Raw genomic sequence first — 114434 nt, 5'->3', positions numbered from 1 at the left:
TTCAGCATATGTTTATTGGTCGATTAATAATTTCTTCTCAAACAGCACCCCGATTGCAAATTTATTTCTAAGTATCATTAACCTAATCAAATTGACAGTTATTATTGTAGATAGAGTAAAGTGGGGCAAAAGTTTCTTTGTGGGATTTCTGACTCAATTCAAAACGAAACATATAAATGTCATGATGGTTTGAATGCTATTCAAGTAAGAGACTTTCACTCCAAATATCACAAAAATCGGGTCTGAGTTATTAGGCATGAAGCCATTCGGCATAAGGTCATTTAGCATAAAAATTTTTCATCAAGCACAGCCATATTTTGAAAGAAGTGATATAATTTTAGTTATTCCAAATCGTTATTATGCTAAATGGTGTTATGCCAAATGGCTCGCTCCCATAAAAATCTTATGAGATTTGGAAAAGTTATGTCAGGTAAATATTGTAATTTTTGGTCATACTTTCGCTGCATCGAACCGAGTAGCAATAAAATCTTTTTCAATATTTTTGTAATGGCGTTTCTATGCCTATCATAGGGATGCTTGAATTTTAATAGTTTTTGCATAAATGCTTGGTAACAATTTTTAACCCACAGTGGGGCAAAAGTTCTACCCATGTATAAACTTACGGAAAAAATTGCAAATTGCCTAAAATCCACACATTATCTTCACCAGTAGGGCACCACCAGTAGGGCAAAAGTTCGCTTAAGACAATCAATTTCTAAACTGTTTTAACTGAAAATGGGTAAATATTTTGACACAAGCTTGTTCAGCAAAATTATAGCCAATATGTTGAAGATTCACTGAGTGGTAGCTGTTTTGTTTTAACAGCTATTGTTTTTCTGGAAATTTTGATTATACCACTAAGGTCCGAACTTTTGCCCCAACTTACTGAATGCCAAATATTGAAAGGAAAGCTTCTTTATACCGTACAAATCACTCCAGACACTCCCCAACTAGATTTCCTGCCCAAAAGCGCTTTCAAGACTAATGAATCGATTGCAGAATGTTTCTCTTGATAAAGGTTGTCTAAACATTATTTTTTTGAAAAAGTTCAGATCCTTAAAACGTATGAAAAAAAAGCAATTTTCTTGGGAACCAAAAAAATTATCACGTCTTGTTTTGAGATAATGGCCACTGAAAATGCAAAATTTCACTATTTCAGTGAACTTGCACACAAGTTTACCAGCTTATATGGTAATTTATTAACTTAATTCGCTACAGGTACTCCATGTGAGTAACTATACTTATCAACGTTGTTCGTGATAGTTTCAATGCTCAAAAGTTATTTTATGATGATTTAAAAAAATATTATATTTTTCCATACCGTTAAGTCACCAGTCACCGTGCGGCCTCCATTCACCGTGCACATATGCAAATTCCTACAGAATATTCATTCAATTTTCAAAAATTATTCTTTTCTCAGCAAAATAAGATAAAACTGATGAAATGAAGAATTTTTTTTCACAAAGCATTTTGAAAAACCTAGTTTATGTAGTCAAAATCATGTGAATTCTGTTTGATAATAAGATTTTTCAATACTCTTAGTAAAAACGCCAAAAATTCAAATTTTCCATTTTAACGATAGTGTATGAAATTTTTCAAAATTTCAACAAGTTTTCACTGTGGATACTATTAGTAAGATGTATTACGTCGTATGAGCAATGAGATTTTATGCAAATTTGAATTTTTTTATTGTGTTTCAGTCGAAACCCAAATGCACGGTGAATGGATCCTGTTCAATATATAGAGTTCTTATCACCGTGCATTAGAGTAAAATGCATGAAATTATTCGGAAATATTAGATTTATTATTATGTCGTCATTAAACTACTTCATATTTAGTTTTTGAGTGAATATGGAATGGTTTGGATAATATAGTAAAACCTCCTATAACGATTTTGATGAAAAAATAATAATTTGACCAATTTTTAAACTTTTTATGGTTTTTATTGTAAATGAAGAAGTGAATACTCTTAAAAATGAGTGCGCACACTACTAGCAACATAGTTGCTCCATCAACAACGTTTTTTCAAGATACAAAATTTTCCAAAATTTAATCATGACGAAAACTATACGCACGGTGAATGGTGCACTAGTGTGCACGGTAAATGGTGACATAGAACGGTACGAGGCGACCTTAACATGACATTTTCAAACATAAGTTTTGAGTATTTTTTGTTATTCATCACTAATTTTAGATTTTTTTTTAGAAAAGTCATACAATTTTTTGAAGTGCATTTTTTTTTAAATGCACGGAGAATGGTAACTTGACGGTACAAGAGAAATGATGATTTTTGCATAAAGACTGCAAGCATGTTGAAAAAATCGATGTAATCTAAATTTAATCGTGCAATTTCAAGCTAAATTTTATCTGAAATTTAGGGTAATGTCCTGCTTGGTGGATAAGATTACTAATTAGTAACTTAAGCAACTTTGGCGACCTGTTGTTAAAAATTGTGAAGTGCTGGAACATTTCTGAGAACGGCATCAGATTCACCAGCACCAAATATTAAGACACATAATTTGATTCTTGTGACACGCAAAAATTTTATTTTTTTTACGCTGTATAATTTCTCCATTGGGTTGTTCCAGAGTTTCTAGGAGCGTTAAGGTGATTATAGAACGATGCCACACCTCATATTTTCAAGAGCACAAGACTTGAGAACCCAACAGCGATCCGCGTTGAAAATTTATCCCATTGGTCATCACCAGCAAGCAAGCAATTTGATTGATTTTCAACGCGAATTGTTGTCAGATTCTCCAGTCATGAGCACTTGAAAACTTAAAGTTTGGCTTCGTTTTATAATCACCTTAAGAGATTCTTTCATGAATCCTTTTTGAATTCCTATATCTATTGCTCCTGGGATTCTGCCACATATATTTCTTACAATTTGGAAGGCGTGGATTTTTCCCCGGGATTCTTTCAATAATTATTTCATGAATGCTACTAAAAATGTCTTCATAAATGATTCCAAAGATTCCATCAGTATTTCTTCCTACGATTCTTCTCATAGTTCTTAAAGGAAATAATCAAGAGATCCTTCCGTGAGTTTGTACAGAGATTCCTATACAAAAGAGATTCCTCGAGATAATTTTTCAAAGGGTTCCATGATTTTCTTCATCTGTTCTTCCAAGAAATTGTTCAAGTATTCGAATAGGAGATTCTCCATGAATTACACCAGAATTTTTCTAAAAAAAACAACTAATTGTTTCTAAGGGGTTCTTTTAAACGATTGCTTAAGGATTTGTTTAGTGATTTCCCAGGAGCACAAAAACAACCTTAAGCATTTTTTCACGATTTATAAAAAGTTAAATAATTTCAAAGACTTCTACGGGAATTTCTCCTGGTATTCATGCTAGATTTATTAAAATTCTAATATAATTGTCTTTATGTTGAAGCAAATCATCCAGATACTCCTTTTCAGTTTTCTACATCAAACTATCATGGATCCTATCAGGAAATTTTACAAGGATTTTAAATATAATCTCCCTCCAAGGGCTGATTCAGACTGCAATATTTTCTTCATAGATCCCTTCACCTTCCAAATGCATTGGAAAAATATTCCCTCTAATACCAAATTTAAAATAGACCAAATAAGAGTCCCTTAAGAAATTTACACAAAAATTTCGTTTATAATTATAAAGATATTTCATGAATTTTTCCAAGTTTTTTTTTCAGTAATATCTTGACGAGTTTCTTTCACGCGAAATCCTATTTAAATTCCATTGAATACTTCACCACTTATTTTTCGAAGAATTTTTCCAGAGGTTGCTGCAAAAATAACAAAAAAGAATGTTTACCAATTGCAGAAAGAATGGTTCAAGTTATCCTAACATAAAAGTCTCCACGCATTCCTTCAGCAACTATTCCAATGTAAAAAATTAAAAATATAGGACAGCCTTTTTAACCACTGCTTTTTATCTAAATATCAATTCATATCTTTTAAATCGCCACTGTTCGGAATATAAGTCTTATTCGAAATTCGAGACAAAGCGGTATGTATAGGTCTTTCCATTTCTATTACCTTCTCGGTTGGGTGACAAAACATCGAATGTCAAACCGTCGCAAGCACCAGAGATCGAAAGGAGAGAATTGTAAGAAAACCAAAATTTCTTGGAAGAATGATTCATTTTCGAAAGAAAAACTGTATTCATTATTAGCCAAATGTTTTTCAAAGCATATTGAATCAAGCACGATGTGAAAAAAGAGATCTGGAAAACAATGGAACATTGAAGGTTAATCTTTCGGCACTCATCACATGAAAACAGCGGCACGACCGTATATGGGATTTAACATTGTCACATCGTTGATGTTCTTTTAAACACACAAGACTACGGTGGCTCTATCTGTGCTTTGGTTATTTTAATGATCCATTCTAAGCCGCTGTTGGAAATTGATCGATTCCGACGTTTTGGGATCAGACGTTTTGTCATTCGACGTTTTGTCTTTCGACATTTTGTTTCTGTTCTTCTGTGTATAAAATTTAATTATGTTGCTTCTTCTTTTTCTTGGCATTAAGGACATATAGGAAGGCATCCCTGTAATGGCAGTGAAAATGGCTTCCTCACATATACAAACACATTTCTGAAGTCCACATTATTTCTCAAAATATGTCACTTACCTACACTAAGTTCACTCCCAAATTGCTAACGAGACATCAGAACACTATTACCTTACGATTTCTGTAGTTTTAACACTAGTAGCTGGTGGAAATTTCTTGAACCGTGCTAATTTTCAACACGGACGTTTAACTCTGCTACAATTGTTTACACTTATCCGCCTGCGAACGAAGAACACTTTTCGCAGAATTTCACCACTTTCGCCGAACGTAGAACCTTCAACACAGTTTACTTTCACTACTTGTTAATTAAAGATCAATTACTGGTTGATTTCTGATGAAAACAACTTAAAATTTCACCAAACCGTGCTTAAAACAATCACTTGATCACAGCATTTCGCTTTTTTTATTTTTCTAATTTTTCGCCGGCTGTTTGCTTTCAGGGCTGTCAGATACGTTGATGGGTACGTACGACATCAAGCAATCCTATTTAGTCAAAGGGGAAAAGTCTCAAATTGAAGTAGCGATTACTGGCAACACCGCTTATCAATTATAATTTCACTATTACCAACAAATAGGAGAATATTTTTTGTGGAACACTACTTTTATACAGTTATTAGTGGATTCAAAGGAGTTTCACCTTAACGTCCTCACTGGGACAGAGCCTGCTTCTCAACTTAGCGTTCTTATGAGCATTTCCACTGTTATTAACTGAGAGATTTTCTTGCCAATGTTGCCATTTTCGCATTCTTATATCGTGTGCCAGGTGCGATGATACTCTTTGCCCAAGAAAATCAATGAAATTTCCATTACAAAAAGATCCTGGACCGACCGGAATTCAAGCTCAGACACCTTCAGCATGGCTTTGCTTTGTAGCCGCGAGTTCTAACCACTCGGCTAAGGAAGGTAATAGTGTTTGTATGGCACGAATTGGCTCGAGAATGCGTCAATGAATTTGAATACGACAAAGACAAGACGAAGGTTACTGTGACCATTAGTATTTTATGGATTTATTCCTTCTTAGGCTGCCCAATACCGTTGCTCCTACCCTTGTTTTTGTTCAAACTTATACACACGGGAACGCTGCACTCGACGGGTGACTGACGGATAGAGAGATGTGTCGACATACAAATTCTTGAAACTTCTTTCTGTCTTGCTCTATACTTTCATTAAACACAAGCTCGGTTCAGACAAACGATTCTCCGCCGGAACAAAAACTGCACCGAAAGCTTCATTGAATTAGTCAGGAAACGGAAACAAGCACCAGTGAAATTCGATTTGTGTCGTTGCGTTCCGTTTGTAGCTGTATCTATAGGCAGATGACCTGCAGCTGTAGATGATAGTTAAACCGTACGTATCGTCTCGCGTCGTCGATGCACATTCCGAAGTTTTCAAGTTTATCCCTCTTGGTCTCTTGGTGTGGCATATTTTAGTCACTCTCCAGTTGTGGACTTTCCACAGAGCTTTTCATTCGCTTATTCCCGCGTGAATCATCCGTCTATCAAAAGAGTCACTCAACCTGATATCCGTCCTTTTGGTCCGATGTGACACCAACAATAGAAATAGAATTGTCCGATCAGGTGTGAGCTTTTGTTTCCAGCGGTAGACACAGAGGTTTTCAATTTTTGGAAAAAAAAAACACTTATACCTGATAGTGATATCCATTGGAAAACTTTGATTGGAAATTTACTCTGAAGATGCACTTTTTCATACTGTCCCTGGGCCCTGAGGTAAGTGAGATGTGAAAATATTGTACAATATTGGTTCTATAATGCTGTCTTGAGAAACACCAATTCCCTACAGGAAGTCTGTCAGATTTAAAGTTCTGATAATCAATCTCTGGTGTACGATTTGCCAGATAGAATTATTCTTACAGTGTATATTAGCAAATTCAAGTTTTTTTTTTTATTTTACGATAAAACTTTCAGCAGTGTTTGGTACTGCTGAATACTTTTTCTAGAAGAGAAAGATCCGAATAGCCTTTAGATTTGTTGGCTTGGAACGAATCAAATTTGTCACATGTAAAAGTTGATGAGTGATCGAACGCCCATGACGAAATTGTATTCAATTTATCATGAGACTGTACAATCTTCTGATAACTCGGAAAAATAAAATCTTGAATCATTTCAACATTTCGGCTCAGAAATAATGATCAGAGATTTCTGTTTCAGCGTATGGTCTTTGCATTAAATTACTTTATTGTGTAACTATAAACTTTCATGATGTGATCGGAATCGGAATTTAGATCAATTCATAAATTCAGCAAAGATTACACTGCTTCAACAACCAAGATTTTCGGCAAGAGAAATCATCTTAGCGGAGATGAGCTGAAAACTCAGAGATAAATTAGTTTGAAAGGTCCATCACTTTTCAGCAATCCATCTGACTGAAGTATCGCACGCACATCCTCAAGTTCAAAGCAAGATTCATCATCCACCAAGCAAAATGCAGTTTTCAATACCAGTAGAGAATCCCTGATAGCAATTGGATCCCAATGGGATGGCAAAGGTAAAAGTGCAACTGACGACGTGTTGCTTAGAGACCTTCCAATACTGCAATCTTTGGGAATGTATCTGGAGTACCCGAGGGACTTCTTAAATAAAGCCATCACTCGCAAACCAGCTTTGCTCCATGCAACCATCCGATTCAGAGTACACCTAGAAAGATTTTGGTTAGTGGAGGGAAAAGCAAACGAGCTGCATCGTGTCGTCCGGATACCATCACCACCCGAATAAAAACATAGCAGTGAATACAATAAATAATTAATGTACAATATATTCAGTGCGCATCGTACCTTCGTGCTCTGCTCTTGGAAGTTTTTTTAAAGCTACCTAGAGCAATAAAACAGTACTTTTCAGGACTACAAAAACAGTACTTTTCAGTGCTAAAATTAAAAACGGTACTTTTCAGTGCTACTAAAACAGTACTTTTCAGTACTATTTTTTCTACTATTGATCCCTTTACGATCCTTGTTTGGACCCGTGCCTTCGATTTTTCGTTGGACCCTTCGGCGAAAGCTAGCGGTGGTAATCCTTCTTGGACACCGTCTTGAGAAAAAACCTCTCGAAGGTCACGTCTTCTTTCGTTTATTAATTAAACATGGTATCAACAACAAACAAAATGAAAAGTGAATCTCAGAATTCACAACTTCCTTCCAAAAAAAGTGGGATTTAAAACTGTCACTACACGTGACATGAATGGAAGAAAGGACGTTTCTCCGGAATGCGTACTTTCTTCCAAGGATTAACTGGATAATGTTGATAATTGCATCGAAATGAGCAATCAGTTCGATGCTCTAGACAAAATTTCCAAACACCAAATCGAAGTAGTCTCTAACCAGGCTCTTTAATTCAAGGGAGGAAGCAAAGAGTGCCGCCTATCATGGTCAGTTGTTCCGAATTTGTGGAATTTAGGCAGGAGATCTTCAATTCCATTAGGGGAATCAAGGTATCCTTCCAAATCCTTTACTTGGATTTTCCCCAGTCCAAGTAATCATTATGAAAAAGAGAACCCAATCTGGCATTGTTCGGAAAGGACTTTCTCAAGAATTTTATTCAGTTCACTTTAACAAAAAAGATCTAAATAATATTAAAGCTTTAGAAAAAGCTAGACTTATGTTCGATGTCCGTGTGAGATGGGAACATTTCCAGAAACCTGTAGAATATTTCCAGAACCCCACTTAGTGCCGTCGGTGCCAAAAGTGGGGTCATGGAACAAAAAATTGTCGCATGGATGCTAAATGCATGATTTGCGAAGGTTCTTCTCACGCTAAGGACGTCTGTCAAGTGAATGAAGATACCGATAAGTTCAAATGCGCTAATTGCGGAGACAATCATAAGTCAAATTTTTGGGCTTGGCCTCCGCGTAGACGAGTCGTCGAGGCTCGTGCCTAGCGGATGAGCGGTAATATCCGTTACGATTACGGTCGTTTCCGGAATTATCCTGGTCTCTACCAGTTAACGATCGCTTGATAAAGAATCATACCCATCAGGAAGATAATAAACATGCTCATTCAGAAACTAATTTCAAGCCGTCGGATAGCCGTTCGAATCTTTCAATTTCGAATGTATCTCCCCAAGGAAAATCCTTTGCCGATATCGTAGCATGTAATTTGAACTCCTCTCCTATTCATACTATGGCTGCTTGGGCACGTCAGGAGTTAATCATCAATATTAACCTCCTTTTCCCGAGCAGCCTAGATAGCCGCGTAGTGTCGGTAGCGGTTGTTTCAACTGGCTAAGAATTAACACTACGGATTGCCTGTTCCGGTGGTAAAAGTCCACCTCACAGGTGACCCCTAATTTATGGTGTGATGCGTACCGTGCCTAAGAATGAATGGTTAGGGGGGTCTAAATAAAACCTAACCGCAAACGGAGCCTGTGGGGTACCAGGGCGCCCTCCACAGTATTGAGTCCTTCCTGTGCTACCCGGAGCAATGGTGCAGGTGACCTTGTGTTTCTCCGAGATAATCGGCTGCCCTTCTTCAGTCTCTATCTTGAGGCTTAATAAGGGTGGGATTATGAATATGTTGACATTTAATTTAAATTATCACCTATATGGATTCGCATTATGCGTTTTACACAGTGTATTCTGTGCTCTTTCGCCTTTGGCGACTTTAAATAGATACCGATCTGGTTTTTTCGTTGCTGGTCTTTTTCGTGCTGAGATTGCAAAAAGCTTAATCCTGCCTAGTTTGGGTAGTGGCTACGGTTAGGTCAGCTCAGATCAATCTTCAGCATAAAAGAACAGCAACGATCAATCTTTGCAGACTCATGCAAAATGGTGCAGCCCAAGTGGCGCTAGTTCAAGAACCCTACTTTCGTAGAGGGAACTTCTATCTAGGTAACCTTGTGGACCCAGTTTTTGCTACTTTTAGCAAGCTTGCCATTTCGCGCTCCATGCCCCGCGCATGCGTGCTCGTTAATAAAGCAATCGTTGCTACACTCATTTCTGAGTTAACTACCAGAGATGTATGTGCTATCACAATCGATGTTTCTGTTGGTGACCTCAACAGGAAATACGTCTATTGTTCGGTATATTTACCACATGATGAACCATCCCCAACGGATGACTTCAAACGAGTTGTCGTACACTGCGTAACAAAAGGCCTTCCGCTGATTGTGGGCAGTGATGCCAATGCTCATCACATCATCTGGGGCAGCTCGGATATCAATTTGAGAGGCTCCAGTCTGATGGAATACTTAAGTAGTACAGACCTTGGATTACTTAACATAGGCAATCGCCCAACCTTCATGGTTTCTAATAGAGAAGAAGTGTTAGACATAACGCTCTGCTCGAATAGAATCAGTCACGAGTTGACGAATTGGCATGTATCAGATGAGGAATCATTATCTGATCATCGCTACATCTTCTTTGAACATTCAAATGTAACTGCGCAGACTTTGCGTTTTAGGAATCCCCGGTCAACAAACTGGGAACTCTACATTGAATTGGTTGCGACCAAATTTCATGGATATTCTCCGTCCATTGAAAATCCAAGTGATCTGGATGATGCCGTTGATACTACAACATCCTACATTATGGAAGCTTTTGAAGAAGCATGTCCTCTGCGGTCTGTAAAGACTACAAGAGGGACCCCATGGTGGAATTCCGATCTGACTAGACTCAGGAAACAATGTAGAAGGAGTTGGAACAGACGCCGTTCAGCTGGATCAGAGTCGTTCAAGTCAGCTCGCAAGGCTTACAAGAAGGCTCTTCGTTCTGCTGAACGATCCGGCTGGAAAAACCTTTGTACAAATGTTTCCAGTTTAAGTGAAGTCAGTCGGTTGAACAAAATTCTTGCAAAATCTAAGGATTTCCAAGTGAACGAAATTCGCTTACCTAATGGTGACTTTACTTCTTCCGATGAAGAAGTTTTAGAATGTTTATTCAATACACACTTCCCCGGATGTGTGGACATAGCATCTACGGATGAATCAAATGTCTTTTCATGTAGTTACGAGTCTCTGGCCTCGGCTCGCAGTATCGTAACTACTGAATCGATTCAATGGGCACTTAATAGTTTTGCTCCTTTCAAATCTCCAGGAGCGGATGGGATTTATCCTGTTCTGCTCCAAAAGGGATTTGAGTTTATCAAACATGTTTTGAAAAAGCTACTTGTAAGCAGTTTTGCTACCGGGTACATTCCCAAATCCTGGCGTGATATTACTGTAAAGTTTATCCCAAAAGGAGGACGTGCGTCGTATGAGGAAGCGAAGAGTTTTAGACCAATCAGTCTGACCTCTTTTCTTCTGAAATGTCTGGAACGGATTATCGATCATCACATCCGTGATGTTTATTTGGCAAACATGCCTCTTCATGTGAATCAACATGCTTACCAATCTGGAAAGTCCACTGTGACTCTTTTACACAAAGTTGTATACGATATCGAGAAAGCATTCGCTCAGAAGCAATCGTGCTTGGGTGTTTTCTTGGATATTGAGGGTGCCTTTGATAACGTGTCTTTCGATGCCATATTGGAAGCCGCACGAAACCATGGGCTACCTACAATGATTACCAATTGGATTCATCAAATGCTCAAAAACCGACATCTCTTCTCGACATTGCGTCAATCAGCGATTCGAAAATTGAGTGTTTGCGGATGCCCCCAAGGGGGAGTCTTGTCACCACTTTTGTGGAATCTCGTAGCAGATACGCTATTGAGGCAACTCAATAATTGCGGTTTTCCAACTTATGGATTTGCCGACGACTATCTAGCTCTGATAGTTGGTATGTGCATAAGCACCCTATTCGACCTGATGCAAAGTGCTCTTCAGGTAGTCGAGAGTTGGTGTCGCCAATATGGCCTTTCGGTTAACCCGAATAAAACATCTATTGTTCTTTTTACGGAAAGACGAAACCGCGATGGAATTCGACCTTTACGTCTTTTTGGCACTGAGATTAATGTGACTGATCAAGTAAAGTATGTCGGAGTCATTCTAGATTCCAAACTTTCATGGACACCTCACATTGATTTCAGAGTCAAAAAAGCTTGCATGGCCTTCGGTCAATGCCGGCGAACCTTTGGTAAAACTTGGGGCCTCAAACCCAAATATATCAAATGGATTTACACAACAGTTGTTCGACCAATATTGGCATATGGATGTCTTGTGTGGTGGCAAAAGGGCGAAGTGAGAACAATCCAATCAAAATTGGGCCATCTCCAAAGGATGTGCTTGATGGCGATGTCTGGTGCGTTCTCTACAACTCCCACAGCAGCGCTCGAGGCCCTTTTCGACGTTGCGCCACTACACATATATCTTAAACAAGAAGCACTTTCTTGCTCTTACCGTTTATGGGTACTGGATCTACTGGAGAAAAATCCAGTGAATCGTAGATCTACACACACTTCGTTGTTTCCACTTTTGGTGAATTGGGACAAAATTGTCCTTGCTCCAAGTGATCTCACAATTGCTTGTAACTTTCCTTACAGGACATTTACCACACAATTCCCTTCACGGGAAGAGTGGACGTCTGGCTATTTGGAAAGAAGTATATCAAACAATATAGTATGTTACACTGATGGCTCCCTTCTTGAAGGTAGAGCTGGTGCAGGAGTATATTCTCGTGAGCTAAGGCTGAATCAGTTTTACTCACTTGGTAGAAACTGCACCGTTTTTCAGGCGGAAATATTTGCTCTTATGTGTGGAGTGCAATCAGCACTTCAACAGCGCGTAATGGGTAAAGTCATATACTTCTGTTCAGATAGTCAGGCTGCTATAAAAGCTCTCGCTTCGGCCAACTCAAGGTCGAAGCTTGTTATCGCATGTCGAACTCAAATTGAGGAACTGAATTCAGTCAACTCTGTAAACCTTGTATGGGTACCTGGCCATTCTTCCATCGCTGGAAATGAATTGGCTGATGAGCTAGCTCGCGATGGAGCATCGCATGACTTCATTGGCCCTGAGCCGGCTATTCCAATTTCGAAGTGCTGGGTGAAGCTTCAGATAAACTCTTGGGCGGCAACTCAGCACAAGCAATATTGGAATAGTTTGGAGTCGTGTCGTCAAACAAAATTGTATATTACTGAGCCATCTCCAAAGGTGGCGAAGTATTTAACAAATCTGTCAAAGCAGAATTGCAGTCTCTTGGTCAGAGCGTTGACAGGCCACTGCCGACTCAACTATCACATGGCAAATATTCAGCGTGCTGACTCATTTGTGTGTGATAGTTGTGACTCCGATTATGGAACTTCGTATCACCTGATATGTAACTGTCCAGTTTTTGCGCAAATGCGATTCCAATTACTTGGTAAACACTTATTAAGTGAAACTGAATACAGAAGCCTGAATCTTCAGGACATCCTGTTATTCTTAACCCGCTGTGGTAATGAGCTATAGGCTCTCTTTACGCTCACGCGTTTTGCAGTGCCCTTTTTAGGGCGCTGTTCGAACCCATTGTGGTATGGAGCTACATGCTCTCATTTCGCTTATGCGATCTTCCCTCTTCAAGGGACCCACTCCTATTTCCTCCCATCTTTCCCTTCCCTTTCCTCTCCCATCGGGTAGATGATGAAATAGGCTCAAATATGGCGATGGCACAAATCTCCCAACTGGTGGGGAACGTGCCTTTGGAGCCGGCCTTCTGATACCTGATACCCATTCTAATTGTTTCAAATCAAATGGAAAAAAACCTGCAGCACAGGAAACTTCTACTCCGTCTACCAAAAGTTCTAACAGAAAATCATCGGATAATGTACCCACTTCAAGTGATATGTTTGCCTCTGATTTTAATTTTCTAACTGAACAATTGAATCTAATGATTGATGCAATGTTTAAAGCCACCACTATGACTGAAGCAGTCCAAGGTGGTGTGAAATTTACTAATCAAATTGTTATTGGATTACGTTTTTCTAATGGATCCAATAAATAATAATTTAAATATTTTAAATTGGAATGCTCATTCATGACTGGTAAAGAAAAGAGGACGAGCTGTTTAATTTTCTTACAAATAAAAACGTGCATATAGCAGTTATTACTGAAACATATTTAAAACCTGGATCCAAAATTAAAAAAGATCCTAACTTTTTTGTTTATTGTAATGATCGACTTGATGGGGCATGTGGGGGAGTTGCAATCATCATTCATAGGCGTATAATATCAACGGTTTTCGTCATTTGAAACTAAAGGTTTTGAAACTTTAGGTGTTTCTGTTGAAACTCAGCTTGGTAAATATACTTTCATAGCTGCCTACATGCCTTTTCAATGCTCTAGACAGCAAGTTAATTTGCTCCAAACTGACTTGCGAAAATTGACTCGTCAATTTTTTTGTCATTGATGACTTTAATGCCAAACATCGGTCATGGAATAATTCTCAAAGTAATTCCAACGGCAGAATTTTATTTGATGAGTGCTCTTCAGGATATTTCTCAATTCAATACCCTGATAGCCCTACATGTTTTCCTCTTCTAGAAATCCATCTACAATTGATTTGGTCTTAACCGACTCTAGTCATATTTGCAGCCAATTAGTTACTCATGCTGATTTTGATTCTGATCATGCCCATGTAACAGATTCAAATATCCCATGGAGCGATTCTCAATCCTATCAGCTCCACTCTCAATTATTTTCGAGCCGACTGGAATATATATGAAACATTTATTGACTCTAATCTTGATGTTAACATTTCTTTACAAACAAAACTTGATATTGACAATGCTCTTGAAACTTTAACAAATTCCATTGTTGAAGTCAGGCACATTGAAATTTGAATCCGTGATTATAGACGATGATCTTAAACTCTTTATCCGTCTTAAAAACGTGAGGAGAAGGCAATTTCAGCGCACTCGCGATCCTGCTATGAAAATTATATGGCAGGATTTGCAGAAAGAAATCAAGAAACCTTTTGCTCAATTAAGAAACAAAAAAATTGAAAATAAAATTTTTCAATTGGACCCTGGCTCTAAGCCCTTTTGGAAATTATCTAAAATCTTAAAAAAAAACCTCAGAAGCCAATACCAGCATTGAAAGAGGAAAACAAATTATTACTAACTAATTGTGAAAAAGCTCAAAAACTTGCTATGCAGTTTGAAAGTGCGCACAATTTTAATTTAGGACTTACTAGTCCAATTGAAAATCAAGTTACTCAGGAGTTCGAAAATATTCTCAATCAAGAGAACGTTTTCGAAAATGCCTGGGAGACTGATTTGGAAGAAGTGAGAACTATTATTAAAAAAATCAAAAATATGAAAGCTCCTGGCGATGATGGAATATTCTACATCCTCATCAAGAAACTTCCAGAAAGAAGGTTATCATTTTTAGTTGATATATTTAACAAATGTTTTCAATTAGCATATTTTCGTGACAAATGGAAAAATGCTAAGGTTGTTCCAATTTTAAAACCAGACAAAAATCCTGCAGAAGCTTCTAGCTATCGTCCAATCAGTTTGCTTTCTTCAATCAGTAATTTTTTTGAAAAGGTCATTTTGAACAGAATGATGGCCCACATTGACGAAAATTCAATTTTTGCCAATGAACAGTTCGGATTCCGCCATGGACATTCGACCACTCATCAACTTTTACGTGTAACAAATTTGATCCGTTCCAACAAATCTGAAGGCTATTCTACTGGTCTTGCTCTTCTAGACATAGAAAAAGCATTCGACAGTGTTTGGCATGAAGGTTTGATTATAAAATTAAAAAAACTTTAATTTTCCAACATACATTGTTAGAATAACACTGCGGAACACGTTTTTGTCTCCAGCATCAAAATACCTCTATTTACTTAATTGAGGATTGCTGAATCCATTGCCGTTTACAGAAATATCATAGCACGTCTAGTTTTTGAGATATTGGTCGTTGAAAATGACAGAAATTTACTATTTCAGCCAACTTGCATGCAAGTTTGCCAGCTTGTAAGGCAATTTATTTGCTTAATTTGCCACAGAATTCAAACTTTATGTGTATAACAATACTTATCATCAAAGTTTATAATATTTTTGAAGCGAAAAAGTTATTTTTTGATGGTTTAGAAAAGTATTGTATTTTGCCATATAAGAGAAATGAAGAATTTTATATGAAGACTGCAAGCATGTTGAAAAAGATCGGTTTAATCTAAATTTAATCGTGAAATTTTAACCAACATATATCTAAAACGGGAGTTTTAATCCTCTTTTGCATGCTTGGTGGATAAGATCACAAAAAAGTTCGATAAAATATACTCCAAAGGTTAATTATCAGAACTCCAGATCTGAAAGACTTCCTGTAAGAGCTGGTGTTCCCCAGGGCATCATTTTTGAACCAATATTATACAATTACAATATTTTCACATCTTACTTACCTGAGTTACCTCAGGGATGTCAAAAATCCTTGTTTGTGGATGACACAGGCCTCTCCGCCAAAGGACGTAGCCTGCGTGTCATCTGTAGTCGATTGCGAAAAGGCAAAAAGGTTTGGATATTTTTTCTTCATACTTGCAAAAATGGAAAATTCCTCCTTATGCTTCCAAAACTCAACTAATAATATTCCCACATAAACCAAAAGCTCTTTATTTGAAACCATCAAGTAGACATGTTGTCACGATGAGAGGGGTTCCAATTAATTGGTCAGATGAAGTTAAGTATCTAGGGCTCATGCTAGATAAGAATTTAACTTTCAAAAATCTTTTTGAGGGCATTGAAGCCAAATGTAATAAATATGTAAAATGTCTCTATCTCCTTATTAATAGAAAATCAAAACTTTGTCTTAAGAACAAGCTTTTGATATTCAAACAAATTTTCAGGCCAGCCATGTTGTATGCTGTACCAATATGGACTAGGTGTTGTAATACCAGGAAGAAAGCTCTGCAGAGAATTCAAAATAAAATTTTGAAAATGATTCTGAGGCTTACTCCCTGGTATAGTACTAATGAGTTACATAGAATATCCAATGTTGAAACATTGGAACAAATGTCAAATAAAATAATTAATAATTTCAGGCAAAAATCGTAACAATCTTCTATTACCACGATTAATGCGTTATATGTTTAGGTTAAGTAAATTCAAAGCGTTTTTTTCTCTTATAAGCAGGTGAAATCAACTCACCTGTAAAAAATCTGAACTGCTACGGCAAATGAAATGTAATATGTTGTTAACAAAATGTTAATAAAATCTTTAATTTGTTTTACCAATATAGGATTATAGTGTTGTCTAATAACACAGAACACCTAGATATAAGAAATAAATGTAATGTTTGAAATGATACTAATAAAGAAATTAAAAAATAAATAAATAAATAGTTCCTAATACTATGTTTGTCTAAATTTCAACCTGATAAATTGGATGAAAGAAAGCATGATTTGATAGTACTGCTGCAATACGTTATATTGTTTCTGCATAATATTTTCAACCCGGGCACCCATAGTAGATGGAAAATGTATTTGCTTTCACGGCGGCAAAGATTGCCGCCGCAGTCCAATGCATTTGCCGGGGAACAGGTTCATCAAATATTCTCCGCTGCTGAAACGTGGAGACAAAAGGCAAACAACTCATCAACTTATAGCCATCAGCCAAAAAGAAGCTATGAATGCGGATCCTGAAAAATGGTACTTCTATGCTTCTGTGCTTCTGATGGTATAGCTTACTTAGCCAGAACAAGTGCACAAATTCCCGAGTGTATAACAAAGCTCCCCCGGGGTAAACAGCGAATTTTTGTATTTGCAACGGCAAATTGTCTGGATTTGTTAGCACGTGGGTGACAACTGCCAAGTTGCCATCCAGCCGTCGCTCGTCAGCCATGGAAGCAAGGTGCAGGGCTGAGGGATTCTCCGACACGTGTTTAAATTAGCATGAGCATTTTGCTGATGAAATGGTGACACTTGAGGGAAATGTGGCAGACAGTGACGAAATGGTAGCAGAAACAATTTGGGAGTATTTGACGTGTGCAAACATATAGGTAAGAGGTCACCTGTGAGAATATTTGAGTTTTGAAAATGTAAGATTTTTTTATCATCAAACTAATGGTCTGGCATTGAGATCTTGATAGCCGTAGCGGTAAACGCGTAGCTATTCAGCATGAACAAGCTGAGGGACATGGATTGAAATCCCACCGGTCGAGGATATTTTAAGGCTGGAAATCTTCTCGGGTTTCCAGGGGCACTGAGAGCAGCTATTCCTTAAGACATTCTTTATAGAATTCTTTCAAGAATTAATCCCAGAATTTATACAATAATTGTGCGATAATAGCCTGATATTTTGTTCAGGAAGGGGATTCCTTCAAGAAGTTGTCAGTTTTTGTTAGTAATATTTGCTGCATATTTTTTCCAAACATCCGTTTTCAGTTATTCCAAAACTACCTTCAAAAATACCTACAGTGAATTCTTCTGGAGCTTCATCCACGATTTTTTTTTCTAGAATTCCATAAGACGATCCGCATAAAAATTTCGTTGACATTTTGGAAATTTTCACAATTTTCGATGAAAGATCATCAATTTACCCAGATGTTCCTCTGCAAATTTTCTTCCAAGTTTTGTATCCTGATTGTTTCTTCAAGAATTAAAACAAATTTAGTCAAAAAAATGTAGAATTCGTGAATTAGGACGACTTTATGAATTAATCCATGAATTAGGAATAATTATAATAATTTTAGGAATCATTGGAGAGAGAACCTTTTAGGAATTTATTCAGCATTTCTTTAAGATGTTGCTGAAATTCATCCACGAATGACTTAAAGAATACTACCAAGAATCATGTACAAAAATAATAGAAATTCCTCAAATCTCGGTTTATATCTCGGAGGAGTTCTGGAATATAATCCTGAACAAACTCCTGGATGGATTATCGAGAAATTTGCTAGAAGATTTATGTAGATATACTTTCGCTGAATCTCGTTATTTACCGTGCAAACTTTTTACCGAGATTGACACCGCCGAATATGCAACAAACAACTGTATTGATAAGTATTCTTTAGCAAATAAAAATTTAGTTCTGTAAAAAATTATCAAATAAACCTTCGGGCTGTCACGCTGATGTACTTTGAACAACAGTTGTTAACAAAGATATCTATCGACATCAGACCAAATGTATTCCTCAAGAATCTTCATAAGAACTATACCTATAGGGGATTGCACGCCGCGATTGATAAGGTAAACATTTCTAAGTAGGGAAGGTGTACCGGTATTCGCCATGTACTAGTTATTCGCCACCCCAGATTTTATACCGTTTTACTACATATATGGTTGCCAATTGTTTAGTGTTCGCTAAATTGCTCTAAGATGATACGAAAACATTCTTGGAAACCGCAAAAATTTTTTAGAAAATAATAGAAAAAAAATCATTTTCCTTAAAAATTTTGCACTTTTGAAATACAAAAAAATCATAGGTCATGGAGCATCGTTTCCATTCATGTAGCACGGCGAAAGGTTTATCACAAAAAATAGGCAACGCTAAATTTTTCACCATTCGAAAATATAGGTTTTTAGCTTTCATTTGACGTGTTCCCCAAAAAAATCCACCGAGGGGTTCCGGAAAATTTTTTTTTAATTAAAATTTTTGTTTCTTAGAGTACATTATTTTTAAATGTAATCTTTGCAAAAGACAACTTCGTTGGAGAAAAGTTTTATTTCCATATAAAAATTCATAAAATAAATATATATACATATCTATTGAGTTTCATTTTGTAAAAAACAAAACTGTCCTATGTGATTTTGAGGATTTATTGAGCTATAGGACATTTATTCGATTAGATATGTTGTAAGTTCGACTGTTCACTTATTCATACTGTGGAAGTATATCTAACCGAGCACTGTTTCTTTTCATGGTTAGAATACATTAAATTTATTCTTCTTCTGTCTGGCATTATATCTCTGCTGGGACATAACCTGCTTCCCAGCTTAGAGTTCGTTGAGTACTTAGTTATTGATTGAGAATTTTCTTTGCCAATCAACCGTTAAAGATTAAAAATACAGTCATCTCTCCCTTACTCGATATTGAAGGGACCATCGAGTTAGGGAGGTATCGAGTTACAGAACACAAAATCAATGCAACTGCGATTCAAGGGACCATCGAGGTAGCCATGAAAACCAACTTTTCCTATGGTTCTCTAACTCGATATCGAGATACAACAAATCGAGTAAGGGAGAGATGACTGTAGAATGAATCAAGATTACAAAGGCCTACGAATGTAAATGGAATATGCTTAAACGCCCTGTTACCCAAGCCTTAGCAAAAAGCTTAAAAAATCCTCATTGAGAATATTTTCCCAGCACCCGGAGTAAGTGACACTGCACAGTCTTTTTTAATAGTATTGAAGTTATTTTGATGTTTTTAGCTTGGATTTTCAAAATTTAATAAGAATATAGTGGAAGATATTTCCTGTTAAATCAAATCATAAAAATAATTCCACCGTGAAAGTGGTTTTCTGACAAGCAGAACAACAATAATACAATTTTCATAATTACTGCAGTAATTAAAACACGTAAGTAGCTTACAAACAAGAAAGTTTTACCATTTTATACTCCTTCTAGATTGATATCATATTAATATAATATATGTTTTCGACATGATATATGGTTAATTATGTGATTATTGGCAACGGTAAGTATTATGAGGAAGAAGAATCTCGAAAAGATACCTTCCCATTCGTGCGGACATCAGCGAATGCAGGGTGCAACTTTTGCAATTTTTTGGGCTTTTTCATGAAAGCAGCATGAATCAAGTGGCAGCATTTATTGGTCGTAGCAAAATGAACTCCATACATTTTACATTACCATGCATTTTACATTACCTTTTGGAGCTTTTTGGGGGGTTTGTCGATGATAGCGACTCAAGAGTCTGCCTTGAGCTCTGCCTCTGTTTTTACAGTAGCTCCATAAACTTAAGTCAGGAGGAGTCAAATTAGGATCACCAAATTCAAATCATGTGTCCCTTTTTTATGTCAGATGTCCATGGAATTTCCGTTGCAGATATATAATGAACAAATTTCCAAAGATATCGAATGTATCGACTGTTTCGTACGGTTTGAAAAAGAAATTGACTCAATGATTCTTTTGGTCTGGTCCAAACTGTTAGTACTTATTTGGTCATGGAATGGCGTTTCTTGAATTTAGAATAGATTTTCTGTTCCTCAAATGTGGCATTTTTGCTTATTTATAAAGCCAGATTTTGCCTGTTGACCACGATATTTTCAAGGATATAACAGTTGAGTTAACACAACTGCAAGACTATTTTCAATTCAAAGAGTCACTATTTTGGCATGTTGTTTTTTATATCATACTAGTGGTCCCGGCAAACTTCGTCTTGCCATCAAGTAGGCTGTTGAAAACCGCTACGAATCGTCCCATACAAAATGACAGTTCCGTCCACTCTCGTTTTTCCGACTTTCCCGAAGAATATCCTGGAACTTTTATACACACAAACACGTCGAAACCCTTGACGAACAAAATGGAGGAAGAATCATCCAAATCCGCTGACCCGTTCGTAAGCCATTTCGTGACATACAAACACCATTCCATTTTTATTTATATAGATTAATTGTGGAAAATGTGACAATATTAACCCAGCAGCAAGTGGTATTGATTTGTAAAAATGGTTCAAAAGAGCTCTATTTCGTATCAATCGTTTGGCAGCGTCCATTTATTACGTAACGCTAACATCGGAAATGTTTGACCCCCTCACCCCATCCCCCTCCATAACGTTTTATGTATGGACAAATTAAACGCTATGCCCCCCCCCCCCCCTCCTAGTTTGTGGAATTTTTCAGGATGGTTGAATAGATCTCATCGGTCGAATATATTTTTCTTACACACAATATAAAAAAACAATCATGATAGGCGAATCAAATTCTCAGTTAATGAGTATCCGAAGAACTCTTATTTGAGAGCCTGGCTTTGTCTCAATAGAGGTGTTATTCCAGAAAGAAGGAAAAGAAAATTAATCTTTTCTAAATATGAACAGAAACAGTTATACACTAGAATCAAATACACACTTAAATCCGAATGCCGATCTCAGCTGTGCAAATCTCGGTAAAAGGTCGTTTGTTGACATCTTAGTAAAAGTGACGTTTGGTAACGGCACCCAAAGGTGCTGTTTTAAGTAAACTTGATGTTAGGCTGACATATCAGTTAAAATTAATTTGCTTACCGCTCAGCTGTGCGGATCTTAGTTAAAGAATGAAAATTAGTTGAACTCAACTGAGTGTGTCCTCCACTGTACGAGTAAGTGTCGTATCCCCAAGATCACAAAGGACAGTTATTTCTATTACAATATGTAATCTTATATATCTATGTTATATCAACTTTAATTTGAAATTTGGGCTACCATCGTACTTGAGCGAAAAAAAAACTGTCTTTTACCATGATTATATTTGAAAATATTGTACTTCAAGGAACAAAAATTTAAAATAAAAAAAAATGTTCGGGATCTCTCGGTGGTTTTTTTTGGGGAAACCTTCAAATGAAAGCTGAAAACCTATGTTTTCGAATGTTGAAAGATTTAGCGATGGTTATTTTTTGTGATAATATTGTTCTACCAGACACGCCGTGGTAGCCGAGTTTTTCACGTGCGTAATGTGCCACTATATGATCGCCATAAAATACTAGAATCCTCAGTAAAGACTGATGAGTCAAGCATTCACGAGTTCTGCCATCTAGATTTAATGATTGTTTAACTACGCTTCCTGCCATCATCTTCCAAATAAACAAGCTCCAGAAGCATATAAATCCACAAATCAAATGTTCACTAGGCCCGCTCAGTAACAAAATTAAAAATCAAGCAATGTCATGCAGATTCTTGAAATACATGGTTTCAGTTCACCCCCGGATATAATTAACGTTGTCTGAGGTAGTGTTCTTATAAACATATTGCAAAATAATTGAAAGTAAACAACTGATTCATAAATTGTGTTCACATTGATTCATATTTGTAGACAACTTTTTTGTCGATCCATAAATTGTGGTTTTAGACAATGTTCAAATAAGTGAAAATTTCAAATGTTTTCAACAATTTAAATGACAACATTGTGCATTAGGGTGCGGCTTATTTTTCAAAAGTTCTCAAAACCGAAAATTCGTGTGCTCTACTGAATTCAAATCACATTAAAAGAGAAACCTCAAAATCTTAGACAAAAATATTAACATTTAGAGGTGGCGCAAGCGTCTTGAAGGTGAATTTTCAAGTTATAAAAAATTACCTTTAGTGAAGTAAACATAACTTTGTTATTTTTCAACCGATTTTGAATCTTTAAGCACCATTATCTTCCAAATTAAATTTATGGAAACTTTGCTGAACATCAAATTTATCTAAAATCAAAACTTGACTAAGTTAAAAATACTTTTATCCAAATTTGTTCTCATTTTACTAAAAAAAAAGTTTTTTTTTGACCATATCTTCATTAATACTCAATCAATTCTGAATATTTTTACATGTTTTTGAAGCAAATTTAGTTGTTTTCAAACTGTCTATACAACATAGTTCTCTAAAAATGGTTTTTAATTAGTTATTTAACAAAAACTACCCAAAAACGTGATTTTTTTAATAAAAAAAATCAAACTTTTTAGGATTATTTAAGTTTTTTTCGCCGGAAATAGCATTTTTTTTTCTATTAAACTTTAATTTATAAAGCATCTATTACGTCATTACACATCTAAAGCCTTAATGACTAGTTGAATAGTGCACATATTTTTAACATATGCAATCATATTGTTGTTTCAAAATTATTTAAAAACTGTTGCAAAATCCTTCCCAAAGGTAACACAAAGGAGAAAAACCAGTTTCAGCTTTAGAGAATTATTAATTTAACTGGCAAAAATTTGAAAAAAAAAAAACTGGAATTTTTCGTTAAAAACTAATGCTTTGGTGCAGTTTTTGCTGAATAACTTGGTCAAGCCATTTGTTTTGTGAAATGTGATGTATGAAAACAATTGAATAAGCTTCAAAAACATGTTAAAAGATTTGGAATTGGATGAGTAATCATGAAGTTATGGTCAAACAAAGTTGAAATTTTTAGTATAATGAGGAAACATTTGAAGTAAATTAGTCTTAACAAAAACTTGTTTTGATTATAGACAAATTTGGTGTTCAACAATGTTTCCATAAATTAAATTTTGAAGATATTGATGCGAAAAGTTTTAAAATCGGTTGAAAAATAACAATGTTATATGTACTTCACTGAAGGTCATTTTTTAAAACCAGAAAATTCATCTCTAAGACGCTTGCGCCACCTCTAAATGTTAATATTTTAAGCTAAGATTTTAAGGTTTCTCTTTTAATGTGATTTGAATTCAGTATAGCACACGAATTTTTGGTTTTGAGAACTTTTGAAAAATAAGCCGCACCCTATTGTGCATGAACTGCAGGTATATACCCCACTTTACCATTCGGCATTGATTTCATAAAAAATATTGTTTATTTTGCTTTCTTTAATTTTTCAAATTTAAACAGAGCCTTCAATGATTCATAACTGTGGGACCAGTATACAACAAAGCTACTGAACAACTCTGCTGAAGACGTCATCTTTCAAAGTGGTCAGGCGTATTTGCAAATCAAAACTTTCATGCACACTAGCGCCGCATAGTGGCGGAATTCCGTAACTAAAATACCACATGGAAAACCAAGGATGTTGTACAAAGTACAACACGCGACTATTCGAATTGCAAAAAGTCGAGCGACAACCGAAAAGTAAATAGCCTAGCTTGCAAACTTGCATGCAAGTTCACTGAGCTCGACCAATAGTTAATTTTTGAACCTTTTTCTTCTCACGAATTCAATCAACTATTTCGTTATGAAATAAGAGTTTTTCTGAAAAGCTCTTAACCAAAAAAAATTAAAACTGGCTAAATTTTCCGAAATCAGGTTAATTTTTTAGTTGTTTTTTTATTAGTAAATTGTAATTTATTTATGTATTGGTCATTAGGCTGGAGGATGTTAGGTTGAAGTTTTTTAGGCCGAATGTATCATTAGGCCTAATGAGTTTAAAAATGATGGTAGATATCTGCTTTCATTATTGATCATTTAATGTCTCATTCTCTACAATTATCTTGAGATTATAGAGGGTTGTAAGGAAAAGCTTTACTGGACTTTTTGATTTATAGTACGACAAGTGTCAATAGTCAATATAATAATGTAATTTCAAAGAACTACATATATTTTAAAGGAAGAAAAAAATCAAATAAAATTACAGCAACTTTGACACCAGTAGTCATGGCAGCCGGTAGTGATGAAAATGGCATTTGAAAATCATGAAGTTTGATGCTCATATTGATATGGTTCCAGGTATGTTCCTAATTGGCCACTTCCCCCAGGGCACCTGGAACCTACTATAAAGTGGTTCTGAATATGCTGCTGGTAGCATATATACATGATTTTAAATACAAACATGACTGACCGAAAATATGGAACCAATTTTTCGGAAAAAGTCATATTTCTGAAGATTTTCAACGAATCTTAATGCGTCCACAGGCTTTAAATAATTATTTGGTTCTAGTTTGTTGTAAAAATGTTAACATCTATAGAATTTCACACCACACAAAATTACGAGGTACAGAAAAAATGTGATTTGGACATGGCCTCGGAAAATCCGGGATATCCCCGGTGTCTGGTGACCAATATCCATGGCCAAGTTCCTGAAACTAGACCAAATTATAAAAACAGCAAAAACAAAACAGCATTTGTCGATGCCAATCTATCAATTATGATTCCGCCATATTAATTTCACTCCGGTTGCTACAGTTTCATTTTTTTTAATCATATTATCTCCATGAATACGCCCATAAGAAGCTATGGTGTGATGATTTAACTGACTGAATATAATTTAAAGCACAATTACTGCTCAATCAAACCAGGAAATGTTGAATTGCGATTTATTTTAGCAATTGCTAAATAACTAGAAATATGCTACTTTCAGAGAAGACACAGACAAATTTACTTCTTTCTCATCACATTTCACAGTAAATCTCACTCGGCACTAAAGATTTGAGCACTATATCCAAATAAATCACTTTCAATAAAAAACACTACGAAATAAATTATCACAGACTTGTTTTCAATCTTATTTTGTTTTGTTTACGTTGGAATAAATCCGGCAAGATCGACGGTATGATAAAATCGTTTTCAAGATGAAACGACATTCGTTTAGAACAGGCGGCTTCAAAATAGCTACCAGCTATTTTGCTTTATTTGTGTGACATAAATATGCACTTCATAGTCTCTTTTAGAGTGGGCCAACTGGTCACGTTCTAGCCTACAAGAGGTTTTGGGGGATGCGATGAAGGAGAAAGATCCTTGACCATGATTTTATGTGCGTTTATTTATAACATTTCGCATTTTCGAAAAATAATAATAGGCATCTCTAAATCATTCACTACTCGAAAATATAGGTTTTTAGCTTTCATTTGACATGTTCTCCAAAAAATCCACCGAGGAATCCCGAATATTTTTTAAATTTTAAATTTTGGTTCCTTAAAGTACATTATTTGCAAGTGTAATCATGGTAAAAAGCAGTTTTATTTTCTCTCAAGCTCGATGGTAGCCTAAATTACAAATGAAAGTTTATAGATCAAAGATATAGAAGGTTATAGGGCTCTGCACAAAACTCAACCTCTCTCTTTCACTCTTCTATTAATTGTGTAAACAACAAGGCCAGTAAACGTCAGAATCCCATACAAAATCAAAACAGTGCAGAGGCCTATATGTTGTAACGAACAAAACTGCCTGCTATGCGATCTTGTGGATTTTATAAATCATGCCTACTGGTCCCGGCAAACTTCTTCTTGCCATCAAGTAGGCTGTTGGAAAACGTAAAAAATTCCTCCATACAAAATGACACCTTAGTCTTCTCCCATTTTTCCGATTATTCCGGAGACATCCCCGAACTTTTTCTTCACACGAACACGTCGCATCCCTTGCGGAGTGCAACAGTGAAAACCTTGCGTTAATCAATTGACCCGTTCTCAAGCCATTTCGTGACATACAAACACCACTCAATTGTTATTGATAAATCATAGGACACCTATTCGTTCAGTGTGTACTTACACTCAGTTGAGATCAACTCAACTTTCATTCTTTACCGAGATCTGTAAAAGCGATCAGACAATGAATTTCAAAAGGACATATCACAGCAAAAAATCAAGTTTATTTAAAGCAGCACCTTTCGGTGCCGCTGACAGTAAACGTCACTTTTACTGAGATGTCAGCAAACGACCTTTAATCGAGATTTGCACACACTTTTAAGAATAATGAGAATTACAAGTGATGTAAAGAGAATTGCATTTAATTATTCTGCGACTGAATCCAAAATTTGACTAAATTTTATATCTCTTTTGATGCAATATAAAATTTCAATGTCTATTACCTCATTTCACATCATCATAAGAAGTAGGTGACATGATTTTAAACATAGTTATTGAAAGCTATAAAACTCTATTGCAATACTTGATTTTGTATTTATCTAAACGTAGATCTACTTTGTTGACAGCATCATGCAAACCGCCAAGATGTTTCTGAAAAAATGGACGAAAAAAGGTATCACAAGTGATTTGTTTTGCCAAAGTGAAATTATGTTTGTGTTAAATTGTTGATTAGCTGATTGATTGTTAATTAGTGATCGTTATTGAGTAGTGCAAAAGATGTGATATCGCACTTCTGGGTTTTGCTACAGTTGCCACATAGTTTCTCCCCTAGACACCGTAGTGATTTAACGTCGAAATAATTTAAGTGTACTTGTTATGTCCAACCTCAGACTGGGTTCAAAACTGATTTTTAAAATGCTATTTGCGGTCGGAACTCTAAAGAATTTGTTATTGTTGGTTCTGGTCTTTACATGGGAAGAAATAAGCTGTGTTTCAAAGATCTTTTACCATAATTTACCTTTCCCATATACACGCCGTGACCAGCTTACATTGGAGACGCATACAAGAATGGTCAGTGTTTTACAGTCGACTCTCCACATCTCGATGTTCTACATCTCGATATCTCTCCCTATGTCAATGATTTCAAAAGTCCCTTCAGTCTGCATACATTTTCACTCTCCATATTTCGATATCCTCCTTATCTCGATATCTCCATATCTCGATGTGTTTCTGTTGAGTGTTTGTTCTCAATTTTCTCTCCGTATGTCGATATTACCAATATCGAAGGTTACTAGACCAAAGTTTTGGGATTCAAAACAAATTGGGAGCGCAAAATGACGTCTGTTTGTGTATTACTTTCTTGGCAACGGAGTGTTTTTCAATCTAGTATTCATCAAAAATTTGTTCTTTATCTCGATCTCTCCCTATCTCGATGGTCCCTTCGATATCGAGATGTGGAGAGGCAACTGTATTACAGTATCGTCAACATTGTTTGCCCACAAAACAAGATACTGCACTATAGCTCATACTAATTGTATACTGCGGAATGGCTCATATGGGGTTATGGCTTTGGGGGTAGTGGCGTTCGGGGTCATGGGGTAGAGCCATTTTCATCATAAGGGTTCATTCAAATATTACGTAACGCAAAATTTGTCAACTTTAAACTCCCTCCCTCCCCCACGTAATAGCTTTCGTATGGAAAATTTCAAATTTTTGTATGGACCGTAACACTATGTAAGACCCCCTCCCTCCCCCTGTTGTGTTACGTAGTATTTGAACGGTCCCTAAGGATTTCAAAATGATGTGGAAAGTGGGATTTTTAAACTTTTTTTTGTTTTTTAAACCACCCTACTCTAGACATGTTCAGTGAATTTAGTGTTTCAGGATTGCTTGATTTTTTGATATTTTCCACTCCATTTTTATTGATAATTTCCACTCCAGGCTTTAGAAATCACTATCTCTCACTGCTGTTTCATAGTTTCCTCAATCCAGGGTACGAAGAAAGGCACAAAAGCATATCCATCCGTACGGATCGATCCACACTTTCCCAGCACAAAGTTGGCCACTCCAACTTGCTTTCCATTGAACACGGCAGGTCCTCCGGAATCTCCCGTGCAAATACCGTTATTATCCGCAGGCTTCTTCAGACACATGATTTTCTTCCACCCGGAATGAATTATTTGGTTAAAACATTCTGTCTCGTCCATCACGGTCAATGTGTTGCACTTGAGCATCTCGGAGATCGGCTCATTACTTCCGGTTTTTCCATGGCCGGAGATTGTAACTGTGACATTTACTGGTAATTCCCCTCGATAGAGCTCAATTTTTTGGATGGTTTTATCATAAACGAGGGCCTCTTCTAGCTCAATCAATCCGATGTCGTAATTGATCTTGGGGTAGTCAGCGTGAGGAATAATCCTTGAAGGTTTCACCTTTTTCCCTCCTTTTTTTAGGTGAGGTGAACCGACATGAACCTTTAAAACATCAGTTGATGTAGGACTGTGGAATTAATTATATAGAAATTAAAATTTACCCTATATTACAGCGCAATTGTAGAACTTTTTCTTACCTTCCATCAAGCTGCACGATGCAATGGGCAGCCGTTAGAATCCACTTTTCGGCGATAATCGATCCTCCGCACTTGAACTCATCCTTCTCGAAAAGGGCCACCTGGTAGGGAAACTGTTTCTCATTCTGTGCAAATTGGCCTCCGACGATTCTCCTGGCAGGTGATGGTGCAACTGCGCCGAAAAAGGCGGTGGCCAATAGCGAAACAAGAACCAATTGCATTACCCGGTACAGAACTTTGGATGTAACGATGAGAACTGAGAGCCCGTTCGATTTGATGCCAAGCGTTTTATAGTTCCTAGAGTTGATGGTGCTATTGGACTCAAGAGTAAACACGTGTTCGGTGAATACGATATCGACTGATAAGACGGTAGCCTAATATAATCCTCTTAGAAATCGTTTTGAAAATAAAAACTCATTATTGTTTTTCTTCTAACTCATTTCAAGTGGGTAACTGATTAAATTGTTGCATCAAATCTTTCCCGTTTCCGTTGGTAAAGTAGAGGAAAGCTAAATTATTTTTTAAGCTATTTATGAAGCTTATCCTGAAAGCTTGCAAAAGTACAAATCTCTTGTATTGAAATGCTTTGGTGAAAGTTTATCACAAGCTCACGATTCACAGTGCGCAAACTCAACATTCATTGGTGGTTTTTCAAAGCTAAAAAAAGTAACTGTACAAGTTTACAAGAAGTACAAAAAGAACTTGGAATGGTGATTCTATATTCAGCATTTTTCCAGCACCAAAGTCGAGCGACGTTTGCAGCTTCATTATGCAGGTGTCTAGATGGTCTACATTCGATTCTCATTGAAAAATGTTATCATCGCTTCAATAATTATGCTGACTTTCAAACAGCACATGTTACAGAGCGCATGAGACCACATTGAGACACATCTCAAGAAAAATGAGGCGCACCAAAACGGGTCTCACAATATACAGCGTTGCGCCTGCAAGAAATGTGGCTCCTGCACAGTAACTCTAGTTAAGGGTATGCGAAATATCGAATGATTCCATCAAACAGGCTTCGAAACGAAATTCCGCGGAATTCCACGGAACTCAAACAGGCGGAATATTTATCATACGAATTCGTTTCGTTTCGCCAAATTGTTAAAATATTTCCGCGGAAAATTGGAAGCCAACGGAATAAAACGGAATTTCGCGAAATTTTGAGTTTAATTTCGAACAAAAATGGCATAGCACACGCTTCTACTCCTATGTAGTTTCAGCCACACACATGTAAAAAAAAGTATTTTCACAATATTCTCAGGGAGCAAAAGTCCTCAATGTTGAGCATGACCACAGATGACTGAACGGTTCGTACACACTTGAATTTGGAAATCGACCTCGGTAAACGGATTCGCCGAGAGCCCAACAACTGATATCTCGGTAATTATTTAAAAAATGTCGGTAAAACTTTTACCGAGATATCGGTAAACGTCTACCGAATCACGGTAAAGTTCGCCGAGATCTCGGTAAAAAATTAGGCTTGCAAAATAGGTACCGAGATTCAGTATTGAAAATTACCAAAATCTCAGCTGTTGGGTTTTCGGCGAAACGTTTTACTGAGGTCGGTGAAATAATTTAAGTGTGTAGTTGCTACTCTGTGATTGACCAAAACAGTCGAAGTTGCACAGAGATTTAATGAATGGGGCTTGGGATTAGTAATGGTTAGCTCAATGTGCACTATCGACAGCTTACATTTTAAAAGTCAATAACGGCGCTGGCCACGTCCTTACGACCATCGGGGAAGGGTAGGATTGTTGGTAATGTGTAAAGTCATATACTTCTGTTCAGATAGTCAGGTTGCTATAAAAGCTCTTGCTTCGGTCAACTCGATGTCGAAGCTTGTTATCGCATGTCGAACTCAAATTGAGGAACTGAATTCAGTCAACTCTGTAAACCTTGTATGGGTACCTGGCCATTCTTCCATCGCTGGAAATAAATTGGCTGATGAGCTAGCTCGCGATGGAGCATCGCATGACTTCGTTGGCCCTGAGCCGGCTATTCCAATTTCGAAGTGCTGGGTGAAGCTTCAGATAAACTCTTGGGCGGCAACTCAGCACAAGCAATATTGGAATAGTTTGGAGTCGTATCGTCAAACAAAATTGTACATTACTGAGCCACCTCCAAGGGTGGCAAAGTATTTAACAAATCTGTCAAAGCAGAATTGCAGTCTCATGGTCAGAGCGTTGACAGGCCACTGCCGACTCAACTATCACATGGCAAATATTCAGCGTGCTGACTCATTTGTGTGTGACAGATGTGAAAGAAATTTCTTGACTAAATTGGTCAAGAAATTTCTCACAGAGAGCCTCATTTGAAATAACAATCTTTTCCAACAGCGTACTGCGATCAAAGAAATGTGACTTTCTTGAGCATTTCTGGGTAGAAATTTACCACGCATCGAGATAGGCGATTACTTTTCTTGTCAGCAGCAAACCAGCCTTTATCAGGAAAATCAAACACAAGCAGACATCATTTTGTCTTCGTCTAGTTATTTATCTATGATAATGGCCATATATATTTTAGGCATCCCCATAAACTTTGACGCTTCCTTATTTAGAAAAGAAGTTAATGATGTCTGTCATTATCACATTGAATATTATTATGGTATTTTACATTTTTTTATAAGAATAAACATGATTAGACACAAAATAATTCCAACACACAATTCCACAAAAGTTGAGACCTACAATGGTCATTTACCACTGATTACTTGAGTATTGGTTTTCTATTAGAGAGATTTTTTTTTTAATTTTTGGAATTATTTCGGATTTATCCAAAAACTTCAGAAGAAAAGTATGCAGAGAACCCTTAAAAAAATCATGTAGGAACAGAACATTTTTTTTAAAGGCAATAAAATTATTTCATAACATCTGCGATACCTTCCAAAATTTTACTTCAAACTTTTCTGAGATTCTGCCTTGCATAATTTTTTGATTTTTCCCTTAAATTCCTCCAAAGAAACCTTCCCGAAAGATTTAATAACAAAAGAAATGAGAAGAAATGTAATCAGTAACTCATTAAATTCGTTCGCTCACAGATAACAACAAGGAAACCTATTGACTCATTTACTCAGTGATAACTCCGAGAAAATTGAATATTCTCAAATAAAAAGTCTATCATCATTGCACTTTTGTTGCCTCTCAATCTCATGGAATCTCCTATATAAAATAACATATTAATACACCCCCGAGGGATTCCACGGAGGCATGCAAGTCGATTCTGATCGACCATTTCAAAAATATCTGAAACTTTGCACAGTTTTTTCAGTTCCATCTAAATCGTCATTTTCCATTATCAAATCTTCAAGTTGAGTCACGACTAACTTTTCAAAAGGGTGTATGTGAAAATGGTTCAAAAATATTCAAAAAGCTGCACAGCATAAACGGTTCGTTCGATTGTTAGACAACTAAAGAAACAAAGTTAGACAACTAAATAAAGATTCCAAAAAATATACACACAGTAAAAAAAGTGTTTTTTTTTGCATTAAAAAACATCATTTTTGTCACAAAAACTCAAATATCTCAAAATCCTATCGGAATACCAACGTAATTTTTTGAGGGAAAACGGTCCATTATATTAACTATCTACCATAAAAATAAACAAAAAAGTTATGACATTTCAAATATTTCACAAATTTGACACTTAGTGAAATTTTTTTTTTTTTTCATTGTTAATTTTTTTTTGGACCGCAGTTTGTTGCTGAATTTTTTGTTATGTGTCATGTGGTACCCAGGTTAACAAGTTGTTTTCATGATATTTTATTTAATGGTTCATAACTATTATAGCATCTATTAGAAAGTTAGACGCGATCCAGTGTTGTGATCTAAAGTCTTGATAGTGTCATATTTTTTATTGTACGTAACTGAAGAAAAATTCTCTCAATAGTGTTGAAACCTTTTGATAAAAGAAACCTATAAGAAATCTAATATTGAAGACAAAAGCTACAAAAAAAGTTTTCTATACAGGTATACTAGTTTACCTGCAAAAAGTTTACCTCGTAGAGAACAAGGCGGGTCTATACCCAGGTGATCTAGTATACGTAAAGCAGGTCGGTTTTTTCGGCGCTGGTTTTCTCCACAAAGTTAAAATCTGATTACACCTGGGTATAGACCCGCCTTGGTTTTTTCTGTTCGGAACATAAACCACTGCGACCAATATTTGATCTATTGTAGTATATCCCGCGTCCTTTGTGTAGTGCATGTCGTTTTACTTTATCACTATCGAGAAGTGATAAAGCATTCGGTTTTCTTACAGTTGTAATTCCTAACTTGATCACAGGAAAGGATTCTAACTGAAAGGTTCCTACCCTTCGAAGAGTGTGGTGCATGGACTCTCCACAGGCGCGCCTCTTTATCAGGCAAAATCGGATCCCTCGATAAAGCCAAGAAATTACACCGATATTGTCCATGCATCAGAATCCTAGTCCTTACTTCTTCAAACTAGAAAACAAAATAAATAAAAGATTAGAAAACAAATTGTTGAATTCAACTCATTTTTTTCCTTGTCTTAAGATCATTCTCGGCAACTGGGAAAACCGAGACTTGTCACTTTCAACAAAGTTTAAAATGTAACAAGGACTAAAAGTGTTCCTTTGATTACTATAACATCCTGTTCTCTTCGTTTGAAGCAGTCAGGACTAGGGTTCACTGGTAGATCTTTACCCCATAACGCACCACGAAAAGGTGATCTACCCGCGTTATGGGTTGGTAGAGAATAGACTTTGTTAATCATATTTGGGAGAAAGCGAGTAACTTCAACAACATCAAAAACATGATAGGTACATACCATGAACATACTCACGAAAAAGCTAAAAATATACTACCACTATGGTTATAAAAGATTTAATTGTAAAATTTTTCTTCAGTCAAGCAAACGACACCAAACTAGTCAGTAAAAACTTAAAAGTGATTTTGTTTATTAAATTCTAACGAGCAACATGAGTAGTCGCTTTCTCAACTGTTGCAGGCCGTTTGCAGAAAAAAAGTGTTCGAAAGAGCTACGAAATCTCACCGAAAGCACCATAGATAAACTGAAAGCGGCTGGTTATGCTCCAATGTCTACATTGAATACAAATTTACGCATTTGTACGTCCTGCCGTTTAAACGTTGACAAACGGGCAATCTGTACATCATCGGTGGATCAGGTTGCAGGAAGTTCGAAAACAACAACAACTGAGGAATTACTAGATGCACCGACAACAACTGAGGAGTTACCAGAAGTACCAAGTGCAGATAGTCTTGCCACGGTACCATCAGCGACATCTGTTTCAACAAATCAATCAGAAGATGAGTGCATCCAGAAGGTCAACATCGAACGCTTCAACGAAGGGATAGCTGGAATAAAAGTGACTCCGATTAAATATACGAAGATGGGTTACGTCAATTATCCCGAGAAAAAATACCGTGAAATCAACGAAGCTGTACGAAGAAACCTCTTCAAATTAGGACCTGAGGATGTGGAAAATACAGACTACGATGAGGTAATTATGACTATGAAGGAAAGGTTCTCGAATCTAGCCACGACAAGGAAAGAAAAATTATTGATTTTGTCGATGCTGCCAAGCTCGTGGTCTATTCAAGACGCCATTGATGAGTTCAAAACCAATAGAAATACAGCAAAAGAGGCAAAACAATTCAAAAATAACTGTCTTGCAACCAAAAATGGTAGGTCGAGTAGTTCATTAACAGATGAGACAAAAGAAAAAATAATTCAATATTTTTGAAGACGATGAAGTAAGTAGAGCTATGCCTGGCCAAAAAGATTATGTATCTGTAAAAAAGATGGAAAGCGTCAAGCAATCCAAAAACGATTGATGATGACTACTTTGAAAGAAGCGTATACACGCTTCAAGGAAATTAACGAAAATATTAAGGTAGGTTTTTCCTCATTTGCAAGCCTTCGTCCAAGGCAATGCAAGCTTCTATCCAATTCAGGAACACATAATGTTTGTGTGTGCACAACACACGAAAATATTAACCTAATCTTACATAGTTTGAAAAGAATCAATTTATCAAAGGATATTAAAATGTTAACTGGTAGTCTTTTGTGTGAAAATACAACATCAAATTGCTATCTACGATCTTATTCGCTGAGTTTGAAGAAAATTATATTGATCAGTTATCATTTGAGCAATGGGTGACCACGGATAGGTGTGACCTAGAAACTATTGTAAAACCTGTAGATGAGTTTGTGTCATTTTTTTGCTTGAAATTAGAAAGTTTAATTCCTCACGACTTTATTAAAACAGAGCAATCCCGCTTTTTAAAAAATACGATAAATACATTACAAGATGGTGAATTTTTAGTCATTTGTGATTTTTCTGAAAACTATAGCTTTGTATTACAAGATGAAGTGCAGTCCCATCACTGGAACGTACAGCAAGCTACAATTCATCCATTTGTTATTTATTTCAATGGAAGTACGCAAATTGAACATTTTAGTTTTATTGTAATTTCCGAAGATTTAAGACACGACTCAGTATCTGTAAATTTGTTCATTGCCAAAATGATTAACTTTTTACGCGTTGATAAGGATAAAGAAATCAGAAAGATATATTTCATGTCTGATGGAGCAGCATCGCAGTACAAAAACCGTAAGAATTTTTCGAGCCTATGTCAATTTAAATCAAAGTACGGAATTGATGCAGAATGGCATTTCTTTGCTACGTCACATGGCAAAGGTCCTTGTGATGCTATTGGAGGAACCATAAAGCGCATGGCCACAAGAGCAAGTTTAGCCAAAGAACGTGAGCATCCAATTAAAACTGCAAAAGAACTATTTGATTGGGCGAATCGCAGAAAAGAAGAAGATTTAACAAAATTATCATTTTGTTTTACTACTACTGAAGAGTACGAATTAACGGCATCAGAGCTCAGCGAGCAATATAATAACGCGAAAACGATCCAAGGAACCCAAAATTTTCACTGTTTCATTCCATTGTCAGAAAATTAAATTAAAGCAAAACTATACTCGAACTGTACTGATAATGATGCAAAAGTGTTCGATATTGTAAAAAAATTGAATAACAATAAATAAATAAATAAGTATTAATAAAATGTTTTCATGATCTCATAACGCATACCCAAATCCAAAACTTTTAAAGTTTATATATAACATTTAGAAACTCATCAATCATACTCTAAAAAAAATATCCTGGTAAAAAAAAATCATTTTCGTGTAATCTGTTAATTCATTTTAATTTATACATATATACATATACATATAATATTTATACATATACATAATATGTATACATATAATATACATAATACTAATGAATACATGAAAACGACTTGTTTAATTCACGCAAGGCCCTTAACAATAAAATCAGCAACAAACTGCGGTTCCCGTAAAAATTTACACCGAAAAAAAAAATTTTTTTCTACTAAATGTGAAAATTGTGACATGTTTGAAATGTCATAACTTTTTTGTTTATTGGTTTACCATCACCAAATTTTTATGGTAGATAGCTAATATAATGGACCGTTTTCCCTCAAAAAATTACGTTGGTATTCCGATAAGGTTTTGAGATATTTGAGTTTTTGTGTCAAAAATTATGTTTTTTAGTGCAAAAAAAAATTTTTTTTACTGTGTGTATTTTTTTTTTGAATCTTTATTTAGTTGTCTAACTTTGTTTCTTTAGTTGTCTAACAATCGAGCGAACCGTTTTTGCTGTGCAGCTTTTTGAATATTTTTGAACCATTTTCACATACACCCTTTTGAAAAGTTAGTCGTGACTCAACTTGAAGATTTGATATCGGAAAATGACGATTTAGATAGAACTGGAAAACTGTGCAAAGTTTCAGCTCAATAGAAAAAAATGAATTAAAAAATTTTCCAAATTTTGGTGCTGTTGCTTGGAATCACTCCCCCGTTTTACCAAATTTTCCGACAACTTCCCTAAACTAAAAAGACGAGTTTCCATTGTCCCTATGATGTCAAATCTGATAACATTAAAGAAGTTCTGCAAAAAAAAAAAAAAACCGTTTTTTTGTTATTTATTTGTACTTTTTTATCTTATTATGTTCTGGTCAGCCTACGTGCTCGTCATCCTTTTCAGTCTCGTTCCACTTTTTGATGAGAACATTAATTCTCTCTTCATTTTCTGCATCCATAATTGCCTAATTATCAATACAGTGATACCTCCATGAGTCGATGTTCCATGACTCGATATCGACTCGTGGAACCATACTAAAAACAAAATTTCATGGTTACTATGATGGTCCCTAGAACCAGCTTTCCAAAGAATTGCTGTTGCATGACTCGATATTTCCATGAGTCGATGGTCCCTTCAATATCGACTCATGGAGGTTTCACTGTAGTTTCCTCAAATTGAAAGAATTAGTAATTGTACACAGAAGTACGAAATAATTTGGTTTACGAGAACGACTTTAATGCATTATACGATGAGTGGAAAGATGGAAATAACCAAAACATTCCACTTTGCCGTTTTTAAGAGCGGAGCTTATCGATAATTCCACTTGGAATAAACCATCAATTACATCAGTTTCATCCACTCGTGGACTATAAAAACTATGCCGAAGAGTAGAAACTGCAAACACTCCAGTATCCCATTCACCAAAGCTAAGCCATGGTTATCAAATCAGTTTTTCTCATTCTTTCGGTGGCATTAGCTGCCATGGGTTTCCCATCGGACAAAATCGTCGGTGGTCATTTCGCGGAGGACAATCAGTTCCCGCACCAGATTGGACTTTTCTATACGGGCAACTTTCGCTGCGGTGGCTCAATAATCGATCAGCAATGGGTGCTCACTGCCGCACACTGCGTTTTGGACGGAATCAATAAGTAAGTCAACGGAACATACCTACAAGTATGAAATGAAATAATGATCTATATAAATAAATTCTACAGGATTCCTCCGAGCCAGCTCGCGGTGTACGCCGGATCGTCAAACCTAGCCGGAGATGGACACTTTTTCGAAGTTGAGGACACCTTTGCTCATGAATTGTATGGTGAATTCCAACATGATATCGCGCTCATCAAGCTGAAGGAGAAAATCGAGTTTGACGAAAGCATGCAAAAGATTGAATTGAACACTGAAGAACTGGAGGAATCGGATGCGGTTACCATTTCCGGCTTTGGACGCATCGGTACGGGCATGGACATTTCGGAACAGTTGAAATATGCCACTATGTACGTGTTGCGAGAAAAGGATTGCTACCAAGCCGCCGGTTTCGTGAGCAAGGGGTTGATCTGTTTCAACAACGCCGTTGACAATGGAGCCTGCAATGGCGATTCTGGCGGTCCCGCTGTTCATGACGGGAAACTAGTTGGTGTAGCCAACTTTGTAATCTCCGCATGTGGAACTCAATATCCGGATGGGTACGCGAAGGTTGCTTACTATGTCGACTGGATCAAGCAAACCATTGAAAGCTATTGATTCTACAGTTTCTATCGATATCCATACAAAACTCAATGATACGTTCATTACATGAAACAGGTGCACATGATTTATTCAGGTTTTGGAAGATGATAAAATGGAATCAAATACATAAATGTCGAGTGTAATGCTGTTCGCCTGAATTTTTCCGAACTTGCGCCTAATCTATCAGCCTATGTACACAGCATAACCTTAAACTAGTAATTAACTTTTCTCCTCAACGAGGGAAACATATATTTAAAGTCTTTTGAATCCTATGCTGCGTGATACCTAAACTTAACCAATAACTAAGGAATTGATCGATAATCAGGGAATGGGGAAAAACATACTGTCTTCTCAGGACTAAAAGTAATACATAAATAGTTCGTATATTCATAACTAAATCCTACTGAGTTCAGCTCTTGTTCATGTTAAACACCAATTAGCTATTATTTTTTCAGTATACCAGAGTACAATTTGTTGCTATCAAAAGAGGTTTCTTAGGTACTAAAACTACGCATCGAGATCGATCACTTCGTCCTTGATGCTCACATAGGGATGCAGCATGTGGGGCGGAATTTCATGTTCCTCGTCATCCTCGTCCTCGAGCCTCGCTCGTTTGATGCTGAACTCTTCGTACGGATAGTTGCTGCTGTCGGAGTTTTCCCCGCCGAAAAATCCAGAATTCTCCAAACTAGACCGACTGCTTTCGTTTAACTGTTGCTGGGATTGCGAGAGCTGTTGCTGCTGCTGCTGAGAGAAGTGCATCTTGATGACGTGTTTGGAAAAGTTTGAGATCACGAAACGATCGCCCTTTTTGGTGGGAAGCTTGGACACTTTGATTTGTACCGCACACATGGGGCATTTAATGAAGGCATTGTAGCCATTGAGTTCATATGTGACATTGATCATTTCTTCGGTAAGAGTGAGCTTGATCGGTTGCTTGTCGCTCCACATTTCGATCAGTTTGATGATGATATTCTGAATCTTCTTGACTCGGGCTTCGTCGCTCAGCGGAGGATAGACCGTGGCTTGCTCGAAGGCGAACGGTGGATTTTTGGTGGAAGCGATCTTGATGTCTGGTATGTGTTCTTGGAGCATTTCGCTGGCTTGATTGACCAGTTCTTGTTGCTGTTGGTGCTGTTGCAATTGAAGTTGTTGCATCATGGCGCGTTGCTCCCTTATTTCCCGTACCAGATTGATGTCTGCAATTCGTTCCGGCTTCACTGGCCGCTCAACGACACGCTCAGCTCGTTCCATTCTCTCTTGGACAGGTACGGGTCGTTCCGATCGGTGGTTCACCATTGGATCCGCGCGCTGCAGTTCGTTGGCGGCGTTTGTGTAATTCAGATAGGCACTCATCTGCAGCAGTAGTTTGCGATGCCCTGGGACCAGTCGAAACTCCCGTGCGGGATCAGTGCAAAATATGTGGAAGTAGAACTGCGTCTGCGGGACCAAGTGAATCAACTCTTCGCGGGCAAAACGTTCCATATCAACGAAGTCGTCATCGTTGAGATTTCGCAAGCTACTCTCCTGCTCATAGCCACACATTTTCAGCAGGTTCTTGAGGTAGGTTGGTACTGAGCCACACACTCGCTCGATTCGACTCCAGTTGATGTTGGAAGGCTTCTGCAAGGCGTTGGCGTTCTTATCCTAAAATAAAATAATAATTGTTAGAATTGTCGTGAAAATCTCTTACGCTGTAAATTAAAGTTTAAACTACAAGACTGGTAATAGGTCTCTTTTAAAAAACTTAATCGCTAATACAATGCAAGTCTTTAAATAGTTTCTATTTTTAGGGAAGGTCTCTTTTTTGACTGAAATGATCTCCAAAATTACATGTCACGCTAAATTTCAACTTTTTCGACCAGACGAAGAAACTTTTGGCAAACACCTGAATTAATTCCTGATGAAATTCTTGTAGAAAATTATGAAAAAATACTATACGAGCAGTGAAACTTGTCGAAATGGAATTTAAAAAAAAACTGTTGGAAATATACTTAGTGAATTTCTTAGTCGTTCTCCCAGATGAATCCTTATGAAAACTATTTGGACTCTTTTTGAGATCTCTAAGTTCCAGCATGAGGTCCCTAAAGTTCCTTTTTTGTGACACTTAGTCACTACCAGCCCTGAATATATTCTCCGACAGAGAATAATATTAGCAAACCGCAAACCGTTCTTTCTCTTACGTAACAATAATTTATTCCCTACCGCATTGATAGTATTCACATGGAACCACTAGTCCAATAGTAGCATTCGAATAGTTCCCCCTTCATATTTTGCGGCCAGCGTTCCAACGTCATCATTATTTCCATCGCTTCTCCGACCACTTCCATTGCATAATTCAGTGAATACTAATTTCCGCGAGTGTGAATCGCCCGAGAAAACCACGCGTCAGCTGGCGTTGCCGGCCGACGAACAAAACCAACCCACAGAGCTAACGTGAATACGCTAAGCCGATGAAAAAGTCATAAAGCTAGACGCGCACCACCCAATAGTATGGCGCACTGCACTGTTATATTTCTGGTAAAAAGAGTCTTGCAAAATTTATTTACTTGCTCCATTGTAGATATTTCGTTGGAAACAATGCAACAACACCCAGCATTGGAGGAAGTCGATTCGTTGGAACTGTTTTTTCCGCTCTCGAAAACAGTTTTGCGAAGAAACCCGATGAAATACGAAATATGCGCCGTCAGCACAAGCCAATTTGAAGAGGGTATTAGAGATTGTTATAAAAATACGGCTCGAAAAGCGAACAACAATACCGCAGAAACCACCACTCCATGGTGCCAACGAATTCCTAATTATGGAAGAAATAATAACGGATAAAAGTCGGATGAAATGAGCACAAGCGATAGGCTTAGGTGCGGGAAAAAGTGTAGCAGCTTATTTTTTTTAGGAAACACGAATATCGAAGTACAGAAAGTATGGATGAGCGAGAGTATCTGGTTAAGCGATAAGCACCGCTGAGCAACCATTGAATGTCGGCTAGCCCGTATATTCTGCTGCCCTTTTCTCTCGTGCGGTTCCGAAGGAAAGTGCGCTGTAAAAAGTGCTGAGCTATGTTAACACTACTAGGGATGTGCGAAAAGGGGCTATTTTCTGCTGAGTATTGTTGAGGTATAATTGCAATTAATGCCCTTGTTTAGCTTATATCGTTGATAGATATTTAGGTACAAGCTGACCAAATAATCTTCTCGATGTTCTTAACATAAAATATACACCTTAAAATTTATTATTAATAATTATTACATAAAATATATTAAAGGCTGGCTTTTCATTGTTAGGTATGATTTCATACCGAGCCGAGGTTTTATTTCGAATCATATGTACCGTAAAACGGGATAACTTTGATACTTTTTTGAAAGCAAATCTGATTATTTCTGTATTTTTTAAAACAGAATTTTCAATTTTATGTTTTAAAAACAATTACTAGCTAAGATACCAGTTATTTATTGCAGAACGATTCATTCTGAATGAACATATGATTTTTCATATAATTGAAAGTAAATTTTCGGTTTTGGAGTAACTTTGATAGTGGTTATGTAAACACATAGAAATCCATAATCAATGTACTGATTGACATTATTGCCGTAGGGAAATGGATGAGAGACTACTACTAATAGAGAACGTGGGTTAGATTTTATGCATTAAAGCACAGAATTTATCACAAAATATTACCTTCAAGAGAGTTTTAGTTGACACAAACATGGTAACACCACTGTAAAGCTACAACAATTTGTATAAATTTATATTTCTGAATGAATATCGATTGATTCTCATGTTCCCACATTGAATTCTACATAAGAAAATTACTTTTTGATATCTAACAAGTGTATTTCGAACAAAATCGAATAAATTTCGTAAAGTAAATAGGGCGTTGCATGCCCCTAGGCGTTTGACTTTTTATACGATAACTTCTCGCAAAAACTTTGTTCCGAGCACTTTTAGAAGTTTTGATTGCGCAACTTTTTGCCGAAGAAACTACTGTTCTATATTTTATGGTTACAGAGTTATCAGAAATTTTCTTAGGAAAAATGGTTGTTTTCAAATGCCAATATCACCGAAAGGCGCAAACGGATTTGCAATGGTGATTCTTGGTAATGCCTAACAATATATTTGAAACAAGAAAGCAAAACTTTTGTTAAGATCTTCGTGAACTGCTGGTGAAGTTTTTGGTGATACCCGTCCAAGCAGAGCTCGGACTTTACTTAAGGAGTTAACTAAAAAGTTCACTTCTAGTAGATTTTGACTTCCAATGAAACTGTTTCGCTATATAATAGAACATAACGGATACTAACAGAACTTGATTTTCGAAAAATTGACTCATGCACTAATCAACAACTAGATATTTCAGAACAAGATCGAACCGAACTTTTTCTCTGCTTTATGGTAAACATTATTCTATTAAAGCAACTTAAATGAACATTATGTGAACTGATATTCAGTTGATTACTTAAAAGTGAGCTGCATAAGCCAAAACATTCCCTTTTATCTGAACTTTTGGTTGCTTGGGCTAATCTTTTAAATATTGCAAAAATCTTTTAGGAAATTTCAAGAAAACCGTTAACGTATACCTGTGGATATCTTTGAAATATTGATAAGGTAAAGCGGGATAAGTGGGTAAATGGGGTAAGTGAAAATAATTAGCATATTTTACTAAATATGTGAATTAACGTTTTAAACTCATGCGTAAACCTTCAAGGCCATTCAGAACATTACGATACGTAAAAGATTCCTGAGATTTTTCAACCATTATTGCACAATAGAGCGAAAGATTGTTAACCTGTCAAATATAACTCCGTAACAAGTTGGCGGCGTGCAATCTTATTTTCAGTGGAAAAAAGTTGCGGAAAATAATGTCCTGTACCACTTCTAAGTTGTCCCCTCTGACAGTTTTAAACTGCAATGAAAAAAGTTTTAGAATTAATTCGACATAGACCTAAAACTATCTAAATTGAAACACCGTCAATTTTCTAATCACGTGGGGCAAGTGAAAAGTTTCTCATTAGATATTGAATTTGTTTTCTCTTTAGGTAGCTATAAGTATATAAGGTGCGCAATTATCATAGAATAACAGAACGTGCAGATAATTCAAGAAACACTTTACTCAAAGCGTTAAAAGCTATTATCATAGCCAAATCATGGAACTTCTCTAAAACAAAGGTTGCCAAATATTGCAATATTTAAATGTTTACTTCGGACAACCGATTAAAAGGAAGACATTGATTGAAAAGTTCCAATATAAGAGAACGCAAGGAAATCTCGTGGAATGTCTATGTAAAGCTAGTTCAAAACATAAAAATGGGGTATAGGTCTATCCACATAAAAAAGTTTCTAAATACTTCATTAAAGAATTGCGTTTGATTTCTCCCGAAGAGTTATCCGCCGTTATATTCGATTTTCTTAAAAACAAATAACGAGCGGTGGAAATTCTACAGAGTAGAAATGCAATTGCTGTTCCATGATTTAAGAACTATCATTGGAAATGTTGCAGTTATAATGTTGTCGAATCATTTCAACAAACATAACCAAACAGAAGATAATTCAAGAAACAAACAAAAAAATTTCTTTGTTTACATGTACATTGGGACGCCTAAACAAATGTTAAAGGTAATAGAAATCGTGAATATAACTGTTAGTTTTTGAATTTATTGTTCAAAACGATAAACTTTTCACTTGCCCCACTTGTGGGGCAAGTGAAAAGTAAATAGGTGGTTGTCAAAAACTTTTTCTGTACTGTTTTCTTAAATTTTACATAAAAATACATTTCAGCATACTGCTTATATTTTGTGGGAGTCAAGCTAAAAAATATACACGACCTCATTTGTTTTAATTTAAAGTCTCTAGAGTTTGAAGAATCCCAACTATGCGAAATCCATTACCCACTTGCCCCACGGTACCTTAGTGGGTTTTTTGGTTGTAATCTTCCTAAGAATATGACCTGCAAAATCTATTTTGTAATTTGTGGATGCACCTTCCAAGTATACCTGTTGATTCATTCTGAGAACTTTTGCAGGTTTTCCTAACCATGTATTAAAAAAAACGGTACTAGATGTTTTTGAGTGCTTGGTGAGATCTTAGACGAATGTCTATAGAAGTGCAGTTATATCAGTCAATTCAGTTTGATTCTACCCGACCAGTGTAATAAAAGAAAATTGTTGCACAATCTGTTCCATTCCATTGGTCGGGTAATTTAAGCTGTATTTGTCGTAATTTCCGGAATCCGGTCTCCGGAATTATGGGACTCCATTTTTTTCCGAACAAATCTCTTAACGCGCCCAACTTTTAGTTTACATTTTCATAAACTTCAGGAATATCCATTTTCGAGGTCCGTGAGATGATTGTAGAACTTCAGAGGGGGTCGTATCTCCAAAAAAATTGGGAACCATCGTTCTAGTGATTTGTAACTTCTAAGCGGATTTCTACTATAGTTAATCATGTTTAAAAGTTGTTAACTATTAATACACTTTGCAGAGTTGTCCACAATTAATTCATTTACCATTGGCTCAATTGCTGTAAAATATTACGGAGCCAATTAAATTTTACCTACAATGAACCGTGGAACAATTTTTATAGCAGAATTATCCATATAACTAGATAAACTTAAACTTGAAGACATGTATGTATTTTTTTAAATTTTAGCCTCGGAAGTGGCCATTTGTCCTTTAAAATTTTATTCCGTAACAATAATTCATGTCTTCGTTTTCTACTTAGATATTTAAAGTATTACTTAATAATAATAATCAATTTTATTTCAAAGTAAGGCGTGTGTGAACGAAAACTGAATGAAGAGAAGTTAGCAAAACTTGAAAAAATCTTTTGAAAACTAGAGGTAATCCAATATTATATTTTGACTTTTATTTCTTGTATTTTTCATTATCCATTTGTCAAAATTGTAACACTCGCAGAGCTGGGGTTTTCATACTTTATTAGTTCACACAAGACGTTTCAAGTTCAGCATAGACTATAGCCAGATATTGGAATGTTCGAGATTCAACAGCAACAATAGTGTAAAAAAAAGTTTGCTCTGATATCTGTTCAACTTTCATTTATCGGTCCTGGAAAATCGTAAATTGATCTGTGGCATAGTGATTATAATGCTGGTCCACCATAAACTAATTTAAATCACACACACGCTGAATATTTCTTTGTAAGTTTTCATTACAATCTGTCTGTGCCACTATAATCGGTAAAAAAAAACTAAAATTAAAAATTCATACTATTTGAGCTACATTTAAAAATTTTCCCAAGCTAGGGCCTGATGTAGTTGTTGAAACAAACGCATCTCATGCCGAGTACCTGGGATCGAATCCCATACCCGTGATAGTCACTTGTTACTTCAAAAGTTATAGTGACGATTTCCTTTGGAAGGGAAGAAAATTTTTTGAAAAAATCTAGGACAAAATCAAGTAAGAGAAAATTAATTACAATCAGAAAAATCGGATGCGAGCTCTACATTTTTGGTTTCCCAAACAAACGATTTGTTTTAAGAGTTCCTTTAGTGATTATTAAAATAATTCTGGCAGTTCCTGATAGAAGTACCTTGAGAGTAAGCTGTGCAGCTTTTTAAAGAAATTCTTAAAGATTACCTTGGTGGAATCGTAGTACAGATTCTTGGAGAAAATCTTTAAAGAAAATAAAGGGAATAATCAAAGATCAGAAAAAATAGATGCAAGCTCTACATTTTTTGTTTCTTATTTCTCTTTTTGGTTGGTTAATGGAAAAAAATAGATCTGGCTAAAACCTACAACTTTGCAGATGCCGAAACCTTTAAAATTTAGGAAAAATTCTAGTTTTAACTGAAATTTCTCAATCTTCAAAAAAAATAAGTTGTTTAAGACTCTAGCAAGAATTGATCATTCAGAATTCATTTCAGTCAGAACTGAAAAATCAGTTTATTCCCGATTAATCAACAAATCAAGAAAAACAACAACATTCCGCAACCCAATAATACAGGCGAATACTAGGCACTATCGATCCAATTCCTGTTCTGGGTCATCTAAAATAAGCTGGGCTCATATTTAGCCACACAATGTTTCTTATTGCCTAGTTCCTGTCAAGGAAAACCGTCATGTAAAAGTGAAGTTCTTTATACTGCAAAAAATAATTCTCAATGTTCTATTTAGAAGCGATCATTTGTCAAAATTGAAACAGAAGTTTTCTCCCGAACCGACAGAACTTCTAGAAAAATGAAAGTTTCCGTTTCTTCTTTTTACCGTTTTGTCTCAAATTCCGAACAGACTTTTCAGAAATTTCAGAATGGACTAATTGTAAAACACAATTCCAATGTTCTATAAATCTAGGAAGATACATGAGGTTAGAAGAAAATGGGTGTGCATGACGGAACCTAGTTTAAAGAAAATCGACTTAGAAGTTTTTTCAACAATGTTTAATTTCATGTATAGGAGCCGAAAAACAAGCATTTATTTTTGTTTTTCTGTTGCACGGAAAATCGCCTGAAAATTCAATTGAGAAGCTTGGAAGCCTGCCGAGCAAAATGTCACATACACCCCTTATCGTTTGGACCCATCAACCTGCTAGATACCTGAAGAAACATTTCGTAATGGAAATTTCCTTGATTACCCTGGGCAAACAGTATCATCGCACTTGCCACACGATATACGAATGCGAAAATGGCAACTTTGACAAAGAATGCTCCCAGTTAATAACTGTGGAAGTGATCATAAGAACACTAAGCTGAGAAGCAGGCTCTGTCCCAGTGAGGAAGTAATGCCAAAAAGAAGAAGAAGCTATCCAATAAGATTTCAAATGACGCCAACTTTCTGTGGAGAGGAATTCCAAACACAATGTTTAAACAAAGGTATTTCAGATTTTCATCCAGGTATATAACATGTAGCTTTCGCGATGATACTTTCTGTCCAGAGAAGTACGATTATTTCCAGCTCGTAAAGATCGTGGACCATTCTTAGAGTCGATGCCACACTTAGTTTTTGTTGTATAGCAGCAGACGTTACTCCAATACAGGTAATAAAAAAAATACGCCCCTCTTTTTGCAACATAAAAGATCTTGTAATGACAAAGATATTCGATTTATGTTTATTGCACTTCCCATGCATCAAATCAAGTTTCAAAAACTAAATTCTCATTCCCATTCAGGCATCCCTGCCTGCTTGTAGGGGCTTCAGTTCGCCTAGCAGCGTCATCGTGAACAGCGGCAAAACAACAATGTGAATAACATATATATTCAAGTCTAATGAACTTGGAATACCGTCGTCATTGTATGTTTCATGAGAAATCCAACCGGGGGCATAAGGAATTTCAGTTTTTCCATTTCCTTCATTCTATTCCAAAGACTCGCTCGCTCTATCTCTCACGCTCGAGCACTCAGTGCCAGCGTTTATCTTCGTTCTCCCTATCTCGTACCCACTTATTTTCCTTCGCCCAAGCACCGCACTTCAAGATATTCATCGTTTCAGTACTACTATCTCATATTATGTATTCTTCGAAGTTTCTCCGGTTTCTGCGCGCGCTCTTTCTCGGCGCCCTTTTTGCCATCAGCTAGCAACCACCTCCAGGCAGGGGCATCAGCAGCGGAGAAATAGAGGGCTCAACACTGCCATTCACTTTTACCATCTTCCGCTTGCTCCCTACGGTTAGCCCAACGAGCAAAATTTCTTCGCCTAGCTACGGCCAGCGAGCTCCGGACACAGTACGAGATTGAAGTGCAACTTTGGATAACAGCATTCACAGTATATGTTTAAATGTAATGGCACAAACGAGAAACGAGATTGAAGATCGTAAAAAGTTAGATACCTTCTCATCTAGTTGAAGCTCGCCAAACGCAGGCCGATCCGTTAGACTCTCTTTGTATTCCTCGTACTTTTGTACAAACTTGGCCCGTTTGCCCACCTTCGGGATTAGCTCCTTAATCATGTCGTATTTCAAACACCTGAATGCGCCTTCATCGATTTCTTCCTCTGAAAAACAGAATGAGAACACAACAAATAATGAGAATACGGGTTGAGGGGGCGTTGGGTGGCTAAATGGGCAATATTCCAAACCATAGTCTGGAAAGTTCGTTTGGTATTCGAGTCGATTTCAATGCGAAATTTAATGTTTGGTCGTAAGCCCGTACTTTATGTGTTTGCTACATTAGTTGGACTATGTACTTCCACAGAAGCTTGTTTCCTAAGGTCTTCCCTTGTGGCGTCGCCCCTCTTCGGTTGTGAGGGCATTATCTAGGGATTCCTTTTTATGTGGACCATCGATCAACATGAAAAGTTTGTAAATGTGTATACATAAGCTTTCGCTCCATAGTTCGAAATAGCAAAAACAACTCCCAACATCGAAGCGAGAGCGATATTACGCAAGACCGAAAATTACCGAGAAGAGTGAAATACGAGCCAACGGTATTTTATAATCAATGATAATAGCGGTAATTTTATAGCAGAGCGATTGCGCAGCAGTTGTTCCCGACTTGTTGTAAGACGGGGGAATGGGAGTCATGACATCGAAAAAGTTTTTCTTCGCACGTACGGGTACATACAACGGGAAAGTTCGATATGTTGATAAATTTCTGTCGAATTGAAAAATGTTTTCCAGCGAACGACAACAAGCGATATTGGCGTGTGTTATCAGCAAGCCAAAATGAAATAATGTGGTAATGCTTCGGTATTTTCAATGATAAAGACCTACATATTACATCAGATTCTATGATACCACCTGAGTCGACATTGATAAGAGAAGTTAAAATGTTAACAAATCATTAAAATACCACCGTTTGACTAGTTCCTTCGAAATATGACTGTGTTGGTACTAAATATGATCTGAATCAAAATTACTTAGAAGATATTTTTACCAAATAATCTAATCTAAAGTAGATCTTACTAAAACTCTACAGTACATTAAGAGATTTGATTTAAGTAATTCAATGCATGGTAATTGCCATTCAACAGCAACTGATTGATCAGACATAATAAATTCTTCATCACCATTACACATTACAGCGAAAGTAAGAGCAATGAAACATTACTTCTCAGTGCTACGAAAATCTTGGATACACTTTTTATACCTGGACTACTTAGAAGGTCTCGTCCTCTGAATATGGTTGCTACCGTTTTGTCTCAAATTCCGAACAGACTCATATTCCGAACACTCGGTATTTGTATGGCGATTTGGTTGAAATGTTTCGCTGATATATGTCATCAAATAACAAGGAAATGGCAGTCAATTGCAATTCAATTTTAACGTCATCAATATAATTTATATCGCGGGAGTAGTGATGATTCTCTAGTTTGAGGCCAGTAGAACAAGTTCAGATAGATTTATTTGCGAAATTATTCATTTTAATATGATTTATTCGTGCTGTTCGGAATTTGATTCAAGGTGTTCGGAATATGAGACAGAATGAACACAGTGTTCGGCATTTGAATGAAAATGTTGTTTCATACTTTTACGTAAAAACAAAACTAAAACTAATTCTATCAACATTATTATTGGTACACCCAACAGCCAACATTTAGACTTTGCAAAGAAATTAAAATTTACACATATATCAGCCAATTTATACCAATCAGATGCATTTGAAGTCACTGTTGGCCTTAAGTGTTCGGAATATGAGTCAAAACGGTACTACGACATAAAAAGAAGGATAAATACCGTTTTGATTCATATTCCGAACACTTAAGGCCAACAGAGACTTCAAAAATGCATCGGATAGTCATAAATTAGCTGATATTTGTGAAAATTTCCATTTCTTTGCAAGGTCTAACTGTTAGATGTTGGGTGTGCTGATTAAAATATTTATTTAAACTTGTTTAGTATTATTTTTACGTAAAAGCATGGAGCATAATTTTGATTCAAATGCCGAACACTGAGTTCATTCTGTCTCATATTCCGAACACCATGATTTAAAATCCGAACAGCACAAATGAATCGCATTCAAATGAATTATTTCGCATTCACATTTATCGGAACCAGATTTACTGACCTCGATCTAGAGATTCAACACTACTCCCGAGGTATAAAAAATATACTGGAAGACGTAAAATTGAATTGCAATCGACTGCCATTTTCAGGTTTGGATGGCATACTTCAGCAAAATATTTCAACCAAATCGCCATACAAAAACCGAGTGTTTCAAATATCAGTCTGTTCGGAATTTGAGACAAAACGGTGTCTGAATTCACAATTTGCTTCCAAGAAAGTGGGTTTTAATACTGTCGCTAAGCGAGGCAAGATAAAATGAATAATATTGGAATGTATATCAATATGAATTATATATTCAATGTATTAAGGTGAAGATGAATCGAAGCCAAAGTTAAAATTTTCAAGAGCACGGATCTGGAGAACCAAACAACCATTTATACTGAAAACTTAATCGATTGGTCACTAGCTGGTGGTGATCAATCGATTAGGTTTTCAGCTCAAACGGATGTGTGTCAGCTCTCCAGATGTGTGCTCTAGAAAATTTGAACCTTGGCTTCGATTCATCTTCCCCTTAAGCAACATCACATACAAGTAGATTTAAAATAAGAAGATTTTATGAAAAATTTCAAAACTTTTTGTAAAACTCCGGTTTTTGAACTAGCAACACGGCTGGGATACCAACAAAGTGCCCGGTTGCAATTCAACTCAACGATGTGGCAGTAGGCTTTTGTCAAAACGACCAATGGAGAGTGGTATTTTTTGATAGGCAATTGGTTTCATTTTTGCACTTTGACCTGGCAGATTTTGTCTTATTTAGTCATAAACCAAATGCTTCTCATTTGAAACCTTCAAGCAGATTTGTTCCCGCGATCTATTCAAGACTCATACACTTGAACCTCAAATTACGAAGCCTTTTTTTACGTAAATTCAATTTACCTAACTTTTTTACGAAGTGTGTAAATTGAGTTTCGACAATTACATAAATGGAATTTTATGTGTTGGAATGATGAGTGACGCGGAAATAATCTGATTTGTTTTATAGCTTAGTTCAGACGTGTTTGATATTTGATTTATTATAACATATTATTGGTAATACCTGCCATAAACTTTGGAATACTCCGGAATCAACAAGCGTGATCTATGAAGCTTTGAAATCTTTGCATATGCAAAGCAGTTCAGAGCAATATGCTGCTTTGATTTTGTTGTTGTATTGTTGTGCTGCATTTAAAAGATGTTGTAAGTCATCCAAGGTCTTCTGGGAATATAGCTCTTAGAATCTACAAACGTGATAAGGTGCATAGTGGGCGTTTGTTGATGCAGTTGATGCACTATTAGTAATTCAATGAAGTATGTTTCATTAAATCTAAATAAAGTTCTTATCAAAAAATGATTTTGGACATACATGCATACATCCAAGAACTTCCTGAAATGTAGTACCGTAAAACGGAATAGCTTTGACAGTTTTTGGGAAGAAAATCTGAAAATATCTGCACTCAGTTTAAAAGATTTTTATTTTGTATTTTTAAAACAAGTACTGGTATCTAAGTTATCGATTACAGTTGAAGGATTACATAACGATTCATTTTGAATGGACCCATAATTTTTCATATAATTGAAAGTCTCTTTTTGGATTTGGGGTAACTTTGATAATGGGTATTGAAACACATGAAAATCGAGAACTAAACTACTGTTCGGCATCATTGCAGTTAGGATTCAATTAGGGAATATGAAAAGAGAAGGTGGGTTAGACTTTGCTCATAGAATAACAGGATTTATAAAAATGTTTACGTACAAAAGTGTTTTAAGTTCAAATTTGCATGATAAACACCATTATAAGTCTCTATGAGTTGTTATTAAATTATGGGGCCTATTTTGTAAATCGAGCAGATTCATGTGACTCGTCTGTATTCATTGTCGATCAAAGCAAGCATGCATATTTCAGATGTCACCCGTCGACTCCCATAGTAATCCAGTCACATAGAGTGACAACTGTCGAAAATCTCGAGTGACAGAGCTGAGTCGAGTGATTTTTTCAGTCGACAGTGACTCTAGTCGAGTCATTTTGATCGACTTGACTTATAAAATAGACCCCTATATTTCAGAAAAGATATCAACTGATATTTTGGACATTGAATTAAACATATATCAAACGTGTTTGATTATAGCTTATAGTTTCTAACGAAAATAGTTTTGACATGACATGTCGAGCTATTACTTTTTATTTTTCAATTCCGTTTGCTTAACTGATTAACAGAAATTACGTTATTTCGTTCAGTATGTTGTGAGTCCCACACTATCAAAGTTACCCGCGTTATCAAAGATACCCCGTTTTACGGTATTTCAAATCAACATGCATAATGTGTCACATATTGAAGAATTTGAAGGGGTTAATTCGAGCAGTTTTATGTGACTCGTCTGTAGTCACTGTCGGTCAAAGTAAGCATGCCTATTTCAGATGTCATGTCCGTCGACTCCTATAGTAATCCAGTCACATAAAATGACAACTGTCGATAAACTCGAGTGACAGAGCCGGGTCGAGCGAAATGTTTGATCGACAGTGACTCCCGTCGAGACTTTTCGATCGACTCGACTTATGAAATAGGGCCCCAAATTTGATAAATGTTTAGAAATATTAGAAGAATTTTACTGTGAATCTTGATGACAATAACGGAAGTTCTTAGTCATCCAAGATCTTACGGAAAGACAGTCTATAAGACCTACAAGATCTACCAGCATAATAACTGACTGTTTGATAAGCAGCACACGTCTTGTAAACTCATGTTATTAAGAGCTCTAAATTGTTGTGTTGTGTTGGATTTTTTTTTATTTACTAGCATCTTAAAATACACATCATGAGATCTACATCCGTAAGAAGTGACATTTTGGGGTCTATTTTGTAATTCGAGCGAAATCACGTGACTCGGCTTTAGTCATTGTCGATCAAAGTAAGCATGCATATGTCAGATGTCACCCGTCGACACCCATAGTAATCCAGTCACATAGAGTCGATCAAATCGACTCGACTGGAGTCACTGTCGACCGAAAAAATCGTATGAATAAAAATTTGCGTTTTGTTAGGTTCAAAAAGTCGTCCTTAGACTACTTTGACGAGAAATCTGAAATAAGAAAGACTGGGCTATACAACTATTTTGAAGATTTTCATCGTACGTATTTTTTTTATTATTTTGCATTTTAAGCATGAAAATGAAATTTTAGACAAAAACAATTTTCTGGATTCTTGGACCACTGTGCATTGGGACAGAGCCTGCTTCTCAGCTTAGTGTTCAATGAGCACTTCCACAGTTGTTAACTGAGAGCTTTCTTTGCCAAAGTTGCCATTTCTCGCATTCGTATATTGTGTGGCAGGTACGATGATACTCTATGCCCAGGGAATTCAAGGAAATTTCCATTACAAAAAGATCCTGGACTGATCGGGGGTTCGAACCCAGATACCTTCAACATGACTTTGCTTCGCGGACTTTAACCACTCGTCACTTAGGAAAGTCCCAAATGACTAAGGGTTTGTGCCATAATCAAAACCTATCAATAGACCATCGGTTACGCTTAGATCCTGAGGCCTATATTTGATAGAGTCCTTAGAGGACCAAGAACATCCGTACAAATCAATGCAACTCTCATCATCAATATGCAACTGTTTATGTTTGTAGATCCTTAGGCCTGCATTCCATTGAATCCTAAGAGAACTAAGGACATCGACACTTATCCATACAATGCTCTGTTCACTTAAATTAATGGTAAGGGGTTTGTACCATAAACTCATCAAAAGATAGCTATAGATAGATCACATCAGTGATTGAAGGTAATTATTCCAAAAAGGTTTGGGTGAATCAGAACACCAGTTGTACTCATTTAGTTACCAAAACTGGGATCTTGGCTGCGATTCAAACGGATTTCCAAAATAAAATAATCTTCAATCTTCTTGGGTCCAGTATTGTGAGATATGCTTCTACTTAGAAAAGATAAATCGATCTCCATTGACTCACGTAGAATCATATGCCCACACTCCAAGGAGTTCCTGGAAAACCTGAACATGAACACGTTTTAGCCTGATTAAGAACTAATTAAATTAATAAAACTCGATTTACGAACTGATTCAATTTTCGAACCCCCGATCTGGTTCGTAAATTGAGGTTACAGTGTACTATATTGGTCGGCGTTAAGTCAGAGTGGACCAAGTGACATTTTTGGTATTTTGAGAAAAATGGGTTTAAAGTCTAACGTTCTGTAATTTTTGAACTCGTTTAAATTTCGGTTCAATATTTTTACACGTCTTTATGTTACTTTCAAACAATATAATGTGAAGTGATAATCATGAAAAATCATAATCCAAACCTCTGATAAAACGATTTTTTGATGAACTATGTGTACTTGGTCCACTCTGACTGAACTAAAGACCACCGTTCAGTGAGTTGGTTCACTCTGACTGAACAATTTCTTGAAAAATAACAATCATTTAATGCTTGCATGGTCAAATTGGGTGCATATCTCTAAGATAAACAGATTATCAAGACCCTTCTACACCAGTATCGTAAATTCTTAAATAACCCATATAGTAAATACCAAAATCAGTGGCATTATGATAGCTTGAAAATTAAGGTTTCGCAGGGTCAGGGCGTTGATGACCAGAAATATTCAAATATGCGTTCAGTCAGAGTGGACCAAGTGAAAATCTTGAGTACCGACCAAAATAAGCTGGTCTAATAAGCGGATCGTAGGACATGCCATACATACACCATACAACTACCGTAAACTTCTATCGGACTCTGAAATTGACTCAAAAAATGCAGTAATCAATCATTTTATTGCTTGTCAACACTTGGTCCGCTCGGTCTGCACAATTGCAATTTTTGATCACCCATCCGAATGTGGTAAATTGTCAAAAATCAAAATCAAATGCATCGAATCATGTAATATTTATAAATTTCTATTGATGGATAAGTAGAAGAATGATTCGATGTCGAAAAATCTGACAAATCTCCTGAAATGTCTTTCATTTCCTCGCATTCCTAAGCGCGCTGATCATTTTCGCTGTTATGGTAATAAGCACTTGGTCCATTCCGACTGCACACTTTTATCGATTTTTGTTGATCATCCAAAGTAAATTTATTACATATCTCTCGTAGTTTACAGCATTCTTCAAATCTGATCAAAGTGTAACAAAGGTAAAGTTATTTTGCATCTAATGAGAGAATAATCCAATTTTCTCAAGTTTTGTACTTGGTCCCCTCTGACTTAACGGCGACCATATATAAATTAAACTTTCAAAAATCAGATTGAGGGCATTCAAGTCAAACGTATCAAATATTCAAAATGTGTACATGCACTCACAACAAATTCAAAACGATGTTTTAAGAGCATGCTTCTGATCTTCAAACCATGTTTTAGTTCAGTTTCACCGATATAGATTATCTTTTCAAATACCGAAAAGATGATTCTGAGGCTGCCTACCCGGTATAGAATTACGAAGAATATACGATGTTGGGCCATTGGAACGAATGTCGACATAAATAGTTTCAATCATCTTTTGTCACAATAGGGAGCCGAATCCTATTGTTGGCACTTTTTATTCACTTCGGCATTGGGGTCATGTTTGGCAACAATATGCGTCATACTGAAGCACTTCTCATCAGTGTTGTGAAAAATTCAATTTCTCATAACTCACGCTTGATATTATTCATGCGTGAGTTGTCCATCACGCAACTCAGCAGTCAAAAATCATGGATGAGTTTTTACTCAGTTTTACAGAGTTTTTATTCATTAATTCTTTCTAACGTATACAACAACATTCGGGTTTCACGAGGTTTAGACGGGTTTTGCAACTGAATCATTTTTTTACGGTTTGAGTTGATTGAGTGATTTTGCATCAAAATCCCAACCGTGAGATTTGCGAAGCAGATCTATAATGAGTTTGCTCACACGGGAGAGCGTATTGATTGAGATTTGAGTGTGAGTCTATCAACACTGCTTCTTATTGCAAAACTTCAGACAATTCAGCTGAGAAAAAAAAACCATGACAAAGTGAATCATGGAAGTGCTCAAGTAGATCTGCACTCTAGTGCTTTATAGGGACCTTCCTGAGCCTAATGATAACGTCCGCGGTTATAAAGCAAAGCCATGCTGAAAATGTCTATGTGTGTGATAATTCATGAATTGTTTTATTTTGCTTGGTCAGAATTTCAATAAATGGAATATGAAATATTGAAACGATACTCACATAAATGTGTTTTGCATCATCAGATCGGTCAGATTAGATTGGTATTTGTAAAAATAACTACAAGGAAGTGGATCAAGCTGATCATTGTTGTTTTTTTTTCCAGAAAGAGTCCACAAGGAACACCTTTATTTTCATGTCTTCATCCTAATCCTTCTGCTTCTTCTTCTTTCTCATGGCATTACATCTCAACTGATAAAGAGCCTTCTTCTCAGCTTGGTGGTCTTCAATTGAGAGCTTTTTTGTCAAGTTACATTTTTGGAATATTTGGCCATATCCGATTGGCGATTAAATGTGAGTTAAAAGTTTTGCAAACTCAAATTAATAATTACGGTTTCCTGTGCTTTGAACTGCTAAAACCATTCAGTAAAATGATTGTGGGGATTTTCCTTCTAAAGTTATCAGTAATAAGAAGCATGGGCATAGACCGAAGCCGTATGCTTCGGTAGGGCTATTCTACTAGGCAAACATAACTGCATAAAAGTACTCCTAGTAAGCGCATGTGACGAGCCTCAGAGATGTCTCATGAGACTCGCTCACTAACATATATTTTGCACGTATCTGCATCTCGTGTCTCATATAATCTGTGAGCTGCGATATGAAATATCGCATGGCACACTAGCTCATTTAGGTATACATGAGAAATACGACACTCTGGTTATCACTACTACTTCGACTGGAATTGCTCCAAACGCCATTCTATTACAGCGCCACCATCGCCTTTTAGCTTTGCGTTAGATCACAAATAGGCTGCAAACTGAAGTTAAAGTTTTTTTTAAGTAACACAAATATTAAATAAGTTTATCAAAATCATAAAACTGTAAAAACTATAGAACAAGCATCAATATATTAGAACTTTTTGGTCAGAAACTCTTGTTAAGTTTCATGACTTGTTGTTATATATGGCATTTGGTATAAGACTCTTATTTAACCCTTTGGTATGGGGAGAAGAGGTACGTGTCTGCCCAAAGATCAAGATCTCAGCAAATTTGGGATGGGAACATGCGTGACGTGGGAACGTCCAGCATCAACAGTTTCTCGAATTGTGAGGTATTTCAGCCCACTTCTCTCTTCTTCGATGCATTCTTATTGTATGTAGATTGCAAAATTTTCAGATCGATTGCTAAGTTTTGCTGAACCTCTTCCCCTAACTCTTAGAACAGGACCTGATCATTAGCTGTTTGCTATAATCTGTATTTACAATGCTATTGAGTTTGAGAGATAAAAGATAATCACCCTTATTCTTGTTTACGTTCGAATGCGCTTTGGATCGAAAACCGTTTTGCATTTCCGTTTACGCCAACAAAATCAAGTGAGCCATGGATTGGGACGAATAGGATTCGATCGAAAGTTGGATCCGCCGTAAAGAAGAATGAAGGTGAACGTCCAAAATATAATAGGGTCGACAGTCTTGCTATCACATTCAAATCGAAAATTCTATGATGTCATGATATAAGAAAAAGGAGAGATCTCTGCAACTCTCTTAAGTTCGTCACAAATTCCAGTTGTTGCTAGGACGTGGCCAGAGCAACTCTCGACTGTTGAAGTATGCGTCAGGTTTGTCCAACTGCTAAGTTTGAAAGCTCTTATTTATTAGCGGGTATGAAGGTGTCAAGCCTAATTGAATCGCTTATGACTTGACACCTACCATGTATCGTAGGTGATCAACACTTACATAATGCCGAAAATTCAACCCTGAAGCTATAGAAAAATATTTGTCTTGTTTCAAAATAAGTTTTAAGTTTATGTTCTAAGCCAGTGGTTCTCAACCTTTCTGCAGCTACGACCCCTTTGAAGTTCTACAAACATCCCGCGGACCCCTAAAATAATGGTACCGAAATGAAAGTTTATGGAAGCCTTCCAAAGATCTCATTATGAACCAGCAGATACACTTGGCAGGCACACCAAAAAATCACGTCTGTAATTCATTAAAAATAACATTAAAATTTGTATAAATTTGTAAGTTTGTGCAGTTTTAGACTGATGTATGAAAGTTGCCCCTCCCCTTCCGTTACTTAAGTCAGCGATTGGAGACTAACCTCTGATTATCAAACAAGATTGATACATCAACTGGCTACGTCCTTGCACAAGCTGATGAATAGAAAGATGTGAGTAAATGATCACCTACTTAAATAAGATGCAGAGAACTAAACAAATTCTCATACGTGTGTACAAACAGATAATGCAATACTTCTGCTGAAACTATCTGGAGTCCACTAAATTTACTAAGAATCTTGCCAAGAGTTTACTAAACATCTTTCTAAGAGTCTGATAATAAACTTCTGAAAAGGAACTTGCCAAAATTAACATAAAATCAGGTAGCTGAGATAATTATAATAAAAGTTTCCGCCATAATCTTCGAAACTTTCGCCAAGAAATTTCCTTTAGAACGATTAAGTGTCCTCCATGCAAGCTGCTTGGAATCATTTCATAAACTTGCAATAGGCTTTCGAGGAGTCAACTGAAGGCAGATTAAGAATATTTGCAGAAATCTTCCAAAAACACTCACTTATGTAATGATAATAAATTCGAGAAGATTGGTTTGATTATTTAGAAACAAAGAAGAATTTCAAAATTCTTCAATTTCTAGTTTGCTAAGAAACTTTCAAGATATTTTCAGGGGGCTCGCCAGGAAGTTGGTAAATTTCTGCCAATGATTAAGCCAAAATTAAGTCACGAGTCAGTTTTTTATGGATATCTCTAGGAACATTGCCAGACATGAAAAAAAAATCATGGCTTTGTGTCCATAAAAATTGAAAAACACAGCTAAATATATGTTGTAAATTTCAGTTCATTTTCATGCACATATTTGAAGCATCAAATGTTAACGACAAATCGCTTATTTTTCAATCGAATACACTTTTAATTTACACGATCATGTAACATTCAAGGATATCTAGTTGAAAATCAAACGCGATGGTGTAACAATAAATGAATTTGATTGATTTTTACTTTCTTCATCTGTTTACGCTACATTGAAATTTAAATATTTTTATCTGAGAAGTCCATTTTTTAATATTTGAAATATAAAAACCTGAACATCGCAACGAATGTTCTATGCAAAACAAACGATGTAGAAATTCTTTGCATTTATTTATCAATCATAAAAAAGACACATTTACAATTGCTTCGCGGACCCCCTGAGAAGTCTTCACGACCCCCCTAGGGGTCCGCGGACCACCGGTTGAGAAACCCTGTTCTAAGCAATCTAAAAAATAAAAAAAAAATTTGTATGTTGAAAAAAACGGAATAATTTGTTGACGAAATCGGAACGTGACAAAATCGGAACGTGATAAAAACGGAACATAGCTGTAGTACTAATTTCCCGTTTTCATTTACTAACGGGTATTTCACTAAACAGTTCAAAGTTTCATTAAAAAAGGAACTTTAGAGATCAATTTATTTTTAAAAAAGACTTTAAAGACTCTTCATTAAAACAGACTTGTTTTGGCTTTCATTACAGTAACAATAGTGATTAAGTCTGTAAAAAACCTTCTATCAGCCTTGCAAATAAGTATGATAGTATTGCTAGTAGAATACCTAGAATTCATATGAACACATGTTCTACATATGTTCAAAGTACAACACAATATATATTCACGACTAGTACTTGTTTTAGAAAAATAAAATCTACAGAGATCATCTGTGCCAAACAAGTATTAAAGAGGGATTGAATATAATCAATCTTACCTTGGATTACGGTGCATAGGAACGACAGCTTATCACAATGAGTAAGTTGTTAATCGATCTGTAATCTTTCCAAACCAATAAAAACGTCTATATCCCTATGGTAATTTCCAGCGTCAGTCTATTCCTACGTATCATTACAGAAAGTATGGAAATTATATGCGATCATGGAGCAGAAAACTGAATCACAACCCTGCTCTAATGAATCACCACCACTACGCAGGGAAGAGCAATAAACTTATTCAAACGGCGAATACTGAATTTTTCCGTCACGTTCCACTCATCACCCCATTGGCTGGAATATGGCCACAGAGCAAACTAGACAATATAATGTAGTAACCAGCAGACTATAGCGTGCCACCGAGAGTCGTTGCGATCGTGGCTCCAAGGTGCAGTAATAAGAAAACGTAATCATTTTCCAAGCCTTGTGGCCACGAAGCACAAGAGAAACTTTTCTTGTTGCTAGCAAAGCGAGCATATTTCCTATACAATCGCTGTTGATTCGGTAGAAATATTACGGTACATGCCAACACGGTTGGCGAATAAGCTCCAGTATAAAACCATAATATTTATACTCTGTACAACACAACATAGGCACTGGAGCATTTACCAAGAGTTTCTAACACACATACACTGAACACCGCATGGAGGAAAAGCTGGTATGCTGGTGGTACGAAACAATTGGGCTCAGCCAACCCAGCTAGCTACCCGAACCAATCCAACCGACCATTAAGCCAATCAAGGGAATTCGTAATAACTTACGACGAAATGTAGACGCCTCACGTCTCAGACCCCTCTTGAACACAATAGATACTGACTCTAGGTAAAACACCATTTTTTACTTTGAACTAGGTCTTAAAAAAAACAACATAATTACATTATCCATGAATGCTTCCCTAAAAGTTTCGTCAACCATGCTTCAAAGGCATATTTTCAGAATTATATAAAAAAACCCATACCCAACTTCTTAGAAAACCCTGGAACCAAAAACAGAATACCTGGAAAGTTCAGCAAAGTTTTTTTTCGCATACCTTGAAATATTTTGATGAGCTCCGGCATATTCCAACCGTTCAGTAAATTCTTCACGTACGTATCCATTTCGATGAAACAGCTTTATGAAACTGCTTCTGTGTGATGATTTCGATTTCCGCCACCAAAGGGGGAAATTTCCGTAATACCTCCCGGATTAGATACCGTATTTCGCAGTCCAAAGAGATAACGAACAACACAAAAACAGAACTCACACTACAATCCCGCACCAGTACCTTATGCACCAACAAATACACGCAAACCGAGCACAAAGCGAAGGAACATAAAAAATACAACCGTAATAACACTACACTTCACAGCACTCCATCTGGCGAAAGCGTTCAACATGCGGCAAGATCTCGATATACACTGAAATAAGTGCCCGACAATTTGAAAGACAATACAGAAGAGAGAGCACGAGCTAAAATTACGCGCGAGAGCCTCTCTCTGCTCAGAATAATAGATACAAAACCTGTGATTTGTTTATATTGCTTTCTCTTTCATTCGCCAACCCTTGCAAACGCGTAGAACAAAGAAAGCAAAACGCAGCATGCACGCGGTGACGATCGTTTACTCTTCTCTTTCAGGGTTTCTCTCCCGAGAGCAAAAACAGAGCGATACGATTGGTTCTCTCTTGGCTACATTTGCCGCTGCTCAGAAAAACGGCACATAATCTGTTTGGTAATACTTGGCGTGTAGAAATGGTGCAAGACAGAAGAAAAAGTTCAACTGGAATAAAAATAATGAAAGCAAATGGAAGCGAACATAAAAACTCCACGAATGGCGAACCGAAGGGGAATGTGAATAATCTCGGATTACAGTTAGTATTTCCAAGCATCGGAGATACTGCTTGTGCCGTCTGGCTTTTCACCAGATACTCCCGAGCTCGTTTCGGACCAGTGTGTTAACCTGAATCCGGAAAAGACAGCTGTCATCGATTTAATGTGCTTCGAATACGAGTTGGTAATTTTCCACTCGTTTGACGGAGAATCGATAAGACTGACTTTGAAATGAGGCACTTGAAATTACGGTTTGGAAGATTTTTGTTGGTTCCGTATTACATAAAAATATATCTGGTAACGGAATCTTCTCAAACAGATAGTTATTTATTTCAGGGACATGCAATGCACACAAGCAGAGTTTCAATAATATGTCATGTAATCCAGCAGCAAAAAAATACATTGCTTTTTCTTAGAATTTTTTAACGTTCTGGGGTAGTTAGACTTTATCTCACATAGAACATTGCTAGATCAGGAGCATATCACCACCCTGTAGAAAATCAATTGAAATTGACTAGCTATATAAACGCCCTGTAGTAGTTTGATTTAATCCAATGCAGATCAGGTGCATCTTACCGCCCTTCTTCTTCTTCTTCTTCTTTCTGGCATTACGTCTCTACTGGGACAGAGCCTGCTTCTCAGCTTAGTGTTCGTATAAGCACTTCCACAGTTATTATCTGAGAGCTTACTGTGCCAATGACCATTTTTGCATGCGTATATCGTGTGGCAGGTACGAAGATACTCTATGCCCTGGGAAGTCGAGAAAATTTCCAACCCGAAAAGATCCTCGACCGGTGGGATTCGAACCCACGACCCTCAGCTTGGTCTTGCTGAATAGCTGCGCGTTTACCGCTACGGCTATCTGGGCCCCATCTTACCGCCCTATAGAACATCAATTGAAAATTTCAACACAGATAAAAAATATTTAAATTCCAATGTAGTGTAAACTGAGGCATAGGGTATAAATAAACCAAATTCATCTATTGTTACGGCATTTTGTTTAGTTTTCAATCAAAGATGCTTGAATGCTACATGATCGTGTAAATTTAAAATACATTTGATTGAAAGATAAGCGATTTATCGTTGACATTTCAGTTTATTTTGATGCTCCAAATATTTGCATGAAAATAAATTTAAATTTACAACATACTTTTGGCTGTGAAGCTTTGTCAACACTCTGGAGTAATTTGATCAGGTGCATCTTAACGTCATGTACATATGACTTCAATCGATATTGTCGTCTTTAACATAACTTAACGTTGTAGTACATCAACTGAAATTTCCAATCTGTATCAGTGCTCTGGAATAATATGATCTTATATTGGTGGATTTTTGGAAAATAAAGTGCATTTAAACGCCCTGTAAAACATCAACCGAAATTTTCAAGCTGTATCAGCGCCTTAGAGTAATTTGACCATATTTCTTGTGAGATCATGATCGTTAGGTCTTTCTTGTGAAGTCATGAGCGACCTGATACTACTTTGGTTTTGGATGGATTTGAGGTCATATTATTCCAAGTGCTGATGAGTTCGGAATTTTCGATTGTTCTACAGGGCTAAAAGTATGCACCTGATCCCTTAATATTCATTTTTAATAAGGAAGTTTTTGGGTAATTTATCTGGAGAGTTTACTAGATAACAATACGTGGTCAAATACGTCCCAAATTGCTTGGAAATGATAACCTACTACTTTTTTCAATATCTGGTATTATCCCGTTGAAAATAAACGTCAAAATGAAAATTCGATTTTCTAGTGAAATTATATAAAATTTGATCATAATACGAAAATTTGAACATAAACCTAAACTAGAGCTGCAAATTCAACATCTTTAAGTAATAAGAGTTGAATTTCAAACGAGTTTTGAAACAGAATGCAGACACGCAGACTTCGTCCTTTGGCGGAGAGGCCTATGTCATTCGCAAACAAGGATTTTTGACATTTGAGTTCTGGAATTCTGATAATTAACCTGAAGTGTACGATTTGACAGATAACTTTGAATTATTCTAACAATGTATGTTGGAAAATTAAAGTTTTTTAATTTTACGACAAACCTTCATGCCAAACACTGTCGAATGCTTTTTCTATGTCTAGAAGAGCAAGACCAGTAGAATAGCCTTCAGATTTGTTGGAATGGATCAAATTTGTTACGCGTAAAAGTTGATGAGTGGTCGAATGTCCATGGCGGAATCCGAACTGTTCATTGACAAAAATTGAATTTTCGTTGATGTTTGGCCATCATTCTGTTCAAAATGACCTTTTCAAAAAGTTTACTGATGGAGGAAAGCAGACTACCCAAAAATTAAGTTCTTTTTACGCAAATTTGAGTAAACTGCATTTAATTTTTACCCACGGTTGGGTTGTTTTGCCTCTCTCGCATAGGCTTACCAGATGGTATCCTTAGGGAGGACATGTCCTCCTTTTTGATCATGTGTCCTCCCGTCCTCCTTTGGGCAGAAAATGTCCTCCTTTTCAAAATTTATCGAATACTGAATATCATATCTACTTATTCATTAGACTCTCTAATGATGATGAAGTAGTTTTGCTACAAACTAACGTTAGTTTTAGCAAGTGTTATACATTTTTAATACATGTTTGTGAATTTTCAGTTTTGAAATTTTCAGACATTCGGTTTGCATATTTGTTTAAACTTTTGAATCAATATTGAACAGTATAATTGGTTTCTTTTCTAGATAATGTTCGATTGGCCCTAAATAAGATAGAGGATACCTTCATGGCCTCGGTTTCGCCACCATGCAACGTCAACGACCTTTTGCATGCTGTCTGGGACCATTTATGGGTTGAATTGCTTTTGGGATTATCAATAACAATAATTATTATATCGCACAAATTATATATTACGACTGTAGTTTTGGGTATAAATTAAAACAAATTTATCAACCAAACTTACACCCTTCAATTTAACTTGAGAAAATATTCAAACGTTCAATATAATTGAGAATATTTTTCTAAGAGACATGAGTCTATTTATTCATCAAGATGAGAAAACTATATACAAATATAGAATTCTTAGAAAAAAACTTGTTGAATCAATTTGACTTTCTTTCAAGAAGGTAGATATAGATAAAAAAAATAATTTGTTTGATTATTTTTTTTCGTTCGTTCAAGATACCGTAGATCAAAATTCTTTGCACTTCTATGAACAAAACAGTTCAATACGAACCAGTGAATACGAAAATATCCTGAAGCATCTATGGTTGCTTTTAACCTATGTCAAAAATTACGTTTATTTTAATTGTTATTATTATCTTTATTAAAGTGGCTTTTCGTTCTTCACTATCAAGCATTTTTGTTGCTTCCCCTAAACTTTTCTCATTGATTTACCGTTTTGATTCATATTGCGGACAGCTTCAAATTCCGGACACTCTCGTTTGTATGGGAAACATTTCACACGAAATGTTTCAATTTTCGCCGTCCAAAAGTTCTCATTTTCGAGGCTCATTTTATTAGGTTTTTCCATAAATATCATTGCAAATTTTCAATGCCCAACTACCTTAGACGTCTCTTAAGTGGTTGAACGATTTCAATTGATGATTTGACTATTCCATTAATGATTATCATGAGCTGTCCGTAATTCGAATCAAAGCGTCCGGAATATGAGGCAAAAGTGAGGGAGCGTCCGGAATAAGAATCATGAAAAGGCCACACGTTTTGATTTATTTAAAATTATTCAAGTTGCGGACGCGTATTCTTTACCCACCATCCGAAAGTTAAGGGCTTCCGACGCTCGATAACGCTTGAAAATCATACAGAATGATTTATTTTGTATGGTCCAAGCTGGGTTATACTTCACTGAGACCTTAAGTGTCCGTAATATGAATCAAAACGGTATATAGTTTTTAACAAATCGACACTGTTTCGTTCCATAGGCTAATCTGAAATGATCGATTTCTCTTCATCAATCGTCTAGTTTGAATAAACTTCAACAAAATAATTGAGTCCACAATGTGTTTTTTGGCTTATGGAACAAGATTTGATGACTATGCTTTGGAACGTGAAACGGTTTTCTATAATAATGCAAAGAGTGGAACGATAAAGAAAAGTCGAATATTGCAAGCCATTATGAGAAATCAATGTCAAATTGATTCAAATATCAAGCCTAATTTGCTGCTAAAAAGGAATCACTAAAGAAATTTCTCTTCGATTCCTTGCAGAAATTTTCTACAGCGAACTGACATTTCTTTTCAACTGCGTACTGCGATCAGAAAAATGTGCTTTCTTGATCGTTTCCTTGCAGGAATTTCCCATGCATCAAGATAGGCCAAAAAATTACTTGTCAGCAGCGAATCAGGCTTCAGTATTTAAAAAAATCTTGTTTACTTGATAAACCTTGATTTTTTTGGGCATGGCAAAACTTTGAAATGTCCTCCTTTTTTAAAACCAGTAAAGCAAAATGTCCTCCTTTCTGAAATATTTATCTGGTAAGCCTACTCTCGCAACAGTAATGCAGTCAAAAACAGAGAGAGACGCACCGACCCAGCGTCAAAGTTCAATGGAATAAGCCAAATTTGGGTTCTTTCGAGTTTACCTAACGTTAGGTTGTTTTAACTCATCACGGAGACTTCGAAAGCTAACGCAGGGTAGATTTTTTTTTTTGCACTGGGTTGTTTTTTTTTGCCGTTGTCAAATAAAAACAACCTAACGATAGGTATATATCAGTTAACCCAAATTTGGGTTATCCCACAGAAGAGCCGAATTGCGTCAAAAGAAGTCAAAGTTGGGTTGATTAGCGGCTCCGTGTAGTTCTCTTTTCTTCCAAATCAGTCTTCCAGGCATTTTCGAAAACGTTCTCTTGATTGAGAATATTTTCGAAGTCCTGAGTAACTTGATTGAATTGGACTAGTAAGTCCTAAATTAATTCTTACGACGCTTTCAAAACTTGAAAACTAAACTGATCAGTTTCAAATTTTTGGGAAATCGTCACTTGTTCCATTATGTGACGATTTTCCAAAATTTGAAACTGATCAGAAGCCTATAAAAAAATACTAACAGATGATTTTGAGAACAGAAAAATTTGGAGCTTTTGTCCGGCCATGCACCACTGTGCCATGGTTCATATAAATTTAAAAACAAATGTGTTGATAAAGAAACACGATTTGGAAGGATGGGATCGTAAAACTCAAAAATTAAATAACGTGGTTTGTGGATAGCCCCTAATTGTTTTATTGAAACTCCATTCCATTCGAAAGTTAATAAACGAGTTGTTGAAAGAAAATTGAAATACTGAAAGATATGTTTTGCAAAATTGTCAATCCAAAGTCAATTTATGTAGATTTTTTAAAAGTTTACAAAGGCAAATCCACACAGGTAGCAGTGAAATCTACAAAATTGAACATTACTTAAATTTGCATGAGAATGCAGTTAACCAGTGTTCTCCCCACTTTTTTGGACTAATGCCCTAACCAAGTAACAATTATGTATCATATAATTCAGCTGCATTGCCTAAGCACAATTCCTGTGATATTAATTAACCGTTGGAACCGTTGTTTTATACAATTTTTTGATATAAAAATATCTGTGATCTATCCACCTAGCAGTGCAACGTGAAAATATTTTTTTCTATATTTGCCCAAATCGAGTGGCTGTCTTCAGCAAAGTTGAAGATAATGATAATTGAACATTTTTCTTCTCAGACACCAACTTTGTACAAACGTTTGTTTAAGAGTTACAGAGCATGTTGTATCAAATACTCCTAGAACCAATTATTTTAGAATAACTTTTACTTAATCGATATTAGCAAAATATTTTTTTTAGAAAGTTGTCTACAATCGAAAATTACCAAGGCTCCAACTTTCTTTCTCATCTTCCAATGCTAATTAGTAAGTACTGTTTATCGACCCATTAAGGGATGGTACACAAATTATGTCACGCTAAATTTCAACTTTTTTGACCCCCTTTCCTCTCCCTTTCCTATATCAGACCTCCGAAATTTTTGTAAGGCTTGTTACGCTTGGCTTGACCCCCCCCCCCCCCGAGGCGTGACGTTATTTGTGCATGACCCCTTAGGGAAATTTTAAAAAAAAATAATAATAATGAAATGACATGAGAAAATGCCTCATTCAATCAGCTTCCACACTTACACACAGTAACATGTTATAAAAATACGTTTCTATTATACACGATATACCGTAAAATGGGATGAAGTTGATCACTTTTGACCGATTTTGTTCCATAATTCCAAGTAGGATGCATATACAGGGTGTCTACTCAATTACAGAAATGAAATTCCCTGATATTTCCAGGTTTTCCAGGTTTAAAAAATAATTCAAGATTAAAAAAAATCCCATAATATACGAATGATTAATTTTGGAACATTAAAAACTTTTGTTTTAAATGATAGGTATGCTTGAAAATAAATTGATCTAACAACAAATTCACAGTATTTTTTACTTCAATAAAAAAAAATCTGTTTTGTTCTTAATGTGAAACAAAATCAACAAAATTGGTTATTTATAATAAATTGCTACGAAAATCAAGAATGTTTATCATAATTAAACATTCAAAATTTGATTTGATATAATGATCTGAAAGTGCCTTTAATCATCAAAGTTAGATATGGAAAAAATAATCTATTGGATCTTAAGGAGAAAATAGATCATATATTAGGGAAATCAGGGCTGGTAGCGAATGGTTGAATTAGAAATAAGAAGTTTAGATACCTCTAGCTTGAAATAAAAAAAAATGTTGACTACTAAAAGAAACCTAACAGGAATCACGAGATGAGAGTTTAATGCCAATGTTGAACATACCGAAGTATATTTCTAAGGCTTTTTTGGAATTTCTCGTGACATCTCTTTAAGAGTATGTTTTGGGATTTTTCACTAGCTTTCTAAGTAATTTATTCTTCGAAGAATTTCGCCTTAGATACCTTTAACAGTTCAGTCAAGTTTTTTCTATGGATAACCACATCAGGAATCATCTATCCAAAAATGATTTCATGAATTTCCCTAGGACTTCCTACAGCATTCCCATTTGGAGCATCTTTAAGAATTTGAAATTTCTTCAGGAATTCTTTCATTTTTTTTTCTCAATGAAATTTTTAAATATTTTTGCGGCCATTCAAGGAAATTTTAAGGAAATCTTTCAGATTGTTTTGAAGATTTTTTTTATATCTGGAATTCGGAAATAAAACCCTAGAGTAACCTCAGATGAAATTTGTGTAAGTTCTAAGTACGCCTTGATGAACTCATACGAGGATCACTGAAAGACCTCCCAATTTTTTATTACACTTCCTAGAATATTCTTGATAAATTGCTAAGATAACTGAAAAAAAAAAACATTAGAATCTCTGAATAATGCCCTACAAGACGTTTAGAAGAAATTACTTGAAATAATTCGAACAAAAACTCTGATTTTTTATTAAAGATTTGAAGAATTCATGAAGATTAGGCAATTTTATTTGAAAGTTCATTAGAGATATGATCGAAACGCTACAAAAATATTTTGATGGAATGCTAGAGAAATTTCAGGAGGAACTTATTGAGGAATACTATAGGTCAAATTTATCGAGGAATTCTTAGAAACGTTTATAACAGATATCATCGAGTAGTGCCTGAAGGGTTTTTGGAACAATTCCTAAGAGAATAAATAGTTGAAAAAAATCTTAGAAAAATGCCTGGAATAAATTAAAAAATCGGCTTAGGAATTATTGTAGGGTTTCGTGGAAAAATAACGATACGATTTTTTTTTTCAAAAACTTTGAAATTAGCAAATAAAAAAGTGACTTTAACGATAATTTTTATTAAAATAGGTACTTCAAAGACCTTTACCAAAAATACAGACTTGCATTAAGTGATCAAGACTCTAAACAAATTTGCTAACATGAGAAATGTTCTATTTTTCGTGCCTGTTATATTTGTTGCTCTTTTTCTACGAAGTTTATTATTCTTGCATAACGGGCAAAACAAAGATTTTTAATAAATAAATTTGAATATTTTCAACGAATCAATTGCTCATGCATGAACGACACCCAACTGAAACTTGCCTTTAGCAATATTACAATCTAAAGTTCTAATTCCTTGTCCAAACATGTTTAATGCTGATTAACTAAGGACTGAACATGTCAACTGGCAATTTGATAGCGGCGCAGCCGCTGGTTGAGGAGATTTTGTGTCCCAAAAACGACATAGTCTACCATGTATTACTGTTTAAAAAAAAATTCCCTGAGTGTATCTGGAATTCCCTGAGAATTCCAGGTTTTTTCCAGGTTAAACAAAATTCCCTGATAATTCCAGGTTTTCCAGGTAGTAGACACCCTGATATATCATCATCCAAATATTTTTTTAAACCTGTACTGGTTGGATGATTATTAAAGTATACAAACGTAATATTGAAAAAAATGATATCATAATATCAAAAAAAAAAAATTGAAATTAAAACAGTGGAGTTTTTTATTCCGGGGTGAAATTGATCAGTAACTGCGATAGGTTTCATAAACTAAAGTTATGTGCTATTTACTACATTTACGGCTTGATTAAGGGTCACTGAATCTGAAATAAGTGTTTAAAATTTTACAGCTTGTTGATAAATCGGTCAATTTTAAATTTAATGTTGTGAATTATAGAATACACCACTTTATACGCCTACAGGTATGCAATTTCATTTGAAATTAGTAACTCGCTCCCTAAAACATGTTTTTTCTCTGTAACTGAATTTTTTATCCTCAATGCAAATTCAAAACTGGGTTTATAGAGCATATATGGAATTTATGAAACAGTTTAATTAAATGGTATTTTTATATAGCCTTGGCAATAGTCGATTGTTTGGAGAAGAAGCCTTCAACACACAGTTCGAACGAAACGTGTAAATTTCTGAGATATATGATGCATACAATTGGAGCGTGGAATATCATGGATATTTACATAATATGTCATGTAAACTTCAATTATATGTCATGTTATCAAACAGGATTCTGTGTGGTTACATGAAATATAACACATTTTTACATGATTTCAGACTTAAATTTACATGACGTTATGTTTACATCGCATAAATGAAGTTTACATGACGTGTAATCTTCATTATTTTTAACTGTGCAGTTCATCAAACATTTCCTAAAATATCTGTTTTTCCATGGCATTATTATCTTAAATATCAAACTCAATTTAGGAACATCAAGAACAGCTATCAGGTAATGCGATATCACATAAATTGCGATAATTGAAATCGGATCATAGCTCTTTTGACAGTTTATGCATGAGGATACGGGAATGATCAACTTCTCCCCACTGATCAAATACACCCCGAATTACGGTACCTATATATTATAATTAGGACCTTTTTACTTTTCTACTATCAGAGAAGAAAATACGATTTTTCCGTATGCGAGCCACTTCAATAATACTCAAATTACGCCAAGCGCTCGAGATATTCACTAGATCTTAAAAGTCATTAGTGTTCAGTCCTGTACCTACATGCAACAGAGATCATGCGAATACTAAATACCGAACCGAATGATAATTTACATGTGCAATGTACACAAGTCCCAGTGTGGACCATTCTCTTCAACATGAATATCATAATAATAATCAAGCATGACTGTCTGTCGTCAGTCTGCATGGAGTCAGCCTAAAGAAAGTAACGCGGCTTATTCGCCAGTACCTAAAGCCTCAGTGTAAGATCTTCGCACTTCACGCAAGCATCGTCACCTTTCGTGAGTAGGGAAGAAGGGCACCACATAAGTAAATTCTCACAAAGAATATTATTCAGACAAGCTGGAAACTATGATTATTGTTATTTAACTTGTTAGTCTCCTCTGAACCGAGCAGGTAGAGCAATTATATATACGAATGACGCCGGACTTGGTGCATATTGAAGGTAGCTACGGACATTTGCGATTTCACATGCAAGCTTGGATAAGTTATAAGCGCTTTGAAAAGCCCTCATTTTTCTAGCACAACATTGAAATGCGTGTTCCACTCTATTGATTCCCCACTGTGCTGGTTGGTGGACTATACGTGGTTGAGTCTTGAGTGTCTGTGAATTGCCGATATGAAACTCACCTGATGAAGTTACCTGTACGAAACTTCATCGATGTGAAGAATAAAAATACACACTCATAGTCGCTGGTCTTCAAGCGGTGCAGCGCAAGAAGGGCGCAGCACGGAAGAGGTAATCCACATTGGCCTAAAGGGGCACCATCCGACGATGAAAGTACGACAGGCAGTTCAATTTATTCCGTGTATTATATTTCAGAATATTCATGGACTCATACATATTAATGGGTTGAAATAAGCACGTTTGAAGTTTTTTGTCCGTTGCCTTCTCTAGGTACTATTGAATAGACTGCTATCGTAAGCACGTTGTTGTTCAGCTCAACAACGAGAAAGAGAGAATCGAGAATACGGGCCTTTGAACCGCTTCTGAGAGAAGAACGGATTATTGAGCGCTGAGCAGTGCATATGACTAATCGAATATATTGCTATCCCCCGATCGGGGATTCTTGGAAGGATTCGAATAATGACGTCTATGATTTGCAATAGCGTAATTTTGCTGCGCTGAAACTCGTAACGTCACCGATGATCTGACTCAATATAGGATACTGCAGCGGGGATTTTTTGTGACTATTGGTAGTTTCCTACAATGGAGGTATTCGTAGTTCCGAAAAAGACGGATTCATAATTTATGTTATGAGATACCAGTGATCCTCAGCCCTGTTTTTTCGATCCTATAACATTTCCCCGAATACCATTACCCCGAAAACCATTACCCCGAAAACCAATACCCCGAACGGTCCACTACCCCGAAAACATGTACCCCGAAAACAATTACCCCGAATAGCCCGTTACCCCGAAAACAATTACCCCGAATAGTCCTTTACCCCGAATTCAGTTTCCCCGAATAGACTTTTACCCCGAAATGATGATTCAAAAATTGACATCAAATTGTTCATACAAGCAATGGTAAAACACTACCCTTCACCCTCATAAACCTGATCGCCATGGAATGGATGTTATCGTTGCAAAAATTGTCTTAAATTCAAAGCAAAGTAAATCAAAAGTAACAGGAATTGATTTCGCCTTTCTATAGTTATCAGGGACAGTTTATTTAAATAATTTTATTTCTCTGTAGACCCAAAAAGCACAAGTCCGTATGTTATAATAAACATATGTTTTTTTTTCTTATTTTTTTATTCATTGATGTTTTTTCCTTCTTTTAAACATAGGATTTTCTTTCATCTAATTGATGCTGAAATAATAGGCTTTGCTTGAAAAACAAACAGAAATCTAAACGACGACTCTGAAGAACAGCCTATGAAGAAAGAAGGAAAAATTAATGATTTAATTTAAATATTACACAGTTACAATGCTGAAAATCAATTTGAACAGTGCAAGCTTGAAATAACAGCCTATATATCTTTGAAGGGATCATCCGATTTGCACTGCGTCTGTTTCGTATGCTTAGTTTTCATGCAAGGAAGGTTTATGAGATAAAAATCATGATGAATTCTACATAAATATAGGTGATTCGGGAATGCTCGAATTCCAACACATTAAATCATATTAAAACATCTAAGCAAGAATAACTATGTTGGCCGGGTGATAACTAGTTATGTATAACTATCGAAAGAACAGCCTATGATCAAAAGAAGGAAAAACACTGATGAAAATTAGTCCATCAATCGTAAAACCACAAACTTGAAAAGTAGTCCGATGTTCGAAAATAGCATATTTAGTGTAAATACTGTGTGCCGCAACAACCAGTTGTAATTGATTATTTAAATCATAAATAAATAAGAATTATTTAAATTATTTAAAGCATAAATTTGTTTTTCTAAAAAAATAAAAGTTATATTTATTTCAATTCCAATTCATTTTTATTTGTTTTCAATTTGAATTCATTTTACATTTTACATTAAAAATACAACCAAATTATGTGTTAATCAATACTAAAGCAATTCCAGTGATGAAATCCATCTTATTGGCACTATCATAATTAGTAACCATATTAGCCAACTTCTCATCTCTTTCTACATTAGTTCTTACTTTTTTAGGAGCTGGCTGTCCCTGTATAGTACGTAGGATTTCTGTACTTGCGTTTCTCTCTTCTAGCTGAAACTGTTGAAGGACGGAATAAAACGGTGGATTGCCGCATTTCAAGAGCGAATTCCATTTCGAATGCCAGCCTTCGATATTATTCGAAGTACGAGGCAGATTATTTTTGACATTGTCAAACACAGACCACAGCTTTGGCGGAAATATGGGTGCACGGTTCGAGTTTTTGTTCTGCACTCTACGTCCGATCACGTAGAATTCAGAAACGTAGTCCATGAATTCGTTCATGGACTCTGGACTGTTTTTCCTGAGCTCTTGAAAAGCTTCCGGGATATCATTAGCCGGAAGAAATGCCATTGCAACAACTTTCTTGTAAAATAGTTGCAATCGATAGCTATTTCCATACTCGGCCTGTAGCCCAATTTGCTTCACTTTTTTAAACCAATTCTGCGTTAAGTGGAAATAGCAACCATGGAAACTAGCATCTGGAAACACTCTTTGAGCAGCGTTCATGGAAGCTAATTCGAAATCAATCAAAATCATGTCTGGATCAAGCTGGCAGTTAAGTTTTTCTGCTATTGTAGTGAGGCTACTGAACGCAGACTCGTAAGTGGCTTCGGTTTTCTTAGGAAGCAACATATACACCAGTGGAACGTATCGTCGAACAGCACCATCGCCAATATTCCCATGGATAGAAAATATTTGGGCAAAGTGTTTTGGCGCTGTCGAAAACGTCCCATCCATGATCCACATTTTTGCCATCGACAAAACCTTGATATGTGCGTTTGTCGTGAACAACATGATGCGACCATTTTCGGTTGCATAGTTTTGTTGAAGAAAACACTCTCCGTCCAACGTTTGCTTGAATTTTTCTTCAACAGCATCAAAGTCCTCACAGTCCTGAGGCTCTTTTGGCATATCGCCTTTCCGAGATCGCTGTACAGTTCTTCGCTGCGCGTTTTTTGAAATTGTAGATTGCACCTAGAAGTAGTGTAAAAACATTCTAGTTAGTTCAGAAGAACAGTTGCTATGGCAACGCTTCCACATCATTTTTCACAGCGGTGAATAGTAGGCTGTAATCGAAAAACTACATAAAACCAACTTACCTCTGCTGATGTTCCTGCGGATACTGCTCGGATAACCTTTTCCGGCTTTTCGTTGCTCTCAGCTGCTCTTGTGTGTAGCTTAGACCGAAACTCCGAGACTTCTGCCTTCAGAGCGTTTGGCTCATGGTTGTGAGTGCCTTTCACGCTAAGTTTGTCAGCTCTGAGCATGGCACGTCCTTTGCATGGTCCTGCTGCTGTCGGGGTTCTCCGGAATTCACAGTCCCAATAGGTTACACCTTCACTCTGAAATTAAAAATTTAATTTTGTAATCCTATCAAATATCTATATTTGCAATGACGTTACCTTTTTATTCAAGTGGTAAAAATATCCTTGGTAGAGCAGTTTTTCTTTACCACGTGCCGTTCGGATGAATTTGAAATCCTTCGTTTCCGCTGCTTTCGAGCTTGGTCCAGGGCTTGCGGAGTAGCCGAAAAACTCCTCGGATTCACTCGAAGACATGACTTGAAATTGAACTTGTCGCACTGAATGACTTATAGGTAATGGTTTTTTTTTCACATTTAAAAGTGCTAGTCTACTATGATTATTTTTGCATACAGCAAAACCGTTACTATGGAAACAGTTTTGTTTATGATTAGAACCGAAGCATTTAATGATAAAAAAGCATTCATCTACTCGAATGTCATCAATTGCATACTTTAATTTCGCCGTTGTGTTTGGTACAACGCATGAGAACAAAATCCTTGCTATTCGTAGACAGGCTAACGAAAAGTTATTAGAACTGAGAAGATTCAGAAATGGTCCGTTCATGGCACTCGTGTTCATGGGAAGATTGCTGATGTATTGATGCTTCCAAAATCTTTTTTATCATCTACTTAGTAGCTATATATAACATGTTGATATGCTGTGCGAGTACGGAGATTCGTCTAAATTGTATGAAATACATTTGAAATAAAAGATATATTTGTATGCTTTTCCTTTTCATTCATCAATGTGAAGTTTCGATTTGCAAATGTTAGAAGCTTTAAATATTTGATAGCATCAATGGGGAAATGTTTCTTCCGAGGAACAGGTTTTCGGGGTAACGTGACATTCGGGGCAGTGGTTTTCGGGGTAATGTGTCATTCGGGGAACTGGTTTTCGGGGTAATGTGCCATTCGGGGAATCGTTTCATTCGGGGTAATGGTTTTCGGGGTAATAGTTTTCGGGGTAATGGTTTTCGGGGTTATGGTATTCGGGGAAGTGTTATAGGACCGTTTTTTCAACCAATTTTATTTATTATAGTGGATAGTTTTCGTAATAGTTTTGTTTCATGATCTTGATAACTTTGGGAGTGGAACAGCTTCCTTAAGAAAAAAATTGCAAAACTTATCTGATTTAAGAGATACAGACATGACGTGCGGCCCGCGGGCCGCACTTTGGTGACCACGGAGATAAACACTGCATAAATACGATCTTAGATGGTGTTTAGCTGAATGAATATTAGAGAACATATCTCGCATAATTTGTGATCTCGCTCTTTTTCAACTTTCTCGATAAGGTACTGTGGTACTTACTTTTACTTTTGCTGGCTCTACGTCCTTCAAGACATGACCTGCGCCACAATGTTACGCCAACTAACTCGGTCCATGGCTGCTAACCTCCAATTCCTCGATCGCCCCACACTTCCAAGATCCTGCTCCACTTGGTCAAACCACCTAGCTCGTTGCGCTCCCCTTCGTCTTGTACCGGCCGGATTTGAGCTGAACATTATTTTTGCGGGATTGTTGTCCGGCATTCTCACAACGCGTCCCGCCCATCGTACCCTTCCAGCTTTGGCGACTTTCGTGATACTGGGTTCACCGTAGAGTTGCGCAAGCTCGTGGTTCATTCTTCTCCTCTATACGCCGTTCTCACATACTCCGCCGAAGATCGTCCTAAGCACACGTCGTTCAAAAACTCCTAGCGCTTGCAGGTCCTCTTCGAGCATTGTCCACGTCTCATGCCCGTAGAGGACTACCGGTCTTATTAGCGTCTTGTACATGGTACACTTAGTACGGAAGTGAAGTTTACCAGACCGCAAGGTCTAGTGGAGTCCATAATAAGCACGACTTCCGGCAATGATACGTCTTCGAATTTCTCTGCTGCAGTTGTTATCCGACGTTATCAATGATCCGAGGTAGACAAATTCGTCCACCACCTCGAACTCATCCCCGTCGATCGTCACGCGTCTGCCTATGCGAGCTCTATCGCGCTCGGTTCCTCCAGCCAGCAGATATTTCGTCTTCGACGTATTTACCTTCAATCCAACCCGATCTGCTTCATGTTTCAGCTTGGTATACTGTTCAGCAACCACCTGGAACGTTCTTCCGACAATGTCCACGTCGTCAGCGAAACAAATGAACTGGCTGGATTTATTGAAGATCGTGCCCCGCATGTTGAAGCCCGCCCGTTTCATAACACCTTCTAGCGCAATATTGAACAGGAGGCAGGAAAGACCATCGCCTTGTCGAAGTCCTTTGCGTGTTTTAAACGGGTCCGATAATGCACCCGATATCTTCACACAGCACTGTACACTATCCATCGTTGCTTTGATCAGTCTAGTCAGTTTCCCCGGAAAACCATTCTCGTCTAGGTACTGTGGTACGAGTGGGTAATAAAAATTGTATAGTTAAGGATTTCGACATCATAAATACTTTCAGTTAAAATGAGTAATGACGTGTATATTTTTTTTTTTTGAATGACTACTAGGGCTAATATATCAATAATGGTGCTTCTTCTTCTTGGCATTGACGTACCACCGAGACAGAGCCTGCTTCTCAGCTTAGTGTTCTTATGAGCACTTCCAAAGTTCTATGAGCTTTCTATGTCAAAGTTGCCATTTTCGCATTCGTACCGTTTTGATTCATATTACAGACAGCTTCAAATTCCGGACACTCTACTTTGTATGGGAAACATTTCACACGAAATGTTTCAATTTTTGTCGTTCAAAAGTTTTCATTTTCGAGGCTCGTTTTAGTAAGCCTTTTCCATAAATATCTTCGAAAATTTATAATGCCCAACTACCTTAGATGTCTCTTTAGCGGTTTGACGATTTCAATTGATGATTTGACTGTTCCATTAATGATTATCATGAGCTGTCCGGAATTCGATTCAAATCGTCCGGAATATGAGGCAAAAGTGAGGAAGCGTCCGGAATAAGAATCATGAAAACGCCACACATTTTGATTTATTTAAAATGATTCAAGTTGCGGAAGGGTATACTTTACCCACCATTCGAAAGATAAGGGCTTCCTATGCTCGATAGTGCTAAGGAATCAAACAGAATGATTTATTTTGTATGCTCTATGCTGGGATATGCTTTACTGAGTCCTTAGGTGTCCGTAATATGAATCAAAACGGTATATCGTGTGGCAGGTACGATGATAATTTATGCCCAGGGAAATCAAGGAAACGGCAATTACGAAAAGATCCTGGACCAACCGATTCGAACCCAGACACCTTAAGCATGGCTTTGCTTTGTAGCCGCGGACTCTAACCACTCGGCTAAGGAAGGTCCTTTAGTGGTGCACTTAAGGTAAAATAGCTAAAAGATGCTGATTAAACCATAAAATATGTGATTTCAACGTATCAGACGATAGATTCCAAATCCTTCTATCATTCAAAAGTATAAAGATCAAGATCCATTCAAAATTTCACTACAAAATCCTTGCACCAATAATAGGAACATGGTTCCTTCAGTGGCGCAACCCATTGATTTCTTATAAAACTTTCCATTATGACGATTGTGCAAAAAAGTGCAAAAGAGCAAAATAAATGTTATAAATCGCTTTGAGATTAAATAACATGGCTGTTGTTCGATTGCTTGTTTCATTTCACACCGTACATCATAGAAAAATATCACAAAATCAATTATTAGTGCGAAACATGTTAAAACACTCTACTTCCACTGTTGGAACTTCCCCATTAAGGGAGCGTTTACCCTACAAAATCTAAACGTATTCCTTAATTTTATTGTCGTACAAAACTCCAGGAAAAAATACAGTTTTTTTTAAAGCGTATACCCCACTAAGGGAGCAAATGAAAATATTGTCGTTTAAAACGGCAACTCGTAAAAATAGCCAGCAGAGTTCCAATGAACAATAAAACCAATCGCACAAACTTCTAATTCTAAGTTGGATGTCAAACGAAGAAATCACTTTTTAGAACGAAATCCTTTAATAAGGTATGAATTACTTTTATTGGGAGGATAGACCAAACCTCATTAGTTATGTTAGCAACTATTTTTGCATCGACAGTCCACGATGTTTTTTCTGAGATAATTGCGAACCTTGTCTACTAATGGCTACTAAAAGGACAAACAAAAATTCAATCTCTTATAGTAATCGCTAATAATTAACTTAACCCAAGTGTAGAAAAAAATGATGGTTTTACGATTTAGCTTTTCGGAGGTCACGTCAGATTAATTTCGGTGTTGCCGTAATACCGTTGTATTGTGTGTGACCCTTTATAGTTGAAACGAAAAATATCGTTCGCTCTATTATGAAATTATAGTTGAAAACTCCCATAAATTCCATTTGTCGTAATGTTCTTATTTATTATTGACATTATTGATATCAAAGGTTTACGCAAGAGTAGAAAATATACAAATTATTTTTATTTAAGTAGATGAAAAACCCGAATTTCGTACTATACCATTTAATTACACTAAAGTTTGTATCCTTTGACAGATAGGCGTATTTCGACCGCAACTGTAAGGCCGTCTTCAGTGTCGTGTACTAGAATCCCTAAGGCGCCGTCCACAAATTACATAACGCTCTAGGGGGAGGTTTCAGTTTCAAACGTTACAGCTCATATAAAAAAATGTTTATTCAAACAAAAAGCGTTACGGAGGAAGGAGGGGTCGAAAATTATCAATTTTAGCGTTACGTAATAAATGGACGCTGCCTAATGAAATTAAGCATTTTTATAATTCTCTGTCAAAATTTCTTGCCGATTACCGACATGCCGATTGTAAGAACAATAACAAAATTAAATGCACATATAGAATAGTAATTTATAAGAGTACTACAGAATGGTATGAGTGCACCTTTTTTTGCATACAAAATGTTCAACTTTGGTAGATTTGCATGTAGTTTTCACTTCTCGTCAAACATAACTGGAACTTGAACTTACATTTTTGAGCATTTGCGAATCCAAAAGTTATAATGATTTGATTGAAGTCAAATTTTTGACACAACCCATAAATGATATAACTTAAACTAGGGGAACTTACGTATTGTCGGCAGCCTAAGCAGCTGAACTTCTAAGAAGGCAATTTTACGCAACAATAGAGCACAAAAATTAGCAGGAGACACCTAAACTACACTTGAGCACTCTTTGTTTATTAATTAGTATACATAAAACACTATTTTGTTCTCTTAATCTTCTATTTTTCCTCACCAAAGTCACGAGGCACTTGTTCTTTAATCGGCAATGCAATTACTATTGTCGGCAACAAAACTGTTCACTTCGGCAATCCAAAACTGCGCAAAAACTAGTTTATGTATAGGCCTTTGGTAACATTTCGTATTTGTTGACAATTCCTGAAATTAAACGTCACTCATTATGTTCTACTCGTTGAAAGGGCCAATGCAGAAAAATACAGACTACACTGAGAAAAGAATTGCAGTTATAAATAGAATAGCGGAGAGTCAAATTGAATACACAACGCCACTAAATTTATGCAGACTAAGGCGCCGTCCACAGATTACGTTACGCTTTAGGGGGAGGGGGAGTAGGCTCAAACGTTGCGGCTCAAACACAACATTTTTTTTTCAAGGACCGTTGCGGAGGGGGAATGGTCGAAAATTGTACATTTTAACGTTATGTCATAAATGGACGCTGCTTAATTTCGTTTTCATTTATTTTATCGAATATTTTTTTTGTATTCAATCTCACTATGGCAGCATTTCGGCTTTAAAAATTGCCATGTCATGGTTGTAAACTTGCAGCAGGTACGAATCCAACCTAGAAGTTGCAGCGTGACGTCATGGTTAATTGATTCATAATATTGTGCTCTGCAAGAAAAATCCACGGAACGCAATTTTCGGATTACTTGAATTTCAGAGTTGCGTTTGAATGGGTTACATGCATGCTCCTATTCGCTACCTGCACATGCGCTACTGTCTATTAGGATGCGGCTTATTTTTCAAAAGTTCTCAAAACCAAAAAATTGTATACTCTTCTGAATTCGAATCATATTAGTAGAGAAACTTCAAAGTTTGAGCCACAAATATTAAAATTTAGAGGTGTCGCAAGCGTCTTGGAGGTGAATTTTCAAGTTATCTAAAATGGCATTCCGTGAAGTCACCATAACTTCGGTAATTTCAGCACCATTACCATAAAAATTATTTTTTTGAATACTTTGTAGAACATCAAATTTGTGTAAAATCAAAATTAGTTTCAATAAAAAGTAGTTTACTCCAATTTAAAAAAAACATCTTTGTTTGACCATAACTTCATGAATACTCAACCGATTCCAAATCTTGTTGCATGGTTTTGAAACTTATTTAATTGTGTTCAAACTTTTCATACGCCACATTTCACTGTTTTGACCAAGTTTTTCAACAAAAACCGCATAAAAACATGATTTTCGACGAAAAACGTCAGTGTTTTTAAATTTGACAACATTGACAACATTTTTCAAATAATGTTTAAACAATAATATATTCGCACATGTTAAAAAATGCATTATTCAACTTGTAATTCAAACAAAATGCTTTAGAAACATAAGTTTTATATAAAAAATGTTATATTTGACAAAAAAAATCTTTAATAATCCAAAGAAATTCGATTTTTTCTATAAAAAAAATCATGTTTTTGGGTAGTTTTTGTTACAAAACTAAGCAAGGTCCTTGGTTCGATTCCAGGTTGCCGCGAAAACTATTTTTGTTTTCAAATTTCGGTTCCATGACGTAAATTTATGAATTTCAATCCGATTTCTTGTGGCGAATTTTCATAAGGGGTTCCTATGTTTATCGATAGTTCGTTTTCATGAGTGTAGTTTGTTTGGCCCAATGTCACCTTCTCGAAGGGGTGAGTTTGGGCCAATTTTCAAATGTTTCCTATTTAAAGGAAAATCATCAAATTTCAATTATTTGTTCAGCATATGAAACGTATTCTCATATTTAACCGAACATATCAAGTCAAATTGCGAAAGTTATTTAAAAATAAATGTAGACTTACTCATTTTTGGCCAAATCTCACCCCCAACGACGGTACTTGCATAGTTGTTTTAATTTTTTTAATGCGAACGGTCGAGAATTTCACCGTGAATAGGGTCCTAAACCTCAGTCCCAATTTTAGTACCACACGCTTCATTTTAGGCCAAGAACACATGTTTACTCAATTTTTGAATGCTTTTCATTGGTTTACGGTCAAGAAACATTTTTTTCTGATTTTTGAGATTTTGTCTCACCCTTTGGTTTAAACTCAAATAATGGGTGTATTTTGTTTTCCGTGTCCCTTCCGAAATGTCAGATAGGAACAACACCAGTGTTAAAACGTTGAGCCCCTGTGGCATTTTTGTCGACTAAGAGAAAGTCAAACATGATCAAAAGTGTCAAGGTTTAAATTTGGACCCATTTTTAAAATTAAAATTTAAATATGATATAGTCGTTATTTGAGCGGCTAAATTTACCAAAGTAGTAGCAAGAACACGCTATATCGTGTTATTGAATAAAACCAAGTTTTTATCAAACATTTTAGGACCCTATTGAACTATTCGCTGACAAGCTGAATCACCAAGTTATTACCGAGAGAATGAATGGTATTACACTCCAACCTCTTTTTACGACCTTTTTTTACCGACCGGAATTACCGGAATTGTGAGGATCGAAATTTTGTTTTGTGGATAGCTCAAGATCGTGATCACTTAGAAATCGCTATCGGCAAAGCTCAAAGACTATCATTATGAAAGCTATGAGATTCAAAATAGAACTTTCAGGATCCTGACCACTAAGAAGAATCGCATCTTCGGCAAAGTTGTTCAGAAGCTCAACGACTATCATAATTCTAGAAAAGAGATTTGTTTTGCGGTTGTCTTAGGATCCTGGTCACTTAGAAAGATGGCGCCTTCGGCAAAATTGTTCATTAGCTCAAGCGCTATCATTATAAAAGCTATGAGATACAAAATTTTGCCACCAGGCGGCGCTAGTGAGCATGAACTTTTGTTTTGCGGATATATCAGAATCCTGACTACTTAGAGAGATGGCGTCTTTGATAAACTTGTTGAGAAGCTCAACTTTGCTCAAGACGCCATGTCTATGTAGTCAGAATCCTGAGATACACGCAAAACAAAAATTTCATGCTCACTTGCGCTGCCTGGAGGCAAAATTTTGAATCGCATAGCTTTTATAATGATAGCGCTTGAGCTTCTGAACAACTTTGCCGAAGACGCCATCTTTCTAAGTGGTCAGGATCCTGAGATATCCGCAAAACAAAAGTTGCATGCACACTTGTACTGCCGGTGACGCAATTTCACTTAAGCAGTGTTGCTAGCTACGACAAAATTTTGAACCCTTCATGAAAAACTGGATTACATTTGAAGAGTATTGCTATGTTGCTAAGCATTCTATTTTTCTGTTCCGCTAAGAAGTTTTATGGTTTTGATCATTTCTTTATTCTTCTTGAACAGTGTTGTCAGCCACATGAACATTTGTGATTCGGCCGACTGTATAGCACGCAACACTTCCTTCAACTTTGGTGAACATTCGGTACCGTCATCTTTAAATTTTTTTGGTATTTGCATATCACACCCCCATAAAATTGGCTCTTTTGATAACAATCGAGCAGTGTTGCCATCTATTACCAAAATATGAAAACTTGAACGGCCATTTCGGAAAGTTCTCAACCGATGCTTCAACTTTGCCGAATATCTCGAATCAGTATTTCCGCATATAGACGTTGCATTTTTCAAAAAACATAATTATTACCCTGACGCCCCGATAACGGTGGTAAAATGTGGTTGCTGTCCGATTGCGATGTCCCAGGATTTTTTTTTTTTTTGGTTTTTGAATAGCACTCTCCGAATATGGTTCGATCAGCTAATTCGGATCAAAATCTAAACCTTGCCAGTAATTTTCAAGGTTCATATTATTCTCAGTGTATTAGACAATCAGAATAGACCCTTTTCAAATGTACTCACTTTTGATTTGACACAATTACATCATTCACTGATTGCCTGTAGAACAACAGGAGTGTTGCCAAAATAATTAACCTATTAAAAGACGTATATTTTATATGTTTCTCAGTATATTGTAGTTTATGCGCTACAATCTTCAAATAAGGAAGGCATTGAAAGGCTCAATTATTACCCATGTATGCTTTGTTGCCTAATTCCAATAAATTAATTAGTTGTGTTCGATCTTTTCTGTGAATTTAAATCGTGAATAATAATTACACCGCAATTGAATATGGTTTTCTGACAACCTGGTGCAGTAATAAAAAATGATTGCCGAGGAAAACAAAGTTCATTAATTTTAACTTGTGATTTGAAGCATAAAAATTAAGTATTTTCAAGTGCTTTATAGATCAATCAAAAGTATAATTGTGCATAAGTGATCGGTGCGTAGATTTTGTGAAAAAATTGGCATTGGAGCGGAGAATTGGACCTTTCGAAGTGGTGAGTTTTTCTTAAGCTGTTCTTGTGTTGTTCTATTCGGCAGCTCACGAATGACGATGATTTCATAAGCATTTATTGCATTTAATAATAAAACCCATGTTATATAATATTTTTGTGAAGGATGTGATTTATATGGAAGATTATAGTTCAAGGAACATGTTGAGTACATTGAAGGTAACCCTTGTTCCGTAGATAAATTCTAACAAGGACGATAAGATAGTGTTGCCGAAAATACCCTCAGGGTGCCGAAGCCATCATTTACCCTATAAAAGTTCTACACAAAAAAAACTGTTAAAGCTAAATTTGAAAATTATTATCTCCCTCTCCCCCTCCGTAACGCTATAGGCATGAAAAATATCAGAATTTTGTACGAGTCGTAACGCTTGAGCCTTGCCCTCCCCCCATCCGAATGTCACGTAATTTGTGTACGGTCCGTATCTCCTCTATAACTACAACTTGGCGAAAGGTACGATAAAGCTATTTCTTCTTGTCGCTCAATTTATGATCTCGCCTTAAAAGCTTGTTGTTGCTGAGCAATCGAATGGATTTACACGTTATTTAAGGTGAAGATGAATCGAAGCCAAACCTCAAATTTTCAAGAGCACAAATCTGGAAAACCAAACATCCGTTTAAGCTGAAAACTTAATCGATTGGTATCTGCTGGTGACCAATCGATTAGGTTTTCAGCTCAAACGGATGTTCGGTTCTCCAGATTCGTGCTCTTGAAAATTTTGAGTTTGGCTTTGAGTCATCTTCACCTTAACAACGCTATGATAAAGAGAAACCCCTCCTTTATCTCCATTCATTTGCTCAAAAACAACGAGCAGGGTGGCCACCAAATATTCATTTTGAAATACCCGCTTTTTCCGGTTTTCCCGGTATAATTTTCAAAGTTTTCCCGGTTTTTATTTGAGGGGCCCAAACGCAAAAGGGTGAACCTATGGTCGATTTTTAATTGAATGTCCTAAAAAATTGTAGTTCAAGCTTTTTAACGGAATTTTTAGGTGATTTTCCGTACAATAGGAAAGATAATATTATTCGAGAAAGATTGCCTTATTTTTTGGCTTCCATACAATTAATTAGTATGGAATGAATACTTGCTGAAAAAACTTGAAAGTCGATTTTCTGAAAACTAGATTTTTGTCACTTTGCGTCGGGGGTTCCCTTAATTATGCCAATAGGACGGTTTCTATTCATGTCACTTTTTATTCACTTCGACAGGGATCTGTTTTAAAGATACCAAAGTAATATTTACCAATAACCAGCTGTCCCGGCAAACGTTGTATTGCCCAGTAGACCGTAGAGGCTTAAACAAATCCCAAAGTTTATATCAAATTTGAATTTCCCATTTTCACAACTTTCTCGGAAGATTTTCAGAAATATTATTCCACACAAACACGTTGGAGCCTTTGAGGAAAACAAAAGTGAAAGAATTGTTTAAATCGGTCGTCCCGTTCTCAAGCCAACTCGTGACATACAAACACCATTCCATTTTCATTTACATATATAGATATGCCCCTTTTGTGCAGTAAGATGCATTCTATTTGGAAATACCATTACCATTTACCAGATTCCGCTCATTTAAGGGAAATTATGTGTTATTATAAAATAACTATTGAGTCGATTAATAATATTATTATGTCACGGCGTTGATCAAAGTATAGATAATCAGTGGCAAAATGAAATCAATTTGGAAAACTGAATAAAAATACCTACCGATCCACTACCACTCACAGGATCTTGTTGTTTTGTGCTACTGGTGCACTGATGGTATTTCAATTCCCAATCTCTCGATTTCTTTTCTTCATGAAAATGAAGGGTTCACTCAAGCAATTAAGTTAAAGATTAAGACGAAGCAAAGCCAGACATGTGTATGTATCTCACCTCACCTACCTGTGCATGTATCTCATTTATTGAATTTTTAGTTGATTAGATAACTAATGATACATGAGAAGCTCCTAATAAAGTATTGTTGTCAAGAATATTCGGATTTATTGATTTATTATTCATTCATTACCTAAAGAAAATTATGAATCCAATTTGTTTGGGTGCTTCAACCTTATGCAAGATGTTTTGAAATTCTAAATCAAAACTTGGAGTCTGATAAGTTAGAGAAAAAAAACAAGCCCTGATAGGAAGAGCAAAAGGAAGCAAAAAATCTTTAAGCATACTCATTGGACTTCTCACAGGACATTGTCCGACAAGAATAAATTTGAATAAAATTAATCGATGTCAAACTGGTGTCTGTCGCTTTTGCGACTGTGAAATAGACCTCACAACATTTGCTCTGTGACTGTCCAGCGTTATATGTACGTAGAAGACAATATCTCAATAAGGGCATTTTAAGCCCTTTTAAAATTTGGTTAGACAATCCCAATCTGATTATTGATTTCATTCCCAGAATCATACCGAATTGGAGTACTTCGCATCATCAGTCAACGGCATTTATTCCAAATGAAAATTCGTCGTCCTGAAAGAATGCAAATTAAACAGGGTTATACCACAATAGATCAAATTCATGGTCGCAGTGATTTAAATCAATAGAAATATTAGTTAATGTTTCTACTTTTAAATCCCAACAAAAACAAAAAACTTTTAATTTCCATTATTTTACGAATGAGTGATATTGTTTTTGACCTATTTTATTTATTTAAGGCTCAATTGAACTGATTTTGTTAACAGATTACAAAAATGCAGCCGAAACACACAGAAACGATTTTTTCCATCAATGATACTGATAGTGCTTAGTGGCTACGACGTCTATGCAAACATGAAGATGATGAATTTATCTATGATATACATATGTTCAGTTTCCTGAGTGTACAGCTGGTTTTTACGCAGGAAGCTTGGCAGGAAGGCCAATGAAATGAAAAACATAGTAATTTTTAAGGAATACAAATTATTTGGACATTTTGGATTTCCCATACATTTTATTTTGGTCGGGTGTTACGTCAATGTAACATGTATTTATTTTTTTACTAGTTCGTTTATTTGACGCTCAATTGCGTTTAACGCTTTACGGAGCCGAAAGTTTTTTTTAATGTATTTATTTTTTTACTAGTTCGTTTATTTGACGCTCAATTGCGTTTAACGCTTTACGGAGCCGAAAGTTTTTTTTTTTTTTGTAATTTTAGTGCAGCTCAGCAACATAAACCGTGCAAGGTTCCTGAAGTTCCGATTGGAACAATCATTGTTTCTTACTGATAGTCTTTATAAAAGGGAAGTCTAAAAAGTTAAATGTAACTTAGACAATCATCTTTTTATGATTTTGTATCATTTTTGATGCGAATACTTATTGTAGGTGATTAAATTAGGTTGAAATATATACAAATTAAGTTATCGTGGCTATTAGCATATCTTCCCCGTTAGATTTTTTTTTTAGAAATAGAGCGGCTTACTGCTTGACAGCTAAATTCAATAGTACTATTAGTATAGACCGTCTTATCAATATGCTTATTTAATCAAAATAGATTCATTCATGAATCTTTACACTTTGTACCAAGTACATATAACTGAATTTTGAAAGGACTAGTTTCGGAAAATTTCGCCGAGGAAATTCAGCTGTCAACAACGACTTCACTGTCAGTGAAGTTTCCCTTATCAAATCTATTCCAATTGGAATGGCGAAACGGGAATAATACAGCCTTGATAGATCTTCATTTCTCTTCACTCTCTTTTCCTCTGCTAGAGGAGTTAGAATCCATCGCCAACGGAACGACACCATCCGGCATGTAGTGGCAGGCCGAGACACCACCAAAGCATACTTACCTGGCATAGGGGTTACCGTGATCACGAAGGCGGTTCCCCCAGGGTGAGGCCCTTCCATTGCACTTCGGTTGGGTTGACCCCTGCGATTATCCCTCATGTGGATAACTCGTATGCGCAATTTTTGGTAGCCGGGACGTGCGTACGCGCACATCCCGATCCCTGAAACCTATAAAATGTGTCCTCATCTAAGATGAGGCAAGCAATAGTTTTCAACGCATACCTATTGCTCTGGACTGCAGTCTGATAATGCTTAATTGATAATTGTGACAGAGTCAATTAGAGTATCTCAAGGAATATTAACTGATCTTAACTTCTATAGCGGTTTAATATGTTTCTTAAGGTGGAACAGTTTGGAATCAACTTCTAAAATTGCACTAAAACTTCAAAAGCACAAATCTCACGAAAAAAAGCATTCAATAACGGTGCACTGTTTATTTTGGCTTTGTCCACTAGCAAAAAGCCTAAAATAAGAAGATCAGAAAGGTTTGCCAACTATTTCTCCAGTTTAGTGCCTTTTTAAAAGTGAGTAGGGGCACAAGTCGGCCATTGTGACGGCCACCTTACGATTCCGAGATGTTTCACCTTAATAGTAAACGTTTAAGGTTGAATGAACATCTCAATCAGTACAAGCTGAAAAACAAAAATGCCAAACGATCAAAAGGGTGAGAAAATTGAAATTGATAAAACTTATCCATATTCCTCTAGATTTCAAGCATGATTTTTCAAATAGACGTAACTAACATTCTGAAGGATTCGAGAAAAATGCAATGCAATATATTGTTAAGCATTTTAAATCCTATTTAAAATGTTTTGCATTTTTTCTATTACTGTATCTACTATAAGTTGAAAAAAAGAACACTGTTTCTTACCACTATTAAACAATTCGAATTTGTTTTGAATTAGATTGAAAAACTGGTAAAATTATCGAATAAACCCTTTTGCTTTGTGCTGCTCACATACACCTTGATGGTTCGTCGATATCATACCTTGATTGATACATACACCTTGTTTGATGCGTCGGTTTGACAGTTCGTTTTTCACATGCGTCACGTCATATACACCAGTATTGTTTTGTAGTTAGCACATACACCGGTTTGCAAATTCCCATAAAACTTAATAAAGTTAGTTTTTACGTTCAACTATACAACGAATATTGGTTTCCGAATGTTTCCAATTTCATCTTAACTAACAGGAGCACCTGACGGAGCCGTGAAGTAGAAAAGTAGATGGAGAACAGTTCTTGTGAGAAATTTGGTAAGAAATATTGTCTAGAACCGAATATTGATGGTGTTCCACATCAGTTTGCCGACGCGACAGCTAGCTGCAGCTGTGAAAATCCGAATTTTTTCGATTTCCAACATGTTTAGTGATTCCCAAACAGTATGACGTATCTGCTGATTAAAATTTTATGTATTGATTTTGCATATAGGTCGCTTTACTATGAGCATATGTACGGTGTATGTGCTAGAATGAAAAATGTTGACAGTTGAGTCGCTCTAGAAACGTAGGGTGTATGTAGCCAAATTAAAACACTGAGTAAAGTGCACATAGGGCAGAATTGAAATTTATTTCAAAAAAGCGAAAAATGGTTTTAGGAATACTTTTGTAGGCTCAATATGTAGATTACGCGTTTGTCAAGCCCATGCAAAGCAAATCTCGATTTGTTTATTTTTGCAGAACGTCGGATTGAAGAATTATGCTTGATTTATTTGGAATAGAACGTAAAATTGCCTTATCAAATAAAAAATATAAGCAGAGATATAATGATAAGCATTACAATTTTCAATTTGTATCGGAAATATCACATACTTTGAACGATTTCTCATTCAACTCTATACAAGAACAATATCTCACTTCGTTTGCAAAAATATTAATTTGCAACACATTTTGGTTTCGAATGATTAGTTACTAAGATCTAAGACTAAGATGATCTACTTCATATATAACATAGTAGAATTTATTTTGTTCTTCTCTAAATTGTTCAACAATACGTGGAAACAATACGATTGAGTAAGAAGTTCCCATCGTTAGGACTTTTAAGAGAATTAGGGATCGGGATGTGCGCGTACGCACGTCCCGGCTACCAAAAATTGCGCATACGAGTTATCCACATGAGGGATAATCGCAGGGGTCAACCCAACCGTAGTGCAATGGAAGGGCCTCACCCTGGGGGAACCGCCTTCGTGATCACGGTAACCCCTATGCCAGGTAAGTATGCTTTGGTGGTGTCTCGGCGAGCCACTACACTTCGAGCAGCACTGCTCTGCTGGCGATGGATTTCCGAGAGAATGGCCACGGATGAAGAGAAACTTCTCACACCATCTCCTTTCCGAAAGACTAGCAATCAGTGTTGTCAGATTTTTAGTGTCTACAAGGCATATAAAACATTTATATACATTGGTATTTATGTATTTTTTTACTAATACATATGGATAACACTGCGGAACACATTTTTGTCTCAAGCACCAAAATACCGCTATTCACTCAATGAAGGGTTGCTGAATCCATTGCCGTTTTCAAAAATATCATAGCACGTCTAGGTTTTGAGATATCGGCTGTTGAGAATGCAAAAATTGACTATTTCAGCCAACTTGCATGCAAGTTTGCCAGCTTGTAAGGCAATATATTTGCAAAATTTGCCACAGAATTCAAACTTTATGTGTATAACAATACTTATAGGTAAAGTTTATAATACTTTCGGTGCGGAAAATTTGTTTTTTGGTGGTTCTAATAAGTATTGTATTTTCCCATATAAGAGAAACGAAGAATTTTGTATGGAGAAAGCAAGCATGTCGAAAAAATCGGTTTAATCTAAATTTTATTGCGAAATTTCATCCTAATTTAATCCAAAATGAAAGTTTAAGTGCAAAATAGCATGCTTAGTGGCTTAGATCACAAAAAAGTTTGATAAATTATACTTTAAATTTTGTGTAAACATCAATAAAATCAGTACTTTATACAACTTTGGCGACCTGTAGCTAAAAATTGTGACGTGCTGGAACATTTCTGAAAATGGCATCAGATTCAGCAACCCCAAATCTACTCGAGACACATAATTTGATCCTTGAGACACGCAAAAATGTCATTTTTGTAACGCTGTGTAATGCACGATTCAGAAATCAGTATGACGAGCGATAACAGTACAAGATTTTTTTTAATCCTAACAAGAAACGAACAACAATAATACTACGATTATGTATAAACAAACAAAACTGCAGATTTTCAGATAAATCTGTACTTCTGACAACACTACCCGCGAAACGAGTGCGGATGCGCAGTGGACAGCGTTGCCACATTCAATTATGTGTTTCGAATTTGAAAAATCTGTACCATCTGCATGTCTGACTTTGTTAAAAAATGCGCTTAAGTCTTTCTTCTCCTGAAATTGTGTATAGAGGTCTGCAACTTTTCCTAAAAATCTGTATAAACTTATCATCAAAAATCTGTAATCTGCGTATAGAACATTCTGTATGCAAAACAACAAAATAAACTGTATGCATAAAAAAAACAATTTTGATACATAAATATCTATAGACATGGCAACACTGTTAGTGGAAAGAAATTTATTTAGTCAAATTGGGCGGACATTTTAATCTAGTAGAAAAATACTGAATAATTAAAACCAATCAAATTAATTTTCATTTCTTTGGATTATTTATCTAAAGTTTTAATTTCTTATTTAATATTTCTTTGCAATAGCAATTCAAGATCGAAGAAATGTGTTAATTTCCAATCAGAATTAGATGCTTCCGATTCAAGAAATCTTGCTGGGATAAGTTTTGCTGAAAACACTACAAATGATTTCATTTTCGGGCAAAGCAATAAGTCTTATTTGACTGCCCTGTTTTCTATTATATAGAAATCTTATTGGAATGCCCGCAAATCATCGCAGCCCGCTTCTTATTCAGTCGCTCTACTGAATAATCCCATAAGAAAATGTCAATGTTCGCGTGACCGAACTCCTGACGTCAGTTATCAAACATCGGATGACACTGAGTTACCCGGCTTGCGAGTGTACAGTGTGGGAAAATGGATCAATATAAACTATTGAACCACACGGGTTGCTTGTTCGAGTTTAGGAATCATTTCTAAAAGAATTCTATTCAAAATTTGTCAAACATTGTACATTGGTTGAAGTTTTTTTTTTTGCAAAATTAAATGCATATTCTGAAAAAAAATCAGTTAGGGTCAGTGTTCCCTTAGTGGACAGTCTCCTATAGTCGCATTAGTGGCTTTTTACGGCCGTTTTGCTATAAATCTTTTGAAAATATTTTTTGACATGAAGGTCAGGAGCTATTTATCTAAGTACCATTGATACACATTTTGATTTTGTTCAAAAAATGATCGAAATAATTAGTTTTGCTTAAATTTTGAGCTCCCTTGCGCCTATAGTAAACCTATTGTTCCTATAGTAGCACTACTGAGAGAAACTGTTTTTTATCATACGAAATAATCAATGAATTAAGAACTTTTTTTACATCAAAAGAAAGCTTTTGCTTCACACTTTGAAGGAAAAATATAGAAGCTTTGTAAAAATATGGTTTTGATTAGTATTTTGCCAACGCCGTGATGCTAGTGCTACTATAGGAACAGAAATTAGAAATAGTGCTACTATAGGCACATGTATTCCTATAGTGGCACAAGCGATAATAAATACAAACATATGAGTTCTAGTAGTTTTCATATTTTTCCCTCAATACCAAGATAAAAAGCTTTCAGATGATATAAAAATACTAACGCTAGCGTTATTTTTCGATTTTATACGAATATTTGTTCTTAGCTATGCGGCTATTGGTACATCGACCCTAGTCGTTTAAATGTCCGTAGTCTAATGTAATTTATGTTCAGTCAGTGCAGAATTTGGCTGAAGTCGAATTAATTTGTCTAACAAGCTGATGAACCAAATGAACGTCTACGGCAAAGATATAGAAAAGCTTTTTCAAAAACACAGTCTAAATCTTAAAAAAGCATTTGTTTTGTTTTTTTTTTTTCAAAAACTCTTCAACTTAATATACAATTAAAATATTCGCATGAATGTTTGATAAATATTTAATTTTCGTAACATATAATCACAGAGAAACAGACGTAACACTTAGAACAAATCGCGACCAAAATCATAGTCGTGAAAACTTGTGCGCCCAATGCTAACAACACTGTAGTTGGCCGATGGACCAACAGGTGGCGGTAGTGTGTAAACGTCAAATACGAACAAAAACGATGCGAGCGCTGCGGGTGGTCGATTGACCACTTACCAGATATTCGAATCGATCGTTAAAAAGTTGGTCGATGGACAGCGTTGAGAGTGTGACGTCTGTTTGTCTGTGATATAATGTTGAATGGGGCCTCTTTTACCGTGTAGTTAGAGTCCACGGCTACAAAGCAGAGACCCGACGGGTTCGGGTTTGAAAATTTAAAATTAAAAAATCACAACTATTAACTAACACAACATATGCAAATAATAATGAAAAGGTACCTAGAAACTTCAAATTTATTTTTCCAAGCGAAGATGAGACTTCAAGCTTCAAAATGGATGTAACTTCCTCTTGATAAGTTTCTACTCTTGCACCACACAGGCAACAACTTCCTCCGCACCACGCTGGCAATAGCTTCTTCCACACCACACAGGCAAAAGATTCTCTAACTTGCAAGCAAAATGTTAAGGAGATTCAGAGCTTGAAATCATGACGAACAAGGCCTACTAAATGAATGGCATCCTGCTTGTATCCGCTGATCATCTGATTTCCAAATAAACCTTGGAGAGGATATTAACGGAAGTCTTCAAAACGGTCTGGCACTGAATCAACATGTCAATGATTTCTTTGGTTCATCAAACTATGTAATAAGTTTAATATCAATTGATTGTCAATTTTCATTTTTTTTTATATTATTCACCAAATGGTCACATTTTTACTCTTTAACCAAAATCATGCATTCAAACTATTTCTAAGTGTCTATAACTAAAAAATTCCATTTGCCTTACGTAAAAGGTATCGGTTTATGAATTTTGGTAGTTTTCTGATTTATTTAACTTATCAAATATGTTAGCGCTTATCGCTATTCAATACAGCTAATTTTATTGACTACGTCGTCTTCAACTTCACTTCGAAATAAAGGTAACGCTTAAAACAGTGTCTTTTTCATAATAATGATTAAATATTAATCACAGATACTATTTTTTTTTATCCGCATTTTTATAGATATTGATTTTTTACCCATAACTAGTGGGGCAGTCCCCTATCCGGCATCAATGAGACCCCCCCTCTACAATTGCCTCAGAGTCGGTCAAGCAGTATTCGGAATTCTCATGCCAAGAACAATGTCTGATCTAATTTTCAGCTCATTTGACAAAGATTTCAGAATGCTTCAAGTTGAAAATGTGTTTTTGGGCTTATTTCAAGGTTTGAAAAATCATAACTAGCATGTGGAAAATCAAAACCACTTGCTATTACCACTATTTGAAAGCTAATTCTATTCTGTTAAAGTTTGTCGAACACGCTAATAAGATTAAATTGAGTTTTAACATTGTTTGATCCAAATTTGTTCTCCACAGTACCCAGAAATTAACGTGTTCTCAATATACATGGTATATAAAACACCCATTGGCATTATTTTTTCAGGCCCTTGTCAACGGGAATCAAACATAATACATTTACGAATTCATTGACCATTAACAGCTTATATGTTGCTTAAGGCAATAAATTACAATAAATGCCCAAAGATCGAGCACCGCATCGCAACCTGATGATAGTTAAATCATGCATGACACATGTACCGAAAACGAATGAATTGAACAAGTTAGCATTGCTTTTTCTTTCCGAGTGATGATTGTTATGATCGCATTTCACTGACCATTTAGAACGATTTGAAAACAATCATCATCATCGACTGAAAAAAGGCAGTGCTAACGTGTTCATTTTTTGTATTCTCTGAAGCTCACGGCCGTGCTCTTGGCTCACCCACAGTGGATTTACAAATGTGCTTCATAATAACCTATTTTTTACAATTTATTTCCGTAAAATAAATGGTAACTTTGAACATGATTGACTTTTAGATATGCATAGTCATCATTTCTGGAAATCAAAAATCCGAAATTTTCATGCAGGCATGCTTTTCAGTAAAAACACTTCCCGAAAAAAGAGATTTTCAAGAACTTCGAGATACAAACCTCAACCAAACTATATTAAAACTTGCTCCAACCATAAAATCGTGTTCGGTAAAAGTTCGTAGAATTGGATAAACTACTATGTAGAGGTATTTCCGATAAATTTTGATGTTTCGTTCGGTAGTTATGATTTTTTAAAGCTTGAAAATAGCCCAAAAACACATAATTGATTTGAAGCACAACTAAATTTACTCTAAATTGAGTGAAATTTTGGGCAGAAGTTCAATTTGCAATGAAAAATCAAAGTACTGGTTGACTGGGGAGTTTCCAGATATTTTTGAAAATATGAATAGGTCTACTCGATAAAGATCCAGAGTAATGATGGATGTCCTTTTCAGAACCCTCGACGTTTCCCGTATTATGATAAATTCAGCGGAACTTGTTTCGATGTGGCTGCATGCTATGCAGTGGGCGATGGGTGGTGATGTTTACAAATATTGAAACACCTTCTTGGTTTTTAAAACATAGCAATACACGAATCACACTAAATCGCGAAAATCTTAAAAACCTCGGACAGACAGATATACCACTGGTTACATACCTGACTCATCCAGACTCCCTATTCGCCGTATCAGCGTTAGTATCCTTCCGATGCTGATAGTACTGAACCAACTTTCCACCGCAAGAATATCCATCCTCCGACTCCCGGAAATACAACTGATTGACCTCTTGACTGAATACCATTTCCACCGCTCGAGCCCAGCTTCTCAGCAGCTCATTACTTAAAACGTCTCCATTAGTGGCGCACAAATGACCAACGATTTCTTCCGCCAACGCATTCCTTATAGATCTGGTTAGGAAAGGCTTTCCCAATAGGTGTGCCAGAGTTTTTGAAGTGCTCAATAGCTGCCGCAGAGATTCAGCACATTTGTGGTCCATCTTAGATGGATCAGAAAGAGCTGAAATACAGAAGGAAATGTGCGAAGGTTGTGCATCATCGATCAATTGATTAAGCTCTTCCAGGAATTCCGATTTATTGATTGATGCATGGTCTTCCAGTTCATTTGAGATGGATACTTCCTGAGTTGGCGAAACCTGCAATGAAACTACGTCAAATTTTCTATGGGAAATTCTGGGGTATTGCTGCTTACTAAATTATCAGTTATTTGTAAGGCACAACATGTTTCAACATCACTCGCGACGGCTTCCTCATGTGATGTTAGAATATCGCTTTCTCTTGCACCAACTGATGAAGCCGAAGCGGCAGTTTCTAGTTTTTCATCATTTGATTCTTGGATGTCCATGGAAGTGATCTCTTTCGTGGTATACTCTAATGCAGTTCGAGTAGCCAAGTTATCGTGAACTACAGTTGTTTGATGCTGTAATTTTAAAATACTATAAATGTTTTTTTATTTATAAAATGAGATTTATGAAACTTACGCATATTTCCGGAGTGTTTATGTCAGAACCAGTTAAAACTTCATTGAGTGGTTCAATATTACCAACACATTCCTCAAATGTATTTTCTTCCGTTGAAATATCTGATTTTGAATGCGATCGAGCAATACATTGATCATCAACTGACAATGCTGCAGTGGTTTCTGACTCTTTGCAGATCATTCCTTGGATATTTTCCGTAGTACCTTCTTCAGGAGCTTTAGATTCGATTTTAAAATTGACATCCTGCGAAACATGTAGCTGAAAATTTATCACTTGAGATTTTCTTATGATTGGTTTACTTCAACACTAACCTCACTTACCGATGAACCATTCTCCAATGCTGCAATGGTCTTTGGCTCTTCGTGTAACAATCCTTGAGCATTTGTCACATAAGCTTCTTCAGGAGCCTGAACTTCGATTTTGAAATTATCATTCTGGGGTATAAGTGGCTGAAAACTCACATATGAAATAATCATACTATTACTAACTCCATCACATACCTCATCTCTCGAAGAATTACTCTCCGGTAAATTGACAACTGCAAGATCTGGCTTTATCTCTAATACCGATGAGATATTTTCAGACGCACATACAGATTGGTCGATTGGTTTGATCGTAACGGTTTGCTTTTCCAAAGCTTCCCGGTAGGCTCTGTAGGCACTGTTGAAGATGGCACGCTTCCCAAGTTTCGGAATTAGCTCCCGAATGATATCATCCGTCAGACATTTGAACGCTTTCTCGTTGACTTCTTCATCTGAAAAACGTTACAAAATTATCTAAAATGGGTAAAAACTAGTCTTGAACTGCAAGACAACCCTATTCATTAGGAAAAAAAAATAATCGTCATTGTTTTAAAAATCTTAAAAATCTTTTTTTGCTCAAAAACAAATCAATGTTCACGAAAATCTATTATTATACTACATTTACTATATGGAATGCAGTAAAATGATAGATTTATGAACATTTCTTCAAAATTGAACAAACAAAAACTGGATTTCAATTCTTGATAGAGATGTACCGAATATTCGGCCGGCCGAATATTCAGGCCGAATATCTCGATTATTTTGATTTTGCCGAATATTCGGTCTGCCGAATAATAAATTCTGTTATTCGGCCGAATAGGCCGAATAGTTACCGAATAGTAACAAAATTAAATAATTAAGAAAAGTTAAAATATCGAAGAATTTATTCAAATGATGATACATTAAAATTTTCGTTTCATGCATTCTATGAAAGGAGTTTGATGGCAAATACTAAAACAAAATGTGAGAATTTCTCCGATCTATGGCATTACGGTGACTACGGTGCTGCTCAATACATAAGGCATTCTCTGCAAATGAGCCTTAAGCTAACATTATAAGCTTTGCTAATTGTGCAAATATTTCGCTAGGCATAAATCAACAGACAAACATAGGTTTCAACACCAACCAAATCTATGCGATGACAAACATTTGTTTGGCACTGTATCAATCCATGCCAAATATTTGCCATAGTTTACTGATAGCTTTATAATCATTTTTCTGGGGCTGTAAGGAATCACTAGACTAAATAGTTTGACACGTATGGACTCAATGCTTTTAATTTTAACCGTTAACATATATTAGCACTTTCCATTCTTTCGATATTTTTTGGTTTGAGACACCTGCTCAAGTTCTTCCTTTTAGCATAATAAAGTGGTCTGCAGTCTGTTTGTTCCAATTTCTTTGAAACACTTCCAAAAGTCGGATGAGAAATCTAGTAACGTATATTGGGTTATATTTTAACAAAACATGAGATGGATAAAAAGTGCTAGCAATAGAATATAAATCCCTTACTTTAGAAATACGAAAGATCTTTGAAATTTACTGTTTTTGTGATTTCTACAAATTGGTTTCAAAAGCTCAAGAGGACGATCATTCATTTTCATTCATAATCCGTTCAAATTTTCACTGTAGAAGTTTTCCCTACTTAAGCAAACTCGTTTTTTTCTTTATCCAGGATTAAAAATATAGTTTTAGAGAAATTAGACGGTGTTATTCGGCCGAATATTAGGATTTTTTTGGCCGAATATTAGGTTCGAATGTTCGGCCGAATATTCGTTTGGCCGAATAATAATTTTCCAACTATTCGGTATTCGGTACATCTCTAATTCTTGATGATGGCAAAAACTGCGTGGATGCCAAATTTACTATGCTCGTTCAAGCTGATGGAAATTCAAACTAATTACCACAGAAGGAATATTTCATGGGCCTTCCTAAGCTCAGTGGTAAGAGCCCTCAGCTACAAAGCAAAGCCATGCTGAAGGTGCCTGGGTTAGATTCCCGATCGGCCTGGGATCTTTTCGTAAGGGAAAATTTCCTTGGCATCCCTGGGTATAGATTATCATCGAACGTGCCACACGATATACGAATGCGAAAAACGGCAACTTTGACAAAGAAAGCTCTCAGTTAATAACTGTGGAAGTGCACATTGAACACTTGGAGAAGCAGGCTCTGTTCCCGTGAGGACGTAATGACAAGAAGAAGAAGACCGCAGAATGTAATGTAATTTGATACAGGGAAAGTGTATCAGTTATGGCCATAGTGGTTCCCTATTTGGCCATAGATGAAATTTTGATAACTTCCACATTTTAAATCTTTTTGAATGTTTTAACATCAAGATTTATCTTAAATCTAACTACTACAGCATACAAAAAATTCCAAAATTTGTAGTCATTAAAGTTATCACGTATGGCGAAATAGGGAACCACTATGTCCATAACTGATACACCTACCCTAACATGTGTTCTTTATGCTACATATCAATTTATCAGTGTGTAAAGCTTTTTTTATCGACAAAATCAAAGTTATTTCTGAGATCAAAAATTACAAAAAATTACACTTTTCTTTTCAACTTGTAACAATGATTCGTCATTCTACTAGCTAACCCAATGAACCTTAGTTCTTTGAAGGGTTAGCTAATGGTTCTTTATATTTGTTGGCATCTTTAATTCAGTTCTTATTAAATTTTATATGAAAATATATTTAGAATTTTTTTTTTTTTTATTTATTTATTTGTCATTGTATTTAAAATATCTATTATACTACTTCACAAATCAAATGGAATTCAAGCTCATTTGTGTCGATTTGATTATTTGTATTATTAATAAACTGAACATAATGAACAAATAGTTTGAGAATACGAATTTTATGTACTTTTCTAATTCTATTTAGTGATGGTCTTAACAAATCATTGAATGAAAGTCTTCTCCAGCCACCTAGGGTGGCTCTAATTGCTCGTTGCAGTAAATCCCAAGCCGCACGCACTCTTGGGCATTCACTATATTTATGTTCCATTGTTTCTACTGCACTATTACAATGCAAACAAGAATCGTCGTCGGCTCGTCCAATAGTGTGTAGAAGCTTACGGTATGGTCCTTTTTCGTTGACGACTAGGTACAAGTTGCTTTTTTCGGTTGAAGTGAAAGAACGGCAATGCAAAATGCGCCAAATTTTCTGCCACTCTAAACTGGGATGCAGTCGTTCCAGTCTAGGTATCTCTGTTTGATCAATATAGTGTTGGTGGATCGAATCGGAGGAAAGGTTCTGTTTTACATGTAGTGGAAGCTCTCGGTAATGTTGGCAGATTGTTTTAAGATCAGGGAGATCCATAGGAATAGCGTTACGCTGATTATTTTCTGGTAAAATGAAGGTTTCGTAATACGGAATGGACCCAATCTCACGAATGTGACGATTAATTAATAGGGCTTTGCATTTCAAGCTCGGTAGATGAAGCTTTAAGCCGCCGTGGGCTCGATCTCGTGCAAGTTGCATCATCGGAATTCTCGTTGGTGTGTTATTCCACAGAAATCTACCCATGGATGCAGTTATTTTCGCTGTGTGTACACTGGAAGGCGAGAGGATTGAGGCCAGGTACCAGACTTTTGATGTTACGAACGTGTTAAGGAGAATAACTTTTTGATTGAGTGTTAAAGATCGAGCCGAGTGCAGCCAGATTATTTGGGAAAATTTGGCCACCATGGCATCCCAATTTAGTTTCACCATCAGGCGAACTGAATTTACAAATGTGATTCCCAGCACTTTGATGGTATTGCTTGTCTCCAGCCATGGTATGTGTATTGGGTTGTCATCTATTAGTCCCACATCTATCGATTTGGTTTTGGTCCAATTTAACTTCGCTCCAGACACACGTTCGAAGCAGCAAAAAATTTCTCTCGTCTCTTCAATTCTTCGTACAGATGAACTTATCACAGTTATATCGTCGGCGAAAGCTACGATGAGATCATCATCAGAGAGTTGCTCTAGTTTGGTTAGTAACGGATGGAGATATAACACGAATAAGTGCATGCTCAAGGGAGATCCCTGCCGAACCGAGCGCTCTATGGCGAAAGGTGCCGAAAGGTGCCCATTGATCAGCAGCCGGGATGATGAAACGTTGTCTATCCGCGAGAGTAGATCCACCAAATCACGATTTATTCCGAGTGACCGCATGGTACGATAAAGGAAAGCGTGTCGCACCCGATCGAAAGCATGGTCCAGATCATACGAGGTCATTTTCGCTCTCTGTTTTCTCTGAATAATTTGCGCTATGCGATCTTTCAGAGATAGGATGGCTTGAAAAACGTTACGTGGAGAATTAGCACACTTCTGAGCCGGACTGAGTAGTTGGTGAACACGCATTATTTCCTCCAGTCGGGCTTTTAAAACCCGAGAGAGAATTTTGAAGTCTACATTCAATAGCGAGATGGGTCTATACGAGCGCGCCGTCTCGTCGCTGTTCTTCTTTTTGACCAGTACAATCACACCGTCTACAAATGTTGACGGGATTTGCCCAGTTAGAGCCTCGTTTAGAACCAAATTGAGTTCCCGATGGATGATGTTGAAAGTGCGGTAATAAAATTCTTTCGGGATCCCATCGGGCCCAGGGGATTTTTTAGAGGCACTAGTTCGGATCGCCGTTAGAATTTCGGTGGTGGTTATTTCACTAACACTCGCTTCATTTGCCTCGTCGTTTTCGGGGATGATTCTATTACAGTTGAACATGTCGTCGATTTGTGCATTGGTTGCCTGCCCGTTCTCAGAGTATAGCTCGGTGAAGTATCGGAGCATGTATTCTTCGATTGCTTCAGAATGTTGGAGTGTTTCATTCTCTTCATTTCGCAGCTGTGTAATCGTTGTCCTCTTTCTTCTTCTCTCGCCTAGCTGAAATGTTGATATTTCCTCACCAGCGACATAGGTTTCGTTTATACGCACGAACATTTGCGTAAAATTTCGCTGCAGTTTTAAGATTTTGGCCTTAAGTTGGATCACTGTTGCAAGTGTGTTGGGATTGCCCGGGAGATTGTCGTAGGCTTGTCGAAGCAGCGAGTAGAGTCGTTGATTTTCTTGATGGAAACTCTCGAAAGCTTGTTTAGATTTCCATCGGAAAAAAGAGGCAATCTTCGGCTTTGCGCAGGAGATCCACCAATTCATCCAAGTGTCGAAATTCCGTCGTTCACGGGTCCAAAACTGCCATCGGTAGCGAAACTCATCTATATTTTCTGTGGTCAGGAGGTGTGGACGGAGGGACCAAAAACCTCGTCCTGGAGCTCTACCGAGAGAGGGGAGACACATTCGCATCGTTACCGCTTTGTGATCAGAAAATGAACACACATGGGTGTCGATGACTCGGAGCCGATCACAAAGGTTAGAACTAACGTAACAACGGTCGATTCTAGAGGACGAGTTGGCGGTTATGTAGGTGTGACCTGGCGATTGGGAGCGGAGCTTGATCCACACATCGGATAGTTGGAGTTGTTGAACAGCGTGACGCAAGGAAGGACTATCATTTCGCCCAGAAGAATCACACTGTCGTAGCACGCAGTTGAAATCTCCGGCTACTATTGTATGCGGAGTGTTATGACGCAAGTAGTATGCGAGAGTGTGGTTAAAAAAACGTTCTCTTTCGGCTCTCATCGACGACCCACTATGCGCATAAATGCAGGCAAGAGTGACGTTTTGTATACGAAGAGCAGTTAGACGACCATCTAAACTTTTTTCAACGTTCGAAAATTTGATGTAATCTCTCAACGCAATCGCTGTTCCTCTTCGTGCTGGATCGATATTACAAACTACGTTGTACCCTGGAAGGGTGAGGTTCTCATTCTCTACTTCTTGAAGGAAGAGTATATCGGTTTCCATAGTGCGTACGAAGGTGCGTAGGGCGTCCAGCTTAGTTGTGCTGGTGATATTATTTATGTTGATAGTGGCGATGTTGTAACTTAACCAATCCATTATTGTGCCAGACCTTCATCGTGCGAAAAATCCTCTTCGTCATATCGTGGTTTTTTGTCTTGGTGTCGACGTGAACGCCTGCTACCATTGGATGCGATAGAATCATCAGTTTCGGTACCGTCGCTGATCCGATTGAGCTTGTGTGGTTGTTGCTGCTGCTGTTGAATCGATGTTGGTTTCTTGAAGGCCGGTGTGGCAACCGGCGTGAGAGACACTATCGGTTGAGTTCGTTGCGTTGGTGTGGTCGAGGTGGAAGCCGATTTACTCGGAGCTGCTGTGTTCGGCTGTTGGCTAGCGGCAGCGGTTTGTGTTGCTTGACGAGACGAGTGGTAACCTTTGGTTTTACCGGTAACTTGGCTACATTTGAGTAGGTTTGCTTAGTGGTCTGGTCCGCTGACATCTTTTGGATTTGGAGCTTCTTGTTCTGGATACATGAAGCTCCGTTATGTACATAGTCACCGCAGTGCTTACATGTCTGGAGCTGGCCGTAATAAGAGCAATACGTGGTCTCTCCATCGATTACAACATAGGAAGGGATGTTACGTTTTACCAACATGCGTGCGATCCACACTCCAGTTGATGCGCCACCGAAGGTGTATTGATCGCTCCACATTTGCTCTCGTACCGAAAGCACTTCTCCGAAGGCACTCAGAAATTCGGATATACAGTTCTCGGAGATATCGTCGGGTAGATCAAACAGCTTGACTTCCACTGTTCCATCTTCCATCCGAATTTTCAGCGCATATCGCTGACCGTCGACTTCAATATCGTGTTTTTCGTTGTGTTCTTCACAGATTTTCTGTGCCAGTTCGAGGTCGGTAACTTTTACAAAGACACAGCTCGCACTTCGGCTACACTGAATACGTTGGACTTGATGACGTTGTAGTCCAAGCTCGGAAGCCACAAAATTGTGTACCTCCTCGTAGCTTGGTTTTTTGGGAACGTTCGCAAAATCAATGCGAAATGTATTTTCGCGACGCGCCATTGCGAACTCCCGACGCGCGTGAGAAATATTACTTCACTCTTTGATGCAGTGGAAGCCGTTAAGAAAATCTCGTTCGCGAAAAGAAAAACTTTAAAAGCCTGTGACTTCCGACACTAGCGATTAGCTCTCGCGTCTGCACAGCTCGGAAGATGAGCACAAACTAAAAGAATGGAAGCTATGATAAATTGAGAAACGCTCTAAGCTAACATGTAGAAGATGTTTGAGCCCATTTGTTAATGAGTTTAAATTTGATAAGATTTTGATTTTTGTTAGCAAGTTATTGCTGTACATAATAATTCCACCTCTTTCATATTCAGTTCTGATTCTGTGTAACTGACAGTTATTATATCCCCTTGTGTAGCGAGTATGACTTCGTCATTAAATTTGATGATTAGTGTGTGTATTCTCTAACGAAGTGATTTTAAAAATGTAACTACTACTACTAACTTCTTATAATCATGTTGAGCTTGTACTGGTGAAATGTTCTAACTACTTCCCTAAGCATAAGGTAACTTGAAAGTAGCTCTCAAGGATTTGTTTTGCACAAATTTTACTTTTTGTAAAGCAGTGGCGCAGCAGCCCCAATAATGCTATGATAATTTACTTTGATAGAAAAATTTCCTTTTCGATTCTGCTGCTTCCCTAGTAATTTATTGCTACTGTGTTCCTTTTTTTCGGTATTTCCCTCACTAAAAAATGTGCTGAAATTTGTTTTCATTTTTCATTTTTTTTTAAATGTCTTTTAAAAGTGCTAATGTTCAAGTGTCATTAGGACTACATTTATGTTTCCTCAATAATTTGTATTTCATATGCATAAGTTTCTACACATCGAAGTCTATCAATGGGCACGCTTTATCTTTAATTTTAACTTCCAATCCAAATGATTTAGTATGCAGGGCCCATTCGCAAATTTCAAAACGCTGAAGGGGATTGGTGGGTGTCCTCAAGATGCTACATTTATGCAAAATTCTAAAAATATTCATAATGCGTTACAAACAAACAATTAAATCGATATTCAATTTAAGTTAATTAATTAAAAAATACAAAATTGTCGATTTTGAATTAATTAGGGGAACTTAAGTATCTTGTTCTTTTATCGGCAATGCAATTACTATTGTCGGCAATAAAAATGTTCACTTCGGCAATCCAAAACTGCGCAAAAACTAGTTTATGTATTGGTAACATTTTGTATTTGTTGACAAATTCTGAAATTTAACGTCACTCATTATGTTCGCCTCGTTGAAAGGGCCAACACAGACTACACTGAGAACAGAATTACAGTTATAAATAAAATAGCAGAGAGTCAAATTGAATAAACAACGCCACTAAATTTATGTAGACTAAGGCGCCGCGCCGTCCACAAATTACGTAACGCTCAAGGGGGAGTAGGCTCAAACGTTGCGGCTCAAACACAAAATTTATAATAAATTTTCGAGCTGTTTAGTAGAATACCTATAAGTAGATGAAAAAACGAATTTAGTACTATACCATTTAAGAACTCTAGTGGAATTAAATGGTATAGTACTAAATTCGGTTTTTTCATCTACAATGGCCTTATCCACCGGTGTACTAAATTCTCTCGGTTCAAGAATTTTGACACTTGAGCGGGTCCGAAACACGTGGGTAGCATACAGAAGCGTGCCCGCTCAAGTGTCACAATTCTCAAACCGAGTGAATTTAGTACACCGGTGGATTAGACCATATTTATTTTTTTCATGCAAAGACCATTGCGGAGGGGGGAATGGTCGAAAATTGTACATTTAAACGTTATGTCATAAATGGACGCTGCCTTATTTCGTTTTCATTTATTTTCCCGATTTTTTTTTGTATTCAATCTCACTATGGCAGCATTTCGGCTGCAGCGTGACGTCATGGTTAATTGATTCATAATATTGTGCTCTGCAAGAAAAATCCACGGAACACGATTATCGGATTACTTGAATTTCAGAATTGCGTTTGAATGGGTTACATGCATGCCTCTTTTCGCTACTCACACTACTGTTTATTAGAGTGCGGCTTATTTTTAAAAAGCTCTCAAAACCAAAAATTCTTGTACTCTTATGAATTCAAATCATATTAGAAGAGAAACCTCAAAGTTTAAGCCAAAAATATTTAGATTCAGAGGGGGCGCAAGCGTCTTGAAGGTAAATTTTCAAGTTATAAAAAATGGCCTTCTGTGAAGTCACCATAACTTCGGTAATTTTTAAACAATTTTTAAACTTCCAACACCATTATTTTAAAAAAAAAAATTATGAAAACTTTGTAGAACAATGAGTAGTTTCAATAAAAAGTAGTTTACTCCAAATGTTTCCTCAATGTACTAAAACATATCTTTGTTTGACCATTATTTTGTGAATGTTCAACCAATTCCAAATCTTTTTGCATGGTTTAGAAGTAAGCTTCTAAAGCAATTGTTTTCAAACTTTTCGTACGCCACATTTCACTGTAAAAATGTTTGACCAAGCTATTCAACAAAAACTGCACAAAAACATGATTTTTTTTTTAACGAAAAACGCCAGTTTTTTTTAATTTTTGTCGGTTAAACAATATTTTCAAAGCTGAAATTGGTTTTCCTCATTTGTTAAATCTATGAAAAGGACTTGTCAACAATTTTTAAATAATTTTGAAACAATAATATTTTTGCTCAAGTTAAAAAATATATGCACTATTCAACTCGTAATTAAAACAAAATGTTTTATAAACACAAGTATTATGAAATCCCATATAATATGGGACTGTTATGCGAGTATGGGCAGTATAGGAAAAATGTAATTTTTGGCGAAAAACTTAAATAATCCAAAGAAATTAGATTTTTTCTTTAAATCATGTTTTTGGGTAGTTTCGATCAAAACTAAGCCTAAACCATTTTTTTAATTGTCATACAACACAGTATAGAAACAACAATTTTTTGCTTCAAAAACATGTACATACAAATGAGTATTTATGAAATTATGGTCAAACAAATATGAATTTTTCAGTAAAACGAAGAAATGTTTCGAGAAAACTACTTTTAACAAAAATTGTTTCGATTTAACCCTCTTTTTCCCACGACTTTGATCGACTATTTCTTTACGAAAAAAGCGTTTTTATCGAAAGTACTTGAACAAACAATGTTGCAAATGGTCTTAATTTTTCGAATTCGGTAAAAAAGTGTTTGGTTGTTTTTCAATAGTAAATTGATTGTTTATCAATAGTTTTAATATTGAAACAGTTAGTTTACTTTTGGATTAATCTGATGAGTATATAAACATATTCTAGTAACTATTACTAAGTATTCATCTAATTCGAGTTGTCTCCAGTTCGTCGAAAACTAGTGGAGCTCTGGAGCTACCATGGGAAAGAGAGGGTTAAGACAAATTTGATGTTCTACAATGTTTTCATAAATTTAATTTTGAAAATAATGATGCTAAAAGTTTCAGAATTGGTTAGAAATAATCGAAGTTATGGTGATTTTTTTATAACTTGAAAATCCACCTTCAAGACGCTTGCGCCACCCCTTAGTCTGAATATCAAAATTTGAGGTTTCTCTTCTAATATGATTTGAATTCATAAGCGCACACGAATTTTTGGTTTTGAGAACTTTTGAAAATAAGCCACACCCTTGTGTCTATGCGCAAAAAAATCGCTAGAAGGTAACGCAAAATTGAAGCCTGTAGAATTAGGCTTTTTTTACATTTTTTTACGTTCATATTATTCTCAGTGTATGAGAAAATCATAATTGGCCCTTTGCAAATCAATTCACTTATGATTTGACACAAATACATCATCCTCTGATTGCCTGTAGAACAACAAGAGTGTTGCCAAAATAGTTAACCTATTGAAAGACGTATATTTTGTATGTTTCTCAGTATATTGAAGTTTATGCGCTACAATCTTCAGATAAGGAAAGTATTGAAAGGCTCAATTATTATCAATGCATGTGTTGTTGCCTAATTCCAATGAATTAATTAGTTTTCAATGAATTTAAATAGTGAATAAAAACACACCGCAATTGAATAAGGTTTTCTGACAACCTACTCCCGTAATTAAAAGTGATTGCCGAGGAAAGCAAAGTGCAATAATTTTAATTTGTGATTTGAAGAGTAAATATTAAGTATTTTCGAGTGTTTTATACACAAATCAAAAATTTAACAGTGCATGAGTGATCGGTGCGTAGCTTTTGTGACAAATTGGTATTGGAGCGGAGAATTGGACATTTCAAAGTGGTGAGTTTTTCATAAGCTGTTCTTGTGTTGTTTTTTTCGGCAGCTCACAAATGACGATAATTTCGTAAGCATTTATTTCATTCAATGATAAAACCCATGTTATATAATATTTTTGTGAAAGATGAGATTAACATTGAAGATTATAGTTCAAGGAATATATTGAGTACATTGAAGGTAACTCTTGTTTTGTAGATAAATTTTAACAAGGGCGATAAGTGAGTGCTGCCGAAAATACCCTCAGAGTGCCGAGGCCATCATTTACCCTATTAAGTCCTGTACATTTTGATGTGTCGTATTTATGTTTTTTTTTGGTAAATAGATAATGAACTAGTATTTAAGTTAAACTCATTTACATCAGTGAAGTTAAAATTATTTATTTTTGAATTCATTTGAAACCTATTGATTAAACCTCAACCAACCGAATGCGCTTCCTTGTAGGTAACCCACCAGAAAAAAAACCTAAAAATAAAGTTATGACTAATAGCTTTTAGATATCTGATCCGACTGTGGATTTTTCTCCGAGACCGTACGTTTAGCTCTTTGATGATGATCTCTCTTAATCAAAACGACACTATTAAAGTCAATCCAGATGTATTGCATTCCCAATTTTTTTTGCTTGGAATTCCGCTCTTTGTAGATCAGTTGACTTCTCTCGGTAGTCTCCACTCGAATAAAGAGGCCAGATGCCGTTCCTCGACTCGTACAACTTCCATCAAAATCGTTTGAATTCATATTTTGCAGCTGCCTCGCAATATCCATTAATTTCTGCCTATTCAGAGTTTTTAAAAGTTACTCTGATTGGTGGACTCACCATAGACTTGTTTCTTTCAAGAAAACGGAATACAGAAAGGATGTCGTTCCCTGGGATCTGGTCGTTCCTAGTGATGAGCTGCGGTTGTTCGTATGCAATTCGTATGTTTGTACGACATCACCTGTGTTTTCATTGACAAGCAACGGTTTTAAATAAAAACATGGTTCCTTCTAATTCATTAAGCTGAGAACAACGCTCTTTGAGATTTGAGGAATAAGCCGAGTAGTTTCAAGATGCTTTAAAATTACACGTTTAAGAAGCTTACAAAAGGCAGACAGCAAGCTAATTGGCCTACAGTTGATGCTTCCACTTGGAAGGAATGTGACATAGGCGGAAATAAAATCAATTTGTATTATGGCTCTATAACTCAATAGCTATAGTGTTAACTGTATTTTACACCGTATGCTAATAACTTATGAGCAGCTGTTCGCTCAGTTTATGAATAAAACATTAACAGGAAGCGGTGTTGTTACGGCAATCTCAACACTGCGTCGTTTCGTAAATGGACTTTGGCAAATTAATGACCAAGATTTTTACAGAATCAGGATCGGGATGTGCGCGCACGCACGTCCCGGCTACCAAAAATTACACATACGAGTTATCCACATGAGGGATAATCGCAGGGGTCAACCCAACCGAAGTGCAATGGAAGGGCCTCGCCCTGGGGGAACCGCCTTAGTGATCACGGTAACCCCTATGCCAGGTAAGTATGCTTTGGTGGTGTCTCGGCGAGCCACTGGATCACGCGAGAACATGGTGCACTAGCGATAGACACACATTAGGTACCATCGGTTGGAAATTATTTCGGCTTCGTTTTACGCTGGATGGAATGGATGAGTGAAAGGTGGTAAAAGACTGGGAAAAGATAATGGAATAATCAAACATGTATGTATGTATGTAATTATTCCAATTTGATTATAAAACTTTAGATAATTTTCTTTAATCCAAGATGTCTTGGTAGTATGTAGTATAAAGTTTTAAATATTTGACTGGGATCTAACAGCAGTTCGAACATTTGTTAACTCTAAGTAAATTACGATAGTCAAACAAATGTTTGGACAGCTGTCACATCCCAGTCAAATATTTGACACCTGATACTGATAGCTTTAGAGTTCGTACTGATTTACATATCAAGGTAGAATTCTAAAATTTTCCAAAACTGTTTTTCATGGTTTTGAAATATACAGACTTATCTGTATTTTACAGATTTTCTTAAATATGGGGTCATGCACAAATTACGTCACGCTCCAAGGGGGGGGTGGGGAGGTGGTCAAGCCAAGCGTGAAAAGCCTCACAACATTTTTCGACTATAGTCGTATACGAAGGATTACGAAAAGATCCTGGACCAACCTGGAATCGAACCCTTAAAAACATGACTGTGCTATGTAGAAACGGACTTTACCACTAAGCTAAGGTAAGTTTCAGTATTTTTGTCATTATGCTATGGTTTTGTAGCAAACGTCTCAAAGTTACATTTACAGTTACGGTTCATTATTCCAACTTACCTTCGAATGTGGGTATCAACTCTGGTAACTCCCACTTCCGGAGAATATGCTTAACGTATTCGTCCATTTCCGACCTCCTTAGGACGACTGGCTGTGGAAAACAACTGAATAAAATGAAATCAAATAACATTAGATAAAACATTGCATTCCTACACAACAGTATGTTGTAATTTACCTTTTATAATCAAAGTTTATAAGTTAAAATGGTTTTTTTTTCACTTTTGCACTTCTGCTACGACGGCTACGACTAAAAATTTGTTCGTTCTGGGGCGCTTGTTCGACTCGTTCGCCGCCAAACCTAAACAAAAGTCACTCACGCTTTCTCTCACACCAACAGCTTAGCCGTGAGAGTGAGTGCTTCGGTTAATCGCACGCTAAAATATATTCACATGTGCACAAACAATAATAGGGTTTTAAAGCCCTGTCCTGATTTTAATACCAAACGCAAAGTCGAGAACTCGACACTGAGGCCCCAAGCACAATGTGAACGGCAACGCGGTACAACGGCAAAACGGCATGCCCATTTTGATCTACACATTACTTATCAATCCCATGTTGACTAAATCCTTTTCAACATTGACTTGACAAGTAGAGTGTAGCTCAAGATGGGCTTGCCGTTTTGCCGTTGTACCGCGCTGTCGCTCACATTGTGCTTGGGGCTTGAGTCTGTATAAGTCGCAGACTAAATAGGCATCTGTCAAGGATAAGCAACATATTAACATAGAGTTTAAAGGTATATTCTCGCCTTACACTGAGAACAGCGTTGCAGTTGAAAATACTATATCAGAGGGTTAAATTAAATACACAACGCCACTTGATTTGTGCAGACTAAATTCACATTTATTTAGAATATTTTATGCATTTAATTTTACCATGGCACTATTTGTATAGTAAAAATTACTATATCATGGTTAAAAACTTGCAGCAGACCAGAATCGAACCGAGGATCTGGCGATTACCAAGCGCGAACGCTAGCCGCTCGGCTATCGACGCGGTTGGATTGAGAGGGAACAAAACGCAAATAAAAAGCGTGCATGATAGCTCAATCGTGGTTGGAATAGTAAATTTAAAAACACGTTCATGGTTCTCATTACTGCAACGCTTGTTTTAGTGTACTATTGATTTTAGTGTCTTATTTTTTTGCAAAAAGTAGTGTTAAAATTCAATTAGTGTTTTTTTTTCTCTTAAACATACATTTATAATCCCTCCCCTATTTATAAAACAGTGTAGTGAAACGCTTAAAACCCCAAGCACAATGTGAGCGGCAGCGCGGTACAACGGCAAAACGGCAAGCCCATCTTGAGCTACACTCTACTTGTCAAGTCAATGTTGAAAAGGATTTAGTCAACACTGGATTGATAAGTCAAGTGTAGCTCAAGATGGGCATGCCGTTGTGCCGCGTTGCCGTTCACATTGTGCTTGGGACTTGAGAAATATTGTAATTTTCACGAATGATTATACTTTCATGACGAAATTGAGTAGCTGCCAATAATGTATCCAGCTTTCTACGAGCGCTAATGGCCGCCACAATCAGGCTTGCTTTCTGGAAGGGATCAAGCGATCTGATATTTGAGTTGGGTCGTTTGACAGCTAATCGATAAGTTTTTGATCGATCATTTCGATTTGCTATCAAACGACCCAAGCCACATGTTAGATCGCCTAGGCCCTACCAGAAAGCGAGCTTCTTTGTGGCGGCCATTAACGCTCGTAAAAAGCTGGATTGCTGTTTGCAATTGGGTCCTAAAATTTTTAATAAAATCTTGTTTTTATTTAACAACACGAAAGAGCATGTTACTTCAACTACTTTAGCATTTTTTCCCGCTCAAATAATGGCTATATCATGTTCTAACTTTAATTTAAAAATTGGGTCTATAAATGAACCGCTTAGTCGACAAAAACACCACAGGGGTTTTAGTTTTAATACTGGGGTTGTTCCTATCTGACATTTCGGAAAGGACACGGAAAACAAAATACACCCAAAATTTGAGTTTAAGCCAAGGGGTGTGACAAAATCTAAAAAAAACATAAGAAAATGTTTTTTGGACTTGAACCAACGGAAAACATTAGAAAATTGAGTAAACATGTATTTTTGGCCTAAACTTAAGCGATTGGCACTAAAATCGGGACAGGGCTTTAGGACCCTATTGAGATGCAAATCTAGACCAAACATCCTCCGAGCAGCGAATCAGGCTTAAGCTAGGTATGCAGTTCCGCTCAAGATAAGTAAACATTTCTGCGCAAGAAATGGTCAAAAAATTATCTACAGTGAGCTCCATTTGAATTGACATTTCTTTTCAACTGCGTAAAATGCTTTTCTTGAGCATTTCTTGCAATAAATTTCCCACGCATCGAGATAGGCGATTACTTTTCTGTTTAAGTGCACTTTAGGTTTAAGCGAAGTATGCACTTCATCAGAAGAGTAATCGCCTTTCTCGATGCGTGGAGAATTTCTTACAAGAAAAAAATGGTCAAGAAAAGCATTTTTCTTTGATCGCAGTACGCAGTTGAAAAGAAATGTCATTTCAAATGGAGCTCACTGTAGAAAATTTCTTGACCATTTCTTCCGCAGAAATTTTTACTTTTCTTGAGCTGAACACCACTGAACTGCCTTCCAGCAAAATGTAATGCTGAAAGGGCTTCAGCAATTGATATCACAGCGTAACAAAAATGACACTTTCGCGTGTCTCAAGGATCAAATTATGTGTCTCTAGTAGATTTTGGGTCGCTGAATCTGATGCCGTTCTCAGAAATGTTCCAGCACGTCACAATTTTTAGCTACAGGTCGTTAAAGTTGTATAAAACACTGGTTTTATTGATGTTTACATGAAATTTAAAGTATGATTTATCAAACTTTTTTGTGATATAATTTACCAAACATGTTAAATAGGACTTGAATTTTCAATTTAGATACAAATCAGTTGAAATTTTACGATAAAATTTAGGTTAAATTGATTTTTTTCAACATGTTTGCAGTCTTCATATAAAATTCTTCGTTTCTCTTATATGTCATAATACAATAGATTTCTTAACCACCAAAAAATAACATTTTACCATCGAAAATATTATGAACTTCGTTGATAATTATTGTTCTATACATAAAGTTTGAATTCTGTGACAAATTGAGCAAACAAATTGCCGTACAAGTTGGAAAACTTGCATGCAAGTTGGCTGAAACAGTCAAATTTAGCATTTTCAATCGTCAATATCTCAAAAACTAGACGTGCCATGATATTTCTGAAAACGGCAATGGACTCAGCAACCCTTAATTTAGTGAATAGCGGTATTTTGGTTCTTGAGACAAAACCGTGTTCCGCAGTGTATTTTACTGGTTAGGGCTTGTTCCCAAATTTCATAACGTTGAAGGGGGTGGGTGGGTGTCCGAACGGTGTTACGGCTCATACAAAAATTTAAAAATATTCTTACAAAAAGCGTTACAAAGGGGTGGGTGGGTATCCAAAATGGCCATTTTAAGCGTTATGAAATATGTGAATGAGCCCTTATTCAGTAAAGTAAATATTTGTTGCTGCATATTCAGCAAACTGGTAGTTTACTGAAACTACCAGCAAAACACCTGTCAAAAACTTTCGTCAGTGCAGTTTGTTTTCGTCTCGCCAAACATATAGTTCTTCCATTCACCAACGGAATTTTGTAAGTATCACGAATCTTTACGAAAATATAAAATTCCGATACATTGGGAAACATTTATTTCTATTTTCAGACACTTCGTGGTGGAACTATTGGGATGTTTCAGCTACGTGACAACGAATG

At 36.4% G+C, this 114434-nt stretch overlaps 3 protein-coding genes across 8 annotated transcripts; 1 reads left to right on the top strand and 2 right to left on the bottom strand.

The window, feature by feature from the left end:
• Positions 1-28197: 28197 nt before the first annotated feature.
• Positions 28198-29156, bottom strand: LOC5571844 (serine protease SP24D). The gene is made up of 2 exons (XM_001659919.2): positions 28881-29156; positions 28198-28810 (listed from the first exon to the last, which is right to left on the bottom strand). Exons 1-2 carry the CDS (start codon positions 29099-29101, stop codon positions 28273-28275), a joined length of 759 nt encoding a protein of 252 aa, XP_001659969.2. The 5' UTR covers positions 29102-29156; the 3' UTR covers positions 28198-28272.
• Positions 29157-37420: 8264 nt separating this feature from the next.
• Positions 37421-38411, top strand: LOC5571053 (serine protease SP24D). Its single transcript, XM_001659442.2, has 2 exons — positions 37421-37688; positions 37755-38411. The coding sequence occupies exons 1-2, from the start codon at positions 37474-37476 to the stop codon at positions 38281-38283; spliced, it is 744 nt and encodes a 247-aa protein (XP_001659492.2). The 5' UTR covers positions 37421-37473; the 3' UTR covers positions 38284-38411.
• Positions 38323-110952, bottom strand: LOC5571052. Of its 6 annotated transcripts, none has more exons than XM_021841471.1 (8): positions 110842-110952; positions 110667-110770; positions 97410-97663; positions 97221-97358; positions 96910-97167; positions 96621-96848; positions 96071-96564; positions 48121-48203 (listed from the first exon to the last, which is right to left on the bottom strand). In XM_021841471.1, exons 2-7 carry the CDS (start codon positions 110731-110733, stop codon positions 96076-96078), a joined length of 1434 nt encoding a protein of 477 aa, XP_021697163.1. In that variant the 5' UTR covers positions 110734-110770; positions 110842-110952; the 3' UTR covers positions 48121-48203; positions 96071-96075. The 6 variants fall into 6 exon arrangements, with proteins under 6 accessions (XP_021697167.1, XP_021697168.1, XP_021697163.1 ...); XM_021841474.1 differs by having other exon boundaries at positions 96071-96549; XM_021841473.1 differs by having other exon boundaries at positions 97230-97358.
• Between the last annotated feature and the right edge of the window lie 3482 nt (positions 110953-114434).

The sequence above is a fragment of the Aedes aegypti genome, chromosome 2, assembly GCF_002204515.2.
Source record: "Aedes aegypti strain LVP_AGWG chromosome 2, AaegL5.0 Primary Assembly, whole genome shotgun sequence".
In the NCBI taxonomy this organism is placed as follows: Eukaryota; Metazoa; Arthropoda; class Insecta; order Diptera; family Culicidae; genus Aedes; species Aedes aegypti.
This window is presented reverse-complemented; position numbering and strand designations above follow the sequence as displayed.

Coding starts and splice junctions, on each gene's coding strand:
- LOC5571844 (XM_001659919.2), bottom strand. CDS start 29,101: ATGCAATTGGTTCTTGTTTCGCTATTGGCCACCGCCTTTTTCGGCGCA. Junction 28,811..28,880: donor ATCGTGCAGCTTGATGGAAG/GTAAGAAAAAGT, acceptor TTAATTCCACAG/TCCTACATCAACTGATGTTT.
- LOC5571053 (XM_001659442.2), top strand. CDS start 37,474: ATGGTTATCAAATCAGTTTTTCTCATTCTTTCGGTGGCATTAGCTGCC. Junction 37,689..37,754: donor GTTTTGGACGGAATCAATAA/GTAAGTCAACGG, acceptor TAAATTCTACAG/GATTCCTCCGAGCCAGCTCG.
- LOC5571052 (XM_021841471.1), bottom strand. CDS start 110,733: ATGGACGAATACGTTAAGCATATTCTCCGGAAGTGGGAGTTACCAGAG. Junction 97,359..97,409: donor GTAATTCTTCGAGAGATGAG/GTATGTGATGGA, acceptor GTGAGTTTTCAG/CCACTTATACCCCAGAATGA. Junction 97,168..97,220: donor ATGGTTCATCGGTAAGTGAG/GTTAGTGTTGAA, acceptor ATAAATTTTCAG/CTACATGTTTCGCAGGATGT.